This window comes from Acomys russatus, chromosome 10 (genome assembly GCF_903995435.1).
Source record: "Acomys russatus chromosome 10, mAcoRus1.1, whole genome shotgun sequence".
NCBI lineage: Eukaryota > Metazoa > Chordata > Mammalia > Rodentia > Muridae > Acomys > Acomys russatus.
Genome location: NC_067146.1, coordinates 64,249,211 through 64,369,383, shown reverse-complemented (window position 1 = coordinate 64,369,383; position 120,173 = coordinate 64,249,211). Strand labels below are relative to the sequence as shown.

At 40.9% G+C, this 120,173-nt stretch overlaps 1 protein-coding gene across 1 annotated transcript; it reads right to left on the bottom strand.

Annotated features, from left to right (window-relative positions):
• Nucleotides 1-13,406: 13,406 nt before the first annotated feature.
• Nucleotides 13,407-95,494, bottom strand: Fam13a (family with sequence similarity 13 member A). The gene is made up of 18 exons (XM_051152264.1): nt 95,219-95,494; nt 79,472-79,513; nt 64,959-65,000; nt 62,194-62,370; nt 57,645-57,831; nt 50,410-50,486; nt 49,570-49,612; nt 41,735-41,882; nt 33,087-33,291; nt 32,470-32,608; nt 31,762-31,843; nt 30,749-30,969; nt 29,769-29,852; nt 23,021-23,116; nt 21,048-21,131; nt 17,733-17,929; nt 16,929-17,030; nt 13,407-13,699 (listed from the first exon to the last, which is right to left on the bottom strand). Exons 1-18 carry the CDS (start codon nt 95,245-95,247, stop codon nt 13,573-13,575), a joined length of 2,082 nt encoding a protein of 693 aa, XP_051008221.1. The 5' UTR covers nt 95,248-95,494; the 3' UTR covers nt 13,407-13,572.
• Between the last annotated feature and the right edge of the window lie 24,679 nt (nt 95,495-120,173).

Here is a 120,173-nt window from a genome sequence, read left to right as displayed (position 1 = left end):
TACGGTTCTTAATTCTTTGAGAATTTCATACAATCCATTTTGATCATAGTTTTTCCAGAACAACCCCCTCTCTTTCCTGCCCACTTAGCTTTCTCTTCCCTTTGTTCTAAATCATGGGAGTACAATCTGTGTTGCCCAGACACTCCTGGGTATACCTGCCCTAGGAAGTGATCCCACCTTTAAAAAAAAAAATGTCTCTTGGGGGGGGGGGGGGCAGGGGGGGGGGGGGGGGGCATGGTGGTTGTGCATGCCTTTAATCCCAGCACTTGGGAGGGAGAGGCAGGTGGATCTCCATGAGTTCAAGGCCAGCCTGGTTACACAGCTAGTTCCAGGATAGCCAGAGCTACACAAAGAAACTGTCTTGAAAAACTAAAAAAAAAAAAAAAAAAAAAAAAAAAATTGGCTCTTGATATCAAAGCAGCTATCAAATGTCAATGCCTCCTCTGTTAGGGGTAGGAATTTTGTCCACCTCCCTGCTCTATACTAATTGTGTCAGGCTTGATCTTGTACACAGGTCTAGGGCATGCTGTCACAGTCTCTGTTAGTTTACGTTGCAGCTGCCTTATTATGTCTGTAAAACACACCTTCAGGGTGACCCTGAGCCTTGAGAGAAGTATGGTATATGTATCACATTGAGGGCCGAAGGCTGAGAAATCTTTTATTTTCTGCACTCATTAGTTGTGGGTCTCCATGTAAATTGCCATCTACTGCCAACAGAAGGTTCTCTGATAAGGACTGAGACACCCACTAACCAACAGGCATAGTAGTGACTGTTTTAATGCTATTTATGAGAATAATAGTAGGTTCTACTCTTGGCCCTATAACCTAACTAGCCACAGGTTTTTCGCCCCATCAGCAGTGCCAGATATGGATTCCATTTCACAGAGTGAGCTTATATCCAATCAGAATTTGGTTACTCCCATAGCATTCCTGGCACTGTTGTACCAGCGGGCAGATCTTGCCAGAACAGTCATTATTGTAGCTTACAGTGTTCACAGCTGGTTAAGACTGATGATTATTTTTCTTTTCCACTAGCTTGCGTAGCACGTTTCAGCCCTTTCAAAACTAGCCAATAGGGATGAAACTTCAGGCCAGTACAGCTTGGTTTGTCCATGTTCTATGATTCAAATGTATGATGTTTTAGCAATAGGGTCTTAGTACCAACAAGTTGTGGAGGGTAGCCAAGAGATTTGGCAATAGCCTGCAACGTTTGCAGGAATCAAAGGGATTCTACTGGCTAACAACTCAAAAAAGAAGATACCCCATTCATGGTTCTGGGATTTTTATTTGTGGTGTCTTGTTGGCTATTTTCTCTTATTGCACAGTAACCCTCTCCACATGATCTCTTAGTAGTTTCCTAACTCTTTGTATTCCAAATGAAGTATACACAGTCAAGTCTTTGAAGCTCGAATCCACATAGGAGAGGAAATGTCAGGTTTGTTTTTCCAAGTCAAGGTTACCTTACAATTAGGTGGATTGCCTCTAGTTCCACCCTTGTTTGTTTGTTTGTTTTGTTTTCTTTTACTTTTTAATTTATTGTAATTTATTCAGATTACATCCTTATTGTTATCCCCTCACTTCTATCTTCCTGTTCCCACCCTCCCTCCCTCTTCAACCTATTCCCTCCCCTAGTCCTCTAACAGAAGGCGACCTCTCCCACCACCATCTGACCACAGCTTATCAGGTCTCATCCAGAAAGCCTGCTTCCTCTTCCTCTGTGTGCCACCAGGCCTACCCAGCAAGGGAAAGTGATCAAATCCATGGCTGGTGGGGGTGCAAACTTGTACAACCACTTTGAAAATCAGTCTGGTCCTTTCTCAGAAGATTGGAAATAGTGCTATTTCAGGAACCAGCTATACCACTCCTGGACATATACCCAAATGATGCTCCACCATGCAACAAGGAGATTTGCTCAACTATGTTTATAGCAGCTTTATTCATAGTAGCCACAATCTGAAAACAACCTTGATGTCCCTCAGCTGAAGAATGGATAAAGAAACTGGGGAACCTTTACACAATAGAATACTACTTAGCTATTAAAAACAAGGAAATCTTGAAATTTGCAGGCAAATGGGTAGAACTAAAAATGATCATCCTGAGTAAAGTAACCCAGACCTAGGAATTCATGCATGGTATATACTCACTTATAAGTGGATTTTAGCCTAATATAGATGTCCTCTGAGAGACTCCACCCAGCAGAAGATCGAGACAGATGCTGAGACTAGATGCTGGACTCCAAGTGAGAGTGGTATGGAAGAAGAAGATTTGGAAAGACCCAGGGGGGTTAGGAGCCCACAAGGAGACCATCAAGGCCAGTGGATCTGGACCCAGAGGCCTTGCACAAACTGTTATACCAACCAAGGACAAAGACAATGCATGCAGTAAACCTAGAACCCCTGTTCAGATCTAGCCAAAGGACAGCTCGTTCTCCACGGTTGTGGGGAGAGGGGAAACTGCCTCTGACATGAAATCTGGTGCCCCTGGTTTGTTTTGTGTTTTGAGACAGGATTTTTCTATGTAGTCCTGGCTGTCCTAGACCTCGCTTTATAGTCTTTACTGGCCTTGAACTCACAGAGAGCTCCCTGCCTCTGTCTCCCAAGTGCTGGGATTACAAGTGTGCGCCACCACCTCCTGGTTGGCCCCGTCCATTTACCTGCAAATTTCACTTCTTCATTTATCTTAAAAGCTGGCTAATACTCCATTGTATAAGTTGTACGACATTTTCATTATCCATTCTTCAGTTGATGGACATCTTGGCTGTTTTCCATATTATGCCTGTTAGAGAAAAGTAGCAAGGAATGTGAATGAGCAAGTGTCTTTACAGTAAAATGTAGAGTCCTTCAGGTATATGCCAAAGAGTAGCATAGCTAGGTTAAGTGTTAGGTCGGTATCCCCCCTCCCTCTCCTCTCACCTCTTTCCCCTCCCCCCTCCACCACTATTTCCACAGGGCTGTACCAGTTTGCACTCCTATTAGGCATGATTTCATCTCCCTCTCTCCCAACATCCACACCAGGATTTGTTGTTACTTGGTTTGTTGGTTTGTTTGTTTCTTTTAACTTAACAACTTAACATAACCGTTCCAGCTATGGTAAAATGAAATCTCAATATAGTTTTAACTTGCATTTCCTGGATAGTTAAGGATATGAAACAATTTTTTTAAAATGTATCTCAGTCATTTGTATTGCAAGATTTGAGAGCCCTATGTTTAGTTCATTTGTAAATTGGATTTTTTTTTCTCGATGTTCAAAGATTTTTGTGTTTGCTTTTAGTTATTTGTGTATTCTAGACCCAGTCTTCTGTCTGTGGTAGATACATAGCTAGTAAAGACTTTTCTTACTCTGTTTTGCATCTTCACTTGAGTGATGTTATTCTTTGCTATACAGATGCTTGTTAGTTTCGTGAGGTCCGATTTGTCAGGTGTTGGTCTTAATGCCTACACTTCCTGGATCTTATTCAGAAAGTCCTTCCCTGTGCCAGTGAGTTCCAGTGTATTCCATCTCTCCACTACCAGATTCAGGGTATCATGTCGTTTGTTGAGGTCCTTGATACATTCGGAGTTGAGTTTTATGCAGGTAGACAACAGTCTAATCTAACTCTACATTTTACTATAAAGACACTTGCTCAATCACATTCATTGCTGCTTTTCTCATAACAGGCATGATATGGAAAACAGCCGAGAAGTCCATCAACTGAAGAATGGATAATGAAAATGTCGTACAACTTATACAATGGAGTATTAGACTGTTTGTAGGTAGCAGTCTAATTTTATTCTCCTATTGGCAGCTGTGGAACTTGATCGAAACAGTGTGAAGGGCCCATGTTTCCTCCAGTGTTCGTTTTGGCTTCTTCTGTCTGCACCCTCTGTTCTTGTCCATTGATGGATGTGTCTGGTCGTTTCGTGCCAGCACCATGCTGTGTGTATTAGTATGTCTCCAAAACATAACTTCAAACCAGAACTCCAACAATCATTGTTCTGACTGTTGTTCCTACTAATCCATGCTGGTACCTTCTTTAGTTTCTTTCTTCAGTGTCACAAAATATTTTTATTGTCCAAGTCTTTCAGCTCTTTAGTTTCTTTTTATTAATTTTTTTTAAAAAAATGTTTAGTTTCTAAGACACTTCTTCAGGCTGTTGTTTATTGTGTGAATGTACTAAGGCTACTGATTTTTGCATGTTCTTGTTATATTGTGTTACTTTGTGGCTGTAGGGATTTTCCATTGTTTTTAAGGTCTTTTAAGTACAAAATCATATTATCTACGAGTAAGGATTCTTGGGTGTCTCTCTTTTCAGTTTAAATCTCCTTCTGTTCTGTTATTGCTCTAAGACTTGTATTATTTTGAACAGAAATGGAGAGAGTGGACATCCTTGTCTTAGTCCTGATTTTAATGGAAATGCTTTTGAGTTTTTCTCCACTTAGCATGATATTGGCTATGAACTCGTTGTGTATTTCCATGTCATATTGAAGTGTGTCGCCTGTATCCCTAGCCTATCTGGGACTTTGATCATGAGAGGATATCGTATTTTGTCAAAAGACTCTTCTGAATCTAATGAGATGATCATGGTTCTTGTTTTCTGAGTACATTAATGTGGTGGGTTTGGTTGCTGATGATATACAGATGTTGAACCACCCCTGCATCTTTGAAGGCATAAGGAATACTATTGCTGTGATGAAACACCATGACCAAAAGCTACTTGGGGAGAAAGATCTTCTGAAGATATTTTTTCAGTTAAGGCTCCATCCTCTCTGATGACTCTAGTTTGTGTCAAGTTGACATAAAACTAGTCAGTACAGTGCATGCGTGTTTTCAATTGTAGTATCCTGATTGGGGATTTTTTTTTCTTTAAAGACTATAAATTATCCTTGCTTACCTCTTCTGATTAATATTTATTTAAAATCTATTCAGATATTAGAATAGTCTTTTTTTTTTTTCCATCTGTTTGCCCTCAGGTAGCGTCTATTATATCACTGGTCAGGAAATGTGTTTCTTGGAGGCAATGAAAAGATGGATCCTGTTTTCTGATCCAGTCTGTGCCTGTGTCTCTTTATTGAGGAGTTGAGATAATTAATACTGAGTTATTATTGACCAGTGCATCTTTACTTCCATTATTTTGTTTCTTGCAACAGGGAAAGAGATGAAAAAGCGGGTCCCTGTATCTTTAGAAAAGGTGAAGATTCTCGCCTTAAACTCACCAGAATTCAGTTGGAAGTGACACACCAATGTGCCTTCCCAGTCTAGGTTCTTGGAAAAGAGAAATTACTAAACCCTGCAAGAGAGGAACCCTGGAAAAGACATACAGACATTGGTCTCTGACTTTGGGCTGCCAGTGGGATGCAGGTGGACCGTTTGTCCTCCAAGCATCTATTCAGCCTTTCCTTGAGGAGGAAGGTGCCAGACCCTGCAGCTCAACAGGTGCTGGAAGTAGTGCCAGTGCTGGTGTGGACTGAGGCCTTGACTCTTCCCCCAGACTTGTCTGTGCAGGCTTTCCCACTTGCACTTTGTCTCATTCCAGAACAATGGAATGTGTATCCTTTAGTTATTACCACACCAGTAACAGTCTGCTCAGATGTCAGCTTCTTTTCTTTCCTCCCAGGGTGACTGGGTGCTTGGCAGAGGACAGAATCACATGCTCTTCAGATCTTTCCAAAGCTGATTTTCCTCAGTCTAATCCCATGAGAGTTAGGTACAATTTATGATAATTATGGCTTCAGTTCTCACTGGTGTTGAACTTCCTGACAAACTTAAGTAAGAATTAAAATATATATCTCTTACGGAGCCAGACACTACTGACCAGGCTGGTCTTTTGTGGTCCTCTTTTCTTTCAGATCAGGAGGAATAGGTAGATAACAAAAGCAGATTTGTAAATAAACCCCTTCCCTATTGGGTCCTCAGAGGCCTGTGTTCTCCAGCAAGGGCCAAGTAGGTTCTGGCTGTTAGTTCTTCAGGGCTGGCTGGACACCACCAAAGCTGCCTGTTAAAAATAGAGCTCTTAGCCTTTGGTTCCTAAACATTCAAACTGAAGGACTCTCAAGTTCAAGTCACTATCAGATTGTTGAGAGTAGAGACCTGGGGTTTCTCAGCTTCTGAGGTAATGGTAATGGCGGGAAGGGACAAAGGTTGTGGAATACCTTGAATCTGAAAGCTGGCTCAGTGAGATATGGTCTTCAGCTGGCTCTTAGTTCATATGGTGAAAGAGTGGAGGACCCAAGTGTTCCCCCCTTCTCAGCCACAGCCACAGGCAGTGGAATTTGGTATGCTCTTTAGCAATTTGACAGAATTAAAACAAACCTCCCTCCCTATGGCACTTTTGAATTTTAGTTTAAAAATATGCACTGAGATAAACTTCAGGGCATCTAAGTCATCCAGAAATCAATTCACAGTTTATTCTTTGATTTCACTCCGCACAACTTGGGCATTTGTTTTCACACTCATCTCGGTGACCATCTCAGTTCATTCTTCTGGTGTGTCTGAACAGATACCTGGACCTCCCAACATGTTTTAGGGAGAAGTATACTTAAGAGAGTTTCCTCTGCTTAGTGAAGGAATTTAGCAAGCATTAATCCTTCTGAGAAGGCAGCCAGGGTGTTTGAAAATGGTGATAGTCACGATGTGGTTTTCCTCCAACGGAATAGGTTAACTGTTTCCATAAAATCTTGCTTATCTTCATATCCTGAGGATGGACCTCTGCCCTACACATTCTCTCTCTCTTTCCCCCTCCCTCTTTCTCTCTCCCCACCATGTATACACGTATGTACACGTACACACATGTACATACATGTATACAATGTACACATGCACATATACACATGTATGCCCACACTCATATACAACACACATGCACATGTGCACACATGCACACAATACATATACACACATGTGCAGCATGGACAGCACACCCATACACACACACATAGTTTTACACACATTCCTCCACACAAATCTTGCCTATTTTAGTTGCAGTGACCCATACTTAGAGAATTAGAGTTATAGTCATTCTGTTTCTAACTTATATAAACAAGGAATGGGAGGTGACGGGGGTGAGGCTGGAGAATAATCCTGGGAGGTACAATGCCTGTTCTGAAAGACTTGAGAGTGTGCTGCTGGACTATAAAAATACTTTATTTCAAGGCTGATACAACATTGAGCCTACAACAATCTCTAAAGTGTGTAGTATGATTATTTGCATTTTTCATGTGAAGAAACAGGCTCTGGGAGGGTAATAAATACTGTCCCCCAATCATGCAGTGGGGCCTTCAAGTACCTGGAGGCATTCTGGCTCTGGGTGTTGTCAAGTGGAACATTTCTTGTCACTCAGGAGATCACATTCATTAAGGAACTGTTCATTTCCACAGCATGCTGTCTGCACCCTCTTGAAGAATGGACAAGCAGAATGCAGAAAACCATGCAGCCCTTTGTGAACTGCAGCACTTATCCCAAAGCCCTCACGGAGGGAGTTGGCATCCCAGTAGCTCAGCCACGTGTTTGTTCTGGTGCGAGAAGCTGCCACTTCTCCTTCCCTTGTCATGCCTATTACATACAGCAGCCATCAATACCTCAGAAGCAGCAGTTGAAGAAATATATCAGTGTCTCAAAATGTCTTACCAACTAGTACTCAAAGCTGCATGCCCAGAAAGATGGTCTAAGGATAGATGCATATTTCTGAATGGCTTTTGAGAAATTAAATTCAAACATGTAAAAGAACCTGACTTCAGAATTCATAGCAGCATATGATTTAAACACACATAGGGCCTGCTGGGAATCTGGTCCAAGGGATTTGTTTCTCACCATGTTTCGTGCCATGCTGCCCTCGTGGTAATAAGCCATGTTGCTGGAGAGGAAAGTGAGAACTGAGCTGTCAGCACCTCCGGGTCCTGCCAAATCCCCCCTATCCTCATGCCAGGACTCTGAAATGCACTAGGGAATTTGGATTTGGCTTAGTGGGTATAAGATTCCACTGAGTAAGTTCAGCCTTGGCAAGCTGACATAGCTTAGAGATAGCCCTGGTAAATTCTGTCTTACAAGATGCTGAACCCATTCCAGAAAGGCAATGGTGAAACCACTGGGTCTTGAGTCTCTTCTCCTGTGTGCCCTCCCACCATGTGTAGGACTCGTTGCAACATTGCATTTAGGCCACCAGCCCTGCAAACCACTATAGGTTAAGAAGCACAAGGACTCCATGGCTGGGGCAGAGGGCAGGATGCACCTCAAAAGGCACCCAGCGTTTGACGTAAGCTCTAGACCTTTTTTATTTGTCCCTCAAGAGAATCAGCATCAGCTCCATCAATACAGTCCTTGCTCTGAAGACATGAGGAACTGACTTTGGACTTCCGTTTCTCAAATAAACATCTGGGAATGGCCATGCACACCTCTACACCAGCCCTGGGTGGCAGATCCCAAAAGTCCCTGGCCAATTGAGCTTGAGGCCTTGTCTGAAGGAAATAAAATGGAGAATGATAAGAAACTTCCAGCATCCTGTCCTGCTCTGACCTCTGTGTATGTGAACACACAACACCCTCCATAGTTACACTTAAATCTGTTTACCATATATAACGCATGCGCATACAAAGCAACTTTGAAATATTGAAGGAACTGTGTACACTAAATACCACCTGTCACTTCTTCCAAATTTATTACTTTGCATCTATGGTTAGAAAAACTAAAGGACCATGCCTGTAACTTCAGCACTCAGGGAGGCAGAGACAGGAGGATCTCTGAATTTGAGGCCAGCCTGGTCTACAAAGTACAGGTCAGCCAAGGCTACACAGAGAAACAAACCCTGTCTTGAAAACAAAACAACAAAACCCTAAAGTACTCCAGGTGGGCTTCAGCTTCAGGAGGATAGAGCTAAGTATCTTCTCTATACGTTGACATCACTCATATTTCAGGAGTAGGGCAAGGTTCACCCAACCTCAATCATTTTAATCACTTGGAGTATACACATCAGGGGGAGTATGAAGGCCACTCACTTCCCTCTTCCACTGGACAGTTGTGTCCCTTCAGCCACTGGGGCCTAGCTCTGTGCCTACACTTGAGGTGACCCTTCCGGGAATAGGTGCTGTGTGGCACCTGGCCTCTGAGGTCACTAAGAAGGCTGAAGTGTTCACACAGCTGCAGTGCCTTCTGTCCAGACTTTTTACTGTCCTTTAATTTCAGAATAGTAAATGTTTAAAATATGTACCTAAGGGGCCCTCGTAGAGTTTGGAAATGTACTGAACTAGAGAGAATTCTCCTTAAGGTTTTTGCTTCTGGAGCCGCTCCGCTCTGTTGTGAATAAGTAAAAGGCGGCTGTGGAAAGCACAACCTGTTTTTCTAGTTCCTACGCTGACTATCACGCATGTGCACAATTTGTTTCACCTTGCAGTGCCCTCCTTCTCTGAGCCAGAGGGAAAAACTAATCCTCATGAGGCTTTGGAGAGACTCAAGTGAGCCAGCACTGGATCCTACAAGAAGCAAAAGGTCACACCCCATCATCAGCTCAGTCACATGATGTTGACACAAACTGCAGAGCCTCTATAGTTAAAAATAATTTATTTTTAATACAAAATGCAGACCTGTGTAAAAAAAAAGTACATAATGGTTTGCATTCAATATCTCTTTATTAAGGACATTGGTAATTTAGATATTTTCTGCTTATATGTCATATAAATATCATTCTGGGCCCATAATAGTGACATTTTACCCATTTCTGGTTATTTTCGTGCCTTCACTTGGAGAATTAGATCTGTTAACAAACTGATTCCTTGGGCCATGCACTTTACCATAGATGGCCCCATTCTGGGAAATATGAGGTGTTAAAAGCATGGACCTTCAAAATAATATGAAATTGTACCTGCCATAGACTTTCCCTTCACATACACATGTATGTGCATCTGCAGTTCTGGCCTTGGTCTGTATCATATATGTGCTGTGATCATGGGGCAGTGGCCAGTGACATGAGCAGTGTTGGGTATGTACATATTACCTTTGATTGGAGCATGCTGTGTTGGCTAGCATTGGTTGCCATGCTGGTGTGCACAGTGCAAATAGAGCAATTTGAAAACATGTTGAATTGTGTTTTGAGAAAATGTTTTCTTTAATGCATTTTAGGATCAATTGGACAAAATTTTGTCGATGAAGGGAAGTAAAAAACACATTCTAGATTCTCCTACACACACGTGCACTTTAGGGAAAATGTGGCTCCAACATTCAGGATACAGTTTTGTCTCTCCCTACTGCTGTGACCTGGTGGACACTGAAAAAAGCCCCCTGTGGGCACTGACCACAGTGCGGGTGCCACCTTGCCCTGCTGGGGAGGGGAACACAGGATGTGAGTGTCAGAAAAAAACATTCAGGAGAGCAAAATGGAACTTAGACTGCAATTAGCTTTTTACACGGCAGTCTGTGGTACACTACTGTCAGCAGCAGAAAAATACCATTTTACCAGGGTATAAAATCAAGTTTAAATTATGACATTTCCGTGTAAATTTGTGATAGATGGCAGCTCTACTCAGTGTTCTCTACTGAAAACTAGGAAGCCCCAGACAGACTACTCTAAAGGATATTGTAGCCAATTCTTTATTCTTTCATTCTGAGTCTATACGAAGAATTGCAAGCTCAACTCCACTCACAGTTTAGCCAGCCCTCAGGGCTCTTAAGACTGAAGGCCCTAGAACATTTCCTGTAGTGTTGAGGGTACCAGCAGGAACTGGCTCTGTTGGTCCTACTGTCGAGATGTCTGACTCAGCCTGCAAGAAGCTCTGCTGTTAAAGTGTTGCGTCAGAGTAAGACAGAGGAACAGTAGCTCTCAGCTGCAGGTCTGTAGTAAATAATTATCTTTTGATGCAAAGTAAGGTTAAAACTTAGAACTGGCAACGAGGATTCATAGTGAAGTCTAGAAATAAAAAAGAGCCTAGTTCTTCTATTTGAAATCTGACTTGACCTTTCATGAAGATCACTAAGTGTGTGCAAACGTGTCTACAAAGGTTTTTGTTTTTTTTTTTTTTTAACTTCAAAGCCAGCTTTATCTGAAACATTGTACCGCCATGCCTTATAAAGTAAAACCTAACATGACTGAATAATGAAAAGAGGAAATACTGTAATGGTGCATACTTAATAATATAGAAATCTATTTCAGTGTATACTCTGGACTAAACACAATAAAAGCAAGTGCTTACCAACATTGTATGCCTTTGTCACCCTATTAATCCTCATGATCACATCGTCAAGCGTATTCTTACATAACCCTTAGTATTTCTGTTGCTATGTGCTAATGTACATGCACGTTCCCAAGAGAGCAAAGAGAGTTCTGTTTGTGCGAAGCCAATTAAGATGCTGCTTCTAGTGCTTGGAGACGCAGAGCTGCAGAGACAGTTGCCATGGAAACCAATTTTCCCCCACATTTTTAGCAGAGCTAGAAACCGCTGAGTAATGTGCCTTCAGAGAAGACCTAGTGCAAACACAGCTCCCACCTTCATTTGGGCTCCATTTTAGGGGGAAAAAATAGAAAATATGAAGAAAATCGTGATATTCCATACATGATTTATTTTTTCGATAACTTGGTATTTTATTGATCACATAAAACTGAATGGGGAGTCCTGAATAAATCTTAGTTCATTTACCTTTGGTGCAAACAATGAATTTCAAAACATCTAATAGCTTCTTATTTGTATGCAGCTTTAAAAAAATCTCTAGTGTATTTTTTTTTCAAAACACTACTCTTAAGTAGATGTACTTTAAAAGTTAACTGGTACTGATCTGAGTTATTCCACAGTTTAGTTAGGAGAATAAGTACTTAAAAATTACAGACTATGGATTTCTTTTTAAAAATACAATTTTTGGTCATGTAAATGATTGATGTTCAGGCTTCAAAAATAGAAAACATCCTACATTACATAATTTTATTCATAGTATAACTCCTTGAAATCATAGCAAATGTAAACAGCAGAGCAAAGAACATCAAACTGCATTTTCATGTACATTGAAATTTGTAGGATTATGTATGTACCATCTTTACGTGTGTAGATTAAAAAAAAAAAAAAAAGACGACAAAGTATTTCTGACCCATAGCTCATGCTTCTATGTGATTACTTGTAAAAGCAAAACTGAAGGAATTCTCCGCCCATCCCACCCCATCCTCATTACTGCAAGAGCCTCCTGATGACAAAGCCACAGTGAGAACAGTGCTGAAAATTGTCTGACCTGAGAACCCCAACCTGTCTTACTACAACTGGTGATACAGATGTCTACTCTCCTCATTCACACTGTACCCTGTAGGAGGTGACTCTCAAAACAGAACAGGGCCTTCCTGCTGTCTGCCCGGCCTGTACTGCAGTCCTCCTCTGGAAGCAAGGCTGTCGCAGACCTTGTGTAGGTGCCTGAAAAATCAAGCTTGTGCTGCTCTTCAGACAGACACGGGCGTGAAAAGGAAGTACGTCAGAGTGACAGCAGTACACAGCAGAGATGAATGACTGGGTGTCAACTCCCCTGGTCCCTACAAAATGTCTAATATAGACAGCTTTGTGACACAGTCTTTTTGAAGGGAAAAAAATTAAAATTGGCCACACAACACGTTGTTTATGTATTGTCTTGGAAACAATGTGATCTAGATTCTGCCTTGAGAATGAGCTGGGCTCTGAGCGCTATAGCTTTACCTTTTCAGGGTTTTAGTGCAGATTTACTTTCATAGAAAAAGTATGCTCTGGTAAGTTAAGGAGGCTGATACAGACTCCCTCTCTCCCATGATATTCTATGCCTAGTCTAATAATTATGCAAGACCCCTTTGTTTGGCTAGTGCAACAAGAAAATTGAGCCCCAAACAGCTTATCATAGGAACACCGGCCTGGCTTTGTGTTCAACATCAATGTCTGAGACTGGAAAGTGCAGTCAGTGTCTTGAAAAGAGTTGCAGGCTCTTCAGCTGTCACCTGATTTTAAAATAGCATCTGCATAGCTAGTTCTGTAGCTGCTCTGTCCTCAGAATAGACAAATATACGAGGCAGGGACTTAAAGCCTGTCAGCTGAGAGAGCACATCAGTGAAATGACTGCCCTGCCACTGGGCAGATGCAGCTTCCATCTACCTGAGAGCGAATGGGGAAATGGATTTGTGGGAGTGACTATGTACAGCTCGGGAAATGGCCAAGGCAGCAAATAGTGTGCCAAGGCATGGTCACCAGGTGGGGGGTTGCAGGGAGAGTACAGACCGCCACAAAAAGCAGGCTCTGTGAGGGAAGTCCTGAGCTGGTGTTTGTCACAGTCTTAGAATGGCCTCATGTTTCTGTTGTCGGGGAAGAACAGGAGGTCGCCTGCGGATGGGTTGGTTTGGTGGTGTGTCTAATCACTGCTCATATCAGTGAAGACCCTACCGCAGTGCATGTTGACATGTGTAGGAGTCTCGGCTCGCCCATTATACAACACCCATGGCAGGTCACACGGGCAGCTTCCTTGCAGGCAGTTTCTAAGGCAGGCGATGGAAGGGAGCTGGAGCCAATCTGGTCGCTCAGAGGCAGGAGATTGCTTGCTTTGTAGGTGCAGCTCCGAGGCTGCCTTCCAGAGCTGTTCTTTCCTGGGAGAACTGTCATCCACACCGCCAGCCCTTCACATGGATTTGGAATCAGCATCTCGTTTGCTGATGAGCACCTCCAGCAGCCGAAGCTTCGCCTTTATGTGTTTGTATTCATTGTATTCTTCAGCCATTGGAGTACGGTCTTCCTTCTGGACATTTCTACAGAGAAACAAAGGAAAGAGGAGCTGGGAGTCACTTTCTGCCCTTTCTAGAGGACAACATGCATCAGGAATTTGGAAACTTGTGTATTCCATCAATGTAGAATCTGTGTTGGTGACTGCCTCTTGGTATCCACATGGGATGGGTTCAGACAAGTGAAAAGTGGTTTTTCTTTGGAGGTACCATGCAACGCGAGGGCTTATAAAGTTAATCTAGAAGAGGACGCTGGATTCCCTACAGCTGGAAATATAGATGCCTATAAACTGCCATGTGGGAACCAGATTTGAGTCCTCTGCAAGGGTAGCAAGTGCTCTTATCTGCTCACCCAGTTAAACTTGTAACCACCAATCCACACAATTTGTAGGCATTTCAAGAAGACTTAATATCCCTACTTACGGACTTGCTTTTGGAATTCAGCAACTGGTCATAGAGTGCTAAGTCTTTGTAGTTTACCGGGTAATTTATTTATGCACCCTTATATGCACTAGCACTGGCTTAAAGCTTATGCTGAGGTCCGTGGTACTTCGTATACACAACCTCACACACCTCTCACAACAGCTTGACCAAAAGGAGCCACTGTCTGTATTCTGCTACACAAGATGCAGTTGTGTCCAGCAGTGACACTCATGGGAGGCTGATTGAAGCCACTTTGGCATCCGTGTAGCAGGCATTCAATTACCCTGCTTCCTTTTCTCTTCACTATAGAGAGACAAAAAAAAAAATGGGCAAATGAAACCGATTTTATTCTCATCTGCCTTGCTTTGGTGAAGGATTGTAAGACAGGGGGTCAGAAGACTACTTCCACGGAGCACTATCAGCCGGGTGAAAGGCTCTCACACTTGAGACTTTAGATGTTATAATGGCATTGGGCCCTCACAACTTTAAACCATGAGTGACAGTGCACTTTCTAGCATTCGTTGTGGGAAGAGCTTTGTTGAATTTTCTCCGGCCTTCCTAAATTAATTTTTTTTTTTTTTGCCAGGTCTGCAACCAAGTTAATGGTGTGTCTGAGGCAGTCTAAAACTACCCCCCCCAATCTGTTTCCCTATGTTGAAGTCAGCCTGTTTTAACTTCTCTTTAAGAAAACAGTTTATCTAACGTAACTGTGTCTTGCATTTCTCACTTAATCAGTTTTTACAAAATAAGCTAAAGGCATAGCTTGAATCTTAAATTATGTGTTCTTCCATCCCAACTCAGACCAGTGGTGCATGCGTGCCACTGAACGCAGTCAATAGGTTGAAAGCAAACATAAGGAAAACAAGTATCTCCCATTAATGTTGGCAGCAGTATGTGGCTATAGGTTGAAAGCATTTGTTTGTGGATTTCAATGCTACTCTGGGTCATTAGGGTTCCTAGAGTAAATTCTTCCTTTGTAAATTCTGGTTTAAAAAAAAAAAAAGATTAAGCCCAATGATTCTGGGTGTGCTGATGCACACCTTTAATCCAGCACTTGGGAGGCAGAGGCAGGTGGACCGCTGTGAGTTCAAGGCCAGCCTGGTCTACAAAGGGAGTTCATGACAGCCAAGGCTACACAGAGAAACTGTCTCAAAAAAAAAAACAAACCAAAGAAACAAACAAAAAACCCAACAACAACAAAAAAACAGCGATGGCTCCCCACCCCCTTCTTATGCCATATTTTCTATGCAATGCAACAAGCATATTTGACCATGTCCCCTGGATGGGGAGACCTGGTGGCACTCAGAGGAAGGATAGCAGGCTACCAGAAAGAGACTTGATACCCTATGAGCATATACAGTGGGAGGAAGTCCCCCTCAGTCACAGTCATAGGGGAGGGGAGTAAAGGGAAAATGGGAGGGAGGGAGGGAGAAATGAGAGGATACAAGGGAGGGGATAACCATTGAGATGTAATATGAATAAATTAATACAATAAAATTTTTAAAAAACAAGCATAGAGCAATGCCCCTCATTAGAGACAGATGGAGGACGCAAGGGGAGGGGTGGAGAATTCAAATCTCTGCTCAATCCTGGTGTAAGCTATTCCAAGACAGTTTTTTTTTTTCCTTCCATCAATGTGGCACCAGCGCAATTTATACTTTCTTAACCCTTTTGCAGGTTCCACAATATATAGATCATGTGAAGAATACTACATACAATATTTGGGAAAATGTAAAAATGAAAGGCATACAGAAATCAACACTTATAACAATTAATAATAAATTGACTTGTGTTGATTACTATTATTATTTTAGGAATTACTTCTTTTGTCCTTGTATCCATATTTTCTAAAGAGTCTGTGGTGTGTGTGTGTGGGGGGGGGAAATACAAACATTTAGGTATAAACATGTACAGATTTTGAGAAAAGTAATTATACAGTAGATCCAAGTTAGAAATCCTAAAAATAAATTTATGTAATCTTCCACCTAAACTGGGACATAACACAGTCCCAATGTCAAAGTGAATTGCTGTACCTTCTTTTACATCCTCACACTCCAGGGAGAACTCGAAAGAAACTGCAGTTTACCTACCTTGGATTTATGTAAAACTAATTTGGGAGGGTAAAACCTAACTCCACATGAGAACCACAGATCTACCTGTTCTATCCCTGAGCCCAGGTATGATGTGAAGCAGACTCTGTGACAAAGACTTTCCCAGCAAAGTTAGGAAACAGGTAAATCAATACCACCTGAAAACTCACTGGGTAAAAAATAACCTAGTCACCCGGCAGAGACATTCACAGTTGCCTCTCATACATGGTTTTCATTCAGCCTTGATAATGACCATCCCAGTTCTTCTAGTGAGTGAAGCCAGGACGTAGTACAAACTGAGCCATATCTTCAGGGCAACTTTGGGTTTTCAACTGTGGTTAAACTACCATCACCACCACCACCCCAACCCCCGTCCCAAGTATCATTTTTCTCTCTTGCTTCCTGAGAAGAAATTCAATGCTGTCAATTTTGAAACTGAGCTCCGAGCTAGTCATTTTAGCTGAGAACTAAATGTGACAGGTTAGCTTAGCATATCAGCAGACTCAGCACAGGTCCTGACACTGTACAAGAAACATTTTTTTTTTCCCTTAAATGTATACATCTCATGGTCTCACTGAAAATCTCTGAGGGTCCCTAGGCATATAAACCTGAGAACCTGGTTACAAGGAGAATGCAGCAAAGTTGCCACTTCAGAAGCACTCTTACAGGTGGGATAGAAGCGGAGGGCCTGGGATGTAGAGTGAGACGATGGGGAGCTGACGGACAGGGAGACACACGCTTACCTCCCATTTTGTCTGAAAAAGTTGTCTTCAAAGTCATGAAGTTTCTTTCGGATCCTTTTCTTTTCTTCTCTCATTTCCTGAAGGGATTCCAAGAGTTCAGGTCTAAATGAGGAAGATCAATTCCAAAACAGTTAAATGTGAAGTGTTGTTGGACGTGTAATGAGCATGTGATGTGATAGGAACTGGGGAGAAGGAAAACAAAGCAACTTAAAAGTCACTGTGGGTGCTTTCTCTTGAATGCCCACCCTCGGAAAACAGGCAAGATGCTGGGGGCTCCTTGGGGACCTTGCTCCTTATGAATGATTAGATCTTATGAAGCCCTCAGGTGCTTTGTCATATATTTTTCAAAAAGAGCAAAGTGATGTCTGTACTTGGTGTTCCATGGTGAGTTGTGGTGGACAGAGAGCCCCAGTGTCAGTCAGAGACCTTACGCTTGTTTATGCAAGATCTCAAAATTTCCTCAAATAACCTGGGATAACATATATGAGAAAATTGATAACCATGCTGCCCCTTTTCTCTCCCTTTCCCTCCCTCTCTTCCTCCTTCTCTCATCTCCCTCTCCTCCCTGCCCCTTTCTAGGTAAGGTTGGACTCTGCAGCTCTAAACTGACCTGGAATTTACTAGCCCAGGCTAGCCTCAAGCTCACTCACGGCTTTAGCGACTAAGCCTGTCTCATTATTTTAAATCATTACTTTCTCTATATGCACGTACCCTAGGTAAATCACTTGTGGCTCTTTGACTAAACTAACTTATATGCTGTTATTTGAATTAGACCACTATAATGCCATTGCCCAAACAACATACATTGAAGCAGAGTGGAGATTTGAAAGGTCTGAGTCCTGGCTGCATTTCGAGGGCATTTTGTCATCCATTGGTGAAATAAATCCATCAGTATCATCTTCAATTTGGTCCAGAAAGCAATGTGCACTGCAGTCTGTTTTCAGAGTGACAGGAAGGTCTGGTTTTGGGGAGCTGTCATCTTCCGAGCCCTCCTCTTGTTCCTGGAGGTACATGGCAACCCCAATAAAACTTTGAGCAAAGTTGCAGCATGCTTCCATTGTAAGTGTCATTCAGAAATCACCTAACTAGCCCGATTCATATAGTTTGTCCTCTCTTTTATTAAAATGGTGGCATGAAAACAAAGTATAGAAGGCAGAGCTTGAAACCACCAGTCAACAATTATTAATTGATGACTTAAGACACCCTTTATACCATCATAGAAATGATGACTTAAAGGGTTTGTTCCCCATACACATCAGTGACAGAGTGGATAGGGTATCTGGTTTGCTGAAATATAGACTCTACATTTATCTTACTTTATATATCTTGATAATAGTATAAAAAGCAGTTGGAAAGTTCAAGTTCTATAAGTAGGTTAGGAAAAGGAAAAACTGAATCCATAGACAAGCATCAGGGGATCATGTGACCCCTCAGCACAGTATGCTTTATATTTAAAAATAAGAAATAACATGCCAAGATGCCAGACAACAGATAGGATATTAGCTGAAGAGTTTATTAAGTGAGCATGGGGAGAGAAGGAAGGGGGGAGGAATACCACAGAGAGAGAGAGAGAGAGAGAGAGAGAGAGAGAGAGAGAGAGAGAGAGAGAGAGAGAGACAGAGACAGAGAGAGAGACAGAGAGAGACAGAGACAGAGAGACAGAGACAGAGACAGAGAGACAGAGAGAGACAGAGACAGAGACAGAGGAAGAGAGGAAGAGGCAAGGTAGGTCTGTCCTTTTATGTACTTGGCAGGGCCATATCCCCATGGCAGGTAGACAATGACATCACAGGTAGGCAGACTGAAGCAGAATCCTAACAGTGGGAATTACAAAGTGCTGGGTCATGGACAGGAGGTATCAATGAGGTGATTATATCCCCTTGGTATTTGCAATATCTAGAGACATCTTTCAGTAGTCACAGTTAAAGAGGGGATGGTAGCAACTTGTGGGTGGCAGGCAGGAATGCTAGGAAACATCTCCCAGCAGTTATCCTGATCCAGTGCCAACAGAATAAGGCTGAGAATCTGTCTAGTGAATGTCTAAAGTGAACTTGGCATAGACTGACAGTCACACAGGTGAGGATTTGGAGAACTGAAAGGGCCTCTGCCATCAGGCAAAGGCCTGGCATTTGGTCTACTGTCCTGGCCAAAACATAGCTAGGGATAAATTGGCTCTAGAGAGAACCAGATAAACTGACCTATGTGTTTCCAGCAGAGCCAGTGGCTGTTGAGGGGCCTGAAAGCCACATTCCAAGCAGGAGCAGTAGGAACTTGGAGAAAAGATGTCTAAGCAAGGAGCTGAGTGGGAGAAAATGGCATGTGACAATAAATGTGCAGAAGAGCCATAAAGGGAAAAAGCCATATGTGTGTTCCCTGGCTTTCCTGGGGGTAAAGCCAAATGTGTGTGCAGAATGTAAGGAGCTATACCAGCTACAAAATGTAAGTTCTCCCTGTGATTATTTTTCATTTATCAAACCAACACATTCTAAAATTATCTTATATAATTTTATTTTATATTGTAACAAAAGCTGATTAGAAAATGTAATATGGTAGCTACTTTTGATACTGAGCTCAAATAATAGACAGCCTAGCCTTCCCACTGCTCTGGAAGCCTCAGTCTTGAGACTAGAATCCTATTTAAACATGTTTCAGAGGGTTCCTGGAGAAGAAGGAAAATTCTCCAGGCTTATTGTGGGTTGGAGGTCTTCAGGGCCTTTAGAAGTTGAGCTGGCTTCTTCCAAGAAGCAAGTATAACTGGGGATAAGTTTTTTAAAAAACCACTTAGACTTGGTCTTTTTTTTTTTTTTTTAATCTCCAACACACTGCAGTATAAATGGCAATAGAACAACTGTATTATGTGTTAGCATGTATCAAGAGCTTTGTCTGTTTAGAACAAAATGAACCAAAGGCAGCAGTATTTACAAAAGCAATGTAACCATTGCAAAATTACTGGTAATTCTGAGCATAATGTGAGCCAGTGGGCAATCAGCCACAGCCAAAATATTCTTCTAAAAAAAACATTGTTAAAGAATAAGAATGGGTAGAGTGTCCGTGTCCAAGAAGAGCATCATTAGTCTATCTACCGTTCATTTAATGAGGCAACTATTAAGAATGTCACATCTTGCAGGTTATTCAAGAGCATGTTTTCACCTGGTAATAAGCCCATTATATGCTGCTGAGAGAGGCATACTAATTTTCATATACAAACTATCCAAATTTCTTCAATTACCACAATTCAACTCATCTGTAAAACTGCCAGATGGACAAAGCTTGTTGCCTTTCATTGATACCAAAGCATATTGAAAGAAAATAGCTGTGATTTTAATGATATAATACAGCACACTGGCCCTGATGTTCCAGTATGGCACTCATAATTCAGATACTATTTAGTAATGTGATTATCGAGCACAGTCTTTCCAATACATTGAAACTGGATATTGTAGTGTGGATTACCTTAACTGCAGCAAGAAAATGGCGCTTTCAACTGGTCACCCTCAATAGATTATTCTGAGATAATCATTCTTAACCATAGGAGATAAATGACCCCCCTCAGCTTAGAATGTCACAGAAATATGACAGGTGGGAACTCTTATTTGTTGTTGTTGTTGTTGTTTTGTTTTTTGAGACAGGGTCTCTCTGTGTACCCTTGGCCGTCCTGGACTCACTTTGTAGACCAGGTTGGCCTCGAACTCACAGTGATCCACCTGCCTCTGCCTCCCAAGTGCTGGGATTAAAGGCATGAGCCCCCACACACGGCGACAGGTGGGAACTCTTAAAACTTACTTCTGCTTTTGGATTTCAGTCTTTCCCTTTGGCCTTAAAAAAGTAATTATGATTTAAAACAACACACACACACACACACACACACACACACACACACACAAAACAAGGTGAGAAACAAAACAGTCTCTGAAATCAAAGTAAAAACAAAACAGAACAAATTAACAAAGAGGAGAATGGAAGGAGATTGGCAAGGTTCTGACACAGATAGGATGTGAGTGGTCACAGCTGGTTTGTTTGGGTAGCTACTGATTTGGAGAAAATGCTACTAGAACTACCACCCAAGGGCTGTCACACAGAGTAGGGTTAGCAGGATAGTAATAGCACCAAGCTCTTCACCTTTATCTCCTTGAAGAAGGAAGCAGTTTCGCCCTCGATAATTGGCTGCAGCAAAGGGCTTCTTCGTTTGCTGGAGGGGGAACCCTGTGACAAGCGTTAACAAACAGGATATGTTATAAACCCCCTTTTCCTTGCCTTACAGCTCTCGGTGATCTCTTTGACCATACCAGTGTTCACTATTGTATTTTAACTACATTTTATAACCATTTTCCACCAAAAGCTCCCAAGCAAACCCAATACAGTCAAGGTTCTTTTCCAAGTGATCCTCCCTTCAAAGCCCCCGGCCTCAAATTAGAGGACAGAGTAGAGTAAGAAGGCACAAGCTTCTTCTTCTTCTTTTCCTTCTCTCTTTTTTTTTTTTTTTTACCACCCAAACTCAGGAATCCCCTAAGGAAAGAACTCACCCCATTATCTTCTCTCTAGACCCAGTAACTACACCTAACTGGCATGAGCAAAGGTAAGTGGCTCAAGGTCACAGCATGCAAAGGTTAGGGAACTTCTCTGTTCTGCACTCACCCTATCAGGACCCTAAGTCTTCCTATCTGGTGGAAGACAATGACTTCTTACATTAAGTCATTTTCTTATTGTGCAGGCAATTTGCAGAATAGTAACATTCTTTAATTGCACCTGCCTAGAGTCTCTAGGTTGTCTCTTATTCATAAAAATAAGTGCAATATTAAAAGAAATGTGAAAAAATATGATAGCATACTCTAAGCCTGGAAATGAAGAAATGAATAATAATATTAATTGAAGCACTAAATAGGAAGAGCAGCTAAAGAGAGTAAAACATCTTAGACGTGATATCAAGCCAAGGCTGTGACAGCAAATGGGATGAGGGCGCTGGGTCAGGCAATGCTTCTCGCAGACATGGACAGGCACTAACATCCCAACTACATCTAGCCTGGGGAGGAAATTCTCAGGCTGGCTAAGGAAAGGTAGAAGGCTGTCAGTGTTAACATTCTTCCGAGAACCAGAGAGAAGCTGCTCTTCCTCCTTGACGAGTTCAAGTCCAGGTCCTAACACTAGTTATATCCCAGGATGGTAGCCATGGTAGGCAGCTTCCCAACCACTTGCTTACCTCTCTCTCCCTCCACTTCCTCTCCACCCCCATAGCCTCCAAAACAAGGACCTTCTCAGGGGACCTTCTTTAGAGGGTCCTCGTTGGGTCAGCTTCTTGGGGAACAGTGCCTCTAGTGAGTGGGGCGACTGTAAACGCATAGCCCGAGGAGAGAAGTGCTCTTTGGAATGAAGAACCTGGAGAAAGCACACCCCTACACTACCCTGTGCTCTGTCTCTAAAGAATCGGTTTAGATATTGGCCCTATGTGTGCCAAAGGAATGGATAGATGATGAAGTCATTCCTCAGGCGGTAAGGTTGTGGATATGAATGGCTGGTTCATCTACCGCAGCCTGATCTTTATTGAAAATGAATGTTAGGATCCTATTAGCATAAGTGGGTCTCCTCCAACAGAAAGGGGGCAGCTATAGTCACAATGATGAGTATATGGCTTAGGGTCCTGTGCTGCTTAGTTTTTATTCAATTTGATACATGTAGAGTTGCCTGAGAGGAGGCATCCTCAATTGAGAAAATGCCTCATTAGATTGGCCTGGAACACATCTGTGAAGCATTTTCTTGATTGATGTGTGAGAGCCTAGCCTACTGTAGGAAGTGCTAGCCCTGGGCAGCTGGTCCTGGGTTGTATTAGAAAGCAGGCTGAGTAAGCCATGGAAAACAAGCCAATAAGCAATGTTCCTCCATGGCCTCTGTTCGAATTTCTGCCTCCAGGTTCCTTCCTTGAGTCCCTTTCCTGACTTCCATTCAAGACATACTATAAACTACAAGCTGAAGTAAACCTGTTCTTCCCCAAGTTTTCTGGTCATGCATAGTTGACCAGCAGTAGTTGAAACCTAACAAGGATAGGTGCTCTTAGCATAGTCATGGGCTGCCAACAGGAAGGGGAACACTGTACTCACAATGATGGGGATAGTGGTGGCCCGGGACAGGATCTGTTTCACTAGTCGGTACCTATCATATAGAGGCTTCATAATCTGACGCTCAGTCTTTGTCACCTGAAAAGGAAGAACAGGAGAAATGAGAAGCTGGCTCCCAGCTCATTCTGCCCCATGTCCCCAGCATGCTTTGGGCTTTTGTGGCCCAAGAGAATATACAGATGATACAATTTTTAAAGTTTTAAAACCTGATAATATTTAGTAAGTACATAAAAAATACTGCAGATTTAAACTACAGATCAGTGGAAATCACCCTCCTAATATACTGTCTGTCTATACATGAATAATGTGCTATATGCTCAGCCACTATAGTAATTCTAAAACCACTATTGAAAACTCAAGGTAGCATGACTATAGAGATGGCTCAGTGCCTGCTCTCCCAGAGGACCTGGGTACAATTCCCAGCATTCACATAGCAGATCACAATCATCTGTAACCAGTCCCAGAGGATCCAATGCCCTCCCCTGGCCTCTGTGGGCTCCAAGTATGCATGTGCTACACAAGCATGCATGTAGGCAAGATGCCCAAAACCATAAAAGAAGTAAATAAAATTTAAAACAGCCCTCCAAACAACAAACAAGCAGACATTCCTCTCTGTGTGAGGACCCAGCAGACACAGTTGCCGAGCCTGCTGACCTGAGCCTGATGTCCAGAACCCATCTGTAGGAGAGAACTGGCTTCCTCGAGTTGCCTTCTGACCTCTATATGCTGTGTTGTGCATCCTCCCAATAAATAGGTAAATGTAAAGGAAATCCAAGAAACTCAAGGTTCCAAATCTCCAAATGGTTCACTCTCTAGGGAGAGCGGAGGGCCCAAGGAAAGGGGCAAGAGTTTTTATTATAGGGCTCACTACATGGCACTGTAATCAACTTATGTGAACGAATTTCTTCCACATGAAACTGTTTCCTCTTAAAAGTATGATTCTGGCAGACAGAGCGTATTCAAGGAACATTAGTTGCTGGAATCCATCGGATGATTCATTCTCATTTTCTTCATCAGGCACACCCACTCGAAATCTCTAAGCAGCAGGAAGGAATCCAGTTTCCTTGTACTGGATTTGACTTCTCCCCTCCTGCACTGCAGTTCAAACTCCAGAGATAGACTAAGTTACCTCATGCCTAATTCTGTGCAATTCCCTCTACACCGAAGGGGCTTTCTCTCTCCTTCATTTGGAATTGGCAGATCAGAAGCCAACTCGGCACAGCCCTCTTTCCTTGTTCCCCATCTTGAAATAATGATCCTGACCTTCATACCACCACTTGTGCTAGCTTTAGGCCAGTTTGACACAAACTACAGTCATTTTGCAAGCTAGAACCTCAGTCTAAATCTAAATGCCCCTGTCAGCTTGGTCCGTGGGCAAGCTTGTGGTACATTTTCTCCATGATTGATGGGTGTGGTGGTTTGAAAGAAAATGGCCCGCCCCCACTCATAGGGAGTGGCACTGTTAGGAGGTGTGGCCTTGTTGGAATAGGTGTGGCCTTGTTAGAGGAAGTGTGTCACAGGGTGGGGGTGGGGGCTTTGAGGTCTCAGATGCTCAAGCCAGACCTAGTGTGGCATTATCTTCCTGCTGCCTATGGATCCAGAGGTAGAGCTCTCAGCTACCTCTCCAGCACCACATCTACCAGCGTGACACCATGCTTCTTGCATAACAACAATGGACTAAACCTCTGAACTGTAAACTAAGTCCCAATTAAATGTTCTCCTTTACAGGAGTTTCTGGGGTCATGGTGTCTCTTCATAGAAATAAAACCCTAATTAAGACAGAAGGCCAGTTCATTGTGGATAGCACCATCAAGGACTGGTGGTCCTTGATACTGTAAGAGAGCAGGATGGACAGCATTCCTCCATGGCCTCTGCATCCTCACCTACCTCTAGGTTCCTGCCTTGACTGAGTTCCTGCCCTGACTTCCCTTCATGAGGCACTATAAGATGAAATAAGCCCTTTCCTCTCCAAGTTGCTTTTGGTCCTGGTATTTATCACAGCAACAGAACCCTAACAAAGACACTTGACGCTTATAATGCCTTGTGCTTTCAAACACTTTTATATTCGTAAACATTTACATGGTAAGTGTTCACACATGTATGTCCTTGTTTACTACATAATCTGTTGAGCTCAAGGCTTATATGTTTTCATATCCTGAGTAGCTATTTTAGTAACTCATCCAATGAATACATCCTATACATATCTTCAATGTTAGTGAATGGATATTTCAAACCTATCTAGGTATGCCCAACACAGAGCTATTTCCTTTCACTACCTCAATGCACAATAAAGTCTTTTTAGAATTGGTCACTGGGCTTTTGCATTCTATTACCATTCAATGAATGAGAAAGCGAGAGTTTCTCAGGTAGGAAATGGCATAAGATATGCAGCTTTACCGTTTATCTCAAAGTCTTGGAAGATTCAACTTCAAGGACAATTCTGGGTTATGTAAATATGTTGTTCTGTGTGGCTTTTGTGTCTGCCTTTCTCAACATGGCCAGCAGTAAATCCCTTTGGATAAACTTTCACACGCTAACATGGCACTGCAAAACATTGTGGATTTCCCACTTGCTAGCATACATAACAATCCATTCCATTGCCAGCAATGATAACAATCTTTCCCTTTAACCTTCATCATGGCAGTTTTAAGGATTGTTGACATGCTTCTGATTCTAGGATGTGTCATATCAAATGGAATTTTAAAATTAGTCACTTCATTAAAAATGAGTGTCAGGACAGCAAGGTGACTCAGAGGTCATTTCACATGAAATAACAGATCTCATTGTGATAGTACCATAATCCTATTATAACACCTAACATGCCAACGCTGGCTGCTCGTAAGGGCATGCCATTCTGGTGAGCCATTTGGCACATGTGTGAATTTACAGGCCATTCATCATTTACCTACACATGTGTATACCAAACACACTAGTCAACAGAATTCTCTGTGTATCACTTTCCGATGGTAAGCTGAAGAAGTCAGTTTAGAAAATAGTTGGTGGCTCATAATTACTTGAAAATAACTTTAGGCCAAACATTATATATATATGTGCCATCTCTTCAAAATTCTTTTTCTCCTCTTTCAAAACCATCGTTTAAAATTAAGTGGATATGCTGAATAGCTTTGCAGTGTGTGGAAAGAGATTCTTATTAAGATGGGGGTTTTGTTCTGTTTTGTTTTGTTTTTTAATGCAGACCAAAACAACAGTAGCCAGTGTGGTGGCACAAGACTTTAGGTTCCAGAACTTAGGAAGTGAAGGCAAGTGGATTTCTGTGAGTTCATGGCCAGGCTGGTCAACAAAGCAAGATCCAGGGCTGCATAGTGAGACTTTGTCTCAAAGCAAAACAAACAAAAAGCCATAAACATGAGACAGAAAGATCAGGGAGAGAGCAGCACTCCCACCCTGTCATCAACTCGATACAGAAACAGTGCCACTGTTCACTTACTACCTTGCTTTCAATTACTCTGGAAGATCGGATACTGTTTTCAAATTCCAAGGGGACACTACCAATAATTATTTACATCTAACTAGAGGCAAGTCCTGAGTAGAAATCACAAAGCCCAGATAAAAAAAACAGCCCAGTGTACCTGCCTTTATGTCAGGAGGGTTTTCTATTAGCTTCAAGCAAAACTTTTCTACAATTTGGTTGAAGTTACCTGAATGTAGAGGTGAATGGCAAAACCATATTTACTTTGATGATAAAAACAAAATGAGAGCCATAGAGTCAGAGCTAGAAAAGCCTTGTTCTTCAGGGGTTAAAACAAAAGCACTGAGAGGGCAATGCTTTCCCAAGGAAAGAGAACCTAGGTGAGAAGTGGATGTACCAACTCCCAGGCCAGTTTTCTTTCTGTTCACAATGCCATCAGACCTGGATGAAGCTGCAGCTGGCAGTGAGAGGATGGCTTATTTTAACTGCTGCATTCTTGGCCCATTAACTTAGAAAATGGCAACTCTTCTATAAGTTAAGAATAGCAGGATGTTTGTGTAAAGATCAGGAAGTCTACAACAGGTAACCAGAGGAGAGTGTTTATATATAGATATGTAATTCAAATGTTAACTTGGCTGTGCTTAATGCTGTGTTGGTCCACACGGTTTTGAAACACAGAGTTAAAGTATCCCAAATGAAGGAAATAATTAAGAAGAAGTCAGAAGCACAGGTCAAACAACCTATTCTCTCCCCTTCCATGTTTCTTATGAATGATGATATGAGGGCTTCAATTATTTGTTATATTTTTCCATGACATCATTTTTAAAGATGTCATACACTTGTTGAAAAGTGTATGCTTTAATAAAAGCTCACAGAGAATGATGAGACCACTTGTTTTTGTAGGCCACACATGTCCACCTACAGAGAGCTAGCGCTGTTAAAACAAACGGCTGTGCTGAGCACTGTGTAGCACATGACTGTTTGGCTATGATCCTGGGGCTCAATGGCCTGTTAAATTGGAATCTGCATACTTAGAAAAATGCGTGAGTTCTGAACATCTACTCTATGAGATAAAGGTACATAGAATGACAGCCTGGCATTGGAAATATATGTATTTTTTGTCTAACCGTGTTTATGGGTTAGGGTTAACTATAGTACAAATCTTAAAAAAAAAAATCAAAGTTTTCTTTGATTTTCGGGCTGGCTGTTTATGAAGAGAAGTTTGCTTTTTTTTTTCCCCCCTGAAGAGGTTAGAGCATTGGATTCTAGCAAGAGGCAGAGAGATCTGAGATCAGTGAAAAATAACATTAATATTTGTTCTCTATCCTGTGAGATACTTAAATCTTGATCTATCTGAAAGAGAATAAGGCAAGACAAAAGACTAATAACACTTTGTATACGTAATAACAGACAGGTAAAAAGAGTACACTCTTTGCACCACTGTAATCATGTCATGTCAAGCAGGCAGGAAAGAGGAACCATGGGATTGTAGCGGCAGCGAGAACTGTCCTTAACTATGCAACACCAAAGCTGCTATTTACTTCCTCTGTTTTGAGTTTACATGTCAGTATATGTATAAATGTCTCTGTGTGTCTCTAATCTCTTTACTGCCAAGACAACCCACAACAGATATCTCTCAACCAAGTACCAAAAGTTCAAGTAGTTACTTAAGCAGCCCCAGGTTGGCCAAGCAAGTTCCGAGTTCCTACAGTTCTGAGCCTCACAGTGTCACAGAGTCTGCACTGGGGATTGAAGGACAAATAGGAAGAAAATCTTCCCAACTTAAAGATACACACATACACACACACACACAAAATCACAAACCTAACAACAAAATACCAACACCTCCACCACACAAACTAGTGACCCAACAGGTAAGATTGTTCCAATTAGAATGCAGTTGTGTGCTCTCCAGGGTGGGAGGCACAGGCCAGGAAGTCAAAGGAATCAGTCCATATTCTAACTAGAATCCACAGAAGCGGAAGAAATATGCAAAGGGGGAAACAGTGTCACTGAAGCCTCCTGGTGGCCACAAATTCTATTACTTAGGATTTTAAGCTTCTGTGGCACAGGGGCTCTATCTGTTCACAGCAGTTCAGCTCTGCCTCTCCCCACCCCCATCCTGACTACTCCAGTACCGAAGACAAAATTTCACAATCCTTGAACTCTGGAGCACTTACTCTTTGGTTCAGTGCCTTATTAAAAAAAAAAAAAAAAAAAAAAAAAAAAAAACTGAAACAAAAACTTGGCTGAAACATGAACATTATCCTAGAGTTCCAGTACTTTTCCACTGCAAGAACAGTCCAGCAAAATGAATGAGTGCCAGGACCAGAATTTTTCACACACACACACACACACTGATATATTGAGAACCAAAACGCAATTTAGGGTGCCTTCTGTGGAAACTCCCTGAGCTTACACTGTGTGACAGGTTCTGTGCCAGCCACTGAGGATTAGGTTCACTGTTAGGTAAACAACACCCAGAATCCTCACCCCACGAAACACATGATTCGGGGTTTAGCTCTGTGGAAGAGCGTTTGCCTAGCTCCTGAAGAACCTAGTTTGATACCGTGCCTTGTTTTAAAAAGCGTTTAATATATCATTCTAGAGGCTTCTGTATTAAAAAGAACATCATTCAGAAGAAAAGATTAAATTCATTTCACTAATTTATTAAATTAGTAGTTAGGACAGAGTGGAAGAGTCCTGCTTTTGGGGTTTTCATAAAAAAATCTGTGAATCTAAATTTCATGCTTCCATATACCTGCCTGTAGGAATTGCTGTTGTTCCTGCATTTTTTTTTTTTTTTTTTTGCCAACTGAACAGAAGACTATGAAGAGTAAAAATGCTGGCCGTGTCCTGCAGCACAGAGCGATGGTTTTGGGCCACATCTACAGTCCCTTCATAATACGGCTATGGAAGCCTAGCATCAGCTGCAGCGTATGGGTGCTGACTTGGGCAGGAGGTCTCCTTACTTCAGAAATTTAACATCCTCATACTTTTCCCTCCCCTTCACCTCTCCTCCCCTTCAGCAGAACACTAGAGACTTAAGTCTGGTTGCAGACTAACTTTTGTTAAAATTCAGACATGTTCAAGATCTGATTCAAGACTCAATGTCTAACAGAACTCTACTGGCCAAGCCTTCAAAACACTTAAGTACAGCATGAATATACAGTAGGCTGCCTGTCTAGTACAAGGAAAAAAAAACATGTATTAGAGCCTCTATTTCCTGGATGGAACTAAATTGTAGAAACATTCCAAAACCAGACAACTGACCCCAGTGAGGTTTGGTGCATCACATACCGGCCGCCCGTGGATGCTTTCATAGTATAGCAGGGCTTTCTGAAGAGCGACTTTCTCATTAGCAATCTGGTCCTTGGTCATATCCTATATAAACACAGTGGTAAGAAATCAAACATTGGGACAGCATTTGTGCACGCTCTAACTTCTCAGTTTAGCCACATTCCTCTAAAGGAAGAGTTAAAATGCATTGTTCAAAGCTCACCTAGGAATGAGGGCCTCTTCACTTCCCACCAGAAACATAGAGTGCAGTGCACCATTGTCATGGGCTGCAGGAACACCCACATGGCAGGAAAGGCACACTGAAGATGTGGGCTGAGCTTAACGGACCCGGCAATACCTCAGTTATAGGCTACATGCTCCTAGAGGTTTGATTGTAATCCCTCTGCTTAGAGACTCAAGCCATGTATTAACATCAATAAGTTCACTTATTTATTTATTTAATGTGCATCAGCAGTATTTTGCCTGTATGTATGTCTATGTGAGGGTGTTAGGACTCCTGGACTGAAGTTACAGATAGTAAGTAGGGAGCTGTCATGTGGGTGTTGGGAATTGAACCCTGGTCCTCTGGAAGAGCAGCCAGTGTTCCTATCCTCTGAACCATCTCCCCAGCCTCAAAAAGTTCATTTTACAAAGAGTCAATAGAACAATCTGCTTTCAGTTTATAGACAGAAACCAGAGTACCCACCGTTAAAACACTGCATCTTTCATATGCTTCTCTACACACCGGTGGGAAGCTTTAAAAGGTATCATTGTGCTTGTGGGGTTCATCTGACATGCCCTAATCCCTTGGTCTCTTCTCTCTTTTCACCAGGCTTTATGTTGTAATGCCAGGAGACAGCAGCAGAGCCCAGTATGTCCTAACTGGAAAGTGAGCTGAGCAGATGATAAGTGTGGCAAAGGTACCAATCTGCATGGCCTGTGTTTGCACTGTGTTGGCTGCCCTGAGGGCAGATCCCTCAGGCTCTCTAACAGCATCACACCTTAATGTCCTCAGGACGGCTGGACTCCATTCGCTTCTCCTGGAGCTTCCTCTGTATGCAGTCCAGTGTGGCTTCAACGCTGGGCCTGATGGCTTTATCTGACAGATCCTGTTTCTTCTCATCCTCTTTTTCCAGTTGAGAACCAAAACTCTTGGGAAGCGTGTTGCTTCGTTGCCTTGTCCTAGGGGTGAGGTCCTCTTCAGAGATCTTTAGTTTTGACTCTAGGCAATTAGATTTGGAAACAGAGATACATAAGACTGAGGTCTGCTGAACACACACTGCTTTGACTGTCATGTTGATAACTGCTTAGCTATGTCTTTTTTTTTTTTTTTTTTTTTCCTGGATAGAATTGAAATTATAGTATAAGTGGAAATCCCTGGATCATTACATAAACCAAACTAGAATATACTCTTCCTGGATCTTCAGAAATGTTTCCCAAACTCTAATCCTTGGGACAGTTTTAGATTTTAGCACCTGAAATTGTGGCTTCCTTGGCTTAGCATCTGATGTCGGCAATGGACAGAAGCATTTCAAACACATTCCCTTCACACGCACAGATGGGCTGATCCAAAGCCAGACAGCGGCCACTGCTTTTCATCCAATCTACATACCCAATCTAATCATTGCATCTAATCATTGCTGTGACTATGCTTAAACACGAGGGAAAGAGGACTAACCTTCTTCAGATTTGTCTCTGATAAGATGCCTGCTAACACTCCAGTGAGTGCAACTTTAGATTAAACAGGTGCTTAGAAGTGCTAACGTGAAACCATCCTTCTAGGAGTTTGTGGCAGTGAAGACATGTTGAGGAATTCATAGCGTATCTGGTCTGCTTGTCTTGGGATGTGAGGCTTCACAAAGCCTTGGGATGGTGTTCAGTAAAGAACTGGGAGAACTGGGAAGCTTCCTCAGGCCTGGGACACCACGAGGGTGACACGCCACAGGACACAAGGGAATTGTCTCTGGCTTATCGCACACAGGCTACATCTTTATGTCCACAGAGCTTCACTTACCTTTAAGCTGTTTCCGGAATTTGGCCAAGTCATTTGTCCATTTCAGAACCTCTGGGTTGGCTGCTTTGTCACTGTGGGAGGGCTGGGCAAAGAAAACCTGGAGTAAATATTTTACTGCTTGTTTCTGATACTCCCACAGATTTCCTTAAGGGCAAAACCCTGGGTCTTTGTGATCATGGAGCCCTGTGGGGACCGAATCCCCTTTTCTATTACTTGTATGCTTCAGCTTATGAAGCTAATGAAGCCGGAAGCGGAAGAGTTTGTGGGCTTATACTGCAACCGCCATGAAAAATGCCCTCTTGCCACGGGCTTGGGAAAATAAGAGAGAGCCAACAATGGAAGGAGCCTAGCATGGAGAAAACCATGGAAGATAAAGTTGAATCAAATCTTAGCCCAACAAATAAAATTCCCTTCTTGAATCAGTTTTGGGTATCCTCTACATCAGTGGTTCTCAGCCTTCCTAATGCAGTCAGGAAGAGCACTCTGTCATGGACAATTTTAATACAGTTCCTCACGTGGTGGTGACCCCGCCACCCCCAGCCAGAAAATTCTTTTGTTGCTACCTCATAACTGTAATTTTGCTACTCTTATGAAAGGTAATGTAAATATCTGACATGCGGGACATCTGATATGCAGCGCACAGGTGGAGAACTGCGTCTCCACAGGCTGAAGGGCGTGCTAGGCTGAGGAGACCCTGTGCGAACTCACTCTGTACTTCCTCTCCTCCTCAAACCTGTCCTCAAACTTCCGGATCTTCTTTTTAAGGGTCTGAATCCTTCTGGTGAGCTGCACAGGTGTCAGGTCCTCCTGCTCATCATCATAGGAGCCCAGGGAAGAGCTTCGCCTCCTGCAAAGAGCATGGCCTGGGTTAGTTGCCCCATGAATGACCAATAACTATGGGGAGGTCCTATGGGATCTGAGAGTATATGGCACAGAGGAGTGAAAACATCCTCTACCCTTTGATTAAAAGCCAAGCAGATAGGTGCATCTTCTGACTTTGAGTTCTGCATATGCTACCTATTAAATAAGCTATTAAATAACCTTTCATTATCATCGAAACAATCTGAGACTGACAACAGGCCTAACTGTTAAATTTGACAGAGCTTTAGAAACGAAGTGCTAGTTGGAATTCAAAATGAACTCTGCAGTTGAGCCACACAGTAGAGACTCCAACACAGCCTGTTCACTGTGATGGAGAAATTTAGGTGTGCCTCTCCACAGATCCCCAACTTAATTTTTACTATATGAAATAGCCATCAGTGCCATTCTATCTGCTCTAATGTTATATGGCTGGTGCAGTTGCTTACCAGGAACACAGAACGTACCTCATGAAAGAGTGGGAATTGGGGGGAGAAGGAGGCACTTCTGTGTCATCCAGGTACTGCCTGCTTTGCCCATAGGCATAGAACCTGGGGGACAGCATGGGGTCACTGTCCTCATCCAAAAGCTGGTGAATCAGACGCCCCGCCTGTGGGGAGAGGCGGACTTCATCAGGGTCTACATTCTCTTGCTGCCAGGAAGGGATGGGTTCTGGAAAACAGAAGTGGTTTAACAGGTTAACATTGGTCTTGAGAGCATCATTACCCAGGTTTCCTGAATCACTATTGGATGGCTTCTCACTTCATATCTAATGGGCAGAATAGGCACTATGTGGAACTGAAATCACCGCTGTACAACATTCCCACTTGCTCTCAAACCAGAACTTGCTAGGGCTGACCCCAAGGAACAGCCTGGAAGACACATATCCAATTGCTTATCATTCTAATTTCCTCCATAGATAAGTGGTAGAAACCTTTCCATGCAGGGGCACCACTGGAAGAGCCATAAGTGTGTTAGGGGTGCACACCGCACCCTGGCTATCCTGACAACTAAAGAGCCATGTTAGGCGGGGCCTTGATCCTATTTACCAAGGCTTTACATCCTCTGTGTGGGTCATTTGGTAAGAATTCACCCTGTGCCTCTGCCTAGCACACAGGATTAGCATGCTTCTGGCTGTGCATGCCTCTGCCTAGCACACAGGATTAGCATGCTTCTGGCTGTGCTTTGCACTTGTAATTTCAGAAGGTGCCCAAGAGGAGGGGGAGGAAGCACACATAAATTATGAAGAGAGGAAAAAGCCTTATAGAGGCCAATCCCATACAAATTATTTTTAGGTAATCAGTAAGGAAAAAAAAAAAAAAAAAAACAGTACAAAATCCTGACCTTTTATTTTACAGGATAAGAAGACAGTGTTTATTTCTATTTATTACAAGGCTCGTTTCAAAATATTCCTTTCTTTAATTGGAAAAAAATAACAACTGTTGGCCCAGCAAAATGGCTCAGTGGGTAAAGGCCCTTGTCACCAAGTCTGATGACTTGAATTTGGTGCCTGGAACCCATATGTTGGAAGTAGAGAACCAATTTCTCAAATTGCTCTCTAAGCTCCACATCTTCACTATAGCAAAGGCACAACACCCCCCCGTCCACTGACCGACAATATAAATAAATATTAAGAAATGTTTTAAAACTATATCTAAAAATCTTCAAAGTGAATCTTGGATGGCACACTATTTTCCACTTGTAATACTCTTCATTTAAAGGCTTCAACTGCACTTAAAATGTTTAGTGATTTCCATAAGGCTAATACTTGCCATGATCTTACACTCTAGGTTCCTAAAGTGTGAACCACAGAACACCTAGTTGCTCCTTTAATATGAAGATTGAAAATGTATGCAGCTATATGGGACAACTGTGCTTAAACTTTGTGTTTAGAAAGAGCAGATCATATTCCTACAAGGTCAGAGCCAAGATAATTGCTTTTAAAGCCTTGAACCCTTGGTAGATACCTACAGCAACCCACGGGAACAATTAACAACTATCAGCACACAAATCCTCAATCCATCCCAGACACAGTATATTTAAGTAATAGTCCAGATATGACTGACAGGTAGACCAACAAACATGTACACACATGCACACCCACATGCACACAGCATGTGTGTGTATACAAGATCATGCAAACACTCAAAAGCTGCCCAAACAATTCAAGTTCCCATGTGATTATCATGTTTGAGAACTACTGATCCCAGGCTGCTGAGAGATAAGGCCATTGAGAGGCAAGGAAGTTAAGGACAAACACCCAGCCAGTGGGAAGAGTGGGTCTGCGTGCCTTCTAACTTTTAAGTCAGCATTTTGCTTTAGAATGTGCCACAGCTACAAAATCAATGACCACTGCCTGAAAGTTTGGAATACTTCACAGTATAACAGGAAGATAAACATGTTCACTTAAAATGCTATGTCATAAAGAACAAATCTTGCAAAATTTAAAGGAACTCAAATTATCTGGGAACATAGATACATATTTTGAAAAATCAAAATGTTCAAGAAAAAAAAAAAAAAGATTGTTTATTAAGGCTCAAAACATGAGACAACGCATGTGGCTAAGCCCAGAGACAAACATCTCTTTCTTTGGACTAAGGGTATTGGTCTGTGTGTGCTAAGTAACAGGTTTCAGGTCTGAGCAGCTAATCTCTGCCAACACAAAAGGATGAAAAGCACCTCAGAAGAAGGAAGTCAGGAGAAAGGAATCTCCAAGGGAAATGTGAACTTTAGTGTTAAGCTGCAGAAACTGTGATTGTTAGATTGACCAGATTGCATCTTTTATTTCCTAAGACAAAAATCAACTTAGCCAGACTGGGAAAGGGTTAAAGTGGCCAAAGCAGCCATAGCCTCTCCTCAGAGGAGTAAACAGCAAGGGGAGGGGAAGTTGCTTTGTGGGGACCCAACACTTCGATAAAAATCAAGTATGATGTCAATGTTGTCACAAGAGCTCTCTAGTCAGCTTGACATTTCTATTCACCAAGAAAAAAAAGAAATGCAGTTTGAAAAAGTCTTACTCTTGATCCTGAAACCCTCAATTCGACCTTTAATTCAGCAGAATACATTTTCTACAACAAAAACATCTTTTTTTTTTACCATTTGGTCTCTATGATCATGAATTCATTATAAACAGATGGAGTTAAAAGCGATGTTTGGTGAGCTGGAGAGATGGCTCAGAGGTTAAGAGCACAGGCTGTTCTTCCAAAGGTCCTGAGTTCAACTCCCAGCAACCACATGGTGGCTCACAACCTTTTGTAACGAGATCTGGTGCCCTCTTCTGGCCTGAAGGCTCAGCACCATGTACGTAATAAATAAATCTTTAAAGGAAAAAATAAAAAGAGTGGTGTTTGGCAGCTAACCTGAACCTATCTATCCATTCTCTTGTTTAATACAGCTTTATTTTGTCTCTGTCCCTGATCAATTATTTCAAAGACCAATAAACAAACAAACAAAACATCTTAATACATCCTGAGGAAATTCTACCATTTTCCTACTAACCCACGTAGGTAGGGTAGAGGAATCCAGAAGAGACTTGATACCCTATGAGCATATACAGGGAGAGGAAGTCCCCCTCAGTCACAGTCATAGGGGAGGGGAGTAAGGGGAAAATGGGAAGGAGAGAAGAATGGGAGGATACAAGGAATGGGATAACCAGTGAGATGTAATATGAATAAATTAATAAAAAATAAAAAAAAAGAAATTGATAATGTAAAGCCATTGTGAATTTTAGCTTTAACAAAATAAAGAGCAATGTTGCATCATAGTTCCATGGGTGGAACAGAAGTGGATAGCTCCCCGGTTATACAACATGGAGCACTCATGTGATCGCCCCCCTTTCTCCCTTCTACGCAGTCTCAGACTTAAAGGTCCATTTAAGAAAGTCACAAATTGGCACGTAGTATGTATCTCATAAACTAAAGAATCAATACTACCCCTGGGCGAGGTGGCACAGGCTTTTAATCCCAGCTCTCGGGAGGCACAGGCAGGATATTGTTGTGAGTTCGAAGCCAGCATGGTCTACAAAGAGAGTCCAGGACAGCTAGGGTTACACAGAGTAACCCTGTCTCGAAAAACAAAAAACAAACCAACAAACAAAAAAGAATCAATACTACCATTTCCATATTTTAGTCTGAAATATTGTTACTTACATTTTCTAGTTGTCATTCAACAGGGAAACCAAGTAACTGCCCTGCACACTGTGGCACATACTGTGTCAATTACACTGCTCTTTAGAAAGCAAGTTTTGGGGATGTATCACCAGCCATTTCTAATAGCTTCTTGAAAAAATATTTTATATTTAGTCATTAACTCTAGAACATTGAAGCAACCGTATTGAAAAAAAAAATACCCAAACGTATTAAGCATATTTTCATTTTCAGATAAAAATCCCTTTGGTACACTCACAATGAACTTTAGGTGTAATCGTGTCATTTATTTTTTATTAAAAATTAATTCACTCAGGTCATTTGACACCACAGCAGGTGTTCAGGAAGAACAAATACAAAAACTGTGTTCCTGCTATGTAAGCGATAAGAATAGAATAGGTTCTGAGGAGTCCTAGTGCAGACTCCACAGCACACAGGGTCATAAGAGAATCAAGCCATTACAGCAAGGAGTTCCTTTCTGAGCAAAAATGGTGCAGAGCATCATGACAGCTGCGCTCTGCTAATCTGGCTAGAGCCATTGGCTATATAAAAGAAACTGGTTACTGAAATGACTCATTTAAAAGAAATCTGGACAAAATTAAGAGAGATGATATTTCCCATGCTTCTTTTCCAACTATATTATTTAGTGCCATTACTGCTTTTACTGCTTGGCATGATGTCATGGCTCTCTTCTCAGATGTTCAAGGAGAGGCTAGAGATGGGACGATAGAGGCCACCCTAGAGGGATGACTTTCATAAATTCGTTTTAATGTTCTAAAATTTAACCTGAGAACAATGTTAGTCTTACTCAATTGTTCAAAAAGTCTTGCAAACTATCAGATATATAAGGAAACTTAGCAGTCGGCTTTATCAACTCCAAATTTAATTTTGTTTTGCCTCTATCTGCAAAGTTAAGAAGCAGGTCCCCAATAGGCCTGCTGAGATTATTGGTAAGTGTGTGGAACAGAATAGGGCTGACGACTTTATAACCAAAAAGAACAGTGTCTTTTGAGATGACTCTGACCCACATTTACACATAGTTATAGATCGTTTATTACACATCAGTTACTATGTACCACCCTGACTCTGTTTTATTCCTTACATGTCTTAGAGAAAGCTACCTTCAAGACCCTGCCAGGAGCCCAGCTGCTGTCTCTTCAAGTGCAGCATTTCCCAATCTAGGGCCTAGCATGCGACAAAGAAAGGGATGGAGGTTGGTGTGAGTGAGCAGAATTGCCCCCCCCAAAATATATATATATATATTTTCTCCCAATGAATATTTAGATATATTTGTGGGAGAGAAAAGCAGTAACACTTATATGGTGCCCATAGCAAGTGGAGGACAGCAGATATTATCTCATTTAATCTTTGCTAAACAGTGATTATATTCATTAGGAATTACTATTTGCTATTGTTGTTACATCTACATAAAGATAATGGAATCAAGGCAAAATGGAGAGAGATTTCCTAATTTGCCCATAAACCTGATCAAGTGGCAGAGCCAGGATATGAACCCAAGAGTTTGGTTCTTTACTCTGTTTGAGGGGTTGTCTGACTAGCATTGCTTGGAGTATGGGCTAGAAGTTAGGAGAGGCTCAGCTCTCTCAACTGTACAACGGGAGGGTTCAACTGGAGATCTTTTTAAGATCACTTGCTTCTTCACAATTCTTCTAAAATACTTACTTACTGATTGATTGATTGATTGTGTTGTGTTGTGTGTGTCATGGCATACATGTGGAGGGCAGAGAACAACTTGTGGGAATTGGTTTTCTATTTCCACGATGTAAGTTCTGGGGACGGAGCTCAGGGTATCAGACTTGATGACAAGCGCCCTTACCCACTGAGGTATCTCACCAGGCCTTCCTCATGACTTTAAAAAATATATTTTTAAAATTATATATTTACATGTACATGTGTGTATGTGGGTATATGTGCATGTGCCTGAGGTTAGGAGCATCCCCTGTAGTTGGAGTCACAAGCAGTTGTAAGCTGTTAATGTGTGTGGTGGGAGTTGAACTGGCGTCCTCAGAAAGAACAATACATACCCTTACCTACTAAGCCATCTTCATGACTCTTATAGGGAATCTCTCTTCAAAATAGTTGTCTGTTGTAAGTAATGAGTGAGAAAAATTAAGTATTTTGTGACCTTTAAAAAATGTCCTGATGGCTGTTTGTGGAGGCTCACAGCAGTAATCCCAGCACTTGGGACTCTGAGGTAGAAGGATCTTGAGCTCAAGGCTACTCTGCAGCACAGGCTGGCCTCAGAGCTGTAATTCTGCTGCTTCAATCTCTGCACATTGGCATGGCAAGTATGAGCCACCATTCCCAGGTTACAGTACTCTTTAAGCCTAGTTTCAAGGCAAATAAAATAGAGTTGGGTGTTTAAATCTTATCCAAGTCAGCATGCACGGGATTTAGTAACAGTTTAATTACACAATTCTAAATAACTTTCAATATCAGACCAATGCCCTTGATTTGTGTATTCACTTCACTTTGGAGAATTGAAACCCTAACACCAAAAAGATTAACAGCATGGCGGATTACATGATGTGCCTTAAAAAGTGAAGGCATGGTAGATTACAGGCCAATCAGCAGGGTGAGATGGATCCCATGTTTACTTTTCAGAGGTTCCCCTCCGGAGACTATGGAATCTACTTCCTATTTCAATGCCTTTCACTGTTTCTTTGATTCTAAGCTTAAGAACTTGGAGTACACTATTTCTGAGATGCACACTGCCAGGCCTTCCACCACAACCATTCATGCCACCCTACATCAGGTGACCTTTCCTGGCTCCACATCAGACTGTGACCAATGGCACAGGCCAGTGAGGAGGTATCCAAACCCAGAGTGTCCCCTCCACACAGTGGCTGTGGCCAGGGATCAGAGGCCGAGAGTGGATATTGTTCTGTACAGTTTGCGGATTATAACTTCCATCTTTATAGTTTGTTGCCTGGCCTTTGTGTGCGCAACTTAAACTAGTGGGAAGCTTATTTGCTACTAGAAAAACATTTCCATTTCTTACTGAAGCTAGAAGTAAGGTCAAATTTACTGCTGTCATTTTAATATAGCTTTGCACATTGGTTCCTTTATTTTTACTATATCTATGGCCATGCTCCTATTATAAAGCAACTTGGAAATTAAAGTATGTGATTTGAAAATGGATACTGAGAACATTAACCAAGCAGCCAAAATGACCTTGAAACCTAAATCCCTGTAGATTTTAAAGGTGTAGAAGTCCAACACCAAAGGCAAATGTAATGAGGAAAAAAAGGAGAGTCACAGCCATTTGCCAACACAAGTCTTTTGCCTAAGCCAGCCTGTAAGGTGTATTTTTCCAATAACCTTTTGGAAAACACCCTGTCCACCCTTCTAAATAAGATACTGCTTCCTCCACATTTTTATACTACGGAGAAAAAAAAATCTTTAAAGTAGTGGGATGATTTCTAAGAAAATCTAAATTGCCTTTCAACCACTCTGGAGAGCATGTTCAGCTTTTTTCTAGGCTATGTGTGTTGAGAGAACAACTTAAATTTGTAATTATTAACCAAGAGAAAGAATCAAACTGAGGCTATTTGCGGGGGGGGCGGGGTGGCGAGAAAGAGACTAGCTCATTTGAATTCTGGCTCTAAATTTGTCGTTTTATTTAAAAGTGTTATGAGAGTCTATATCACTGAAACTCAAATGCAGTAGTTATTTATTTTTGCTTTGGCTTCTATTTGGGCATCAGTAACCACTCTGAGACTCTTAAGAGCAGAGAAGGCAGATTGTTGCCCATCTATAGATTAAAAAGACATATGATTATTTCAAAGTGGTCAAAAATGACTGACCAACCAATTGACATCCAAAGATAGATCAGTTAAATTTAGCATGAAGCAAGTCAACCATGCCCTCTTTTGTTCTCTGAATATTTTGAGCTGGAATGATCTGACAGGATTTCAGATCTGCTGCCTAGTTATATGAAAATAACCAGAAAGGGTTTCTTAGATTACAGGAGGGAAAATGAAAACAAAACGATCTGTTCTCAAGGAGCCCTGTATGCCAGGACAGTAAGTAGGTCAGCCTTTCACCCTGTGGTCTCTTCAGATGGACTTTTGATCATTAGCGGAAAACAGAGGAGTGGGGCAGGATGGGGCGGGGAAGACCCACGGGAGCAGGGTATAGCTGTGGCTCTCTGCTAAGTCATTCTGTTAAGGTACACTGCCATACTGACGCCAGGAGCCCATTTCTCCCTGGCTGTGGCCTTCAGACACACACTGTGTAGAGTGCTGGTGCAGATTGAGTGTAGACAGAGGGACAAAGGAGGCAACTTAGAGAACTGCTGAAGGACCCTCCCTGCAATGTTTTGACAATGCTAACTTCTTCCTAAAAGTAAATTTCTAATGTTTTCACCAGAAGGCTCTAGAATACAAAAACAAAAACCTAAAACCATGTCAGAGGCCTTCAGCAAAGAAGTGCTTTCATTCAGTGTTCTTAATACTTTGTTAACATGATCCTTTAAAAAAAATGTATACATTAAAAGATAGAAGAAAAGCAAAGAAAAACATCCTTCTAAAAACTTGGAAGGGGTACTGCAGGAAATGGGTCATACAGTGGGGTGGCTGACAGGTATCAGGGGTCAGCTAAGGCAGTAGGGCTAGTGGGTGAGGTGGTGGGTGGCTGGCTTTCTGCAGCATACCACAAGCAGGGCAGCACTCTTGTTGGGTGAAAAATACACTGCAAGGTAAGGCTAGGGCAAAGAGCATGCATATTTTCCTCTCCTGTATTGCAACTACCCTTGGCAACACTAACCTGCGTGTTCCTATGCCCGGTAAAGAATTTTAAGCCACTTTTTTTAAAAAATAGAAACCCGAATTCCTTCTAAATGCAGGGCGCTTACTCTCATCCCCACAGGCATGCAGTCACATGCCTTGCATACCCTTATTCATGTATGCTTTTTCAATGCAAAACCCAAACGGAAGATGTTCACCTACCTTCCCAGTTCTTCTCCTCACACAATGCAGTCAGGTCCAACTGGGGCACTTCGGGGACAAAGCTCTCCTGCTGATCATCAGCCTCTTGATTCCTCTGTTGTTTGGTGTCAGATATACTGGGGTGCTCCTGAATCTTCATTGCGAGGCTCTGCAATAACAGCACAATGTCCCCTCACAGCTACTGTTCACCAAAATGCAAAAACATTTGCGGCGACTCCACGCCTTCTGAATGCAACCTCCCAAGCCACAGCTGCTAACACTTCCATTGCAGAAATTAAAACCAGGGCTTGATGCCCCCTGGGCACTATCTGGCTACTCTCATGCAAAAAGCCACTGTCCATCTGCCAGCCTTTAACTTTTCTTCTTACGGGGAGAGGCAGGATGATTTCCTTAGGCTACTCCTCCAGATGACTTCAGGCAGCTGACAGGTCGTGAGTGATTACTGACTAAGGCCAGGAAGGAGGAGAAGGAGTTTATGTTTCTTAAAGGAGCATGGCCCATCAGATGGTAAACAACAACAAAAAGCTGGCCTCGGTTGCTAAGGCTGCGGCAGCAACACGGGGTGTCTGGCGAGCAGTGAGCAGTGTCTTTGCCGCTTAGGTAAACATTCCTCCAAGGGCAGGGACAGAAGCTCGGGCCACCACACTCCTCCGAGCCCTCAGGCTTAGATCGATTAAATGGGGCTGTTTTCTCCAGAGTGTGGGGGAGAACAGACTATTTATGGAGGCGCTCTGGGTATTAAAACATTGTTGCGCAAATTCAAATGGCACGGGTTTGGTGTTTCTTCTCAGCTAGCAGTGAGGAATAGACCCGGAAAAGAAGCCAAGATTACAGGGCGAACAGTCTTCCCTCCCAGGAAAAGTGCTGGCAAGTCAGAGATGTGTAATTTATATCTTACAACTATGCAATTGTCATTGTTTTTCTATTTATTCATCTACTTTGAATACTAAAGCTGATTTTGTCTCTGCCAGAGGCAGCACCTACCCCTGGCTAGGATATATGATGGAAGGGAAAAACCTTCCCTAAAAGGCAGATATTTAAGCTAAGTGCTTGTGTTTAAAATAGCTCTTAAATTAATTCATTTCCATCAAAATTGTCTTTTTAAACTTGATCTCTTGGCATATTGTAAATTAAGCTGTTATGTCTCTTCTTGCCTTCAGAAAATCATAAGTGACCGTGCTTAAATATTTTTACTTGAAAATGTGCTTTTCAAGTATCACAGATCTGTACAAAATATTTTCTTTGGGAGTAATTGAACTTTATTTTTAGTTACCCCATTATTAATTGAAAAAAACCGAGAACATCTGGAAATCATAAGTGAATTCAGTAATGTAGGAGATGTTATTACACCTAAAATACAGTGCTATTTAAGACTTCCAGCTCCTTCTAGTACCTGACGACCCACTTTGAGATCACCATGGGACTTTACTAGTCAGTGCTGTTTTACTGTCCTGTTTTCATTGAGTGAAACATGAGGATTGGCCTTTCTTAACATTAGGAACAAAACAAAACTTCAAAGGTCATGATAAGTAGCAGCATCACAAGAAAACACCAAGGCAACCTTACACTCTAGGACAGGGATTCTCAGCCTGCCTAAGGCTTCAAGCCTGTAATACAGTTCCTCGTGATGGTGACCCCCAACCATGACATTACTTTGTTGCGACTTCATAACTGTAATCTTGCTAGTTATGAGTCATAATGTAAATATCTGATATGCAGGAGATCTGATGTGTGACCCCAACCACTGCTCTAGGACATTCGAAGTGGGTGATCTATCCACTGGGAAATAGTCATATTACAAAAGTCACTTGTTCCCTAACTTTAGCCTAAGTGCCTCAGCTTTCAGATGTTTTAGGAACAATCAGTCACAGTTGTGTGTGAACATGTGAGTTTGTATGACTATAAATGTGTAAGATAGAGGAACAGAACATGCATGTATTAAATAAGTATTTCTCAACATCTCTTATAGTTCTTGCAGAGATCTAAGGGATGATAAGCAAAGCCTACAGTCTACAACACAAAAAGAGACATGCAAGCAGAAGCCACCATTCTTTCTGTTGTTATATGGCACCAGGTAAAGACCAATGAGTAAGATGCCAGGCCCCCATATTGCTAGCAAGGAGTAGGAGGAGACAAGGCATGGATGATTGAATGTGAGGTAAAACATGTTACATCAGAAGACAGGACACATTTATGTACCGTGAAAACAAATCAGCAGAGCTGTCAGTGTGTCTGCCATTGGTCAACTGCACTAGCAATTCCAGGGTGGCCAGCCCTGAGGTTGAAAAGGTGGAAAGCAGATGACAAGGGCTCCAGAAGCAGAGGCAGGGATGAAAGACCCCATATGATGAGGCTAAGCACTGCATAATTCAGGGGACAGTAGTGCTGGCCACTCCGCTCAAAGACAGGACATGCTAACATGAAATGTGCTCATTAGTTCAAACAATAAATGATTTTCCAGTGCTAGTTTTTTTAGACACTGGCAAAATTGCATAAGACAAAATGAAATGTCCTTTGAGTGTTACATGATAGAATCAGTTAAGAAATCATTATGGGGCTAAGAGCACTGTTGCTCCTGCAGAGAACCCAGATTCCATTCTCAGCGCCTACATGGAGGCTCCAAATATCTATAACTCCAGTTCCAGGGGATCTGACTGCCTTGTCCTCCAAAGGCACTTCACACACATAGCACACAAACATATATGTGGCCAAAGCACCTTTACACAGAAAATAAAAATAAATATGTCATCAAAAGTTTTGTTGTTGTTGTTGTTGTTTTGTTTTTCAACAAAACAAAAACCAGCCCTGGCTGTCCTAGACTCACTTTGTCGTCCAGGCTTGGCATCAAACTCACAGAGACCTGCCTGCCTCTGCCTCCCCGTCAGCTGGGATTACAGGTGTGCACCACTGCCCTTGGAATCACGGAAAGTTTAAAAAATAAAAATACCATTAGGTCTACGGAGATAAAACAAGGAAAAGGGGGTGTTAACTCATGACAGTGGGTGAGGTGCCTTATTTTATACTGAGTGGCTAGGTATGGCTTCTTTTCTATAATGCTACATAGGCAGCGGGGCGAAGGAAGTGAGAGAATGGGCTGCCATCGGGAAGGAGGAAGTAAGCATATGGAGCTTTGTTCAGTGAGGCCTTGCTGTTTCTGTTTTTGGTTTTAATGTCGTTTAGGAATAACAAGCAGTCACTGTATCTGAAATCCAGTAAGGACAGGCTAGCGGAGTGGGCACCATTCGGTGTTGAAGAGGACATCCCACATAGTGCAAGCTAGGATAACTAAAGTTGACTTTTGAAACAACCTTGGACACATTCCTCTTCCCTCCACCTATCCTGGCCTGTGCAAGCATGGACTCATGTACAACTTGGCTCTGTCTCGCTGGGCTCTGATCCATCCCTGATGTGGTTATATTGCTTGTCCTCTTATCTTAGCAGGCTGAGTCCTAATTTTTGGCCCAATGGGTCTATGCAGATGATGAGCTTTCCTAGGCTTGGGTTGCACAACTGGCTACTGCTCAGGAGGGAGCAGTGATGGTGGGTTGCTGTTCAGTGGCTTCTCGGGCTCTGCAGCCATGTTGAAGAAGACACACGGCTCTTCCTGTAGGTACCTTGGATGAGACACCTTGCAAAGCAGATCACAATCTCTAGGAACACTGCCTATTTGCTTATGTTTCTCCTCTTTGATCATTCAGGTTATCATGTCAAGGTTATCACGTCAAGGGCAGTCTCAAATACAGAAATATTTTTGGTTTAAACTTTTGTTGTGTACACATCTAGTACATCTAGTATTTTCAGCTAAGTCAGAAAGTATATTAATCGCACAATCTCGACTCAGAAATCTTTCATGCTATGAGCTGGAGCATTGTCAGACTGTGCTCAGATGCCTGCACCTCTGTCAAAATGCTGCCTCACATGAAAACACAATGAGTCTTTGCTTAGGGGTGTAATGGATAGCACAGAGGACCCGGGAGTGGAGGCAGCTAATGATGGGTTCTAGGGATGGAGACCTGAGTTAAGTAGCAGCTTTGCTTTGTCAAGGCCTGTGAGTCCACCTCTTTGAGCCTTAGCTTCCCTGTCTCTATGATTGGGCATCTTTGGGTCATTGTGAGGAACAAATGAAAAACATATGAACAGATTGCCCACACTAAGTAAGACTTCACAGATTTCTGTTTCTACCTCTGCCCCTTTCCCTACTCATTGGCAAATGGTGATTGAAAAGGTAGCATGTTCTGAGCAGTGGAACTCACAAATGCTGAAGGTATAGAATCCTGTGTGGAAGAGAAACATTGAGTGGCTGAGTGTGCTGGTGTCATAGAAGTTATCAAGGGAAAGCACTGGCTGGCAGAGAGCTAATGCAGGCAGCTGTCTCACCTGGGCCTCCGGCGACATTCCACACGCAGGCTCAAACCATTAGCTTAAGTCTCTCAGTCTGATCATTGTTGAGACTTGCACCTGTTTGGCTGAGCCTGGTTTTTTTTTGTCTCTGCTCTGCCCCTTCCTCGCCTTCAGGTCAGTTTATGTGCCATTTCCAAACAGGATTTAGGTAAGTGGCTAAGGATTTGGTAGAATGAGGAATGAGAATTCTAGAGACTGTTGGACCATTGCCAGGAAAAGGCTAGTATTAACTGAAGATACAGGAAAACACCAACATTTACTGTTTAGCCTAATAATAAAGGAAAATAGACATAACATATCCCCCAAGGTTCCTGTGTGCATGAGTACCAGCAGTGCGTGCTGAGCACGGACGATCCTGCTTCTTCGGTGAGATGATGGGACAATCAGCTCTCAGTCTTGCATGGCAAGCCTTAACTTCTCCCCTTCTTCTTCTTTTTTTTTTTTCCCCCTTCTTTTATTTAATTACTTTTTCAAGGCAAGACGAGAAAAGGGGAAATAGGCTTTTGTAATGAATGTCCTGTTTGTTATCAAAGGTATGCTTGTAATCACTCTTAATCAGTGAGCTTAGAGGGCATAAAGAACATAAGAATGTCTTGAAAGAATTTAACACTTCATTGGCTTAGAATTTTGAAATAAAATTCTCTCAGATAATGTGATGTCCTTCCCTACAGCTAAGGATTCTTGCTTGATTTACTCCTATGGCAAAAAGATTCACTGTAAGTTTATTGTTTGGATATTTTAGACTTTATATGAAATGTAACATATTTTCACAATATAACATTGCTTAGCTTGGGGCTGGAGAGATGGCTCAGTGATTAATACTGCTTACTACTCTTACACAGGACCCAAGGTCAGTTCCCAGCACCCACAGCAGACAGCTCAGAACTGCCTGTAATTCCAGCTCTAGAGAGATCTGATGTCTGTGACCTTCATTGGCATCTGCACCCACTTGCACACACACACACACACACACACACACACACACGTATGATTTAAAACAATAAAAATAAACCTTTAAAGAAAATTGCTTAGCTTACAGAAGGACCTCATGTATAAGACACTTCCATAGTTAGCACAACTCTGAAAACATATTTCAGTCAAACGTTTTAAAAATGGACATATGAGTAGTAAGGATGCTTTCTCTTATGGATACCTGTGATTTTACATGAGTTCCAGAAAGAAAGAGCAAGTACTCCATGAGTTATAATACAATTGTCACCCTTTTTCATACAGCCCAGGAAAGATATTTTATTAAAGTGTCAACCTCTCCAAGACCTGCCACAAGAAACCCTACCTGCCTTTGTGACATTTTGGAGTGACTCTGAATGTTTTTCATCGTGTGTCATAAAATTTTAATTCAAACCTCTCAAGAAAGGAATGTGAAACTCTTGGTGATCAGTACCTATCTGAGACTCTTAGAGACCCTCTTTTTGGATACATTTAGTTGCATAATTAAAGCAAAAATTTAAGGACATGCAATAAAGGTTCAATGTTATGATCATTTTCAAGACAGGACTTAGTACGAGGTACAATTAAAGCAGTCAATTGATATTTGAAAAAGCAAAACTACTGTCGTGCCTGCATTGTGACATTAGGAAACAAACTTAGAGGTTTCTCTCTGCCTGTCTGTTCCTAAAATAGGGAACAGCTCTGAGGTTGAGTGTCAGTGTCCCTCATTCCAATAGAACACTAGTCACGAAACACCTTTGCAATCTCATATAGAGCTGACAGTGTTACTGAAGACTTTTTTTTTTTAATGAAGACTCCTAAAAGACAGTGTCAGTAGGAACAAATTCATCTTACCAGAAAATAAATCACAAACTGAGTTCATTGTGGACATACGAATTTTGGCATCTCAGCCTGATGCTAAAGGAGACTTGAAATTAAATGAATGCTAATAAAAATTCTAGAAAGGGTTAACAAAGTGTAGACTTTTCATCCCCGAGATGGAGAAACCACTGTTGTTTTAGAAGTTTTAGGAAGTGATTTATATGAATCACAGCATGCTGAAACAAGAGAATGTATGTTAAAAATGAAAAAAAAAAACTTCCTGTTGTTTAATAAGTAGTAACAAAAATATTCCCTCAAAATAGACATATTTTGGAATATATACATATATACATATATATATTTATATAAATCCCAATCATGTGAAGTGGTGTCTTTTTCTCCATTGATGTAGCTATGATGAAGCTAAGGCAGAGCATATCCTTAACTTTAATTCATGATCTAATGATGTTTATTAATAGCGAATACTTCCAGAGCTATTTGCTAGTTGCTGATTGATGTTACACATGGGTGACACATGTAAGAAGAGGACCTGGCGCTCAGGAGAAGAATTTAAGATCTGTGTTAATGACTGTGCAGTGACCCAGAGACATAGAGAGGCCACTGTCAACTTGGGTGCCATTTGAGATTAGGATTTACAATCATGAAAGTTCATTAACAAAGCTGTTCTACTCCACTTTATGCCAGAAGAGATGAGAAGACATCTCTAGGAGTCTTTAAGCAAGCTTTAAGCTTATGTCCAATGTCAAAGGGTTTTCTGTGAACTGAGGAAGATGGCAGAGAAAATAGGAAACATGCTCATTAACACAGTCCATAGAGACCAGAGAAACATAGCAGCCTGTTGCTTTGGCCCTGTGGAAGGAAGGATACTTGAGCTGGAAATAAGATATGAAGCAATTATCCCAGCAGCAGAAGCTTGAAGTAAAAAAGGAATGATGTGGTCCCTACCGAGGTTTTTTTTTAAGGGGAGATAAAGTCTTGCTGTGCACGTCATTCTTCATGACTTGGCTTCCTGGACACAGAGATTACAGGCAGGAGGCGCCATGTCCAGCCCTCTGTCTCGGCTGATGAAGAAGTACACATGAAGAAATATAGGAAAGCTACAGCAAGACAGGGCGGGCGAGGGAGGGGGCTCATTAATTTACAATGGTTTCGTGTGAATGTGGACTTTTTCTAAGGAGAGAGTTCCTAAATTTGCAGATTCCTTGTTTTTCCCACTGGTAGAGAGCAAACGCAGGGCTTTGTACATGCTAGATGCATTCTACCACTCAACTACACCACTCACTTCCACCCAGCAGTGTTTAGATTCTTAATCTGCTAAACTCAAAGCTCTCAGGGGGGCCAGTGACTCCTAGCATAGGACATAGGTGACAGAATTTAGTTGACGTGGTTGAATAACTCCAATAATAAATTAGGTCAGTACTCAGCAAACATTAAGAACTACTCAGCTACAAAGACAGCTCTCTATGCATTATTGATATATCTACATTTAACTGTATTTTGAGAAAAGGATTAATTCTTCCCATAAACAGACTAAAATTGGCACTGGAGCTGGAAGCATTTAGAAGAAAAAGATAGTACCATTTTCCAAGCACATTCAAGAACAAGGGCAAAGTCCCCCCAGTTCCACTTGTGTAGCTACTCACCTCATAATGATGAGTGTCTCTACCACCTCTTTCGTTTTCTTTGCTATCAAAACAAAAAACAAAACCCACAAATCATCCATTTATGATCTCTTCTATCCATTCATATTAGAATCTTATTTCTTTAAAAAGTGGCCAGAGTATCTTGAAACCAGATTCAAATGAAATCAAATGACAAAATAGAACAAGAAGTTAAAATTTGATAAGTAACCTAGGAAATGCACTCGTCTATTAGGTATAATAACACATGTGCATTCACAGCAGTTGTGATCTCCTACACAAAATCTGCACAAGCTCAAGCCAGATAAAATCCCAGCAGCAGGGGATTTGGGGCAAGAGACTCAACACTAGCTGAGGAGCTGCTGGCATTTGATAGCTGGTAGAAGAGAAGAGTCACTTTGATTTAAGGATGTGTCCTACACTCTAGGGCTGTTCCCATACCCAAGAGTATTTAGACAACACACTTGTGCTTGTCTGTCTTCTTCAAAAAGGTGAACATGAAGTTGGATGGGTAAGAAAGTGGGGTGGATCTAGAGAAGTTAGAGAAGAGAGGTTGAATATGATCAAAATAGATTTTATAAAATTTTCAAATAATATAAATATTACCTCTTAAAAAGAACACCTGTTAAAAAAACTATAAGAAAGCCATACATGGATATGATTATTTGCCTTAATAATAAAGTCTGTACCCAAAATATTCTCCTTAAAATAAATACTGTTGGCCACACACAATCTTTTCTTCCTACTCTTTTTTTTTTTTTGGTTCTTATAACTCACTTTGTGTTTAGTAAAAGAAATCTGTCATGCCCTCGAACATGGAGTGAGAAGGAATTCTCAAGTTACCTTTCATGAGGTCTCAGTTCGGCAGCTTCAGGCCCAAGTCTTTCAAGTGGCTGCAAGGGACTGAGACTTTCCATGTTCTGTAACACACAAATGGTGGTTGCTATGAAGCAAGGAAAGAAAAATTCAACAGCATATTCTCCTTTCTTTAACATAGACAAATCAGAGAACCTATAGACAGAGGCACACTTCTGTTTGTTAATAAAGGTATATTGAGACCCACCATCCCTTTAGCAAAGACAACTGATAACATCATGGAAAGGGTCATCTGTAATGTCCTCATTAGTAAAACAAAACAAAACAAAAAACCTTTTAAGGCTAAAGTGCAAAACTCAGATTGTCAGAAAATCAGGATGGTTGAGAAATACAACGGAGGAATGATCTTGAATCTAATCTAACCCTCACTGCTCATTTAATTTTTTTTTCTTTTTGGCCTTTGTTGTTGTTTTGGAGACAGTCAGTTCTCATGCTCATACAAGGAAAATGCTAGGTTACAGTTGTGTGCTGTCACACCCAGCCTAATTTATTACCATTGCAGAATACAGTGCTAATATGACCTCTGTGAACATTAGGCAATGATGAGTAAAGCAGTCTGATTATAAATCAACTGGATCCGAAGTCTAGCTCATAGACTAGCATGTAGCTCAATAATAGAACACCTGCCTGGCTTGAAGGCCCTGGATTCAATTGCCTGCAGAAAAAAATAAAAATAAGTGTTCTTATTCTCCACAGTTGAGTGGAAAGTGGGGTATGACTTTCACACGAACTCTGGTGCTTCACATTTGACCATGTCCCCTGGAAGGGGAGACCTGGTGGCACTCAGAGGAAGGACAGCAGGTTACCAAGAAGAGACTTGATACCCTATGAGCATATACAGGGGGAGGTAATCCCCCTCAGCAACAGTCATAGGGGAGGGGAATAAGGGGAAAATGGGAGGGAGGGAAGAATGGGAGGATACAAGGGATGGGATAACCACTGAGATGTAACAAGAATAAATTAATAAAAATTTTTTTAAAAAGTGTTCTTTGCAATTCTTATCTGCTATTGGGGGCAGTGTAAACTAGTGCAACCACAATGGAAATTAGTGTGGAGTTTCTCAAGTAGTTAAAAATAGAACTATCATGTATATAATGCACAACACCGTGCATATGCCCAAAGCACTCTGTATCCTACTACAGAGACACCTGCACATCCATGCTTATTGATTCTCAGCACTACAAGGGGATGAAGCCAGCATAGATGTCCATCCACAGAGGAATGGATAATGAGAGTGAATATGGTATCTACACAGTGGAATTTCAGTCAGCTGTTAACAAAAAATAAAATCATGAAATTTGCAGGAAAATGGATCGAACTGGAAAGGTTACTTTAAATGAAGTAACTCAGTCTCAAAAAGACATGAGTGCATCTTCTCTTTCGTAGGAGGACCCTAACTCCTAGTGTTTGCGTATAATGAGTAAGGAGGTAGGAGAGTGGGTACAGATTTTGGGAGCAGACAGAAAACTACAAGAGGAGAACAAGGAGTGTGGAGAAAGTGGGGGCAGACCAAAGGTCTTCTGTGACTTCAAAGTGGAAAAGAGGCTATAGAGGTGGCAGGGCAAAAAGGAAGGAGAGAGAGATGGAGAAAAACACCACAATACAACTCAATTTTTTTTTTTTCTTTTATAAAGAAAAAGAGTCAAGACCACATCACAAGAAATCCGAACAGTTTCTCCTTGGTGCAACCCTTGTGTCTTAGCTACATCTTACCTTTCACCTGAAAACAAATAAAACAAACAAACAGCTAGTAAGTTCTGACTTTTGATCAAATCTTACTGTGCTTATTTACAAAACTAAGATTCATTTCCTTTGTGTACCATTGAATATAGAAAGAATGCACTGGCTTCTGCATTCTGTGTTTTGGCAACTAACATTTAACTTTCCTATTCAGGTCCCATGACAGAAACAAAGGTATTGTAAATACTATGACAACGTGTGTTTGGGCCAGGCAAAGTATGAAAGTGAGGAGGACAAGCCCAGTGGTCTGCCTGGATCTCATATGCTGCTGCGTTAGCAGTACCCAGCATAGCTCAGCATGAAGTGACCAACGTGCTACAGTGAGGGAGAACTGCTGCACTATTTAGAGTATTACACAAAGGGAGAGAGAGAGAGAGAGAGAGAGAGAGAGAGAGAGAGAGAGAGAGAGAGAGAGAGAGACAGAGACACAGAGACACAGAGACACAGAAACAGAGACAGAGAGACATGGTGAATTCTTTCAGCACTGCAGGGGCCCACAACAGCTTTAGGCATGCCCTGAGAATTTTCTTCTTCATTCCAGCTTACAGCCGGAAGAAGCAAATGAGAAATCTCACCAGACAAGCCTGGAAGCCACACAAATCACCTCTTATCTCTCAGCAGAAGAGAGGCAGGATATGTGCTGCTTACCAGGTACATGACTACTTCATGACTGCAGGAAAAGGATGGAGAGAAGAGCCAGCGAGCTCTTCCCGGTGTCTCTTTATGACATCAGTAGCTTTTTGTGTATGTGTGCATGCGTATAAGGGTGCACATACGCCTGCATAGGTATGGATATAGAGGATAACTGTATGGGGCTAGCTTTCTCCTGCCACCTTTTAGGATCCAGGGATCAAAGTCAGCCTGCCAGTCCACGTACACCTGTTGACCCCATCATGCTGATCCTAGCCTATATATATTTAAGCAACAAAACATAAAATGCACAAAAGCAACAGAAAGGAATTTAAACCTGCCAGTGATCCTTTGCTAATGAGTCCATATCGCAGTCTCCTTTCTTTAACTCAAGGTTAGAGTCATAGACTTGTTTTGACTGGCAGCACTGCCCTGACCTTCAGGGTGACATGTTTGTTCAAAGGAAGCCTTCTGCCCTTGCCCTCTAAAAAGCTCTGTCAGCAAGTACAGCTTTTGAACACAAAGTCACTTTCCTTCTATGTTTCAGTACTTCAGAGTGTGGTCAAATAGGTTTTGAGTCTAGTTTTTAATGCTAACACTGGGTGGAGGGGGATTTAAAATCATTTCCAGTCCAAAGCTAGCTGTATCAAGGCATTGGTTCGTTTTGGCTTGAAGGTTATATTTATAATTGAATCTAAGTTAAAACATACATAAAAGGTAGTGGGGTTAAGAATCCACCTTTCCTACAGTATCTGACATTAACCTTCATAATAATTAGGAGACTAGACTGTAAAGTGGACACATATTTTGAAGAGGAGTTATTTCAGGTTGACGACGTAAGCTTAATGATCAGGAAGCATGTGTGTAAGGACTTTTCCTGCCTCTGTGAATGTGGTCAATACCTTCTTTTGCCTCCGCATCCCTTCTCCTAGACAGTGTCAAGATTTTCCTACATCCACCTCCCAGGTACTGGGATTAAAGGCAGTACAGGCATATGCTACCATGCCTAGCCATGGTTGAAGCCTTCTAAAAATATCCAGGGAATGGAATTGTCCTTGAGCAAAGACTGAATATGCTTTTACTTGCTTATTTGTAAACTCAATAGACTTAGAAGAATAGTTGGTCAGTTTTGTCACCTCTCTCATCCTCTGAGAAGGCAAGATTCAGAATGTGTGGACCTGTCTTGACCACCATTTATATCCCCAGTATCCATAGGAGTGCTTGTTGGAGACTTGTGTGGCTATGTCAGTGTTTCACTGTGGCGGGCATATTTACATGTGGCACTTCCTAGAAAATACCTGCTGTGTGGTGTGCTGTACCTGAGGCCGAGTTTGAAAGCACTGTATAGGGTGAGTGATGTGTTGTGTAGCAGCAGATGGGATGGTCTAGTGAGGGCAGAGTGGAGGTGTGCAGACATTGCCCGCTTACTGCTTACTAATTAGAAAAGGGTTTCAGCCATGCAGTGGCAAGACAAAGGGGCAAGGATTCAAGATAGCTTTTTTTTTTTTTTTAAATGACCTTTTACTTTTATGTGCATGAGCGTGTATGGGACAATGCCTACGCTTGCCAAGATGTATATGTGAAGGTCAAAGGGCATCTTTGCTGGGCCAGTTGTTTTACTTCCATTATGTAGGATCCTGGAATAGACCTAAGACAGCCAGGCTTCGCACCAAGCACCTTTACCTCAAAGCCATACAGCTGGATCAGGAATCAAAACATTGTAAATATAATAAGCTACATTTGGCTATTAGAAAGTTGGAAGAAGGTCTGAAGATAAGGAAGAGAAAATGGCTTAGACCAACTAAGGAGAACATGGTTGGCTGGGTCAGAGGAACAAACCAAGGTCAAAAGACATCACAAGCAGAATTGGTTCTGACATGTGGACTTTGGGTACTATGTGAGGCATTTGTCAAATGCTGGTGTGGAAATCATTTGCAGAAACAGCTGGAACCTTAGAACTGGAGATCATAAGTAAAGATCTGACAGAAAGGCATAAAAAAACTTGGGTAACACAAGCATGGCTTAGGAAGGAGAGCCAATGAGGCTCCTGCAGAAGAGGGCAAGGAGAAATCAATGCTGCAAAGGACAAGAGTCAAAGAAACATGTGTCAAACACGAGACATGGTAGGCCACTGCAGAGGAGTCTTAAAGGGCCAGAGCATAACAGGAAAAACTGGGCTTCTGCAGAAAAGTGTGCGTAAAATTTGACTACAGGCTAGGTAGGTAAAGATACATCTTTCTCACTGGGAACAATGTCTTGAGTGTGTGGTGGGGTAACTTTGAAGAGAAGTAAAAAAGAACATTCATTTCTTAAGATGCATGCCTGAACCTTGCTTTAAAATGTTCTGATGGGAGGCTCTGGCAGTATGGTTGTACGTCCTGTCCTCCAAAGTGCCTGCACTTTCTCCCAGTGGTTGTCTGGGTTTCCTGCTTTATGTTTTACTTTTTCCTGCCCCAACTAGATTTTAAGCTTCATGAAGGCAGGGTTTTTTTTTCTTTCTGTTTTCCTTATCTTGAAGCTCTAAACTATTCTCTGACATACAGAAGAGATATAGTGATTATCTTTTTTTTATTATTATTATCTTCTTATTCTTTTAGATTTTGTATAAACCAAATATTTCCCCCAAGTGTAAAAACCTTGAATTTGGGGTTTTTCTCAAGTTGGAGAAAGGGAAGCTAACAGACACTGAAGTGTGAGGAGAAACACTACCCACTGTTGTGTTCCCTGCTCTTCGCTGCAGGTTTACGGGGGCAGCGTTACAGTTTTACATCCATGGAAGCCCACGGGAGGCAGAAGCTGGCTGCATCTCTGTGACTTCCAGGCTAGCCTGGTTCACAGAGTGGGCTCCAGGCCAGCCAAGGCTATACAGTGAGACTACTGAGATAGCTCAATAGTTAAGAGCATTTGCTGCTTTCCCAGAAGACCAGGGTTCAAATCCTAGCAGCCACACCAGGCAGCTCCTATCAGAAACTCCACCTTTAGGGGATCTGAGGCCTCTGGCTTCCTCAGGCACCTGAACTCATGTGTTCATACTCACACTCAGAAACACATATCTACCTACACATAATTAAAAATAATAAAAACAAAACTGTAAAACTCATGAAACACAAAAGCAGCCAAAGTTCTTCGAGAATCCCGTCACTTTGTCACTTTGTAGAGGAGTAAGTTTACCTGCCAAGTTTTCTGGCAGAATTTACCTTATTGGTTGCAATAAAGTCCACTGAGCTCATTTGAGTTAACGTGATATGCACGGTCTTGAATGTAAAAGCTGGCAAATGGGGAGATTCCTTCCCACACGAAAGATGAATTGGAACAAGGAGTCTCCCACAGACACGTATCTTAAGAAATGAATGTGACTTCCTTTCCACTTCCCTTCACGGTTACTGTCTAGGAAGTCCACAGCCCTATTCCCTGTGGGAAAGTTGATGGGTTAAACTCATGTGTTTTGTTTTAAAGGATTCAAACTAAGAAGTGTATTCTTTCCTAGCAATAAAGCCAAGCTCCAGGCTTTTAATCACTATAAGTCTCTTTGGCAGATAAGCAAATCATGGGTTAAATAAAGAGTTAATGGGGTTACTTTATTTGATTATTTGTTCTGCATGGGCTAGAGGGAGCTCGGTGGTGATACAGTGCTTAGCACACATGAGGCCTGGGTTCAATTCCTTGTCTGTTTCTGTCTCGGTCTCTCTTTCTCCCTCTTTCTCCTCCCCGTCTTTCTGTCATTTTCTTCTCTCTCTCTCTCTCTCTCTCTCTCTCTCTCTCTCTCTCTCTCTCTCTTTCTCTCTCTCTCTCACACACACACACATTTTTACAAAGAAAGACAACTCACTGATGTTAAAACACAGTTAATGTGCAATGAGTCTGTGTTTTGAGAACACTGTCAGACATAAGTTTCTAGTTTGTGTTATACATGCTTTACCTAGGGGAAAATGTAGATTTTTTTTCTAAGCACATATAAAAATTAACAGTAAAATAACCAATCTGTAGTTTTAATAAATGTATAGAAACCATAAATGTATAGACATCACAGCATGGAGCCATAAAAACAACTGAGCACTAAAGGAGACTAGAGTATTTGTACTTTGGACAGACACTTCATTTCCATTCCTATTGGAGATTCCAGTTCTGATATCCACTTATCTACAGGGCTGTTATTTTTAATTTTCTTTTACTAAAAGAAAAAATAGCAAAAATATTTCAGATTTCATTTTTCAGAGAAGCTGTTATAAATAAAAAATGAAGATGAATATTAAACCATTACACTGATATTACCACTGACTGAGAAAACTGCAAAAACTTATATATTAAATTAATGCCTCAAAGTTTTGGTATGAGGTAACTGTGTTGACCGTTAATCTCTTTTTGCTTTTGGTTAGTCAGGAGGAAAGAACTTTAAAGGTTTAGGCTCAGTACCACCAAGGACAAAAGGATTACCGAGCACAGCACTCACCTAATTGCCTTCGCCCATCTAGCTTTGTGTTCATCTAGTTCAAATGTTCATATCGACAAGAGTAAATAAGATGGGAGAAAGAAAGGGGATGTGCTTTATGAAACTTTTTATTTTCAAAAAAAATGTAGAAGTGATTAAAATTAGATTAAAAACCAGTTTAAACAACAGCAAAGTATGTGTCTTGCTTTTTGGGCAGAATGTCACATTTCTCTGTCTTCATCACCACATTTTTTAAAAAAGAAATACAAATGAATTTGCTTTATAGGTCAGCAGTCTTTCTCAGGATTCCTATAATTTTGTGAAACTCTATCTTTTTAAAATTAAGAAAAAGAGATGTTTCTTTACAGGCTAAAGTAAAGACGTTACTAAAGCATTCACTCACCAGGAGCTCATCGAGATTTTCACTGAGCTCGGCGAGCCTCGAACTGGATTTCTGACGCTTGGGTTTGCTTCTCTCCCCAACATAATCACAAGCATCGTCCTGGAATCTTTCTGCTTCCTGGCTGTTCAGAATACACTCATCACAGTTGTTGAAGCCATAGGGAATATTCTCCTTATTGATAAGTTCCCTTGAATAGAAACAAATAAAGCTTAATCTATATTAAAATCTAAAGGGAAAGCTTTATAATCGTTCTATCGTGTTTTGCACACAGGCATGTCAGAATCATGGGCTTTGATTCATTTGTGCCTTCAAAATGTTAGTATTTTAAGTATAAGTTTTTACAAAATTAGCTTATCAAAGTTTTATTTTATCCTGTAGCATGGATCAAATTAAACTGCCAACACAGCTGGCACTGTGGCTGAGTGAGGTAGAAGGGACTGGGAATCTTGCAGCATGGTGGAGTTAGTGTGACTCCCTAACACTAAAACTGTATCTGGAAATGAATGAGCTCAACAACAAGCATGGGCACCATATTTTACTGTCGGTTCAACCACACGCACCCCAGTGCAAACCAGCGCTGTCTATGCTGCAATACATTTGTACCTTTAGAATATAATAGAAAGAAAATTATGAATTAAAAGCTACTATCGCATTTTCAAAGTTTTGTTCTCTTTAGATGCTTTGGGTGCTGTATAACTTGGTCATTTTAGAATGGAGAACGTACGTGTGTGTTAGAATTGTGTGACGATGACTATATGTTCATCCAAAACACCTTAAGGACAAACTAAACGAAGAGAGGAGGTAGAGCTGATAGGGCCTAGCATACAGGCGTTACACTCACGCACAGCGTCTTCTGTGGATGGCCGCACCAGTTTGGCTGTAAATCCAAATATGATTTTTCCCACAGATTCTGTCTTCTTCTTCTTCCCATGATATCCTCCAAAGCTACTATGTGTTAATTATAAATTTTAGTGGAGGTCCTACCATGCTTGATAACACTCATCTGGGCCCCTCACTATCCCTGTGTCAATGTTCAGATGTGTAATATGTCTACAGTGAGAGAAAGAACTCTCATAAGTAATTCAGCCTAACGGAGGTCATTGCAACAGGACCTCCATGTGAGTGCTGTCCACAGAAGAGACATCAAGAGAACACTCACAGAAGGAAGGTCAGGTGAGCACAGTGAGAAGTTAGTCACATGCAGGCCCAGGACAGTGATCTTGTCTGAAACCCGCCCTGCCTGCACCTTGATCATGGGACCTGGCAGCCCCTAGATCTATGAACAAATGAACATTGTTGTTTAAGACAATCAGTCTTCTATGTACTTGGTTATGGGAGCCAAGAAGACTAACACAGAAGCTGAAGAATATTTTAAGACTCAAATGGAAATGCTGATGTTGTTGTTGTTGTTTTTAGTCATTTGAAACAATGAGCAAATATGCAGAACAAGCTGCTCAAACTGATGGGCAGTTAGGGGTAGTACAGTTGTGCTTAGATGCACCAGCTCACCTGTGCATCTCAGCCATGGCGCACAGTGAGGGTTGGAGCACAGAAACCTAGTTTTTCCGCAGACACACACGACATTGCAGTCATGTTTGACATGATTTAAATTTTACCTGGACTTAGAACTTGGGGTCTGTTCTTTGAATTACTTAGCTCTTTTCCCAGGGTTTCCTTTTTCCTGGATTTATTCCTTCCTCCTTCATGCATATGCAATATTCTAATACAACTGACTTTTTATTATGCCTGCAATTGAACATGCTTTCCTTTCTACTTTACAGCAGGATTTTGAAATGATATTTATATCATAAACATTTGGATTAAATTTTCAGGTCACTGTGTTTTAAACTACTTTCACTTAAAATGATACCTTGCTATTAAAAACTAATAAAATAAGGATAAATATGCATAGACTATTTATATTCTTTAAGCAAATTAGACTGGAACATTTTATATATTAAATAAACAAACATTTATGATTTTATTATAGCAAACAATTACTTGAGTTTAATTTGTTTCTTGTAAATTTTACAAATAGCCAATTATTTGCACCTAAATGAATGATTAATGGTCTTTATCTACCTTCAGTGTTGCTTATATAAAAAATCGTGATGTCCTTGGTAAGACTTCTCCTGGGAACAGTGTTTAATTGTCACAGCTATAAGTAGTGAGATGCAAAGTAACACAACAAAGCAAATGGGTTTCCTTAAAACACTTTGTAACTCTCCCATGAGACTAACAGTTTTAAGCACAATATTACTAGATTACTAGATTAATTGTTCCTTTTATAAAGATGAAAATCTTAGCTAAATTGATTTAATCAGTTATAACTAAACCCTATGAATAAAACATTTTGTACATGCTGCAATTGCGAGCCATGGTATCCTTACAATTTGTAAAATAAAATGAAATAAAATATTAAAGTTTCTACTGGGGATACCAAAGAGGACCAAGCATTCTGAAGTCACTACAAGGAGGAGGAAGGCAAGAGAATATTCTGAGATTGTAGCAGAGGTGCTGGAAGTATCAGCAGCTATAAAATAATGCAAAGCAAATTGATGAGGAATGAGAAAAGGACATTTTGGGGAAAGGGACAGTCAATAGGTCAGGAGATGCATTCAGAGTATGGAGGGTTGACAGCAAAGACTACAGAGTGTGGTCAAAGTTGGGCCAGGTAAAAACTGAGCTCTGGGACCATGAGACATAAATGACCTTGTCTCTCAAAAACCCAGAGAAGCCACTCAATGTGTTCTGGAAGTCAGAGAAGTCCTGTCCAGCACACTGGGGGCCATCATGTCAGGTGAGCTAGGTAGATGTCTCTCAACTAGATGCAAGTGAGGAACACAAGGAAGGGGCCAGGAAGGTGTCCAGGAAAGAGGACTGTGATTAGCTTCTGTACGGTAGCCATATGTGTTACCCTAGGAGAACACAAATATTTGTACCGCAAGATTCAGGATAGGGACCAGAGTGAGCAGGGATGGGGATAGCAGATCTGGAGAATTAAGGAAAGTGTCGCATGGGTGGTCTACAGCTGAGTACGCTTCACCCTTCTCCATTTCTGTTACTTCTCCTGGTGTTACTAGCTAACAACAATCAAAATAACACATACAAGGAATGAATAGCCATGGACTTGGGGAACTAGCCTCTCCACGCTCTCTCTGAGGCCCCGTCTAGCTCCTACCCATTGTTGACCTTACCACCCCTGCTACCTGCCACCACCTCTGCTTCCACTGCTCTCTTCTTGGTATTCTACAACTCCTCATCCCACAAACTCATCCTCTGTCCAAAGAGAAGGGGTGTAACACAGCCTACCATGACACATGGAAGATATTTTTGAACTGCCAAAGCAGAGAGTAATAATTATGTTAATGAATAAATTACACTCATGGCATACTAAAACAGACAGAATGCAAATGAATTACGCTGCTAAATGCTTTATGCAAACCTGTCAGTGGCTGATTCCAAATGTGAATATTTCTGTTACTACAGTTTGTACGGAAATAACACAACTTCTCTCTTCTACCAGCTCTAACACAATCCCCAAACTAATGAACACTTCCTTGTAAAGCTAGCGGGTTAGATCATTGCTACTGCTATTTGTGTGAAATCTTCTGCTACCGTAGCTCTTAAACACTGCAATGGTACATAACAGGGGATTCATTTACACAACTTCTCTTCTGTGGTTTTCTTTCAGGAAAGAAAAAAAGTTTTATCACAAAGATTTTGCTATAGATTATGAGTCCAGGGGGAAAAGAATGTGTAGAAGTAGGGTCAAGTTTAGTCTTGGACACTTACTAAGCAGGTCAAAATACTAACTGCACAGTGAAAGGAAACAACACTGGAACATTGCAGGGGACATAAGTATAGTCAATTAACAACATATAACTTTTCTTGGGAATCTGCATTGTGATTACTGATATGAATGGTAATTTGCATTCATATGTTACTGAAGCCACTGACAGAGAATAAACTCTTCATAATATCATTCTTACAATTTATGCTGCATATCTTAAAGTTGTTAAAGTTAGGTAATGATGTAACATGGAACTTAAGCTTTTCTCCCTTTGATTAAAAAATTCAACATTTTAGCCGGGCGTGGTGGCGCACGCCTTTAATCCCAGCACTCGGGAGGCAGAGGCAGGCGGATCGCTGTGAGTTCGAGGCCAGCCTGGTCTACAAAGTGAGTCCAGGATGGCCAAGGCTACACAGAGAGACCCTGTCTCGAAAAACCAAAAAAAAAAAAAAAAAAAAATTCAACATTTTAAAATATACTAAAACATAGCCAAGTGGTATAGTCATTATAAGAATGCTCTAGTATTTAATAAAGGAGACTCTATCTATCGACTAATAAGCTAACTTAATGCTGACTGAATAAATCATCTAAATATTGAATTATGTGGAAGAAAAAGTATCTAAACAAGTTTTTAACAGGAAGTTGTGAATTATATAAATGAAGACATGGCTTCCCAAAATATACCAGAGATCTAGATCTAGATGAAACAGAGCTGCTCAGGCATGGGGAAATGTCTCAATACCTATGAAAGCTTACTTGTCTCTCCCAGGCCAAACATCATCCTGCTTCTTAAACTGAAGCCCTCGCTGCCTGGTGGATGTAGAAGATGCTGATGATGGTCCAGGTTCCAAGTCTTCGGAACTCTGATCTGCAGAGCTGTTGACATCAAAAAGATGCTCTTCTACTGCTGACCTGATGGTTCTTTCTAAGAGCCTAGTTAAAAACAAATCACCAAGTTAATGAAACAATCAAGATCACCAATAATGGCCTTTAAAATATGCCCATATTTTAGAACTATCTCTATTTCCCACAGAAGGCCTTTAGTAATTCATGAGCTAAGACAGAATGGTACGTTCATCTAAAATACTTGTAGGTTGCATTAAAAACAAAGTTAGTTAAATTACACCAGTTTATTTGTCTCATTTTGTAAGTCTGTAATGACTGAAATGCTCAAAGAAAATCTAGCAACAAATGTGAGGTAGTCAGAAAATAAGGAACACTTGACATAAGGTAGAATGAGAGAAGCTTTCATTATGGAGTGACAATTGCTATTTTAGAATGTGTATATGTATTTAGAGACTCATTAAGATAAAGCTAAAGAGGGATGAATATTGTTTTGGGGGGGAGGGGGCAGCCCACCAGAACAATTACAATTGACAATAGCATAGTGTATTTTGACATTTTAAATGAAACCATGATTTATAAAAATCAAAACTGGGTTCACACAAACATATCACAAGATATATTATTCATGTTGGAAGGATAGTATTACTTTGTTAAACCTAAGGAGAAAAGGTGAGCACAAAGGGCCAAAGCAGTGTGCTGTGAGATCCAAATAGTATCGCTTCTCCCATTGACGCTGCTGTCATTGACACTGTGCCAGTTTTACAGTGGAAGAATCTTTCAGTGTGTCTAAGTAATCAACCGTCATTCAGTTTAATTCTGAATAAGTAGGAATGGAAAATTCTTAATTTATACTCCTCAAAACACATTTTTTTTCACTTGAAAAACATCCATAGTTGTTTTTTTTTTTTTAATACTCAGGGAAAGGTATCTTTCTTTAAACTCAAAACTGATAGTCTTATGAAATGACCAGCCCTAGTTTCATCAAATAGTCTTTAAGAACTTCAACTTAAAATTTGCCAAAAAGCGACAGTTTTACTAATTTTTATTAGTTTTATTAAAATATTTTATTAAAATTACTTTAAAACAAGGAGAAAGTATAGCCTATTTGAGGTGGTCACTGCAACCTTTGTTTTCTGTGTCCCCAGTGAGTAACTGGTGCAAAGAATGTAAATACATTAGCATCACATCCAGAGCACTTACAGTGTTACCAACTACAGGAGGAAAGATTACCAGGCACAACAAGGTAAGAACATGTTCATCTTGGTTCAGTTCTAGAATCTTTGACCTTCATGAAGCCAAGGAAAGTTAGTTCTGACCTTGTTTGCTTCCTCAACTAATGGGAAATGCCAAGTCCATCAGCTGAGATTCCTATTCTATCCTATCTGTGCTTCTTCTCTTTCTTGATCTTTCCTCCATACAAACGTTTCCCACCTCTAACACTTGGTTATTGCCCAAGGAAGATGCTATGAAAAGTCTTCACATGTCCCAGAAGAAAAAGAAGAGAGTTAGGGGTGACAGGAAGGCGTTTGGGCCAGAGACCATTTCTCTAGTGGAGTGAAGAGTATCCAGGTCATGCTTAAACCATGTTTCCTTGCCCTGGGGAGAGAATCAGGAACCAGCAGAAGAGATCCTGTGTTAACAGAGCTTGCATTTCTACAGGGCAGGACACAGGGAACGGTGTGAGGGTGTGCTGTCTGATAGTGGTCAGGAAGAGATTCCTAGAAGGGATGAATCAAAACATGAAAGTGCTGGCTGAGCAGGGGACAGCCACAGACTAGCTCAGCAACAGAAAGTCAAGTGACCAAAGAACAAAAGAGTAATGCGGTCAGAGAAGCGAGCAAGTGCAGAAAGGCCGGGCTGCAACAAGGCAAAAGGCAGAGCTGTGCTTAGCCTGTTTGTGCTTGGAAGCCGCTGAGGGAGAGAGAATGTGCCAGACATAACCGAGCCAGCATGCCACTGTTGTGCAGAGAAAGGCCTTGGTGCCACCGCATTTCACTTTCTTTTCTACATCCCTTTAACAACAGAAACAAAAGGACTGCACAAGTCCACAGAGGCAGAGTCAAGGCTCATTCAATAGCACACACTTGACACTGCACATGGCACATCGAAGGGACTTGATAAATGTAATTCCAATAAATGAGCAAAGCAGAAGGAAAGTCATGGTAATGCTTTAGCTTTTACTTATATTTCCTATGAAAAGATGCTTCCAGGGAGCAGAGATGACTTCGCAAACATTACCTGAACTTGACATTGTTTTTATGTATTTATCCCTGTAAATAACGGGCTAATGGTGCCAGGCAAAGTGACACACACACACACACACACACACACACACACACACACACACACACACACACACACGTACTCTTAGCACTGGGGCATAGGTAGGAGGACTGGGAATTAAAGGCCAGTCTGGGCTACATAGTACCTAAGGGCTAACCTACTATACATGGTGAGACTAACAAGGAACCTAGTTGGTAGTTTCAAATGGGAAAGGGGTGTTGTTTATACTCACACATTTAGCTACTTTCTGGACATGAGAAGCTTAAAAAGTCACTGGCTGTTTATTATCTTAATCTTCCCATTTTATACGACATTAAAGTTGCGCTTTTTTTTTTATCAGTACGTGCGGAGAGGAATAAAATAATCAAAAATGTAAGAAACAAATAACTTACTCTCCAGTTGTTGAGACATTGCTGACTTGGGATACATGAGCACTGTGAAAAGAAGCAGAGAGAAAGAAAATTAGCCTGGCAGAGGGGTCAGTGATGGTGAACCAGCATCAGTAGGGATGCCAGGGGTCAGCAATGGTGAACCAACATCAGTAGGGATGCCAGGGGTCAGCGATGGTGAACCAACATCAGTAGGGATGCCAGGGGTCAGCGATGGTGAACCAACATCAGTAGGGATGCCAGGGCTCAGCGATGGTGAACCAATATCAGTAGGGATGCCAGGGGTCAGGGATGGTGAACCAACATCTGTAGGGATGCCAGGGGTCAGAGATGGTGAACCAACAACTGTAGAGACGCCAGGATGGAAGAATGAGCTGGGTCCCATGTGAACCTTGATGCTTAGCAACCAGGGCAGGAGTCCTTCACTGCAAAACAGTAGAGGTAGCTTGTCTACTTCTTGGAACACTGACCTTAGAAGCCACCGTCTAGCTCTAAGCCTGCTGCTGCAGCCTGGGCTCGTGGCCTTCTCCTTCCTTCTGGGTGCTAGTGTGATTGGTGTGTGTGTGCGCGCGTGCGTGTGTGTGTGTGTGTGTGTGTGTGTGTGTGTGTGTGTGACTGTCTATCACCTGTTGTCCCAGGCCTGCAAGCACTGGCATGTTTTAAAATCTGCTCAGAACTCATGGAGGCCATCAGGGACCAAAGGAATCAGAGAACAAGGAACAGACCTCACTTACTACATCGCTGTTTCCAATTTGTCTTTTCCTCCTCACAGTCAAAACAAAAGCTGTCAAGCTCTGTGATAGTTCATTGTAACAAGTGATTTAGCACCTTTGGCTGAACATGTATAAACATCTTCTATTTTCTAAAATGCCTAATTCTTTTGAAATAATTAAAATAGTTATTCCACACCACTGATGTGCACCCATCAGAGCTTCCTGTTGCCTGGGGGAGCCCTACACTCACAGACCCAGGCGAGGGGTCCCGCTTCAGCTATTTAAAGTTAGCTGTCACTACTTTTTCACAGCCCTTTACCCCCAACTCCATGCCGAGTCAAGATTTAACTTTCTATGCCTTAAAAGGAAGTTAAATGTTGAGCAGATTTTTAAGTCTATCAAGCTAGTTTTTATAAAACAGCTTTTTCTTTCTTCCTCCTTTGCAGAATCCCCAGGAAAAAGATGAAAGCGCCTAGAGATCATGACCAGGAGCTGCATTTCAACCAATCTAAACGCTAACTCATCTGGTGTCACCTCATCACAAGTGTCTACTGCTTCATTTCTGCTCCTGTGGAATAATACACTTCAGCACCTTCATGCCAGGATCTTCTGCTTGGAAGATTCTACCCCTCCACTAACATACCATCACCACCACCACCACCGCCGCCACCACCACCACCACGACCATGCTAGGTGTGGAGGTCCTTATCACAGAGGAAGTCGATCAATAATCATACTTCAGCCCTACACAATTTTCATCAGTCATGCCCACAGATAGGGAAAGCCCAGAGCCATTCCACTGTGCAAAGGAAAACTGAACGGTAATAAGAAAGCAAAAACAATAACACACAAATACACACCTACTTGATCACTACTGTTTTCAAACACTGTGCTGAATGCTTTTTGCTTGTATTTCTCTCACTTACCTTGTAGTATCCCTTTGGGGTACCAGTTGTGTTTACTACCTTCTGCTCTGGAGACTAGTCGCAGATGAGCATGGAGCTAGGAAGGTTTCAGCTGTGAGCTTGAGCTTATTATCACGTACAGTGGGGCATGTTTGCACGTAGAGGTGAAGGTGTAGCAGTTAACTTTGCCTTTTGGCCACAATGCCTGCTATTCACAGTGGTTCCCAAGCTCTGTGGCCAACAAGAAACCCTTGCTGCATCTGTCCTGAACTGGAACAGGCAGTCCCGCTTGGGATGTTTTGTGGCTAGCCCTCCATAAATCGAACACTGTATAATTAACTCCTATGCTCCTCAATACAGTTACACAATCTCAGTTTGGCGAGCCAAAACAGACAAATGGCTAGGGAAGACCTAGAAAAGCAGAGTCAGATCTGCTAAAAGCTAAAGAACATTCCAAAGACAAAGCACCGAACAGTCTGGCTGCTGGTCCCTGGAGATGTACGATCTTTCCTCTCTTATATACTTGGTTCTTTGTGTTGTTCTCTTTGCCTGTTAAAGCAGAGGATGCATTTGCTTGTTTATTTTGTGGTGTTGGGGATAAAAAAAAAATAGTCTGACTCATTTGAGGCTGTGTCCTTCCACGGAGCTACTGTTCCAACCCCAGACTGGTATTTTTATGTTTTTTTGTTTCGTTATTTTTTTTTCACCAGGATAAGGAGAAGCAAATTATGAGGAAGAAAAGGCCACAAAACCAAAAGGGCCAGGTTTGCCATTTCTAACTCTCTAAATAGGTGCATTAGAGCCTGGTCATGGGCAAGAATGACCTATACCCTTGATTAGCACAGGTAATTCACTGGGAAGGGAGGGCTTAAGATCTGCTCTGCAGAATTGAGGAAAACTTTACTACTAAGCTATAGCCTTAGCCTGATTGAAGTTTCACCAATTCCCCAGTCCCTCCTGTGCTATTATTGTTTGTTAGTAAAAGATACATTGAGGAGCAAGGCTCTTAATGCTTTCCCTAAAATTCTTTAGAATTTCAATTATCTAGGTAACACAGTTACCACTTTAAACATTACAAACAAATTAACAAAGACATAATATGGCAAACTTTTTGTTGTTCTTTCTTTGTTTTTCTTAGTCAGGGTCTCTCTATGTAGCCTTGGTTGTCCTATAACTTGCTTTATAGACCAGGCTGGCTTCCATTTCACAGAGGTCTGCATGCTTCTGCCTCTCGAGTGTTGGGATTAAAGGCATGTGGGCATCACTATGCTTCTTCATAATTTAAAAGAAAAATGACCTGAGCCATCTGAGTCAGACATAGAGATTTCTCCTCAGGATACAAAAATGAATGAACAAATCATAACAAAACCAAAGATGTTTTCTCCCCTAAACAATAAGAAGTAATTTTGAGAGAATGAAGCCACCATTCCCAGTAGGTGGGGTGGCTATTTTTGGTGTGTTATCAATGATCATTTTTGCCCAAGGGGGTTAGTTATAAGTTAATAGAAGTTTCATTTAGGGATTTCTTTTTTCTGTCCTTTCTCTCTTATTTTTCTATCTTATCTAATGTTAGGGGAAAAGGGGGGAAGAAGAGAAGGATGTAAAGGAGGATATAAGGGAGGATATAGATTTATAGAATAAAAAGTAGATTATTGAATCTACTACCATCAAATATTTTACATTGTTATTCAAATATTATACATTGGTATTGTAGATTGATGGAAATTTAAGACTATTTTATTCAACCTTTGCTTTATGTATTGTATATTGTATGTTGATAGAAACTTAAAACTATTTATTGTATGTTGGTTGAAACCTAAGATCATTTTTTTTGACATTTACTTAATGTATTATACATGTGTAACTCATTTGAAAAGGTGATGTACAGTTCTAGTCTTATGAAAGCTAACTGTTATAACTTGTTCAGGATGGTCGGAGATAGAAATTGGTAGTTGGTCACCTATAAATCTTATTAGATACTAAATTACATAATTATAGAATAAGCTTTATTTAGTTTGTATATGTTTTAAAAGGAATAGTTAGATGATGGATAGAATAGTTAGATAGATGGTCTTCAAACATTTCAGAGATCCACAGAAAATGGCATTTAATAATAAAGGGCTTTTGTGACATAGAGACACATCAGCTCCTGGCAGCAACTCCAGTCTAATTATGAGGGCATCAAGAAACAATAGAGACAGATAGCCACTGGACAGAAGAATTGTTCTTATCTCTACTACTGATGACAGACTGACCATCCACAATGATCAAGCCTGATACTGAGAAATTGGCTGCCAGCCTTGCAGAGACCAGGTGGGCCAGTCCTTCAGGACTCCTGCATCAGAGCAGTCTGTCAGATGGTTTTGGGCCAGCAGGCTGAAGACTGGATGCCCTGATACTGAAGAGGAGCCTGTGACTGTCCAGTCAGCCAGCTCTCTCTATTCTGTCTAAACTTTTGGAAGTTGCTTGCCTGCATTTCCTTCACATTAGATAGTATTTCCTCCTGGGGTCTCTGATGGGGCTAGAGAATAGATAGCCACAGTGTTACTATTAAAAAAAAAAAAAACCCTAGATACTAGGATAAGACTCAGTAGGATAGGATAGATAGTGAAAAAATTTCTCCAAGATTGTCAAATACAAATGAACTGGTCCTTGTAGATGTGACTTTTACTGAATAATTCTCATAATTACTTTTATTGTATATAGTTTATTATATTTAATAGAAAGGAGGAGATGTAGGAGAGATAAACATGTTTTTGTGTTGATCCCAAGTTTGGAATTGGCAACAGACTAGTGAGTGAGCAGGATGTTTATCCCCTTAGAAGTCGAACCACTTCATGGGGGAGCTTGGATGTTGCCAGCTGAAAACATCATAGTAGAGACTCTGAGAGGAGATATACATCTGAGCCCAAAACAAGAGGCTGGAGAGACATGGGACTTGGGATTGTTTTGGCTGTTCATCAACATTTCTAGAGATGCTCCTAGAGAGAACTTCTCCAGGGAAGGCTTCAAGGCTTTGGGCTCTAGCTGAGGCTCTGGGCCTCAGTTGCGGTTCCAGGTTCCAGCATCGCCGTTGGTTGAATTGAGGTTTGCTTAGGTCCTGCTGACTATGCCAGGATTTCCTTAAGGATTCATTATTGTGTTCTTTAATCTCCTTTTCCTATTGCTTGGGTTAGTGGGGTTGGAAGTGAGGTACGCTCTGTTAGTGAGTTCATAGTAAAGTATAATTGTTAAGAAAATTGAGCCTAGGTAGTATTTTTTTTTTTTTCTCTTTTTTAAATGATTTTTCGAGACAGGGTTTCTCTCTGTAATGAGCTCTGGCTGTCCTGGACTGGCTTTGTAGATCAGGCTGGCCTCAAACTTACAGAGCTCCACGTGCCTCTCCCTTAGAGTGCTAGAATTAAAGGCGTGTGCCATCATGACTGGGCTCTTCTCCCAATGTTTTTAATGCACTTCTAATGCCAATTTAATAAACTAACTAAAGCAGTTTTAATGTCAATGAACTTCTTAGGCCTCATTGTCTTTCATTTCCAATCTAATTTTCAGGGGAAGATCATCTTTTCTTTTATGTGCAACTTTCTTTTGTAAACCCCAAATCATTTCTTTGTGTTAAACAGTTCTTAAGAGGCAACAATGAATCATGAAGTCATCACCAAAAAAGTTGGGTGAGGAGATTAGTTCTTAGCTTATGACATTGTCCAAGGAGTTGTGGACAAATGTCCCTGCTGACTATAGCCAGTGCAGGAGTCTGCCCTAGGACATGTGCTGAGCTTTCTCGGGCTGACTTGCTGTTTGCTCCAGTGTTCGGAGTAAACGGGAAAATCACACACAGAGAATTAATTTGTTTTTGTGCAATATATACTTTGAAGCACACACTGAATCTAATAATACCTTTCCCCCACCCCTCCCCACCCCCCACCTCCCACCCCACCCTACTTTTAGGCTTTGGTTAAGTAGCTAAGGTCCCAGGGGTATCTTCTCTCCTCGCTATTGTTTTGTGTGCTAAGTATTCTAGTCTCTGAGTAGATAGTGAGATGAAGAAGCCGGTGGGTGGGGCAGAGTGGTGGAAGAGAACACAGAGCCCTGTTCTGATGACTCAGGTCCCTGCTCCATTTGGGGGATGTCACTTGTTTTTCTGGTCAGTGAAGCAGATAATAGAATAATTCTGCCCTCTCCCAAACGCCTTGTTTCTTTTTCTGGCTATCTATATTTGACCATAAGACAGAACATGAAGACTTGAAGGTGCGCATCAATGGGCCATCTGTGACACCCTGGCTTTCTTTGTAGCTCCAGTTCTACCTTCACTGCTTTTCTAATGCCCTTGGAATTTATGACGAAGTTGGAGGTAACTGTATCAGTGAAGGCAGTCTGCTTCCTGCTTAGCTGTGATCTTTTATTGTACTCCAACCTGAAGTCCTACAGGGAGAAGCCAACCTGAAGTCATGGAGCCAAACAACAAAATGATAAGAGATTTAGGCAGAATGGGTATAAAAGTGTCATTTTTTTTTTTTACAAGGAAAACTTTGCTTTGAGGGAAAGCCACAGGAGAGAAGCATTAAAATTTTGTATGATCTAGTTTTCTCAGTAAAGACCAAACATAAGCCTACTGTTTTCCTTATCATTGAGAGAGCTGAACCCAGATTCATTAGCATTTTGAGACCTGAACCCAGATTCTATCCTTACCTCTTATTATGCAAAAAGTCTGAACAATGATGTTCACATACAAGAACCCTGGACACAATGGGGAATTTCTCAACAACTGTGGAACAGTATTAGTTTCTTTGCTCATCATTCTGGTAGTATGGTCTACAGCTAGGTAAGGACATGGAAACCTCCTATGACACATTTCAAAAATAGACATCCATTCCTATATAAGATTTAGATTCTTTTTTCTTTTTCTTTTGTTTTGAGATAGTGTTTCTTGGCTATCCTGGAACTAGGTCTGTAGACCAGGTTGGCTTCCCACTAAGATTTAGATTCTTAGGGAGAAGAAATATTCAATGTGTTCCACATGTTTGAAATCTTTAGGAGTGGATATTATCAGAAACACAAATTAACGATTGTTGGTGAGGATGGAAAAAATTGAAACTCTAATTTGTGATTACTGAAAATGTACATTGACGCAGCTAGTATGTAAAACAGTATGGGAAATCCTCAAAAGTAAATCCAACAATTCTACTTTTAGGTATATATTTAATAGAACTGAAAGCAGGAACTTGAGCTGGCAACTTGCATACCCGTGCTCACAAGCTGCATCATTTACAATAGGCAAAGATGGAAGCAACTTAAGCCAGTGAGATAGCTCAACTGGTAAAGGCATTTACCACCATGCCTGATGACCTGAGTTCACTCTTTGGGAACCTGCCATTCAAGACAACGCATTTCTGACACATGCGACAATGAAGATGAGCCTTGAGGATATTATACTACAGGAAACATAACAGTCACAATAGGATAACTTGGATGAGATGCCTACAGCATAAAAGACATAAGACAAAGGTAGAATGATGGCTGCCAAGGGCTGGGGTTGAGGGGGTAGTAATACAGAATTAATGGTCCATAGGGTAGACTTTAGTCCTGTAAGTTCTGATGAGTTTCTAATGATGAATGGCAGTGACAGGTGTCCAACAACTGTACATTTAAAATGATGGAAACTGTGAATTTCAACTTACATGTATCTTATAAAAAAATCAAAAATAACTAAAATTGATTTGACTAGAAATGTTTGCTGCAGAATATTTGATCCCACTGTGATCCCTTAGATAGTGAACTATAAAAACCTGATTTTGATCCCATTGTGATTTCTGAGATTGTGAACTGTAAAAACCTGTCATTTTGGTGAGGTTTGAACCCTAACACACACTTTTAATCCACGAACTTTCTGTTTATTGCAAACAGGAGATTAATGTGAGGTTCAACCAGCCCTAGCACACACCTTTAACCCAATAGCTTTCTGTACACAGGATTTAATAGTGTTAACCCTAGGTCAAGAGGCAGAGCAAGAAACCAGCTGACAGGGATTATAGAGCACAGGGACTTTGAGTTGCAGGATATTTAAAACAGCGTGTAGAGGTAGAAGGAGCTCTTTGGCTCTTTTAGTTCTTGAGCTTTTAGATTTTAGCTCTTTAGCTCTTAGCTTTCTAGGTCTTGAGCTCCTCAGCTCCTTGGCCATTGGCTTTTTGGACTTTGGCCACTGGCTTTTTGGACTTTGAGCTAGCAATGCTTTGGCCTTAAGTTTTTGGTCTTTTCCTTCTGGGCTGTCAGCTGAGCTAGTGAGTCTTTTGGGCCTTTTCCACTGGAATGTGAGCTGAGTAGGAAAGTCAGCTGGATGCTTTCTCTGCCTCTCTAAGCTAGCAGGTTTTTAACCCCAGCATCTGCCTCCTCATAAAATAGAACAATTGGGGTTATCTCTTAAAACAACAAATGTTATATTTTCTATAACACACACACACAGAGAGCAACTGAACTTCACAGTTGCACTTCTGCATCTTAGAAACACCATTTCAGTTAAGAGGGAGAAGGAAAAAAAATAGATAATTATTTGTGTTCCAAACTGTCCAAACACTTACTTGATTTCTCATCTGGCTAAGGAATTAAGTCATACTAAATAACAGCTTGAAACTAACTTAGCCACAAATAAAATATCTGGGATATACACTTATTTAAATCATTCCAATGATAACAAGCTTGTTTGTTTGTTTTGAAACAGGGTCTCACTATGTAGCTCTGGCTATCCTGGAACTCAAGTGTGTAGACCAGGCTGACCTAGAAATCACAGGAATCAGCCTGCCTTTGCTTCTCGAGTGCTGGGATGAAAGGAGGGTACGACCACACCTGGCTGATAATAAGGAGTTTTAGAGAACGCAAATCTTTCAAATGCAAAAATCAAACTAATAACAATCAAAATTTAAAATTAAAGAAATATAACAAAAGTGACAAACATATTGCATAAATTGTTTAAGAAGGCATCCTCCCCCCTCATAAAGAAAAAGCTGTCTACAAACGTTTTTAAATTTTTCTGCATACAATGACAGGAATAATATGATATAATTTCTAGATATCTCTCTGTTTATAGTACAGTAAATCAAACCAAGAGCTTTGCACATTTTCCCACTGTGCAACATATCCAGCGTCTGGTAAATTTTTAATTTGAATTTATTCAACGCTAAAGGTTTTTCAATATAATCTCAACAGTTAAGAATCTTACATAAAGCTATAGGTCTAAGGCTCTGTCAATTAAAAATGGACAAAATCCTAAAGGATGAGCTTGCATCCCAAACAACTGACTGGGAAATAAATTTTTCAGATATTCTTTCAGGTCAGTCAGAAGGCAGATGAAACCCTGTCCCTGACTTGAGCAACTCCACCCTTGCTACATAGTAATTTAGCTTTGGTTTCGACACTGGTAAAACCTGAGCTGAAATGTAAACACTGTCAACTCCAAAGTTCTAACGGAGCATCCAAAGGGGAACTAGGAAGAACTGAGCCCTTACCAGAAGACAGGTTGAGTTTGCAGATCAGGTGCAAGCCTGGGATGCCAGGAAGCTGGCACCAGCTCAGAAAGCCTGGCTACAGCTTGGCAGGCTCCGAAGCACACTTAGATGAAGTACAGGCCACGCAGGCAATCCAGAAATTTGCATGGAACTGAAATGTAAAATCTGTTGGCTGGGCACCTGGAGCCTGAAGGTAGGCAGATGGGGTGGGAACAACGGGAGAGGAGGAAGTGGAGGCAAAGCGCTTTGCCCGTGGAAATCAGCCCCGGAAGCCCAAAGCCATGTTCGTAGACACGGAAAACTCAGACAAATGGAAACCCAACTGCAGATCCCAGCCAGATCTGCCTCGATGCCAGGAGGAAGAAGGCAGACAGCAACAGGCAGAGAGGGGCGTGGAAGAACACCAAGGACAAGTTGCTTTGATATTAATCTCAGCAACGGAGTTGTGGGGTTCCTGCTTTTGGATTCCAGCCTAGAATCTGAAAGAGAACAGAGCACGGACGTGGTTGCCAAGAACGTCCCTTTTGTAAACGTGCACAGGCGTGTGTTCGCGTTGCTTCAGTCTTACCAAAGTTTTGCTTCGCTTTCGTTCCCCTAATTGTCTCAGCGGGGCCGGTTAATCCCAAGAGAGCAATCGGCGGAAACAATGACACCTACTATCCTAGCTACCAAAACTAAAGCAAACTTGACACATGGTCCTAGCCAGGGTTGCTCTGTAGCTATTATTCCCCTTCAAAGAAAGACACCAGCCTCTCTGTAGAATTGGGGCAGGCTGTAGAGGAACTACAGTGGGCACTGAACTGGTACCACAGGAGGTATTTGCTTAGACTTGGGGTTTGGACATGGATGTCTAAATGCTCCTCCTTCGTTGCAGAAAAGTCGCAAGCCACTGAAAAGCCCAGAGAAACACAGGGCACAGCCCGACTATGAAGAGAACAGCGAGCCACAGAAGGAGAAATTCTACCTCAGTGAAGGAAGGTGAGGAAAGTGGGCCCTTGCTGGTTCCCTTCCCCTGTGCCCAACCCTCTCCTTCAGCCAAAAGCAGAAGACTCTGAGGCCTCCGTTGGTATGCAGTCGCCTCCTTCCTGGCCCTTCATCCACACTCTCGCCTGACCAGCTGAGCACCTGTGTGATCTCTCTATGAATCATCTGCTCTTTTCCTTTGAGACCAGAGGACTGCTTTGCTCTATCTTCCATCTGCCCTGACCCATTTCCTTTTCTATGAAGGCTACCCACTCCCATACTGCAGCCACCTGAGCTTTCCGTTCTACTCTATGCTCATCTTCCAGAATTAATTCCGCTACTGACCAGTTGTTCATCCCTAACTTTTTTGCCTGGCTCCTTACTGGCGGAGCTGCTTCTGCAGTGTATCTATGTTAGCAGCTGTGTCTGATCTGTTGGTTGGGTCTGTCATCCCCTTAAGAAAAATCTAGTGAATCAACACGATTAAAATGTAGTATATAGCATTAATTACTATTTGGGAAAGTAGCAGGTTGGAACTATCAATCCATTATTACTTTCTACAGACCAAATATTACTTTGAATAGAAAGAAATAAGTGTATATTTTTTTATCATCTTACAAAAATCAATGAGAGATTTATGAATCTTGTAATAGCTCTGTTTCGGGGATTGAACCAAAGAAATCTTAAGTAATAAAGTGATTACAAAAGGACACTGTAGAAACATGAAAATATATTTTAAAATCTAAGCATCATTCACTCTTACTAGACTTAACACAAAAATGTGCACTTACTTATAGAGTGTTCATCAGCAGATATTTCACACTCTAGTTACAAATACCCAGCAGATGTTAGTAATAATTAGCAGTCACTTTTCTTTCTCCTACTTAAATACTTTATGCTAGAACAGCAATGAAATCTACTTCAGGCTAGCCATGCAAATAATTACGGGGGAGGGGGTGGGCTTGTGTTTTCTTATAGTTCCTTTTAGTTTCATTTCAAGTAAGAAATGTTTTAAAAAGCTAAAATAAACTTGTACCAAACTAGTTCTTATATCGTTTTTGAGACTATCACATTATGTTACTCAGAAAAAAAAAAAGCTGCTACTTTTAGAATTTTAATTACAGGTTAAATAATTACTATTTTTGCTTCTGGGAAACAACAGCTCCTCTTACATTGAGCTTCCATTGTCTGAAACTAGTGCCTGCTGCTAACTCCACTTTTTCTACTCTGAATGTAGTCTTGTGGGAATACTCATTGTTAAAGATCTATTTATTTATTTTTGATTATTTGTGTGTGTGCACACGTGTGCCCAAGGAGGTCAGAAGAAGGCATTGGATCCCCTGGTAAAGGAGTTACCAGAGTTACTTGATATGGGGGATGGGACCTGAACTCAGGTTTTCTGGAAGAGCAGCAAGGTCTCTTAACTGCTGAGCTACCGCGCTGCATATTCATTCTTTCTTCCCAATGTCCTCACATTTCAGTATTTATGACCCTAATATTGAATAGAGCAAGTAGCTTGCATTCAAAGTCTAGAATTATACTATGAACTTCCTTTTACTCTATTTACCTTCTAAAATTTTTTAAAAAGAGTTATGTATTTATTTTACGTATGTGAGTACTCTACCTGCATATACACTTGCATGCCAGAAGAGGGCATCAGATCACATTATAGATGGTTGTGGGCTACAATGTAGTTGCTGGGAATTGACCTCAGGATCTCTGGAAGAGCAGACAGTGCTCTTAACCACTGAGCAACCCTCTCCAGCCTTAAAGTTTTTTACTTTGGATTTATTTGTATTTTATATGTATGGCTGTTATGCCTGGATATATGTATGTTTGTATCCAGTTCCTGGTGCCCTGGGAGGCTAGAAGTGTATCCAGTCCCATGGAACCAGAGTACAGACTCTGGTAGACTACCATGTAGATTCTGGAATGGGACTCAGGCCTTTAGCAAGAGAAGCCAGTGCTCTTAATCACTGAGCCATCTTCCCAGCCCCTTTATTTTATCTACCTAGAATTGCTTTTTACAGACAGTCTTACAGAAATATTATAGTCCAGATAATGAGAAAAAATTCACACTTTCATACTGTAAAGCATCAGTGTATGCCTTTGAAAACTTAAGCCCATTTCACCATCTATGTTAAATATAGTAAACGTAAAAATAAAATTCAGTATTACTTAAAACACAGATTGCTCTCACCCAGAGTTACAAAATTAAGGCAGTCAGAAAGGCTTTCAATGGGTGGCATGATCCAATGATATGCAGTCCTGTGCTCTGTGAAGCTTAGTTTCCCTTACTGGTCAGCAATCATTGCTTTGACATTGCCACCCACATTTGCATAATGCTCTCAGAGACACCATGGACTCTGGGATGACAGCCTCACACTCCTACAGTGAGCACAGCGGAGACTGCCAACGATCAGATTGTGCGGACTCAGTTTGAACGAAACCAGGATTTAAAAAACAAACAACAACAAAACCAGACTGCTCGGCGGTCTTAACCTGAAACCTGTTACACAGTGTGCTGAAGGGCAGAACGCAGGGAAAAGCAGTCGCTCAGCCGTACCTGGTCTTCTCTGACACATGCCTAAACTCCTGGTTGCTGAAATAAAGTCCAATTCTAACTCTGTGAGGATTGCAATAAATTAAGTAAATAAATAATGAGTAAATAAGTAAATAAGCAAACTATGTATAATGTACTCTCATAGTTTCTTCAAAAAGCAGACCTTACAATTAAGGCAAGACTAAAAAGGTCAACATTTTTAGTTTCTGTGGTTGTATACTATTCTAGCACAGTGGTTCTCAATCTATAGGTTGTAACTCCTTTGGTTAAATGACACTTCCACAGGTGTCACATGTCAGCTATCCTGCATATCAGATATTTACATCGTGACTCATAACAGGGGCAAAATTACAGTTATGAAGTAGCAACATAATTAGTTTTATGGTTCAGGGGTCACCAAAAAATGGCAAACTGTATTAAAGACAGCATTAGGAAGGTTGAGTACCATGGCTCTAGCATACGTTAGAGGCCGTTGAGGTGGAAGGAAAGTTAGGAAACAAGTGCAGTATGGGAGATAGGAGACTTGGTTCTAGATTTTAGTCAGAAAATATAAAGTATCCCAACGACAATGCAGATGTCCAGTCACTGGCGTGACTTCACCTAACTTCAGTCCTGAATTCTAATAACTTTACCTACTGCTATTAATAGTTGTTATTCTGGATGTTTAAGAGCTACAAAACAATCCTGAGCTCCATAAACTCATTGAGTATTTAGTTTATTGTTCCACTACTCCCCAGAAATTGAGCTAAAATAATTCAAGGTTTCTACAGGGTACTGAGGACTGTATATACAGAAACACATACAGACACACATATTGACATACACAAACACACACACACAACACACACACACACACATACACACATTCGCATTAGATGTCAGTGTTTGTGCCTGTGGTGCTATGGCTGAGCCCAGGGCTTTGTGTATGCTAACAACGTTATTCAACTGGGTTGTGTAGGCATAAGGTTATTATGTAATTCAAATGCTGATTACCGTACCCCCCATATTTGGTTGCAAGCCTTGTTCTGAGAATTTCCTGTCTAAATGTTGTATAAACTCTGCTTCCCAATTGTCCCCCTGATATATCAATAAAGTGGCTTACAGCCAATGATGAGCAAGAGAGAGAGAATAGGGCTGGACTTCCTGCCAGCCAGGGGAAGAGGGGTTAGAAAAGGAAGAATGTGATTGAGCTGGGGGAATTCAGCAGCCGGCAGAGGTGCAGGAGAGATGAAGAAGATTCAGCAAATAACTTGGGGATTGTGACAAAGATGGAGTCAGAATAACCTGGAGAGTTAAGAACAGACTTAAACTGCTCAAGATTGTGTTGTCAAGCTTTATAAACAAATATAAAGGAGACTCAATTTTTTTTGTGTGTATGTTAGCCGGGTTAAGAAATAAACTAAGAGAAACAAACACAGTTATATAAAAATAACCTTAACAAGGTTGCATGCCTGCTAGTTTTTTGGTTTTTTTTTGTTTTTTGTTTTTTAAGGTTACTGCTTTAGCATTGAGCATTTTTGAGAATGAAATTCTGAATTCTGAATTTAAAGTAAAAATCTCTCAGTCTAGTCTTTTAATTATATTAAATACTAAAAACAATCCCTAAACACCATATAAAACCAAGTGTGGTGATGCTTGTTTATAATCTTGGAACTCCAGAGGTAAAGGCAGGAGGACCAAAAGTGCCAGGTTATCTTCAGCTGCATAGTAAGCTTCAGGCCAATTTAGGATATATGAGACTATCTTTAAAAAAAAAAAAAAAAAGGAAAGAAAATTGGACAAATAAACTCAAAGGAATCTTACCTCTCTTATGTCTTAGACCAAAATAAGACACAATAAATATACACATATGTGCATACATATATACATACATACGTACCTCAGATAGAAAGGTGACAGAGGTCTTTCATCTTCCTGTGAGCTAAGAAGGGGAGATGTGAATTAGTATAATTTCTATTACAGAACATGTACATTTTACTAAAATCTTGTTCCACCCATTGGAAATTGTCACATATTACTGCTGATCTTGTATTGAATTCATATTTGCAAAACACTCTCCCTAGGACCTAGGCAACATCAATTACTTCTTCAAAGAATTCAGCCCATCAGATGTACTCTCAGATAAGCCTAACACAAAAATAACTTATATCATCACACTTCAAGAAGCAGAACATTTCCCAACAAGTCAAATTCAAATGCTCATGCATCACACACAACGCTTACAAATGGTTACAGAACCATTCTTTACCAGTTAATTGCAAAAATCGAAAGCAATGATGAAATATTTCTGTTAAGTGTGGGCTACCTTAAAAGTGATTTCCTAGAAGTGAAAAGTGCATCCCTGAGGCAAGTCTCATCCTGTTTGTTCTTCTGGGATGGCTCTACTAAGGATAATCTGATACAGATAACAGAAAGGAATGTACAGAAAAGTCCCAACACAGCTCAAGTCTCTCAGACAGAATGGAAATAACAGGAAGCTTATTAGAAAGGCATTTAATTTTTAAATGTAAAATACATGATAGAATTTTCCTTCAGATGTTTTTCTTCTTAAAAACTACATTTTATTATCAAAGTACGAAGGGAGTCTCTCCTGCTTACTCATTTTCTTAACCATCATTCATGAAAATAGAAATGTTGGCAATATTAAACTGGAAGTAAACAAGCATGCTGATGAAATCTCTCTTCCCCTGCCCCCTACACTCTCTGTCTATCTCTCTGTCTTTTATCTGTCTCTGTTTCTCTGTCTCTCTCTGTATCTGACTGTCTGTCTCTGTCTCTGTCTGTCTGTCTCTCTATCTCTTGCACCCCCCCACACACATTGTCCTAAGAGCTGAAAAATGTTACCTTCTTTCTAGAATAGGCCATGTACAGTTTGACACACTGTTTTCCAGTCTCCTATGATTTTTGGCTTTCCATTTTCATCTTGTTCAGGTGTCCTATTTCCCATCTTGTCAATACTACTACTTTTCATAGCATCTTTCTGTTTTATGCACATATGCATACACATGCAGGCATAAATAAGCTATGCTAAATAATTCTTCCAATGTGAGGGGTGATGTATCACTTCATTATAGACTAATGTGCAAGGGCTAAGGGCAGAGCAGGTACCATTCATCTGCATTGTTTAGAAGTGATCACATGTGGAGAATATTCCTAGGATACACTTGACAAAACAATTGAGCCTTTTTTTTTAAATCAAAGACTCTATATCAGAGGGGTAATACTGGCCAACATTGTGCCCCCCCCAAAAGCACCAATACAAATCTGAAATGATATCATAGTACAGGAGAGGAATATCGCCTTGTGTTGTGAAGGGAGTGTTGTACATCTTTCTTAGATCTGAACTCCTTAACACTAACACGCTTACAGTGAACTGACATACCTAGCGTGTTAATCCACTGTAACTCACGAATTCTTTAAGTTAGTCATATGTTTTTTTAAAGTGATAAGAGTTTGCATTCATGTCCAACCTCCTGATAATGTCTTATGACACCATCATCTACAAAGTTCACATGAGAATAATGCAATGGAATTAAAACTTTATCAATCACAGAAATGTTCTATTTCAAGTAACTTTTTCATTTTGTTTTGAGCCACATTCACAGCTGTGACAGGCCACACTTTCAGATGGTACAGAGCTCTGGAAAGGTTGCCCCTGTGCTCGACTTCTTTGTAGCAAACAAGCAGTCTTTTTATTTATTTATTTATTTATTTATTTATTTATTTATTGTTTTGCACATGCCTCCAGAACAAATGGAATAAATTATTGTTACCTTTGGATCCTCATAGAGACGTTCCCTGCCCTTGGCCCCTGCTCTCATTTATCCAGAAGAACAGGCTCAAAGTGGTGACATAATTGATCCAGGCAACCATGAGAACTGGAGACAGAAACTGGTCAGGTAAGACAGAGACCCCAAAGCAGCAGGGCAGAAGATGTCCTTGCTGTGGGCTGGGGATGCTGGTCCCTGGTACCTTCTTGTCTTTTTCCCATGGCTGGAAGCTGTATGTGAAAACGTGACTGCAACCAAGCCAAGGTTCCGGACACCTCATGGCTGGGTCACCTGAACTATCCAGTTCTTTCTCTCCCTATGGTTCATCCCAGTGTCTGTCATAAGTTCTTTTAAAAGGTCCCAAGAACTAGCACCTTGATGGTGTGGGCCCTTGCTGCAACACAGGAGCTTGGTGTTCACTTTCTTTTAAGAGCCTACTACGAATCTATAATAAACTTCTCTCTACAACTTAGCCTTTCGGCTTCTCTAAGTTCACTCATTGAGTTCTCTAGACCAGAACCTAAAAGCCACTGGCTGGTGGCCAGTCTCTTTGTTGGCCATTTTACTTTCTGGGTTCCTGGCCTTTGAGAAAGGCCTTACTGTCCTCAAAGACACCCCAATATTCCCACAACACTAATGTGGCCGGTGGTACATACTATTTTTATACCTGACCTGGTCTTAGTAGTTTATTTTCTCATAATTGATTTTAATTCATCAAAACAGTGTGGGCCAGGGATGTGTCCCAGATGTTCGAATGTCTGCCTAGCGTTGGGGTTAAAGGTGCTGGCCACCATGTCAGTCCAAGAATGTCTTTTGGTGTAAACACAGGTTTACATCCTACACAAACATCTTTTCAGGCTGCACTGGCACAAAAGTAAATTCACCAGTGAGGCAGAGAGGCAGAAACTACAGGCTATGGCTCAGCCATTTTGATCAGTCTTAAGTGTTCTTAAAAACGAAAAAGAAACCACAGAAATTTAAATAAAACGAAACAGACTTTATATCACGTTTTACGGATAATTACTACAGATCAGGATGCAACCCATATATGGAAAAACAAAATATGAGAAGAAAATAAGGGTAAGTAAATTAAGTTGGTTAAATAATCAACATATTTCTTTCTCTTCTTTTCTTAGAAGTTCTCTTGCCTGCGGCATAGTCATGATTTTTGACAAAGGTGTGCAATTGAAACGATGAAAGAATTGGTTCTAAATTAATTAAATCAATTAACTTTGGAAAGTAATTAGCTACCCTGATTTTGGAAGACACTCCAAGTTAAAAAAATCACCAAAGAAAGTTCTTTTTAGCAGCATCGAGAAAATGAACTGTTCCACAAAATTTACAGTTCAAGATGGAAAACATTCGTAAAGATCATTTCTATACAGTTGTCAAAACAAATACACTTTTGTCCCTGGCCCCAAACTATTTAGATAAATGATGTTCATTTTCTGACAGTCTTAGTCCTTTCCAAAGACATCGAATGACTTCACTTAAGTTCTAAATTAAGTATAATCCTTTGCCTCACTTCTAAACTTAGAATTCTGATTCACTTTTAAGTTTTAAGAACAAGGACACACAGCAGTGTGGATGAGGAAGAGAGCTCTGCTGTAAGCCTGTGCCAGTCACAAACAGTAACAGTTTGGGGATTCATTCGTTTGTTTTTTTGTTTTTGTTTTTGTTTTGTTTTGCTATTTATGTAACAAGGAGATGCTTAGTATCCTCCCTAAGGTATGAAGTATAGTCTCTTAAAACAACTGCTTGTGGGCAGAATATTTGGCACTGACTCAAAGAGCCAAAGTCTAAGAAGCTATAACCGGTGTGTCAATAACTTAAGTATCGGGGTTGTAGAGGACTTTTCTGAACTTCCTCCATACTCTCAGAATTTACAAATCATATACATAAATGGCAGCTGCCCTTGGGATCCATCCTTGAGCTCTGGAACCATAGACTGTAATGCCAGAACATTAGACAACAAACTACCTAGAACCAGAAAAGGCATTGTGTTTTATGTGTGAAACAAACAAGTCAAAACCAAATTAACCAAAACCCAAATGCTATTCGCAGACTTCCTAGAATACGGTATTCAGAACTGTCTTCAAACTGCCATTCTACTCAATGTCTTTTGACATTCAATGTCCTCACAAACAATCCAATTTCTTCTACTTTCTAATCCTTTAAAGTGGCTCTTATCATCAAAAATTAAGATAATTTACATACACATTTTCACTCTTTAAATGTACTTTCAATTAAGTTCAAACAGGAGATTTTTACAGTGTTTCTTGGATAATGAAAATTTCAAAATATAGGTAGATGCTAAGAATTGGGTTCCACTCTTTCTAGAAATGAGAAAAACTGTTCTTGAGGACTTACCACCCCCCCCAAAAAGGGGGTAAAAAAGGGCACTGAGTCACAAGTGAAAGCAGGGCGGTAACAGATCTTTCAGGAACTCAGCTGCACAAAGTGCTACTCAGAGGAGTTTTCTTTGAGAATGGGAAGGAAGTGATGCTAGCTCTCTTTTTGTTTTGTCATGAAATTCTCTCCTTACTTGAGTGGCCTCAGTTTGTCCACGCTTGGGCACTGACCACAGGCCATGACAACCGGGCTGTGAGGCGGGTGCCCTGTGCTGTTCTGCTGTTTAGGTTTTGAGGTCGATCCCTTTCAGGAACAAAAAACAAACAACACAATAGCACACACACACACACACACACACACACACACACACACACACACACACACATTCCTATGCTTTTTGGGAAACGAATGTAAAAGTTTTCAATCAGTTTGTAGCTAAAAGTTTGCGGCTATAACTTGAGGAGCCATTTACAAGTCTTTCTTATAAGCCCCAGCAGCGGCTTTGTAATTTCCTCTGAAATTGTAAAAGCCTCTGAAATGGCTTACCAAAGAAGAAATGAAAATACGGGAAAGCTTAACCAACACTAATGGTGATTTATGTCCAGCAAAACAAAGAGACAAAAGACTTTCCAAGACTTAAGGTTTTTTAATAAAATGTATTTCAATAAAATAGGAAAGTCTATCTACTATATTCTTGTCACCTTCCTTGTCATCCCCTCAGCCATAGCCATCCTGAGCCCAAAAAAAAACCAAAGTGGCATTTGTTGACTGACTGTGTATAGAAAGGGGGAAAAAGTACAGAACATTGGTCCAGATACGCCTACTGGTAGACATAATAACACAGTTCTGGAAGGCTATGGTATCTCACAGGATGTCTCCACGTCTCTTGGAACTCTTCCCTCAACTGCATGTGAGACTGTGACAACCACAACTCAGGGTCTTGCCAGGGAGGCCTTCCTGCATGCTTCTTAGGAACTCCATACTCGATGACTTCCGCATTCTACATAACCTGTACTGGCTTCTTTGATCAGGCTGGATGTGGCTTGGTTGGTAGAGCCCTCGCCTAGGACGTGCAAAGCTCTGAGTCAATTTCCCAGAGTTGCATAAAGCCAGCTGTATCAGCACATGCCTGCAACCCCACCACTGCCACAAAGTGGAGTCAGTAGGGTCCGCAGCTCAAGAGTTCTTCTACATGAGGAGTTTGAGGCCAGCTAGAGCAACATGAGACTCTGTGTTAAGAAAAATATCAAGGACTTGTTCATTACTTCTCTAAGGAACTGAGAATCGTCTTACACTGGTCCAATGCCACGACACAGCGGCTCAGCTCTGGTTGTCTGATTAACAGCTTGCGATGTCTAAGACTTGAGCAAGGTGGGGGTAGCTGCATGTGACAGGAAGGGAGTGGAATTCCTATCCAAGAGTAAGGAGGTGCGAGTTTCTTTTCCTTTTTCTTTGCATCTCTCCTTCCAGTTGGTGGAAAATAAAGCGGAGCCACCTGCTAACTGGTTTGGCCCTTTGTTTTCTCCCAGGATCAGGCACTAAGACTTGTTTAAAAGCCACACAGCATGAAAGGAACTCTCACACTCATTACAGTATTTAGATCACATGAAGAAGCCACATGTACCATGTGACTCTTTCTGCTTCTGGGTTAACTCACTCATTATGATCATTTCTAGCTCAATCCATTTGTCCAGAAATTTCGGGAATTCCTTGTTTTTAATAGCTGAGTAGTATTAGACCTGGTGGCACTCAGAGGAAGGCTAGCAGGCTACCAAGAAGAGACTTGATACCCTAGGAGCATATAAAGGGGGAGGAGGTCCCCCTCAGTCACAGTCATAGGGGAGGGGAGTAAGGGGAAAATGGGAGGGAGGGAAGAATGGGAGGATACAAGGGATGGGATAACCATTGAGATGTAACAAGAATAAATTAATAAAATAAAATAAAATAAAATAAAAAAGAAGCCACATGTTCTGTTTAAAGTTCATCCCTTTGCCCTCTTTGTGCAGTCACCAAACTTTATGCACTCTGTGTCTCCTGCATGCGGCAGCTTCACTGCAGGACTCTGCTGTAGTGGCCACACTCAGTCCTGCTGTCCAGCCAATTCACCCTCAGCCTTTTCTGCTTTCCCCACTGCATTTGGGTAAAATCCAAAAACTAAAACCTGGCGCCCATCAAGTCCCTCCCACCTCAGCACTCCATGCTTCTGTACCAGGACTTTTCTCAGCGCACTTTGTAACCTCCTCCTTCTGTACACATTATTTCTCCTTCCCTCTCCACACCTCTCTCTCCTCTTGGTGAAGGCTTTGAGTCTTATCTCAAGGGCCAGGAGCGGGGAAGGGAGCTGCTTTTTCAGCTCCAGGCACTGCTCATAGCTGTACTGCCGTGGTGAGTCTCACAACCGGGATATGTCTTTATCTCTGTGACCCAGCACCTAGCTAGGTACCTAGTATAGTGCGTGCACTCAGTAGCAGCAAGATTTTGCCCAGTATTTACACAATGCTCTAGTTAAAATTTTTTGTTTTTGTCGTTTTGTTTTTCGAGGCAGGGTTTCTCTGTATAACAGCTCTGGCTGTCCTGGAACTCCCTCTGTAGTCCAGGCTGGCCTTGAACTCATGGAGATCCACTTGCCTCTGCCTCCCAAGCGCTGGGATTAAAGGTGCATGCCACCACTGCCTGGCTTGTTAAGATGGACCCTGTTTATTATTTGTGTGAGCAATTTAGACAGCACAGTTGCAGGAAGCTGTGTGCTGATTACTTTAAATGATCTTGTTATTTTCTATTCAATATGTAGTGGGATTGCAACTATAGTCTGGTTTTTCCTACCCTTACTTAAGGAAAAGAAAATAATGTCCTTTCCCCAACTGCACAATTAGAGGCTGGAGTTTTGTCATACACCTGCAATGTAAACACTACTCTGTGGTGTGTGGAGAAGAAGCCAGAAGAGGGTATGTTTAGGCAAGGCAGTGTTTGAATATGGCCTCGCCAATGTTTGCTCTGGCTTGAGAACAGGAAGAGAAAACCATTTCACTTTACTGAAAATCCAAAGGTTGTTTGGAACTTAAAGAAATTCTTGGTTTATTTCAAATTTATTTTCAATGCAGCTAGAAAAATCTCATGTGCCACTGAGGCCTTGTACAGGAAAGGGGTTCTGTAACACCAATACAAAGAGCCCCTCAGCAAGGCAGCAACTTAGGATGCCAAAGCCAGTAGCAGCTTTCTTGGGAACAGCTGAGTTTAGTTGATGGGAATATATTTTTCAAACATTTCTCATTAAGTTAAAACATGTTAAAGTCTAGTCACTGAAACAAAATAATATCTTCAAAGGGAAGAAGGAAAGAATAACCAATTTCTTCCAACATTTACTACTAGTACAAAACATCAAGGATTTGTTAACAAAGTTTTAATAGGTATACAATCTCCCAAATGGTCTGCATGAAGGAGTTGGTAAATGTGCAGAAGGCACTGCCAATCATCCTCTCACTGCCACTCCCCCCCACCCCACCACCCCACTCCACTCCCACTATGACTCCCTCTTGGGGAGGATTGCCCAGGTAACTTGAACCACTGCTGCGATTCTGTACTGGGACTAGGGGTGGTGAGCAGCGCAGGAAAGTGAGAGTGGGCTCCGCACTGATTAACTTGCACAGGTGCTCATTTTGAATGACTTCCTGAGTGTCTACTATTTGAGAGAACACCTGACAAGTGCCAGAGATGCACAGGCCACTAAGATACTGTGGTAACCCCTCACAGAATCTATGGACAGTGACAGGCAACTACTGTGGACTGAACGCTCACCACAGGCCAGGCCTTTGTGCTCAGAGTTAATACACACTGTTTCCTTCACTCCTCAGGCATCCTCAGAGGAAAGCATTAGCAATCAGATGTTTCAAATGAGATAAACATATCCAAGGAAGGCTAATTAGCTGTGAAACCCCAGATGCTGTCTGTCAGTGCATCTGTCTCTAACCCTCCATCCCTGCACCTCTGTGCAGTCTGGAGGGTTTGGTGAGACTGGTGCAAGAAGCCACACTGAGTCCAGTATGTGCATTAGAGGGCTAAGGAGAACAGATAGAAGAATTGCTCACATGGTGTCAAGATGATGGGTTTCCAAGGCCTAGGGAGGCAACATGGAGCTGTGATGGGGAGCACTGGCACTGTTAGCGTCAGTGCCCTGGGACAGCGGCACCAGACACCAAAGGGAGAGGAGCACCGCAATTTTTTTGTTAAGTAAATAGAAGTTGCTTAGAAAAACACCAGTGTGTGTGAGCGGTCTGCACGGCGTATGTGGGTGTAAGTGGTCTGCATGGTGTGTGAGGGCCAGAGTCTGGTTTCTAAGTTTGTTTCAGGGCTTATTTTCACCTTGACAACGCTGTAACACTCTGTTGTATAATTGTTTTGTTGGCTGCCTTTGCAAAGCCATTTGTCCTGTGATTTTAGCTCCATTCATTCTAAGCAATTTGAGCAAATCTGTTGTGGCCTTCATGCTACCTCATGGATAAGCCATTTTATGAGTTTTATTCTGTATTTCTATTTGATGTTTTCCAAAACCCACCTTTGGGGACTTTAGTTTTGTTTAACTCTTAACGTCTCCCACTCTGTATTACTATTTAATTATAGGTAGCCCAACTTAAAAAGTAACGTCCTAAGGGTTCCATTTATCTTGTTTTTAAGTACAGTTCACCAGGCCCAGTATCCCCATTAACACATTTTTCTCAAGCTGAGACTAAGTCAACTTGGCCTTAGGAAGATTTGTGTGAGGTTACAGTGTACTTGGTCTTAAAACATACTCAGAACTGGTGGGGTTTGTTTCCCAGTATTTGATGGTTTGGTAATAATAACTATAAATCTGTAGTCAATGAAGGAAAGCAAACTCATTTTAGAGTGCAATCTTAAAGTGACAATGTGGGATTTGGAAGGGATATTAATTTGAAGACATACAGGCAATTCTGTACCAGAAAAAAACCACATAACTCAAAAGATAGTCACTTTGAACTTTTAAAGTGTATGAACTCCGTCCCAATACAGTTCACCTGATGTTTTTATGCATAAAATGAATGTTGTAATCTCCTCCAGTGTACCCCTATCTAAAACACGTCATCTGATTTGGAATTAGGAATCCTTTTCTGGTTTGGTGGGTCTACTGAGGAGAATGAATGAAGACATACTATGACACAGTTCCTAAAAGTCTCCTGGTCTGCAGCTGATTTCTGGTGTTGATGACAACGAATTTTCCCCAAAACAAAACAGTGCTTCTGTACTAGGAATGAAAGAATCTAACTACCACCCCCCCCGCCCCAATTAGCTCTTTCGAACAAGTCTTCATGATACTAAAGTACAAGAAAGCAGAAATAAGTGCAGATGGCTAGCTATAAAACAAGCTTACCCATTGTCATCTTACAACACAGAAAGAACTAGAAGACAACTTCAAACCTTGATACGCATGTAATAGAGAACTTCTGGTTTTCCTAAATCAACAGTTAGAATAGTTGCAGGAAATGAGCTAAAAACAGCTTCCTCATTTCTCAGGTAAAATACTGGATTATTATGATAGAGGTAACCTTCCAGCTCTTTTTCCTTTGTACTGTACATATATGTTATGATTAAGTGAATACATTATTTGCAATATTGTGGTATAAGAATATCTCATCAGTTGAAATGGGAATCCTTTGGTATTACGTGAAAATCATGTTATGATGTTTCCACTAGCATTGCCTATGGTGTCCAGTCCAAGTGTTTAGGGAGCATGTACTCCATGCCTGACACAGAGAGTCTTCTCTGGCCACAGAGTTACTTTTGGTCCCCAGTAGAGTGAGCATCTGTGTCACAGTTGTCCATGCTTCTGCGAATGAGGTGAGTAGGTTACTTCCCCTTTATTACTTAGTAGGTTTTTTTCTTTTGGGTAACAATGTCTTCCTCCTTAGCTGTGCTGTTAATCCCCTCACACATCATGACCATCAACTTCGTATAGAAGTGGTTTTTATTTAGATATCTGTGTAGCGAGTTTGCGTATGTTTTTATGTACTTGTCTAGGCAACTATTTTGTTTATAGGAGTTTGAGATTAGCCACATGGGAAATGAGAGAGATATAGACAATCACTAAGGATGTCTTTGGCTTTAAAATAGAGATGATACTTTCAGGATTCTCCAAAGCTACTTCTGCATATGAGTAAAAAGCATTACAAACACACACACACACACACACACACACACACACACACACACACACACACACACAAAAGGGACAGAAGTTAGTAAGAAGATGTTGCATATGATGTAACCATAGCATTCTGTTTATAAGTCCAAAGACGAGAGGCTTACAGAAACAGAAAGAGGTGTTAGAGGGCACCTAGGAAGAGGATGAGGCTCAAAGTTAAACGTTGGGTCCTTGTCTAGGTGATGAAAATGTCTACAGTTGATGCACAGTTCTGCAAATATTCTGAAATCTACTGAATCATATGCTTCCAATGGGTAAATGTTTGATATGCCAATGGCATATCAATAAACCCGACTGAAAGTTATTGTTATTCCCTTAATTTTTTTTTTTTTAGTTCTTCTTAAGGGAAGACTAAGTAGTTCATGAAGAAGTTCTCATATAATACAGACTAGTTCTTTTGCAGCTGATTCTCATTGCCACATGCAAATATATGTGCACAACAATGAAACGGGTGAAAAGTTTTTGTGTTCCAAGGAGTTTAGTTTGATGTTACTTGTGTGTGAGTGTGTAAGACACAGACACAGAGAAAGAGAGACAAAGAGAGACAGAGACATAGTCAGAGAGGAAAGACAGGCAGATGGGGACACACACACACACACACACACACACACACACACACACACACACACACAGAGTAAGATGACACAGCAGGTCGCATCAGAAAGCAACAGAGTTTAGTCCCAGCACTCAGGAGGCAGAGGTAGGTGGATCGCTGTGAGTTTGAGGCCAGCCTGGTCTACAAAGCTAGTCCAGGACAGTCAAGGCTACACAGAGAAACCCTGTCTCCAAAAATAAAACAAAACAAAACAACAACAACAACAACAACAACAAAAACAAAAAAGAAAAAGAAAGAAAGAAAGAAAGCAATAGAGCTCTTTGCCTTATTAGACTAAGACAAAGTTTCTCCTTGCTCTTACAGGTAGGTGGTGGTCTTTCAGTTAAGCTGGATAGCAGGAGGGCTCTCAGAATCTGCCTGTCTTTGTCACCCAGTGCTGGATTACATGCAGATACAGCTACGCCTTGCTTTTAACACAAATGCTGAAGTTTCTAACTCAGGCTCTCATACTGCACAACTAAAAGCACTAAATGCTGAATACCTCCACCTTCTCAATAACCTGTCTTTAGGTGTGTTTTTGTTTGTTTGTTTGTTTGTTTGTTGTTTGTTTTGAAAAGGTCAAAAGGTCTTACTATTATCTCTGGCTCTCCCTATGTAGACCAGGCCGGCCTGAAACTCACACACAGAGATCCTCCTGCCTATACCACTAGTGGCATGTACCACTAATCCTGGCCAATTTGCCTTCTTTATGAGAGAGTACTTGGCAAATATTTTTGTTCTACAAGTGAGGAAGGTACCACACAGTGAGAATCCACAAAGGTCTTCACTCCACCTCCCCCTGCAGGTAGGTTTGTCACTATCAAATCTAGCCTATATCATCCATAAAGAATAAATTCACATAAACAGCCCACACAGGTCTGAAATGAGGTAGCTTTTAACTCTTTATGGGGTGCTGACAGTCAGGGAGGTGAGTAATACCAGCCAACAAGTTAGGTATCACCTCCACAAGCAGCAGGGGGCTCTCTAACACCACAGAGGCTCAGGAGCAGGAGCCAAGTGACCTAGGCTTTGACTAGGGAACTCAGCTATCATCCCATTGTCAATGGTGATGTGTTCGCTGAAGGACAGTCTTAAGACCAACAATTACAGACCGGATAAATTCCATTGATAGGAACTTTCAGCAAAATTTTAGGTGTCGAATCATTAGTACATGCTAATTAATCATGTTGCTCTAAGTCTCCTTTGAAGCCCACTGAAATTTGGAGTTATTATATGCTATACCATCTCAAAACCATATATTGGCTATTACAATTTTCTGCATGAAATGAAAAGGGGGCTTACATAGACATCACCAATGTCTGCTTCTCACTTAGTAAAGGAACACACAGCCGTGCACTGGCTATTTACCCAAGGATGAAGATGCCAATATGTTTAAAAGAGGAAGCTAAATTAATCACTAGCACTCATAGTCTTCCACATCATCCTTCATGGAGATAAGCTGAGTTAGGGGCTATTGGAAAGTTAATCTAGCAAGTCAGAATACTGCTTTTAACGCTGGTGTTATAAAGGTCTAAGATAAAGCCTTTGTATCTCTGGCTGCTTGGTCTCTCTCCGGAAATATCTCTGTATAGATCCGGATCTACAAAGTCACATGTAGCAGGGAAAACAACACCAAGTGATACACACAAAGAGCTGAGCTCTCAGCTGACCTGGGATCTGATAAAAAGCAGCCTCATTAATCACCAAAGGTAAAAATCTTACTTTCTTTTCAATTTTTAACATAGTTCCTCACTTTAATTTCTCCCCTTATGTATTTCAGGGACCCTTTTCAGATAGGGAAAGGACATAAAGTGTGTTGTTTTATCATGAACTGTTAGATTTATATAAATATTTAAGAATGTTTAAATGTAACTAGGGGAGAGGTTGCTGAGGATCGGAGTTTAGCTATGAGCTCATAGTCACCTGTCACTCCAGTTACAGGGCATCTGACGCCTTTTTATGACCTCCAAAGGCACACGTATGCCTCATCCCTGACACAATCAAAAAAATAAATAACATCTTAAAAAAATAAAACATAAGACAATGATAGTATTTAATACGTTTCCATTTTAAATTTAAGTTATTTGAAATGGACTGTAAGAAACAAGCACTTTACAAAGGGACAGAAATTCATCACTCAGTCGCCACAAAGCTCTCACTGAAGCTCCTGCGTGTTCAAGAGGCAAGAGCATGCTGGGTAGGCCACAGACAGCAGAGGACTGGAAAAAGCACCACGGTGCTTTCAATCGGTCCAACTCTTCAACTTTGTATGTATTCTCATCTCAGTTATAGATTAGTAGTATCCAAATATCTCCTACACTTTTGCACAGTATGTGAAGAAAGATTAAAAAGTCATCTATGAAAATTATAAGTTCGGTAGACATTACAGTACATGTGTACCCTCTAATAACATCAGACACGTACATGAGGTTGAATAAAACACAGGGTGAAACGTACCCATCGAGGCGCATCTGTTATTACCCTAATCATGCTGTGTGTTGCAGAATTTACTGCATGGCATTCCAATTGTCTGGTGATGTTTCTGCATCTTCCCTAGTGTGACACTGCAGATCTCGTGTCTTAATTACCTCATGATCATTGGTAGGGTGTTTGATCAGAGAGAAAAACATTAAACAATGTTGTAAGTTTTGTTTTGAACAGGAAAAATGGCAAAGAATACCTCCCATAAGGCCATGATATTAAATATGCTATGTGCCAATGATAGGCGGTACAGTGTTAGATTACTGCACGGACCAGCTGTCGATAGCTTTCTACAAGCTGTAATCATTAACTAGGATATACATCAGAATTTTCAATGCAATGTTCAACAGGCATTTCTTTACTTGTTATTTAAAGCTAATATTTTACTTATTTATTTCAATTCAGTTCCTAGCACTCTGGGGCTCTATAGACTCTCTTCTTTGGGTAGACTGAGAACGGAATCCTCAGCAATGGTTATCATTTCCATAACAAACAAGGAAAACAACAGCCGTTGGACTGAGAGCTGAAGAAACACACCAGGAGCGGTGGTGAAGGTGTCTGCATCGACACTCAAGCTCACCAGGGACCTCTGTGTAGAAAGCCTCATCATACACCTGACTATTGTCTTCAAGAAGTTCATAACCAAAAGCAGAAATGAACTGGAAGTGAAGGTTGTCAAGGAATCAATCAACCCTCCTCCCCCTCTGCTTGGAAGTGTTGGGACATTGTCTGCACAGAGCAGTGACTGGGGAGACAAAAGTCATGACTCGGCATTCTTGAGTGCCCATTTAGATATTCCTACATACACTATAGTGACCAACAATGCAAAACAAATTTCAGAAAACTACATTGCTCTTCTTGCGCTTTATCATCAAGAAGCTACAACAGGGCGTAGTAATGGCCACTACTTTTTAAAATCTAAAACACAACATGCTTAGGGCTTTTCAGGACTGATATCATTGTAAGGAACCAAAGTTCCCAACTTTAAAATTAGACATCGTTAAAACTCCATAAAGTGTACATTAGTTTTTGTCCTAGTACACATGTCAAGCATGTAGACTTTTCCACAAATTTGATACAGAAGCATAGGTTCCGCTACACAGCACTTCCTTCTGCGTTGAAGTATTAATTCTCTGAAAAGAAACTCTGAACACCACAGTAAATTTCTGTTATGGTGGACATGCCAGGACAACAAAAGAAAAGTGACCATGCTGGCTCTCACGACAGCTAGTCTGCAGGAAACTTTTTACTATAAATGATAATTTTTTTCATCATATTTCTGTTGTTAAAGCACAAGCAAAATACCCGTGGCGTGTGTTTTTTTTTTAAAGTAAAATTCATTTTGTCTAGAGCTTTTTTCAATACACTGTCATTGTTGTGTATTGATTTTTTCCCCGAAAAGATCATTTTACAGAGAAAACTGTAAATAAAACATTTATAGGAAGTTAAATGTCAGTGTACATAAAGCAGTTGCAATGAAAATGCGACCATCTGATAAGAAAAGTACGTTTTTAAACTATGAACTGTGACTTTGGGCAGCTCAGACTTTCTGTGGGGGACAGGACTCAGTCATTACTGTGCCGGCTTCCACTTTAGCAGTCAGTCCAGTCTACACCACCAGCAGTGTGCTTCCTCACAGGCTCTTTACAGCTGCCTTTCTTTATTTCTATAGGTCGCAGAGACCCCATCACCATTCCCAGCAACCTGGCCAGAATTCTGTGCTCAGTCATTCTCACACAGCGGTTTTTTGTTTGTTTGTTTTTGTTTTCCCAGCGTCATTTGGGTACTAAATCTCTCTAGCATTATTCAAGGAGACACATTGTCCTCAACCTTCATTCTCAGGATTATAATACACTTGAAAAGAGAGCAGATAATCGGATCCTTCCATTGAAACCACTTAAGTCCTCTGACAGCCTGGAGACCCCAGAGGCCCATTCAGCGCTAATACAAACCTGCTTTGGCTTCGAGTTGCATAGGTATTATCTTAAAGACACTCCCATTAAAAGAAGGCTATAACTGAACTCAATAATGATAAGCAACTGCATAAAAGCGTCAGTGAAAGAGCAGCGAGCTATTTAAAGGTTTCTGTCTGGTCTGAGGACAGAGCACAGTGCAGAACAGACTGCAAGGTTTGTAGCCTGTTACTAATGATGCCGAGCACTGGCCAAGAACGCTGCTCAGAAACTACCAAACAGCATAAGCAGAGAACACTACCTTCTCAGCGGCATGATTTCACAAGCCATCCTCGTGTGTGACTCTGCACGGGATCCCCGAGTGTCTTCCAGCCAAGTCCTATGCACAGGACCCGCGGAACACACAACCTGCTGCAGCTGACGCTGCTTCTCCGCTTCCAGCTGCAGGCAAGGATATTTATCGGCTGCCTCCACATTTACACTGCAGTCCACTTTGACCTTTTGTTCCAGCGAAGCAGCTGAAACCCTGAGCCAATCAGAGGAGGAGCAGCGGAGTGTGAAAGGCTGCTCCTCCTCCTGCGGCTCCTCCCTCTCCTGCTCCTGTCCCCACCCATCTCTGCTCTGCTTGCTCCTCAGTGGGCTTGCCAAGCCCCAGTAACCTGAAACTTTCCTCTGAGAGGTTCCAGACAAGCCTGTCAGTCTGTGAAGAGCAACCAATAAACTGCAGGGGACCCAGTGCTGTACAGGCTCAACAGCAAGAAAGCCAGCAAGGAAAATGCAATGCATTGTCAAGGAGAGACAGTGTCTTTAAAGGAAGCGTGTTCGTGGCCCAAGGGAAAAGTTGCACTGCACCATGTCTTCCTAAAACAAGCACATAAATAAAAATAAATTACACAAACGGTAGCCAGAGAAGGCAGAACGCTTTTCCAGGCGGAGGCATAGCCGGACCCTTGTCCTACTCACATTTTCTTCCCCAGATGCTTGTTTACACTAGGCTGTGAGCAGTCCCTGGTGACATCACTCAAGGGAAGGAGAACACTGTGCTGTAAAGGCTCAAGTTCTCAAGAGATCAAAATGTCTACTTGCATGGCCCTTCGGTTTGTTGTTTCTACAGTTCGTTCATAGGAGCTGAATGCAGCTACTTGCATAATATTTTTCTACCCAAAATGTCAACGGCACTTTGGAGAGAATTGTTTCTTATTATGTATACTTCTTTTTCACATACCAAGTTTTCCATAAGGTCTTATAAATGCTTGTTAATTATCTTTTATAATTTTGTATTTTATCTCTATGTATGTATGTATGCATGTATGTATGTATGTATGTATGTATGTTTGCTTGAATATACACATGTGCACCACCTGTGTGACTGTTGCCTGAAAAAACCAGAAAGGGGCGCAGGATCCTCTAGACCTGGAGTTACAGATGGCAGAGGGGCCATGTAGGTGCTAGGAAGCAAACCTGGGTCCTCCAAAGGAGCAGCAAGTGCTCCAGCCCCTATTGTTTCTTCAGGAGCATTATTTCTAGGAAAATAATTGCAGTTCATAGATCTCATACAATGCAAAAATATAGCATAAACACATGCACAATTTATTTCACATTGGGCAAGTTTAAAAAGGTCTAACACAGCTGCAATAATTTTTAGGCAGCAGAAAGAACAGAGACTCAGTCAGTGACACTCAAACTGTGTGCCAGCTTAAAAGATCTCCTGCAATTTTTCCTAGATTGGATTTTTTTTACAAACTAATCAGAAAATTGAAATTGTCACTATATTCTTTTTGATACTATATTTGCATTTTTCTTTTAAATTATCCCCTCTATTCCTAGAACCAACCTCATTATCGACCTACATCATCATAGTTTTGAATGGTCGTGATGTCTTAGATAGTTTTCTATTGCTCTGAAGAGACACTATGACCAAGAGAACTATTGAAAGAAGACATTTAATTGGGGGCTTACTTACAGTTTTCCATGCCCATCACAGCCAGCATGGGATCATGACAGCAGGCATGATGGTAAGTGAAAGCTTATTTCTTATCTTCACTTTAGGGGGAGAAAGAGAGAGAGAGGGGGGGGGGAAGAAGAAGAAGAGGAGGAGGAGGAGGAGGAGGAGAGATTTTGAGCCATGTGGGCTTTTCAAACATCAAAACCCATTCCCAATGACACACCTCCTCCAACAAGCTCACACCTCCTAATCCTTCCTAAATAGTTCTACCAACTAGTAACTAAGCATTCAAACATATGAGCCTCTGGAGACCATTCTCATTCAAACCAGCACACCACTTTAATGAGTGGTCAGGGTACATAAGGACATATCACTGCTGTGAGAGGTACTCTTCTGGGGGCAAAATGGGTTTATTTTTATATTTGGCCTTGGCATTTAAGAGAATAGTCCCATCTCTTTTTTCTCAGCTTCAGGTAGACATTTTAATGTTGAACTAAGCCAAGGTAATATTTATATCTGGGCAGCCCTGGGCAGCCTTTTTTTTTTTTTTTTTTTTTAATCAAAAAGTGATTCATTAATGAGAAACAGTTCTCCAAATAATATCTCGTCTGGTTAAGTATAATGTCTGAGGACTGTTAAAGAAATATACTTATCACTTTAATCCTGGTTATACTTTCCTGCTTGGTGTTGAAGACTAGGTAGGTGGCTCAAATAAACCATTTTCTTTTTAATATCAAGGCCAGTTGAACATCTGCTCCCCAAGCCTTCCTTGGGCTTGAGCAGAACCTCTGGCTCTTCTTGTCTTTGCCAGTTTATCTATGTGATAGCAAGTCAAAGATCTTGTTTAACTGTTCTTTCACTTGGAAGTGTGGAGGAAATACTTTTTCTTTGCTGACCCTCCTCTTTGTAGACAGAACACTAGCAGAGTCCTCTCAGTGATGTCTCCATGGCCTCCCTGAACAAAAGAACAGGTGACACCACAGTCCCTTAAGAGATGCTCTACAGTGCACTGGGACTAAGCTGACCTTGGAGGGAAGGAGGAAAATATTATCCCTTTACTCACTTTGACTACACCAGTGTAGGACTCCAAGTATGGGTACTGAACACGGGTTAGTTATACCAGTCTGCTATTTTTCATTACTGGGCAATATTTAGATAAAGCTTGAGCAGAAATCAAGCACTTTAACTAAGCCTTGATGAGACATACATTAAGCCAGTGCCATATCTGTCTCATTGTTTACATACCCTAAATTAAATTATTCAGACATTCATAACTTGTATAAAGTTTCTAGCTGTTTTTCCATTTTTGAAAATATAATCTAGCTACTTTAAATTTTAGACACAAGTCTCTTTTACTAAGAATATTTTATTTTTATATTCTAATGCTTTACTGCTTTTTTTTTTAATATCATGAGACATGGTAACGCCAACAAATAAATTCATTATCTGTTGTGAGAATTTGGGGGTTAAGTTAAGAAGTGTCTATCCCTCTTCAAAAGGCTTTGGTGACAAAGCAAAGTTAGGGATTTCATCCTGGAGAGCCAGTGAATGTGTATGGTTTACTTACTCACAGGAGCATCCTGAGCACAGCTGTGCTGGTAAGTTCTTTACTGAGTACTAATGATGGCTTTCCCACACTGCATAGGCGGAAGCTCCTTTCTTTGGTCTTTTTAGCTCAAATATTCTAATTCCTCCCCAAAACCACTGAGCCAAGTGCAATGAAGGCATAATTGCCTACTAGCTGGGAGGAGTGGTTGAGTACCAAGATGATGGTACAATGACCCTGTCTTTCTCATAGGGAACACTTAGAATCAACAAGTTCCGATGTGTTGGATTTTGTGAGTAGGCACTGCTGAACTCATAAAGATGAGAGTTGCTCAGCTTGGAAGATAGCACTGTGCAAAATATCTTCAAGAGAGAAAAGTTGAATCCAAACTACAAATATAGGATAATATAATGTCCTGCCTAGTTTTATGCCAACTTGACACAAGCTAGAGTTATAAGAAAGAAAGGAACCTCAGTTGAGAAAATGCCTCCATAAGATCTGGCTGTAAGGCAGTTTCTTAATTAGTAATTAGGTGAGGAAGGGCCCAGCCCACTGCGGATAGTGCCATCCTTGGACTAGAGGTCTTGAGTTCTATAAGAAATCAGGCTAAGCAAGCCATGATGAGCAAGCTCTCTTCCAAGGTTTCTGTTTCAGCTCCTGTTTGTAGTTTCCTGCTCTGAGTTTCTGTACTGGCTTCTTTCGATGATGGATACAATGTGCAAGTATAAGCCAAATAAACCCTTTCTTCCTCAACTTGTTTTTTTGGTCATGATGTTTCATTACAGCAATAGAGGGTTGCCTCTGCACATAGAAAGCAAGAACTGTAATAATGTATTAAAATAACTCGATATGAAGCCATACTCTCTGCAAATAACATCAAGCAGAAAAGAAAATAAACACACATAGAGCTAAAAGTCCTTACATGTTCCGCTTGTAATTATAGTCTTATAGAGGACATCCATTTCCCCCATTTTAACTAGGATAGATTACTGTACAGCCCATGGCTAGAAAAGCCATTTTCTCTTCCTCTAGTCCTACCTTAAATCTATTAAGGGTTTCTGGTGGTACTCAACATAAAGAACTCCTGACTCCCCTAATTCTCAAGGTTAAGCAGACTAACTTTTTCTTCATTGTTTTATAGTTTCACAGTGCTGAAAATGGCCTAGTTGTGGTTTTGGATTTGAATGCATGTAAGTAGTGGATAACGCAGAGCATCAGATGAGCAGCAAAACACCCTCAAGCCCATGACCACAGCCTCCCCAAGAAATCAGCTAAGGAATCCCTGTCAGAACTACAATACCAGAGTGGCTGATTGAAGACTTCTAGGCAGAAGTCCGCTCCACAGATAAGCATCTCATTAGCTGTCCTTACCACACACATCTCTGTGTCGTGAGATAAATAATAGTAACCTGTGATGTACGTAGTTTACCCCTTAGCTGTCCTTAAGGACACAATGCTTCTACTCTTGAGCTGTGTTATTCATTATTCATTCTCCTATTCATTGTCACAGAGTCAGGGGCCAGAGTGACCCAGGCACGGTTTGGGGAGGTTATTGAGAAAAACATGCTTGAATCTGAAATGAGAGTGCCATGTCACTTCTCCAGAGTCTCAGTGAGATTAACCAGCTCAAGACAGTGTGCCAATATGGCATACATAAAAAAATGTATTTTTCTGTTCTGTGAAACTGAACTCAGTGGCTTATATTGGACAGGAAATTTGCAATTGAGTCTTACCACACTTGGCTGGACCAAATGTACCTGTACTCTTTACCAACCTGCATAGAGTTGTTCAAATGAGTCATGTCTTCTGGGTCACTCTTTGGGAACAGGAATTGACAAGACCCAGAGGTGAAGACATTAAGCTGTTCTTATTTTTCTTAACCTCTCTCTCCTGCTGTAACTGAAAGGCAAAGGCAAAAGTATTGGTGCCCACAATGCCATGGGGCTGAAAAGAAAGCAGATATGTATGAAGCAGAGCAGTTTTGTGTTATGGGGAAGGAGAATGTCAGAGGAAAATAGACATGGAGGTAGAAGGCACAGAGAGCAGGCATTAAGACCCAGCAGAGCCCATATCTCCATTCTCCATTCTCCTATGTCACCAAGCAGGCTGATCCTGCCTTGGCTGTAGCAAGTGCCCACTGATAGCAGATTGTCTAGCACCTGGCAATTTATCCCTCAAGTGTCTGCTGGGATCTGTGCTTTATTGATACTCAACTCTAGACCACCCCAAATTGCAGTGGTTTATAGGAAGCCAGTGTTGCAGGCATGTGGCTGCCAACACTCTTAGGTCTCCTCTAGAGACCAGCAAATATATCATGTAGAACAGTGTTTTACAACTAAAACAAAACAGAACACACACACACACACACACACAAAACCATAAAATGAATCACCTTGGAGAACTGATGTTATCTCCTTAGTCTAATATGAAAAAAGAGAGCAGTGGTCTCCAGAAGGCTCAGTGAGATCAGAAAATTTTATGGGTTGTATCATGTGGTTATGTTAACCAAGATGGCAGTGAAGTCACCTGGCATTTTTCCTCTTTATGATATCATCAGCAGGCTGGTGACCAAATCACACACTTGCCTCCAACCTAATGAGCTCACCAGCCAAGAAGGTGGTAAGCCATATGGTCATGGTGACCCCATCCCCCAACAAGTCACAAGTCCATGTGGGATCCACACATCTCATTGTCATTGATTATTACACCCTTTTCCTTTAAAAGACACTTTAGTTATGTTAGCAAGAATATAGGAAGAGACAGCAAGAAAAAGAAATAGATCCGGGGAACAATGGCCATATGTAGCGAGAGTGCATTTGAAGCTCTCAGATAGCTTCTAGAAAGACTGAGAGAAGTTTAACCATACTCCAGTTTTAGTTCAGAACAATAGTGTGTCTGTCTCTCAGGGTTGCTGAAGGGACAAGAGAAGGATGGGAAATACAGGAGCTTTGAAAGATGCAAAAGTTTGTCTATACCTTCCAAATGTGCTTAAAATGCCCCTCCTTCAGGTGTCTGGATCAGGCTTCACCACAAGCAGAGTGAGGTAACCTGACTGAGGAGGCAGGCCCTAGGTTTGTATGCACTTTAGTTCTGTTCACAGGCCTGTTAGTTATCCATAGTTTAACTAGCTTTCTAGGACCCACAGATGTAAGAATTAGAAGGACGTGTTTCTAAGGGGACCTTGTCTTGTTAGAGAGAAGAAAATAAAATGACCAGATCCAGCCTAGGACGGAGGAAATGTGCTAGTGGCTTCAAGAGTCATGTTTTTCTATCCTTTCAGGGTTTGACCTGGGTTATTATACTCATTGTTGTGAGTGAGTGGTCCTCAGAAGAAATACCAAGAGATGTCTCCAAAATGCTACTGTCTAGGAGTCATGATCAGATTAAGGTTTTTTTTTTTTTTTTTAAACCTTTATTTTCCTTGCTAGTTAAAGAATTAAAAGGCAGGAAAAATCTTGACCCAGACATGTAGCAGTGAAAAAATTCTTGCACATAGAAGACTGAATAGCCAAAGGAAGGGCTTTATCAGGAGCAATAAAACACACGTACAACAGACACACAGAGAAAAGAGAAAAAGATCCCCCATAAAACAGAGCGAAGCCCAGGAAGTCCAAGCCCTTTATAAGTGTTAAAGCACTTTGTAAGACATCAATATTAAAAACAATAGTCAAGATTCATTGCTAGAATTTTTTCTATTGTGTTATGAAGGCATCAATATCCTCTAGATAAAATAGCGTTCTGAAAAGATGGCTTGGGGGGTTAAAGCTGCTTACTTCCAAGCTTTATGTTCTAGAATTGATAGGAGCAGTTGCTGAAAGTTGTCACTTGTTACACACACACACACACACACACACACACAAATACACTCAACATCTTAAAAATCAAACAGAAAAGGTCAATATTAAAGAATATAGTATTAGAAAATTATTAAAATTGAACTAGAATTTGTCTAGTAAGTTCCAAATATATCCACCAGAACTATAATTTGTTCATTGTTTTCTTTCAAGTACTTTTTTTTTTTTTTGTTTTGGAGAACTGTGTTCCTAACAATGTTTTTCCAACACTTGTATCACACAGTGGTTAGTAGTTGTTTTCTTAAAATCAACTTACATCTGCCCTTAGTAATTACATGCCTTTCCATTTTCTCTGTTTATGTATAATCACTTTGTTTTTAGATTATTTTGTAGGCATTACTTGTGACGGTCAGTACTTATTCATAGCCTTTCCTGCTTTCTCTACCAAGTATTGCTTAACTACTTTCTTTTTTTCTTCTTCCTCCTCCTCCTCTTCTTTTTTTTCTTCTTCTTCTCCTTCCTCTTCTTCTTCATCTTCTTCCTCCTTATTTTCTTCTTTCTTCTTCTCCTTCCTCCTCCTCTTCTTCCTCCTTTCTTCGTTGTTGTTGTTGTTTCTTCTTCTTCTTCTTCTTCTTCTTCTTCTTCTTCTTCTTCTTCTTCTTCTTCTTCTTCTTCTTCTTCTTCTTCCTTGTATTTCTAATGTCTAACTGCTCAGGGTTCCCTTCTAACTTCTTGAATGCTGCATCTACTCCTCAAAGCTCCTCCACACATGCCCCTCTGTATTGGTTCTTCTGCTTTTTGACCTAGCTCTCAGATCAGCTTCTACTATGCTACAGTGTCTGTGCAGGGTAACCTGCACCTCAGCAGCATGCAATGCAGCTTTTAAAATGGTGGCAATGGAGCACACTTTTAATCTTAGCACTCAGAAGGTGGAGGCAATCAGATCTCTATGAGTTTGAGGTCAGCCTGGTCTACAGAGCTAGTTCCATGACAGCCAAGGCTATATAAAAAAAAAAAAAAAACAAAAAAAACAAAACCCTTTCATGGAAAAACAAAACAAACAAAAATATATTTGGGCTTTCCTCAGCATTTACTGGTTTTTAAAGTGAGTTCACTAGTATCTTCTGCCCTTTCACCCTTATAAGCCCTGCTTGTTAGCAGTCTCCTGCCAGGCTGCTAATGTAAAAGAACTGAACTCTTAGACTGCTGGTGACTAGTTAGACTAGAGATACTGAGCTGCTGCTCTTCTCCAGTGACACAGTCTTCATGTTTTGTCACATGTTAACCTCTTCCTAATTGAGAAACTCAAGATCATCAAGCAGGAACAAGATCCTTTGGTCTTTTTGGCTCCCTCCACACCCTGCTCCTTTCTCAGCATACGGCTTGTCACAGGAAAGGGGCCTCTGCTCCGCTCCCCGGCAGGCAGTGGTAAAAATAGAGACAACTTAAACAAAAAGAGAATGGTAATCCAATCGGGAGGTTAGGAGGGAGATGGGTCTCAGCGCTTTCTCCTGGAAGAAGCATGTGCCTACTACACACTATCATTTCCAATTGGAGTAAGTAAGTGCTCCTTAGCCTAACAACATCTTCCAGGACACTAAGACTCTGGCACGGCACCTTGGTTCCCATCTTCCCACAGACACAGGATCTTCTAGTATCCTGAAAGTTTCTGTGTTTCTGTTTCCGGGGCTTTCTCAAAATTCCCTGATAACCACCGTCCATTCATTTTATTTGTCTTTCCTTCTCTTTTACCTCTATCGCCAAGCCTAATTCAATTTGGTATGTTTAACAAACATGGTCCTGGAATTCTGCCTCCCCCCCTGCCCGCCCTGCCCCTGGCCCCACCCCGGGGATTGGATTCTGGCTTCACTGCTGTCAGTGTAGGTTCCACAAGCTCTAAAGGCTTGTCCTGAAACTGCTTGAGGAAGCAGTGGGGCCACAGGTGTAAAACACACACAGAGTAAGTGCACACTCATTAACACCCTAGTCTAAACACCGACCCCTGCCACTGGGTGATCTGCAGTTTCCATCCTATCAATGTTATTTCTCTCAGGGTCACAGTGAAGCCACAGTCATTTTCATTCCTCCATTTAACCAAACCCACTGAGAGCTCTGTTTAGTCTGCCTGTGCTACCGGGCCCAGTATCATCACTATCTTTCTTCCTCTACTCACTCTAACTCCAGTGCCTACATTCCTTCACCGGACTAAGCAGCTAACTCCTTCCGGTGCTCAAAACAGATCACAATAACCCCTTGCCTAAAGCCCCTTGCCCTTTAACATGGTATTGCAGGACCCTCATCTAATCAGTGCTCCTCCAGTTCAGCTCTGTATACCTCCTTGGAAAAAGCTTAGTGATCCCTCGTCACTATTTTCGAATTTGCTCTGAACTTTTCTCCCTAAAGACTTGCTCATGCTTCAGCTAGGGCCGCACTCCCACTCCACTTCATTTGAGATGACCCTTCAGTTCCTTCCTCTGACCAAGAATTCCAGCTACTCTAAAGCACAACTCCTTTTGTTATATTTAAATTATCAAGCAGCGTTGTAACTGCATTTTAGCAATTTTTTTGCAACACTTAATATATACTAAAATAGACTTCAGAATAAACAGTAATTGAAAGGAAATAACTAACCAATATCCATGTTGTAGTGACCAAAAATTGTAAGTAAGCTTCTGTATGAAACCTTTGGACTCTCTCAAGCACACTGACTGCCTAGTTGCCCCTAAACTGCCAGTTTGCTACTCCTCACTCTACATGACTTGCAAATTTCCACTTTTTTTTCTTCAAAGTTTTTCTGCAGATTCCAAGTATTTGGTAATATCTGTGTTTGCCCTTGTGATATCAAGATCAACTATTGTTCCAACAATGATGTGGCTGCATTTGCTATAATTTCAACATCAATTAAAAAACAACCAAAGAGCCAGGAACATTTCTTGGCTCCATTAGTTTGTGTTCTAATATCATTTCAGAGTCAGATTGATTTTTTTTATGATGTAGTGATATATTAAAATAAGTTATTTTATTGGAAGTTTGGTAAAGAAGAGTTTCCTCTGGGAGAATTGTCCCTCATATACATCTTAAAATTAGTCTTTGAACAATGCATTAAAAGTCAATGCCCTGAGCCAGGTGTGGTGGCACACACCTCTAGTCCCAGCACGTGGGAGGCAGAGGCAGGTAGGCAGATTGCTGTGAGTTTGAGGCCAGCCTGGGTCTACAAAGTGAGTCCAAGACATCCAAGGCTACATAGATAAACCCTATCTGAAAAACCAAACCAAAACCAAGCAACAACCAAACCAACAAAATCAATGCCCTCTACAGGATACTCACAGTGTTTATAAACTCATAAATCTGACAGACTTAAAAAGTAAGCCAAAAGCTGAGATTTTAGTGTACAAATAATTTGTAATTTAGAAGCTGTGGTCTTGTTACACAAGGCCCTTATGAAACTAGCCCTCTAGCAGTTTATATTGGACCACTAGTGTGTTTTGGAGCGGATTACAGGACAATACCATCACATAAACACTGGTAACAAAATGTCAGTAAGAGATGGACAGAGAAGGAACCAGGGTGGTGGTATTAGGAAGGTAACTAGAAGATGCTGTGCTCATTGTAATAGATGTAGAAGTGAAGAATTCATGCTACCACTCAGCTAGTAAGTGGATGACATGAACTCAGTCTTTGAATGCCAACTTTCACAGCTTTCCATCATTAAGCAGACTTTCAAAGCAGTAAAGTAGTAAACTTACCTCCATCTATCCATCTATCCGTTCATCCACCACCTACCTACCTACTCATTATCCAACAACTATGAGAAATGATGGATCTTTTCTTCTCATTTGAATTTTATATTTAAATGATTATATAGATAATATAGTAAATAAAAATCATATAGTGTTCTAGTGACTGTCTCAGATAAAGACATCCACAGAGCCTTAGTAGATGTCTTCTGCTACTGTGAGTTAACACCCTGTGGTGCAGTGTGTGTGTGTGTGTGTGTGTGTGTGTGTGTATGTGTGTGTGTGTGTATGTGTGTGTGCTCATGCTCAAGGGTAGATACATGCATGTGAGTACAGTTACCCCTGGGGGACAGAAATGTGGTATTATCATGAAGTTGGAGTCATAGACCACTTTGAGCTTCCTGAAATGGATGCTGGCAGTAAAACTTGGGTCCTCTGCAAGAGCAGGAAGCATTATTAACTTCTGGCAATCTCTCCAGCCCCAATTTTATTTATTTTCATTTTTAAAAATGTTGTTTCCCCTTTAAACGTTACTTTATAGAAATGGTAGGTGGCCTGTGAGTTGTTTTATGTAAACAAATTAGTGTGTTTCTTAAAGTATTAGAATACACCCAAGGGGGCCTGCTGAGCTTTCATGTGTCTGACAGGGTTCAATTGTTCAAATCCTGAAGTCCTAAAGGAGCTATCAGGGAGAAGAAGAAAAGAAAGCCACTGGCAGGGGCTAGCTGGGGAGACTTGAGCACCCAGCAATGCTGTCTCCACATTCCATGCAGCACCTGCCTAGCTAGGCTCATCACTGTCATTGTAGAAAGTGGAATCCAAACCAAAGGATTAAGGAGAGAGAGAGAGAGAGAGAGAGAGAGAGAGAGAGAGAGAGAGAGAGAGAGAGAGAGAACAAAGCTCAGAGAGATAAACAAAGATACAGAGAGAGAGAGAGAAAGACAGAGACAGAGAGAGACAGAGACAGAGACAGAGACAGAGAGACAGAGACAGAGAGGCTGCACAAAAGCTCACACAGAGACATACATAGAGATACACACAGAAAAAAAGAGAGACAGAGTGAAAGAGAGAAAGAAAGAACACAGTGCATGAGCATATGAGAGAGAACACTGTAGTGAGGCAAAGCCATGTTCTTATCTTTCCTTTCTTTTTACTCATTCTTCTCTCATATATTACTCTGGACTGAAGTTTCCTCTTCCTCACCTGCCTCTTCCCTCAATCTCTGCTTTCCCTCAGGCCCATCCCCCTTTATCTCCCTTCAGAAAGTAACAGAGCTTCCAGGGATGGCAACCAAATATGAAACAACACTCTCAGTGTTCTATAAGAACACAGAGCTACACAGCCACAACATATTTGGAGAGGACCTAGATCAGACCTTACAGGCCCCCTGATCTCTGTAAGGAAACTTGAGTCCTGGTCAGTTGATTCTGTGTTCTTGTGGTGTCCTTGATGCCACTCTCCCTCTGCAGGAGTCCCCAAGCTCTGCCTAATATTTAGTCTAATATTTAGCTGAGACTCTGCGTCGGCTCCCATCAGTTGCTGGACGAAGTCTCTCTGGTCTCTCTGATGATGATTACGCTAGACTTGCTCTGGTCACAACACACCCTACAAGCATGAAAAACTGTAGGTCTGAGATTTTGTGGCTTGGTTAGTGTCCAATTCCTTCATTTGAAGCCTTTCCTGGTTACGGAAGATGTCCTGTTCAGGCTCTGTGTGCCCCATTATTAAGAGTCTTTGCTAGTGTCACACTCATAAATTCCATGGGGTTTCCATTGTCCTAGGTTTCTACTTCACTCCTCCAATTGCAATTGTCTCTCCCACTATTTTCTGCCTCTATAACCTCCTACCAACCTGGTCCCTCCTGTTCCCATCCTGCTTCCAGTCCATCTGAAAAAAAAAAACAAAAAAACAAACAAAAAAAACAAAAGACACTCCATTCTACCACAAGGACACTTGCTCAACTGTTGTAACAGCTTTATAATAGCTGGAAACCAGAAACAACCTAGATGTCCCTCAACCAAAGAATGTATTTTTAAAAAGTAGTACACCAGACCCAGAAAGACAAACATGGTATGTACTCACTTATAAGTGGACATTAGCCATAACAGATAACCATGCTACAATCCACAGACCCAGAGAGGCTAAGTAATAAGGAAGGCTTAAAGGCAGATACAAAGATCTTCCTGGGAAGGGGAAATAGAAAAGCCAGACTCTTAATAAAAAGTGTCTGTCAGACTTCAAGAATGCAGAAGAAGTTTGACAGAGAGTCAAGGCCATTGGAGGTAGACTGGAGAGACAGATCAACTACAGGTGACTTCCTAAGAAGAGTGCTACAAATACTGGGAATAACCTGTTCTGAACTAGGGATGGGGACAATGACACAATTTACAATTACTCATTCCTTTGGTGTCCCCACAGATTTTTCACCTTCAGTTGTTGAGGAAGATGCTGAAATGTGACTCTTGGTTTGAGGAGAAAGCCAAACTTGGGGAATGGGTTTCTTGAAAAAAGTAAAGCTTCCTTAAGAAAGTGAAACATTAGCAAGGTTGAAGCACACCTTTGAAAACATTTGACAACACTGGCTATAAAGAGACAGAAAAAGAAAATCTTAAACACCTCATTCCAGCAAATGAGTGTCTTCTCTGGATGTTGAACTAGATCAAGAAATACTAATGTGGTCCAGCCTCAGAAATACATTAGACTTTGCTCAGAAGGATTTGGAACAGAAAGAGAAAGGTCATGTTGGAATGAAATAAAAAAGATGTGCCATTCTTCAAAGCATGCCGGAACTTCTGTCTTTCAAAAAGATGAAAGTTTCTCATAAAAAGAGAAAAAATTCATAGGAGAATGAAAGAGAATGCCAAGGAGAGATGGACTGTGCCTAGTACACCACCTGCAAGGCAGAAAGTTCTGAACTGTAGGAAGGAGCAAGAGGTGGGGAAGAGAACAAAAATACAAGTGGCAACACAGAAAAGAAAGACAAGTTCAAGAGCTTTCTCTCCCAGAAGCAGAACAACCTGTGAAGAAATCAGACTCAGGTCACCAACACAGCTGCCATTCACTCCCACACAGATGAGTGACACAGACAATAACCTAGGAAACAGGAGGAGAATAAGGAAACCAACGTCATGTCGGAACTGCAAAAGTATCCTCTGTCTCTTGCCCAGACAAGTAAGAGGTTTACTGTTTTTTAAACCTCTCAAATTGTCCAAAAGAAAGAAAAGAACGTTTGAAGAAGCAACATCCATATCCTTGCCCCTTACTGCTGAACCCCTAATAGATGTCACCTGAGCAATAAGGAGCCTAGCCTGTCACCTTCAAAGATCTGTGATCAAGATCTCCAGAGCCCCTCAAAATGGTTGTCCTGCAAACCAAACACTACGCAAGGCCTGTGACCTGGAAAACTGCACCAAAGAACGTGGCCAAGGAGCTTGAGAAATGCAATGACACGTACTTAGATCATGTCAACTTGACCCCAGGATTCCTGAAAGTGGGCCCATCTTGCTCAGAAAAGCACCTGTAGAAACACGACTTGATTTGCAAATGGAGAAGTGAATCTGGGAGCTAGATTCCAAGATGTCAAAGGTGAACCCTTTGAGCTTCGTTTCAGAGTTGGCCTGTTAAGGTCTTTGTCGGGCCCCAGCCTACGGGAAAAATTGAATCAGGGTTCACCTGAAAAAGGGAGTGGGGATTGAAAGTAGGATAGAGAGACGCGAGAAATAACGAATCAAGTCAGGAAATTTCTTATCAAGATTCACTTTATTGCCGACTAGCAGGAACATATATAGGGCAAGGTCAATAGAATCTATTCTAATCCCATTCACCCTAGCCCCCGCGCAAGAATACAATAGCCTAAATCACTCTCTGTAGAACTTCCTAGTTCTCTGAGTAGTTCCTTGTAAGAACTTCCTAGATCCTCTGGGTGGGTCCAAGTTGAGACTTCTCTACTTCTTTCAAAGGTAAATAGTCCAAGGGTAGCCTAGAACACCAGACCTCATGGTGAGGTAAAGGTCAGCAACTTGAAGGTCACAGCATACAGCCTAAGCACAGGATTTCTGACATGGTAGAATTTGGCATGGGCTTCCACAGGTCTTGGAAGGTGTGCCTTCCAGACCCCAATTCCAGAGGCAAGGGACACATATCGAAGTGCCATTTCTTCTTTGATTCTTCGGACAGACAATGGCGGTTCCAGAAAGATAGGAAAATACAAGAAATGCCGAAGGGGGTAGGTATCAAAGTTCAAGGTGTTTCTGGTGCTTCAGTTGGACACTATTAACTTCAAGGGGGGAAAAGTTAATCATTTAAACTGAGCTTCTCTCCCTGGAGAGCAATGAAATAGGTAGTAAGAGAGCTGAGGTGAGGAGGTGCCAGCCGCAGTAGGGCCTAAATGGCTGAAAGCAGCAGCTTGCTTCAAGGCTAAGGCTGTCTTCATTAGGAAAGCAAAAAACATATAGATATTTTATATTGCTGGAGGCTATCATGAAGGGTGTAGTTTCCTTAATTTCTTCCTTTGCACAGATGTCCTTTGTATATAGGAAGGCTACTGACTTTTTTGAGTTAATCTTTGTGGCACTCAAAGGAAGGATAACAGGCTATCAAGAAGAGACTTGTTACCCTATGATCATATAGAGGGGCAGGAGGTCCTCCTCAGTCACAGACACAGGGGAGGGGAATAGGGTGAAAGCAGGAGGGAGGGAGGAATGGGAGGATACAAGGGGTGGGATAACAATTGAGATGTAATATGAATAAATTAATAAAAATTATTTGAAAAAAAGAAAGCAAAAAAACAGCTCTTGCTGTTGAGAAACCTTTCAGTTGGCGGTGGAGGAATAGGTGGCATTAGAAAGAGAATGGCTGACATGGGCACCTGGAAAACACCATATGGAGGAAGCCATGATATAGGAAGATCAGAAGAAGGAGGAGCTAGCCGGGTTATGGAAAATATGTGCTCGTGACACAACCCGATGCATGCAGTGGGCGTGAAACACAGCCACTTGCCTTGGTGCCCATGCCTCCTATACTCTCACACTATTACCATGGCAACTTTGAGCTGCAGACACTGCTTGCCAAAGGAAGCTTCTCTCTATACCAGGCATGGAGAGAAAACTTTCTCTGGACTCCCTTGCCCACATATGGTAGCATCCCTGGTGGTTGCTAATACTGAGACTCTAGACATTTGGGCCTTCATCAGACTTCTTCTGGTTATTTCTTTCAAACAACAGTTGGCCATTTAAAGTTGGCCTTAACTCTAACTATAATTTCAAGTCTCTGTGACATTACAATGTTCCTTTACTTCACCGTATCACCTCCCCTTGAATGTATGTGCTTTAAGCATAAAGCAAAGGTACTTTAAATCCTAGAAAAATAAACAAACAAAGAAAAGAAAAACACGAGGGATGCATTAAAAGTGTTTAAAAATAAATTCCTTGAGACAACTTACATAATTGTTCCCCAGCTTTCTGGGAAAAATCCGGTTATTTTTCCAGATGGAACCTCAGTCAGTGAGCACTGCCAATCAGTAAGTGCTTCAAGAACACTTTTCTTGGAACAGCACTCCTTGGGGTTGACTGACCGTACCCCCCCTGAGTCCAGATGACTATGACTTTGTGCTCACAGAGTAAGGAATGGCCACACAGCAGCTGCTACCACACCTGAGACCACTGCTCCAAGCTCCCAGGGACCTTTCACTCTGTTTGGTGATGTTTCTGCTAGGAGAAGCATCCTGGGCAAGGTCTTTACACTGTTAACTGTAATATGGCGACTGGAGAACTGGCACTGTGCCCACATAGATGGAGACTGTATGATTCTCAATCACATGATGTGTAAAAAAGCATAAAATCTCCAGGCCAATATGCTACCTTGAAATTTTTGTTTATTTATTTTAACACAAAGTACAGTGTTTTGTTCTGAAAAAAAAAAAAAAAACACCCAATAACTTTTTAAAGGCAAAAAATGTATTTTAAAGGAAAATAAGAGGAAATAATAGTTATTTGTGTTACCAAGGATACTTTTCATGAAAAGAATAGTTTTTAGAGAGTCAGAATCTCTAGTTCAGTTTAAATGATCTGATATTTACAATATCCCCTTTAACTCATCAGAAAATTGGACCTTCTGTATTGAATAGTTGTGTATGGGTTGTTTTAGTGCCTTTTGTGTATAGAGCATTTAGAATTCACAATGAAGCATTTTTTCTTTCTTTTTTTTCCCCACTGAACTTTAATGAGTAAGTACGTAGAACTGAGAAGTTCACATCTATTAGAAAATAAACTGGGCTTACAAATAAATAAAGCTAATAAAACTACTGGCTACTACTCACCTCGGCATTAATATTAACTCATTATTAAAATAAATAAAATGTAGTAGGCATTTTACTATATATTACAACATCAGATTTTATACCCTAAACATAAAAAAAAAAAAACAAAAAAAACAAATAGAAGAAACTGCACTGAAAACTAACTCTACAAAACTCCAGGAAGACAACTGAAAAACATATACAATCTAACAGACACATCCAAGTACCTCCTAGACTCTTAGACCTCAAAGTATGGTGAAATGGATACACAGTATGGAGTACGGACACCATGGCCATGAGTGAATGACTGCTTCCTCAAGAAGAAAGCTTGATTGAGATTCCGTTCTCCTTAGCTTTGCTGTGGAGCCTTCATTCCCTTCCTTTCCTCTTCTCCCTCACTCTCCTCCCTACTTACCTTCTTATTCCTTAACCATTGCATCCAAGCATTTATTTTTCTAATAGCTTTACTGATGTCCGGTCTTTCTCTAGGTCCAGGTTGTAGAGATTTGACCCTCTTAAACATTAACCAAAAAGCTCTGATCTCACTACCTGTGAGTAAAATCCCAGTTCTGCGTCATCTCAGCAGGGTCCCATCTCCCTCACAGGATTGTGGAGCCCACCATGCTCTGCCCTTTCATCACACTTTGCTCGGGTGTCTCACCTAGATCGACTCCCCAACCAATACCTCTCACGAAAAATCGACAGTAACACCCAGGATTCTGAGCTTCTCACGTGGGGCCCATTCTGGCTCCCCATTTAGGCACTTAACCTCCTTAGGGCTTGATTAAGTCATAGTTGAAAGCCAAATGGAGTTCCTCAGAGGCACTCCATCTGTTTGTTAGCAGGATCACTAATGGCTGCCATTTTCTCCTCAGAACATTTGCTTTATTTAATTTAAAATACATTTTTCTTTTTTCTTATAAATTTTACGTTATTATGTTCACTGAAGAGACATTTAAAAACAGACAAGATGATAAAGGTCAAACACACCCCTACCACTTATATTACCAGTATTTAGACTTAAAAAAAAAAAGTCAGTATAATTAAAAAAAAAAAAAAGGGACATTGTGAATATATTTAACACCGTTGAACTGCATACTTAAGAATGGTTATGGTGGTCAATTAAGTTATTTGCCACCACTTCAGAAAAGATGAGACCGTGCCATATGTACTGCTTTGCAGGATATATCATGATATATCCCTTTGAGATTTTTGATCTTCTGCAGTATTGCTCAGCTGTGCTAGATAGAAGCAGTTCATAAACTCTCCGGGCTAAGTGCTCAGGAAGCCCCCTGGGTAAAATCTGTTTGTCAAAGTGATACTAAGATGCTACCTGCCTAATTCCTTCTGACTTGCCTAGGAATGTGCAATGGGACTTTCCAAAGGCTACAGGACAGTGGATGCCACAACAGATTTAATGCAGCTGCTTTCTATTCAACTGGCTACTCAAGAGTCCTGCAAAAATATGAAAGTGTTTACTTCATTTTGGAAATTAATTTACAAAACATTTCTTTAAAGTAATTTTCATTTAAAAATAGTATAAACATGTTTAAAATAATTCAAGTTTTAAGTTCTAATACAGTAAATATCAATATAAAATACACAGAAACAAAATTATTTGTGGTTTCAATAATGTCAGCAAATGCATCAAATGATGGCCAAACAAAATTACTATCACTTAGTAAATCATACAATGTCATAGTTTATTTGATAAATCCATACTGCTGAACATGAAAGATGGGGAAAGAATGCTAACATTAAAGTGCTGGCAATCGACTAAATTAAATAAATAATTTAACACTGAGTGTGAAAGAGCTCCAAGTTTGAGAGTCCTGGAGGAGGAGGAGGAGGAGGAGGAGGAGGAGAAGAAGAAGAAGAAAGCAACTACAAGTGATAGTTCGTGTTGATGTCTGCTGATACTAGAGGGAAGTTAGAAGAGTGTGGTACTACAGAAGGTAGCTGGGTGGGTTTTCAGGACTAGGCACAGTACACCTCTTGTTGAGTAAGTCTTAAGTCCAATTAGAGAACTGTTGGCTATCACAGTAAGGTGTGTGGACCACTATTGCACACATAGACTTATAGTGCCATGCTGGTTGTTGATGTGGTTCATAGGCATCATAGTTGGGCGAGACTGTTGGTTGCCTCTCATGGCACTTTCTGGTATCAAGAAAGCTGTGCCTTGGAAATGTTGCATTTAAGTTAGATCCATCACTTGGACCTGTGTCTGAAGAGCACAGTGTCTTTAACAAAAGGAACTTGCCTTCCACCTCTAAGGGGGGACCAAGGGAGACAATGGGCTTTCTGTTTTGAGAGTCTCTTAGACATCCCTGAACAACAACTCAAAAAAGGAATTTTAATGTTGGGTATTGGGGTATTTGTTAGGTGGTCTTTGGATCTTGGTAGGAACAGTGTCTGCCCAGATAAGAAAACTTCATTAAAACTATATACATACATTTATACACTGAATTATGCTAATTATAGTTTTTTTGGTAGTTAATAGTATAATGCCTTGCGGCTTTTCCAGCCATCCAAATTGTTATTTTTACCTGCCTACCTCCTTTTCCTGTATTTTATTCCATCACCCTTCTCAAAGAAGCCTCCCACCCTTTCCGTTTCCTCCTATGAGATCAATTGTATCCTGCTATTCCCCTTAACTCTCCTAATATCTTCTTCTGTATTTACCTCCCTTAGGAGTCCTCCTTTCCCCATTTTCATGATCAAAATACTTGTGCCTTGCTATTCCTCTCTCTATTTCTTCCTATGCTTCCAATGGTCAGTTTTGTAGTTCCTGGTTTGTAAAGTTACTACAGACTATATTCACATCTCAAAAGTTGGAGCTAGGAGCCTTCAGTAAGATAGAACACTTGCCCTTCTGTATCTGATTACTTCACTCAATATTGTCTTTCCTATTTCTACCCATTTACCTCCTGAGTTCATGATGCCAGTTTTCTTTAATGCTGAATGCTGTTCTGTAGTATGTACCACAGTTTCATCATTCATTTGTTAGTTGTAGAATATTTAGGTTGCTTCCATTTCCAAGCTACTGTGAATATAACAGCAATTAATTTGCCAAAGCTTGTGTCTGTGGGATATGTTAAGTCTTTTGGGTATATGCCAAGGAGTGGTATAACTGGGTCATAATAGTAGATTTATTTTTAGCTTTCTGAGAATTCTTCATACTGATTTCTGCAGTGCCGGAGCCAATTTTCAATCCTACCAACCATGATCAAGGGTTCTTTTTCCCCTCCAGCATTTGTTGTTGGATGTTCCATTGATCTTTGTCATTCTGACTGGGGTAAGATAATATCTCAAAGTTGTTCTGATTTGTAGTTCCCTAATTGCTAGTGATGGTGAACATTTTTTGAGATAACTCCTAGAAATTCTTTTTTTCTTCTTTTGAGAACTCTCTTTTCCAGTCCCAAGCCCATTTTTTTTTTTAAAAAAAAAAAAATGGGTCATTTATTTTTTTTTAAACTTTTTTTTTAGTTCTTTGTATATTCTGGATATTAAGCCTCTGTCAGGTTTTTAGCTAGCAAAGATTTTCTCCCATTATGTGGACTTCTTTTCCACCAAGCTGATTGCTCCTTTTGTTTTGTAGAAACTTTTCAGTTTCATCAGGCCTTGTCTATTAATTGTTGGCCTTAATTCTTGGACAAATGAAGTCCTATTCAGGAAGTCTTTTCCTATGGCTGTGATATGTACCACCTATTTTTTTCTTCTAGTGGTTTCAGTGTTTCAGGTTTATGCCTTTTATCAATTTGGAGCTCGTTTTGTATACAAGGTAATAGAAAGAGGTCTTATTTCATTCTTCTGCATATGGACATCCAGTTTTAGTGGAACCATTTGTTGATGCTCTCTTTTCTCTAGTTCATGTTCTTCTCTAGTTCTAGTTCATATTGACAAAGGCATCCTGGTCAAACACTAAGTGGCTGAAGTTACGGGTACTCACATTTTGTCCTCAGTTTTGTTTCACTGGTCTACACATCTGTTTTGTATCAGTAATACATTGCTTTTTTGTTACTTTGGTTCTATATCTTAAGACTTTAAGATCTGCCGGGCGTGGTGGCGCACGCCTTTAATCCCAGCACTCGGGAGGCAGAGGCAGGCGGATCGCTGTGAGTTCGAGGCCAGCCTGGTCTACAAAGTGAGTCCAGGATGGCCAAGGCTACACAGAGAAACCCTGTCTCAAAAAACCAAAAATAAATAAATAAATAAATAAATAAATATAAAAATAAAATAAAATAAATCAAAAATAAAAATAAAGATTTAAAGATCCTCTAGCATTGTCCTTTTTGTTCAGTGTTATTTTGGCTATCTCATGTCTTTTGTAGTTCCCATATAAATTTTAAGGTAGTTTCTTTCTATTTCTGAAATGAATCAGATATGGATTTTGATTGATATTGTATAGAATCTGTAAACAGCCTTTGGTAAATAATAATTTTACAATGTTATTTCTACCAATCTATGAGCATGGAAAGTCTTTGCATTTTCTAGTGTCTTTCTCTATTTCTTCAGAGCTTTAAAGTTTTCACTGTAGAGGTCGTTCACTCCCTTGGTTAGGTATATTCCTAGGTATTTTATTTTCTTTGAGGTCATTGGGAATGGGAGTGTGTCCATGATCTTCTCTGTCTGTTTGTTGTTGGTAAAAAGAACAACTATTGATTTTGGCAAGTTGATTCTGTGTTTTGCCATATTTCTGGATTTGTTTATTATTTCTAGAAGTTTTCTGGTAGAATTTTTTAGATCTCAAATCTAAGTCATAGATCATTGGCAGATAGGGATGGTTTGACTTCTTTTTTCCTATTTGTATTCTTTATTTTCCTTTTCTTTTCTTATTGCCCCAGCTAGTACTTTGCGCACAGTGTTGAAAAGGACTAGAGATAGTGAGCATCCCTATCATGTTTCTGACTTCCACTGCTTCAATTTTTTAATCTATTGCTTCAAATTCTTAATCTATTCAGAATGATGTTGGCTATGAGTTTCTCATCTTTAGCTTTTATTATGTTGAGGTATGTTCCCTCTAGTCTTATACTCTCTAAGACTATTGTCTTAGAAGGCGTGTTGGATTTTGTAGAAGGCTTTTTCAGCATTTACTGAAGGGATTGTGTGATTTTTGTCTTTAAGTCTAGTGATGTGGTTTATTACATTTATTGACATGAATATGTTAAGCGATTCTTGCGTTTCAGGGATGAAGCCAACTTGGTCAGGTTGTATAGTTTTTCTTGTTTCTGTTTGCATGTATTTTATTGAGTGTTATTGAGCCTATGCTCATTAGGGATATTGGCCTAATTTTTTAAAGGGTTTGTTTCTTGATCCATTCAGGCAGTCTGTGTCATTTGATTGGAGAATTGAGGGCTGTAGTTTTCTTTTGATTCCTTTCTCCCTTCCTTCCTTCCTTTCTCCCTTTCTTCCTTTCCCTTTATTTCTTGTTGTTGCATATTTTGCCCACTTTATGTATTAAAATGGTACTGGCCTCATAGAAGGAGTTTGAGAGTACTCCTTCTATTTTTTTTGAATAGCTTAAGACTGGTTGCAGATCGTCTTTGAATGTCGGGTAGAATTCTGTTGTGTCTCCACCTGGACTTTATTAACTGGAAGGCTTTTTTATTTCTATTGTTACATCCCCATTTCTCATGAGTATGTTTAGGTTGTTGACTTCTTGTGGCTTAATTTTGATTTTTTGGCTGAATCTTGAAAAATCATCCATTTCTTTAAAATTTCCAACTTCATGGAGTATGGCTTTTAAAAATATTCCCTTCTAATATTTTGAATTCCTTTGGTAGCTGTTGTAGTATTTCTTATTTATTTCTGACTCTACTAATTTGAGTCCTCACTTGTTTTGGTTTGAAGTCTATTTTGTTAGATATTAGAATAGTGATGCCTGCTTGTTTCCTGGTCCCATTTGATTAGAGTACTTTTGCCTATCTCTTAACTCTAAGGCAGTGCCTGTCTTCTTAAACTAAGATGTGCTTCTTGTAGGCAGAAAACAGGTGGGCCTTGATTCAGTCAGTCAACTCTGTCTTTTGAATTGAGGCTACTGATACTAGAAGTTGTTATTGACATGTGTGTGCTACTTGTGGCTCTCGTGTTGTTGACTTTCGCTATTGTTTGTGCTCTCAGTGGTATTCTGTGTTTTTACAATTACAGCTTTGTATTTCTCTCTACACTCTCTCTGCTATGCTCATTCCACCCCAAAATAATGCTTATTATATTTTTCTCAAGTTTAGTTTATTTGATAAAGATTTTAGGCAATTTATAGGGTGGAAAAACTGTTATTTCTCTTTGAACCACAGCAAATCGTTTTCCTGGGTATATTAATTTAGGTCTCCTGTCGTAGTCTTTTAGAGGTTAGAATGTGCTGCTCTTGGATCCTCTGGCTTTCAATATTCCATTGGACATTTAGCTGTTATATGATGAGTTTTCTTTTACATATGACTTTTTTCTCTTTAAGCTTTCAATACATTTTATTTGTTATGTATACTTGATGTTTTATATATGATACTCCATGGCAATTTTTTTTCTGGTCTGTTCTTTTTGGTATTCTGTATGCTTCTTGTATTTGTGTGAGTGTGCCTTTTGAAAGGACCAAAGTTTGCACAAGACACACTAAGACCATGTTCTCAGCACAAAGGAGATGTATTTGCCCTAGAGGGATAGGCAATTCCATCTTCATTTCAGCTTGAGTTTCCTGGGCCATTAACATCTCACAAACTTTAATGTCTCTACCTCTTTACTGAATTCCATTTCCAAGGTCTGGATTGTCTTTGTCATTTTCATCAGTCTCATATATGTATTTTCTCAGACACCAGTCAGGTATTGATTTGCCTTGAGCTCCTTTTTCTTTGATTTCATTGAACTATTTCTTTGTTTCTCCTCTACACTTCTTGGATTTTTTTTAAAATAAAATTTATAATTTTTATTTTAAATTCTTTGTTTATCTAGGTTGGACATGACATAGGTAAGTCCTGTTGATATGGTAGCTTGTTAGGAAAAATACTGGTCCAAACCTAGTGCTCCTCTGCAAGGAAAGTAGGGAAAGACAGAGTAGGCTGATATACTGGTTGTAAGGCCCAGGCTAAATATGGTAGATTACCAAAAAGCCATGGATGAAGAGATCAGGGTTATCTACTAGGATGGACCCTGGAGGAGGCTGTTGAAAGTCTGCCATGAAGTGGGGGTAGTATAGATGGTGCAAAGGGATCTGTTTGTAGATCCTAGAGGTAGTCTGGTCTAAAATCTTTAAACCTGGCTCTAGGTAATGGAGGAAGGAGGTTTACTTTGTAGGGAACACATGAATGTATAGGATATAATTAGAGAGCCCTTCCTGAAGTACAAACACAGAACAATTGTGACTACTATTTTTTTCTGCTGGCTTTGCCTCAGAAATAATACCACTGCCACTTCTGTGTATCACCAGGTGCATAGAACAGGATTGCTCTGGGTGCGAACTTTCCAAGGACTGCATTCAGAAACAAATGCATACCCATCACATATTTTAGAGTCACAGCCAAGTCTCTGAAAAGCCAATGAGATTGAGAGATGAAGGCATGATGCCTTTTTCTGGCAAGAGAATATAAATCCAAATGGGACTCAAGTAATGTTGTTACAAAAATAACTAAGTTGGTGGCAATAGTAATGTCAGTAACTCCTGCCATGAAGGTGAAGGAAATGCACAGGAGTGCTTCAGTGGCCCACAGATAAATGCACAGGAGGATAAAACACCTAAAGGCAGAAGAGTGGCAACAGATAATAATAAGGTAATCAGAAGACCTACACTCAATCCAAGCCTGTCAGCTAAACAGGTCATTTCGGATAAGTTGCCCACCATTTGTCAACATGATGACCTCAGAATCATGGCTTCCTCATTCGATGTCACTCTTCACACCAAAAGTCTTTGTTTTGTTTTTGTTTTGTTTCTGGAGCTATCTGACAAAGCCAC

Excerpts from the sequence above, each read along its gene's own strand:
- Fam13a (XM_051152264.1), bottom strand. The coding sequence starts at position 95,247 with ATGGCTTGTGAAATCATGCCGCTGAGAAG. Across the intron at positions 49,613-50,409 it reads GAACTGAGACCTCATGAAAG|CAAAGAAAACGAAAGAGGTG; the intron begins GTAACTTGAGAA and ends TTGTTTTGATAG. Across the intron at positions 41,883-49,569 it reads GAGACACTCATCATTATGAG|AGCCTCGCAATGAAGATTCA; the intron begins GTGAGTAGCTAC and ends CTGTTATTGCAG.